The sequence below is a fragment of the Ambystoma mexicanum genome, chromosome 2p (assembly GCF_040938575.1).
Source record: "Ambystoma mexicanum isolate Mex_15411 chromosome 2p, UKY_AmexF1_1, whole genome shotgun sequence".
Classification (NCBI taxonomy): domain Eukaryota; kingdom Metazoa; phylum Chordata; class Amphibia; order Caudata; family Ambystomatidae; genus Ambystoma; species Ambystoma mexicanum.
The window spans coordinates 898285648-898429826 of NC_090923.1; the positions used below are offsets into that span (position 1 = coordinate 898285648).

Below are 144179 nucleotides of genomic sequence, written 5' to 3' on the forward strand. Positions count from 1 at the left end.
TCATCATGTTATTTGGGCTATCTTAGCAACTTTCATGGGTTTTTGGTGGATGGATGCCACGCGGGCCGCAGACTCATTTTACACCATAACCTATTCCTTTAAAAAAACACTAGAATGATCTATAAAAGGCACGTAAAGTGCCAGTTCTGGTTTAGATAAAGCCACTGACTTAGGGATGTTTACTACAAAGCCCTGTGTAGTTAATAACTTAATTGGAGCTGGGAACATAGTACTGGTGTAATACAAATGTCTTATCAAGGGATGCCTTCATCCACTCCTTTTCTCCTTAATTGCTCATTGCACTTGCACTATCTGAAATGTCGTCAGGCTGATTATGATAGTTATTCTTCACCTTCTTAATTGTTTCAAGGACCTGCAAGAATGTAACTGTATTTCTCCCATGCTCCCTCCCCCCCTTGATGCGCTTTGAAACACATTGTGCATAGGCGCTATACAAATAAACAATCAATCAATCAAAAATCAATCAATCACTCTATTAGCACTATGCATTTCCTTCACTGAAGTCCTGCTAAAAACCAGCAATGGCAAGTGTTTGCTTGTCTATACGTATTGGGCATTTGCCAGGCACTGCTATTAAATGTTCAGGTACTTGCACCATTTTGCAGCTGCTACCATCAGTGGGTACCCAATACCACTATGGCGGTGCTTGGTAAGGGCCTTTTCCATGCCTACATTAAACCCCAAACGGTTGGCGTTGCCAACACTTGTTTTAAAATAGGGATGCAACTGCATTTTTGGTACCCACCCCCTGCTGAATAATGAGTTGTAGACAAGTTTTAATAGAGGCCACCATAAGCCATATGGGTGACCCAGAAAAAAATAAAGCAGATCCTCGAGATTCAAAACAGAACTTGTTCTGCTACCCTTGTAAATCCAGTGAATACCCTGGTGCCGAGGTATGATTGCAGCCCATAAACTGCTGTAAAGGGGCACACTCATGTTCCATCATTGAGGGTTCAAGTGGAATAGAATAGGATGGGTTGGCAAAACTCCATAAAGCATCTGCACTTCAAGCACAGGTGAGAGTATTATAAAATATCTCTCTAAATGTCCATCGCTGGGAGGATTTTATACTCTGAACTGATTTTCTTTTTCTTAATTTTCTTCGGTTTTCTTTTCTTCTTTTCTCTTGTTTTATACAGTGATGATATATGTAATTTAATACGTACTGCTACTTTAATTTTGTGAAAAGTTGAGTTCTTAGACTAAAACCCGACAAATACATTTTAAAAAAACAAAGTCCCTAAGGTGTCCCCTGTCCACCCTAGATTTTATGGGTCTCCTACGCCCCTGAGTTCATCACAGCTGGTGAGTTGAGGGGAGAACCGATAAAGAAACCGAACTGTGTTGAATGAAAGTCGCAAATTAGCACATTAAGGAAAGTTCAAAGAACTGTAAATTGTTTAGGGAAGACCAGCTGCACAGGGCTCCGGCACCACGTGGGTGCTCACTCGAGAGACTCTGGCTAATCCCGTGTTTGAAGGAAACTAGTGATACCCTAGGGGAGCACGAGGAAAAGGTTAAAGTGGTAATAAAGGGGTCTAGCAAAATCCCTGTCAGTCAAAAGTCTTTGACCAACAAACCATTGAGAAAGCAAGGGAAGTGAATCTCGCAACAGAAGAAACCAAAAGGAATTGCAAAATGGCAAGAGTGAACTCGGCGCAGGGATGCCAATAAAGATGGGCGAAGTCTAATGTACCAAGTGACAGTGTGTTGACAAAAATGAACCCGGCAGAGGGATGTCCACAGTGAACTGTTTAAACAGACATTAAGATATATGAGTGCCGAAAAAGAAATTGAGTTGTGAAAAGCCATAGTGAACCCGACGCAGGGAGGCAAGCAATTGAGAAGGGTCTATGCTCGAAGAGGGGGGCCCAGGAGGGAAGGCATCACCCAACGTACATTTGAAAGGAACATTTTGGTTGTTATTTTTTTTGGAGCATATCGGGTCCTCGGAGGCAAAAGACTTTTACAGAAAAGACACTTAACCACCAAAGGTCCGGATCGCTGAAGCTGGAACTGTTGTCTCACGCTGAGAAAGCTTGAGCGTGTGCTGTGCTCAGGAGTCCCAACTTGTCCTGTGCGTTCTTTTGATTTGATGGTCGTAGCTTGCCCCCATCTTAGATTTAGGTTTAGATTATGCGTTTTTCCAACCTGCATAAACAGTTTAATAAACACCCTTGAACTGTGTCTGTCTATTCTTGATACCATGCCTTCCTTACAGTATGTACAAGTATACTTATGTTATATTAACAAAGATATATTTTGAATATTTAATTTGTTAGATTGTGGTTTTAATTACTTTTCTTTTGGATTTTTAACTTGCTCTTGTTCTTTTTAATAACATTTTATTGGCATCTCTTAAATTCCATAGCAATCTTTCTTTTATGGTAATTTGCTTATCATTACATTGAAACCATAATGAATCTTGCTGTACATATGTCATATAATGACCACTGTTTGTGGTGTTAGTGACGATAAATACTTTCAGTTTTACATTTGGTTCCACAAATTGAAATGTGAAAATGTGCATAGCGTGTAATTAAAAGATTTTAAGTTCATGCCAGGAGCTCTATATAGCAATAAAATTAAAACAAGGTAATTTGAACTATGTCTAACTACCTAACCATTAAGACTTTACATTTGCACAGATCCATAATAACTCTATAAATTTCATCAATATGAAAGGGCACTGAAAGGGCATTTAAATCAATCGGAGGGTATGCCTTCCTGTCCTATTTACAGAAGAAGGACTTCAAGTCGAACTGATCACCCATATATTCTGATGTGTATAATTGTTTGTACAATTTTGTGAAGATAAATAAAACTATACCTAATGATAGCACCTTGAGGAAATAAGGGCTCCAGGCAGCAGTGATGAAGAAACAGCAATTTATTTCATTACAGCGACAGCGGCCTATGAGAGCCGCGTGCCAACATGGCTCTCTCCCTGCAGTCTGAACTGTAACCCATCAACATTCTTAGAATAACATTCTTAGAACTTAATGAGCTCATAGTGCAGCTCAATGCTTAACTAGGATCTGGTAATACATTTTTATGAACTTGTTTTAACATACACTTACATCATAACACATCTCATCCCTTATGTGCATACAGCTGTTTACTCCACATAATAATCCTTAAACCAGCTGGGTTTGTTCTTGACTCTATTTGAATGTGTCTCTGCTGCAGACCTTGAATTGTTGTCATCCTTGGAACACTTATCTATGACACTAGAGTCTCTGATACTGTTATTAGCAAATTCACCATTGTCATGTTCACCATTGTCATGTTTATCATGTGCATTGTCCTTCATGCATTCTGGACATTTCACAATTCTGGACATTGACCAACACTCCCCCCCTTCTACAATCACTACATTGTTTCTTACTGCAGATATTTTCTTGGGACCAATGTATTTGCTTTCTACACATTTGGGAGTGAATCTAGGGTTCTTTATGAGAATACAATCTCCTACTTTCCAGGTATTACTTTTGACACTCTTGTCCTCATCAAATCTTTCTTTGTACACATCCTGTGCTTCTTTGATGAGAGTCATAATTCTCTCGCGATCAATGTTGGAACTCTTGGCTAAGTCCATCCACCCTGGACATAGTTTTGTTCCAGGTTGTCTCCCTTTCAATGACATGAACGGAGATACATTTGTAACTGAGTGTGGTGTGGTACAGTAGTTCCATATCATTTCTCTTACTACACCAAACCATCTTAGATTAGAAGCCATGGCCAATTGCAAACCACCCTTTATGAACCTATTGGCTCTCTCAACGAGGCCGTTGGCCCTTGGATGATATAAAGCAGTTCTAGTGTGTCTGGTGCAAAATTTCTTCAAGAAAGTTAACATCCTTTCAGAACAGAATTGTACTCCGTTATCAGTGATTAATTCTGTCGGGAAACCCTCCCTGTAAAACACTTCCTCGAAGAATAACACCATCTCTGCAGTGGTTGCCTCACGCAAAGCCTTCCATTTAATCCATTTGTAATGGTAATCTACTAACACAACAATGTATTTATACCCATTGTCAAGGTTTTGTAATGCTCCTATCAAATCAACTGCAACTTTTTGCCATGGTTCACTCGGTACTTTGACAGGATTTATTGGTACTTCTCTAACCATCTTGGTCTTGACACTCTTACCACACTCTCTACAACCCCTAACACACTTCTCTGCATCGCTGTCAATCCCGGGCCACCAGAAATATTGCTGCAAATATCTCTTTGTTCCTCCCATGCCAGGGTGACCTTGATGTGCTATATTTACTAAATGGGATCTGACTCCACTGGGGGGTATTATCCTATTTCCTTTTCTAAGTTTATATCCATCCTCAGACATGCTTAACTCGTCCTTCACACCAAAATATCTGTCAAACTCTTTTCCCACAATATTCTTGTGAGGCCATCCTTCTCTGGTCCAAATCATAACTTGATTCAATATTAAATCCTCCTCACCAGCTCTTATCCACATCTCTTTATCAATGGCATCATGCTCAATTTCTGCAATGCTCACATCTTGAAATTCAGGTGCTCCCTCCAATTCACCATCACACACAGGTAATCTGGATAAACAATCTGGTACCACATTCTCCCTCCCGGGAATGTAACACACCTTGAAATTATAACCCAAGAGTTCTACCATCCACCTCGAAACTCTTGGAGACCCTTTGGCCCACTCAGAACCGTTCATCAATTGAACCAAAGGCTTGTGATCTGATCTGACAATAAAAGGTCGACCCCATAGAAAGAACTTGAAGTGCGTGACTGCCCAAAATACTGCTAGTGCCTCTCTTTCAATGACCGAGTAATTTTTTTCTGCTCCTCTAAGTGGCCTGGATGCAAATGCAATTGTGTATTCAGTTTTACCTGAGTCAAACTGAGTCAAAACTGCTCCTAAGCCAAGGGTACTAGCATCAACTGAAAGCAACGTTTTCCTGCCAAACATGAATCCGCTTAAGGATGGGGCCTTGACTATACAATCTTTGATTTGCAAGAATGCTTCCTGACACTCTTTGGACCATGTGTACTTCACGTTCTTTTTTAGTAACTCCCTCAATGGAGATGAGATGGATGCAAAGCCATTCACACATTTATGGTAATATTCCGCTAGTCCCATGAAAGAACATAGTTGGCCCTTGTCTTGGGGCTGAGGAGTATTACTAATACTTTCTATGAGTGACTTTTTGGGAGAAATACCTTCTTTCGAAACTTTGTGTCCCAGATACTCCACTTCCTCAACACTTTTTTTTTACATTTGCTTCTTTGGACCGTTAACCCAGCCTCTTTCAGTCTGCATAGTACTGCCCTAAGTACTCTGTCATGCTCATGCTCATTATTTGCAAAAATCAGAATGTCATCTTGAAACACCTTAACATTTTCCAACCCTTTTAACACTTCCTCCATCACCTTTTGGAACACAGATGCGGCCGAGGCCAACCCAAATGGCATGCAATTGTATTTATAAGTGCCTTCAGGTGTGATAAAGGCAGTGAGATGTTGCGATTCTCGGGAAAGGGGAACTTGGTGATAGGCAGCAGAGAGATCAATGACAGAGAACAATTTGGGTTCGCCAAGAGTGGAGAGTGTCTCGGAAATGTTGGGTAGGGGATGTCTCTCCACCAGAATATTGTGATTAAGACTGCGCAAATCTACACAGAGTCTTAATTTACCATTATTTTTGGCCACGAAGACAATGGGGGACAACCACTCTGTGGCCTCAACAGGTTCAATGACACCCTTATCTACTAAGTTATCGAGTTCACTGCGTAGTTGCGCTCTCATGTTTAATGGCACATGTCTCACTTTATGAACAATAGGCTAAGATTCTTTCTTTAGTCTAATATGATGTTCAAAGTTCTTGAGTCTGCCCAGACCTTCGGTGAAGACCTCTGGGAACTCTCTTGACCACATATCATCAATCTCGGCAATGGTGATAGGCTCAGTGGCACTAGCTTTCACCCTGACTCTCAACTTCCTTTGTTCCTCCCAACCTAAAAGGGAGGCTCCCTTTCTTGCAACCAAAATGTCAGCTATGCATTCTCCACCTCTGTATTGCACACTTGCAGTAAACTGTCCCAGCATCTCAATAGGGGATTCCGCATAGCCGCAGGGCCGAATTCTTGGTGGATCCAGCATTGATTCATCCTTTTTTAGAACATCTTTAAATGTCTCTTTAGAAATGATGGTCCATGGGGAACATGTGTCAACTTTCATGAGTATTTCTTGACCATCAATTACAAAAACATCTGTTGGACCTTTGCTGTCTCCTCCTCCAATGGTCGAAATCTCGAAGACATGTCTGGGGTTGTCTTGCAAGGAGTATACCTCCTGTATGTTGTAAGCTGAGTGAGCACCTTCTTCTTGGTTTTCTCTGCTTTCTAAGAGATTTATTGATGACCTCTTGCATACATTAGCGAAATGTCCTCTGGTCCTACACTTGAAACATTCAGCATTCCTTGCTGGGCACGAAGGGTAATTCGGACCATGCTTGACACTGCCACATCTGGTACACTTCGTACCTGTTGTAATGTAGTCTTGTATTGCCACTGGCCTGGATGCTTGCTGTAGAATGTTGGTGCATGAATGCAGCTCAGGAGAATGTTGGGTGGATCTGTGTGTGAATGTTCTGTGAGTGTCAGTTGGGGGCCTGAGCTGGGTTGAATGGATGGCCGGTGGGTCAGCTCCTTTGTTAGTGATGTTTATACCTTCCCATGTCCCTGTCAATGTCTACGCGTGCTGTAATTATAATAAGAGTAACTGGAGTAATGTACAGATTTGTACATATGTGAATAAAGCCTTGCCTGGAACTAACTTAGACTTAGCAGCTGGTCTGTGATTCAGTAGTGCACACTGAATGTCTAACAAAAAGGCTTCACTACAAATGGCGACGAGGAAAACCAGAAATAATATGAGGACATGGAGAAAAGGACTGGTCTGTGCGACATAGAGGAGCTGCAGCAACATAAAAGTACAGTAAGGAGTGCTGTGGGGGGGAAGCAGCGTTTAAGAGACCCACCGTTCCCCCAAAGCCCTGTATATAACCATCCTGCCCAGCAAAATGGAATTAAAAATGACTTTGGACTGGACTCTGGGAGGGAGGTCCCCAACAATTATAATGGCCCAGAGATCCCCGCAAGGTTGGAAAGGACCTGCTTGTAGTCTAACATCATCACAGGATAGCAGAAATCCACTTCTCTGCTGGAAATACAAATAGACTTTGAGTGACTTTGAATTTAGATCCCACAAAAGTCCAGCAGATGGCGCCTGTGCTCCATTCAACTACCTAGGAAATTTAGAAACCTAATGAATATTGCCGTGAAAGAAAAGTGCCGTGTGTTCGAGTAAAATCAACTTTTACCAGTGATATCTTGAATTTGTATACGGAGATCGAGTGGTGATTAGTTTCCCGTGAAGCCTTATGAGTGGAATGTTTTTGGTAAACAGGTGGGCAGCATGGAACTTGCCCTTTGAACAATGCTGTGTGTGAAGTGACAGTTGATAATGTAACTCCTGCGAGGTCCGCTCTGCTCGGTGCTGTCAGGCAGAATGATGACGTAGAATGGAATCCTTGGGGTATTGGCGAAGCTGAAGCGGAGCTGTGAACATTATTTGTGAATCCGCTCGTAATTCTTTGGCAGTTGACAGCCTGACGTTTACGTCCTTTCATTCAGGCACATTAAGGAAACAACATTAAAGGAAAGGGCGTGCGTATGTCTATCAGCGTGGGGACGCACACGGAAGGAATGTGGACTGCCTTCCGTGTGATTGGATGTTATCTGTGTGCACATTTAAAGAAGGAGTGTGCTTCCAGTACAAGGATTGGAGGAAGCATTTTATTTGATTTTAAAGCTGCACATTTGAATTAGATTTGAGCAGCTGTGTTTATATGGTACGACTATTGAAGGGAGCATTGTCATTTCGCCATCGGATTTGAAAGGAAAGAGATTTGCTTATATTTTATACTTAATGTTTTGCAGATCGATCATTTAGGGAATGAGTATGGTACATGGTAACATGCTGTTGATTGCAGTAGGAATGAGTAATGTACTGAAGTTAATTGCATAACATTATTTATTTACAGGGTATATGGAAATGATTTCATGTGAAGCTGCATATGAGACTGGATTATATAATGCTGGAATATATAATGCAGCATGTTTTGTTTAGCTTCAACAATTGAACAGTGACTTCTAATATTTTACCAGTGGAAATCATTTTTGTACAGTATGATTGTGGGACTGTGAATCATTTTTTGTTAAATGTTTTTAATGTTGATTCAACAATGCTGGGGAATTGATCTAAGGATCGAATTTCAATTTTTGAAGTATTGTGAAACTAATTACAATTTTTGAAGTATGGGGATACTAGTAATTATGGTGACATCCTTAGCTATGTATGGGCCGTTGTCCTGTGGAATGTTGTTTTGTGTTGTGGCCCAATAATTTTATATTGGTGAATATTGGAAAAATAAGCAAAGGAAGGAAAAGTCGAATTCATATGTTTTATTGCATGACACAGTAAAAGGAAAATTAAAATGTTCTGTAGGCCGCACCGCTTGGTTTGCAGGTGTGGTTGAGGTCCTGTTGTTACAGGAAGGTAAAGTCACATTAAAAGGAACATTTATAATTTTCTGTAGGCCACACCGCTTGGTTTTGCAGGTGTGGCTGAGGTCATGTTGTTGGGGACATCCTCCAAGTTTTTTTGTTGGTTGGATGGTGCAGAAATTTTTCAATAATTGCGCACTTATATCAAAAGGTGAAGTTTATGCAAAATTTAAAATGCAAAGTCTATGGGGACATCCATAAAGTATGGATGGTGAGGAAATGTTTTTTTGAGATGCGCACTTATGAGTAAAAGTTACAGGAGGTTTGAAGTCTATAAAGGCTATGCAAATTCTTTTAAAGTGTAGTGTTTTGAGCTAAGAATATTGAGTAAAAGAAGAAAGGCCTTAAAATTTACGCTTAATGTGAATTTGAAATGTATATACAGTGCACTAAGGAAAATAAACAATGTATAGGTTGGTAGGGTACCCAAATTTATTTTAAGTTGTTATAGTTTTAATTATTAGAGCAATGTTAAACAAAATGTTAATGCTACCAGGAGCATTTCATTTGTTTTTCGGTGTCTTGGCATGGGTCTGGTAGTTTCTGGTTTGAATGATATTGGTGATATGTGATATGTACGGATGTTCTCCTTGAATGGTTGTAGTCGTTTGTTGGTTTAGGTGGTAGTTGCTTTTCTGCGTGTTGGTGATTCTGTGGGATGTATTAGGGAGATAAGTGGGAGCAATTTGTATTCGGATGTGATGTGATGGTGTTAAGAGGAAGAGGAGTGATCTAAGTAGCCCTCTGCAATTGTTGACCTGTCATGGCAACACCTCTTGTTGTGTGTTAGTTGGTTGGACTTGGACCATGTTTCCCCAGGCTGTCATGTTTGTGGTGACACCGGGTCCATGGTGGGGCAAATGCGTGATCCCCCCCTGTTTTTCCTCACCCGAATGTATGATTGGTTCCCTTGGCTGTGTATGGTTGGTGCCAGAGTGTGGCAGGCTCTGTGTTTGGATGTGGCAGGTCCAAATGGAAGGTGATTGTTGGTTAGATGTTTTGGTGATGGGGAGATGTTGTGGTGAGTCTGTGGTGAGTCTGTTATGGAAGGGAGATGTTGTGTGTGGTGAGTCTGGTATGAAAGGGAGATGTTGTAATGTAGTCTTGTATTGCCACTGGCCTGGATGCTTGCGGCAGAATGTTGGTGCATGAATGCAGCTCAGGAGAATGTTGGGTGGATCTGTGTGTGAATGTTCTGTGAGTGTCAGTTGGGGGCCTGAGCTGGGTTGAATGGATGGCCGGTGGGTCAGCTCCTTTGTTAGTGATGTTTATACCTTCCCATGTCCCTGTCAATGTCTACGCGTGCTGTAACTACAATAAGAGTAACTGGAGTAATGTACAGATTTGTACATATGTGAATAAAGCCTTGCCTGGAACTAACTTAGACTTAGCAGCTGGTCTGTGATTCAGTAGTGCACACTGAATGTCTAACATTAAGGCTTCACTACAGTACCCCATGTTCCTTTCCTGCTTTTATTGACATTAAGTCTCTTCCTGTGATCAACTGCGCACACAGCTTGGGTACTCTGTTTGTCAGACTTCAGTTCTTTGACATATTGTGAGGTTTGTTCTATGCTTCTGGCTAGGTCCACTGCTTCATCCAACTTCATGTCTTTTGCCAACAATTTCTCCTGTATCCTAATATTATTTGTGCACCTCACTAACTGATCTCTAATTAACGAGTCAGATAGATGTTCGAATTCACAGGAGTGGCTTAATGTTCTTAATGAGGCTATGTACGATTCCACGGATTCTGAGGACTCCTGCGTACGCTGAAAGAACTTGTGTCTCTCGAATGTAACATTTTTTTTTAGGCTCAAAATGATCCTTGAGTTGTTTAATCGCAAGGGCATATTCATCTGTGTCCTCCGCTTCACCAGCTTGTGCACTGCCTAACCCATCAAACACTGCACGGCCTTCCACACCAAGATTGTGAAGTAATAATGCCTTTTTGCGAGTTGAGCTGAATCTCTCTCCTCCCATTGCCACCAGGTAGTTTTCAAACATGTCTTTCCACCTGTCCCACCTAACTTGGGGGTGTCCAGGTTCATTCAAAAATGACATTGGCGGAGGTATTGAAGCTGCCATGTCTTAAGCGGTAAAAAAAGGTGGTAAAGAGTGGGCTTGCTAGATGCAACCAATAGACTTTGGATCAGTTCAAGTATGCCCAGTGGATGCACAGATTGAGCAGTGACAGTGCTGTGCTATGCAGACAAAGGGATCAGTCTTGTATGAGTACAATCCCTTGTGTATGATGTCACAATCCTCCTTACATCAGTCTGAATTGGAACGTGATAGCTGCTCATCCACAGAATGGATACATGTCATAATGGCTGGCTCCTGAAACTTGCCAGAACTGCATGGGCAGGTTGCTCAGCAACGATAATGTCAATGCTAGGGAGGCCACGCCCACTTCCTTGCTCAGTGACTAGTGCTCGAGCCGGGATCCTTGAAAGTAAACACTGTTGCTTTGAGACAGAGTCAATACAGTAATGGGGAAGGCAAGGTTACCCCCCAGGGGACGCGCCTGCTGACCTGTTGTTCCGCTCCTCCTGACCTTCCTGCAGCGTCCGCTGTCGCACGGGAGTGTGGAATAATGCAGGCCGCGCTATGATGAGACTTCAAAGGAGTAGGGAGACACTGCTGAGAGCCATCCTCGTCGCCAATGAGGAAATAAGGGCTCCAGGCAGCAGTGTTGGAGAAACAATAATTTATTTCATTACAGCGACAGCGTCCTATGAGAGCCGAGTGCCAACATGGCTCTCTCCCTGCAGTCTCTACTGTCTCTCATCCACATTCTTAGAATAACATTCTTAGAACTTAATGAGCTCATAGTGCAGCTCAATGTTTAACTAGGATCTGGTAATACATTTTTATGAACTTGTTTTAACTTACACTTACATCATAACAGTCAGCCATGTCAAGTGTGTGAGCCGTGAGTGACCTAGTGTTGATCAGTGCAGCCTTAAGAGGTGTTGTGGGGCTATGAGGTTGGGTACTCGAATCAGGAGTGATGTCCAATGTGGGTGTTGGTGCATGGTGGTGGGCAGAGGCTGTAGGCTCGAAGCGAGATGGTTTGGCCGGTAAATTGGTGTTAGAGGGACGGTGGGAGATGTGGGGGGAGTCTGGATCCTAGTCTAAGATTTATCACGGGCACAGTGCAAGGTTGGTTAGGAGTGGGTTTCATGGCAAAGTGTTTGAGCCAGAGGGCTGGCGAGTTGAGGTAGGGGTTGGCAGGATGGTCAACCGTGGTCGTCAGGGTAGGGTTTTGCTGCTCTGTGCTACACGAAGTGCCACTAAGGCAGGGCATGCGTGAGGTGGTATGTATGTTTGGTACAAATTGTGATGCACAGGAAGATGGAGAATGGGCGTGTGGGCAGGTCAGTGGTAAGGCTACAGAAGAGGTGCTATGACAGAATAGGAGTAGTCCCAGCGATGCTGATATTTTAAAGGTGAGACATAGTGCCAGGTGAGTACAGATAATAGAAGAACTTGAGCGAACTTAGTAGCAGTTATATTGAGGTGCCTGAGTAGAGTCTGCAGTCAATTGGTGGGTGGTACTGTGTAAATAAATTAGCTAGGGCGGTCAGTGAGGAGGGCAACCTATGCGATAAGTCAGCTAACAGTAATACAAGGTAGTAGGAAGCCAAAGCGCAGTATGGGAGGAAAAGGCTGGGCGTGGGTCTCGGAGCATACATGCAAAATAGGACAATGTGCTGAGATGACTAAACAGTAGGCACACTAACAGGGTCTGCACGTTTATCAGAGAGGTGACACATAATAAGGCTAAACAAGTCCGGCTAAAATACAGGGTGGGGGTGAAAGGCTAAACGTGGGTATCAGAGCATACACACAAAATATGACATTGTGTTAAGATGACTGATCAGTAGGCACAATCGTAAAGTCTGCACGATAGGAGCGGGTATGGCAAGGCACTAAAGAAGGCCAGGCCAGGCAGGTCACATATGATAATAGCAAGCATTAGAGTGACCTCAGGTCTTCACAATTGTCAACAGAGCAGTAGCACAGGCAATACGAGACGTTAAGTCGTGGACAGTTATGCAAGGTAGTGCAGGGAACAGTTCCAATGTGCACAAGGCTGAGAAGGGCACGAGCATGCGTACTGTCTAGAAATGCCATGTGTATAAATGAGTCTTAATTGCAGGAGGGGGCACCAATGCAACAACATCCCCCTTGGTAAACTTAGGTTTGTTATGAGGAGTATTAAAGGAGTCAGGTATCAGAGCAACAGAAAACCTAGCAGGTAATTCCGTATATAAAGGATACTTTATTGCAAAGAATAAAAATTACACCATATACCACTAGTTCCGGAGTGGGAGAAGCTAGGAAATTGTGGACGGCAGCCTTCAGACGCATAGTAACGTCAGCCAGGAAGAGCAATGGAGAACGGAGAGGAGATTACCCCAGCGACGCACCAGCAAATTATTCCTGCTGCGACCTTTGCGCTACTGTCAAAAACCACTCATCTGCCACAGGTATCTGGATGAAATTGTGTATTATTGATTTATGTATTCATTTATACCATGCCTACGGCCCATGTAGCACAAACAATTGCAGACCAAACAACAACAGTGCCCTAGAAGCAAGGGCAACAGACAGGCAAGTAAAAAGCCGAAAGAACCAACATATAGACGACAAAGCCAAACCTAGGGGCAAGAACAGAGGCAGTCCAGAAGGCAGTGCAACTCGGGAATATCAAGAACAGGGTGGTCAGAAGAAGCTCATTTGGAAAGAAGGGTCTTGAGTGCTCTTTTAAATACCGGCAGTGAGTGCATAACGTGCAAGTCAGGAGGAAGATCATTTCACAAGCTAGGAGCAATAGAGTCGAAGGTCAATCTGCCTGCTCTTTCAAGATTAACTTGGAGTGTTACCAGCCGCAAGCATAGTTTGACCGCAGCGTGTACACACAAAATGTAAAGGCTAGTCTGGACTTCAAATATGACAGACCTATGCCACAGAGACATTTGTGAGCGATATTGGCAACTCAAAATGCAAGACGTTCCTTCACAGGAAGCCAATGCAGCACGCAGTGAGCTTACGTAACACGTGCTCTGCGCTTCTGTTGATTAATGACCTTAACTGCACCATTTCGCAGTGCTTGAAGCTTAGAGATATTACTCTGGATGGCGCCATGCAAGAGGCTACCACAGTAATGGATCGTAGAGTACACAATGACACGAGCCAACGCTGCACAGTTCCTCCTTGGAGAGGTATGGGCATATGCAACACAATAACTTTAAATAGTAGCAGGTAGAAGAAACTATATAGTTGATTTGGCCCTTCATAGGAGGAGTGGCGTCAAGGTATACTCCAAGAGTTTTGACCTTTCCTGCCACTGGGATGGTACAACCTGCCATCGTAATCTCTTTGAATTCTTGTAGGAGCTTACCCAATCTCTGATGAAAATCCACATTCACAAGTAGCGTCTTTGTGTTATTTAATGCCAGCTCAACTCTGGATGGGTTGTAGATTTTATTAATATTGGCAGAGTTCTGCCTGTAGAACGCCGAAAATATTGTCTCAAACTCTGTTCCTCTGTAACCTCGGAACGCCCTTTGACAATGTTCATTGCTTCTGTGTCCCTATTTTTGTACTACTGCTTTCTAATGTTTGCCCTAAAACTTGCTAAGTGAACATTCTGTAACAGCGCCACAATGCCTCCGGGCCGCTGGGCGCTTTATAGATCCAAATAAATAAATAAATAAGTCCCCAGTAAGATCTTGTAGGACCTGCATGTCATCAGCGTAGTTAGTATAAAGTACACCAAGGCTGTCCAGGATGTCAAAGAGGGGCTTTGTGAAGCGATTTATATAAGGTAGGCAAAAGGCAAGAGGCCTGAGGGACTCGGCACACTAAATCAACCGGGATGGCTGCCTTAGAATCACCAAAGACTCTAGCAGATGGCTGGATAACAAAGAATAGACCCAGCATACAGCATTTACCAAGGAATTAGCTGTAGACTGAAGTCTGTCAGTCACAGATAAAATCCAGATTTTAGATATAAAAGGGTAGTTTCAGTACTGTGAGCGGCTCCGAATCCGAATTGCCTGCAACCAAGTAGATTGTGTTTCTTTAATTAAAGCTGTATCTGTAAGTATTCCACCTTATCAATAATCCTCATTAAGAAAGGTACATTTGTTATCGGCCGGTAGGTAGTCGCTAGGCTAGGGTCGAGGGAGACCTTTTTTTTATCAAAGGAGTCATCCAAGCTTGTTTAAACAAAGCGGGTACAGAGGCAGTGCCAAAAGGAAACATTTATACACTTGGTAATAAATGGAATAAGAAAGACAGCACACTCCTTAACAATGGCAGCTGGACATAGGTCTCCTTTGCAGACTGTGGGCTTAAGTGAGGCTATGATGCCTGCAACCTTGTGTTCCATCACAGTGGAATATTCAAAGGGTGGAATGTCAAACGCAACACCATCACTGCAGTTGTGAGGAGAAGAAACTATAGTTTGTTTATTTAGAAACAGGCAGCGACAGGCTGTGTATTTTATCCATTAGCCTATTCTGAATGGATATTTACCAATCCCCATTCTTAGAAATTGGGTTCTGAGGTTTAACATCAAGGGGTTCCATCTCTCTGAGAATTTTAAACAGCTCCTTGGAATCAGAGCTTCCAGAGTTGATGCGCAGTTCGCAATGATCTCTTTTAGTTTTAACTGAAGCTTCCTTGTAAAGTCTGGTTACTTCTAGATATGATGGCTTGTCTTGTCTTCTACACTAAGGGTTTTCTGCCATCGCTTGTAGCATTTATTCTTCTCAGATATTAAAGTGTGCAACAAAGGTTGTTTATTAAAGGTATTACAGATTGTACGTTCTCTTAACAGTGCAATGCTGTCCATGGCAAAAGTTAAGATTTGATAATAACGGCTAGCAGTGTCCAGTGCAGAATAAAGAGCTGCTAGCTCCTCAAAAGAGGTAAATGATAACGGGGAGAGAGAGTTTTTAGTGACCTTGCAAAGATTCTGCCTGGTTACCATAACTTTGGTTGCATGTACCTTAGGCTTAAGGTCTGGGGTAGACATTGAAAACTTAAAGTGATGATCGGACAATGGACAGGGTGATACAGTAAGATCGTAAAGAGATATCCCATGGGTACATATCCAGCCAAGAATGTGATCCTCTTTATGTGTTGGAATAATGATGTGTTGATTGAAGCAGAGGTTGGTAAGGGCTTGGTTCAGTGAGTGTGAGGGGCCAGAAATGTGAGTCAGACAACTTTGTGATGCTTTTTCAAAACATGCCATTTTATTAACTCAAAAGGTTGGATGAATGCCTCACTATCCCTACCCTGACAAGGATTTTCCTGTCTAAAATAAACAAAAGGAATAACTCTAACAAAAGGTCTCTGTCCCTCACACGTGTACATTCAACAACTCAATAAGGTAACATATGGCGATCAAATATAACAGTTAGATTCACAATCAAATAAATGTCTCTCCTTTCAATATGGGTGAATTCCCCTTCCCCAGATTCAAGCAGGACTCTGTTCAACAGTTCCAAAAAGATAAGGTAATCCTGTCTTGTAATAACAGAGGGGGGTCTGGGAAACTCTCTACCAGCACAAACACAGCCCATTGACTGTTTCTTGGGTGGATGGCCCCTGGGAGAGTCTCAACCAAGTCTTTAGCTCACTGTTCCATTCACAGAGAAGACATTTCCCTGCATATCAGTCTTTGTCCTGCCCAAGGGCAGTCCAGCACCGAAATGCTAGGCAATTCTCCTCTGAACAAGAGTACCACAGCAACCCCATACATATGTTTCAGCCGAGTTGGGCATCATCAGTGAGGTGAAGCTATGCAGGTTATGCTCCACTCCTCCTGCGTGCTTCCTATCAGAAGGGTAGCCCTCCTGCCACTCCTGTTTCCTCACTTCCACATTAACCAATTGCTGACAATAGTTCTCTCCCACACTTACACTCTTACAACTCTTTGGCAATGTGGGTTTAAGACTGTTCCTCTTATTTGCTTCCTTGTATAGGGGCAATGGCCCTCATTCCGAGATCGGAGGTAAGTACCGGTATTTTCCGGCATGGCGTAAAGTACAACACCGCCCTCGCATCAGACCGCTAATTGCGGCCCATTCCAACCTCGCGGACACATGCTTTTCGCCATGCCGGAAAAGAACCGAGCGGCCTGCCGCTAAACGACCCGCAAACCCTCTACCGGCATGCTGCGACACGTAAATAACAACACCACCTTGGAAGCAGTAGCGTCAGTACATAACGGTGACCGTAATTTACGGGTACCATAAATTACGGTCACCGCAAAAAAAGGAACCGGAAATTACGTCATCGTACAGGAACGGGAAGGAGAGCGGCGGCCATCTTTAAAAACACAGTCCTTTGCCATCCTCATCCGCCAGCACCCTTGGGAGCAAACTAAAGTTCGGAAAAGGACCAGACGACTACCAACATGCCGAAAGCTCCAAAGAAGGCTGCGGACCGCATCCGCAAGAGTAGATTCAGCCCAGAGGAACTCCAGGTCATGGTGGACTTCCTGGCTGAACAAACAGATGTCGTTTTCAGCAATGACATGCAGAGGGAGTCTATCCTCCGCAAAAAGAACATCTGGGCTGAACTTGCCCAGAGGATGAATGCTGTAGGTAGGCAACACCCCCCGCACCTCCAGGGACTGCCGCAAGCGGTGGGATGACCTGCGGGTGCGAGTGCGGGTGCGGGGCCTCCTGTCCAGCAACCGGAGTCAGGCCATGCAGACGGGAGGCGGTCTAAGTACCCCTGTGCAACTAGAGCCGTGGGAGGAGACATGTGCAGCTCTTATTGGCACAGAATCGATCGAGGGCGTGGGGAACATGGCAATGACTTCTGTCGAAGGAGGTGAGTGTCCACAGTGTACACTGCCAATGTCCATTGCATGATTCAAACTGCCCCAAGGGCGATCGAAAGCACCTTCTCGTGTTGCCCTCCCCCCATCCAACTCATCCCCCCATCCAACTAATGCAGAGGCAAGTCCCGCGCAATCAAGGGCCAAGTGCGAGTACATAACGCACATCAACCATAGTGCATTAACTTTCACATCCCATCATGCACACTGTGCAGCCGGCTCGGCATTGCGCCACCCAAACTGCACATAACCAGGCCACAATGAGTCACTCCCAAACATGCGTACATAACATACTCATGCACATGTACCACTGCCGTAGCTACACCCAAAAGGCCACAAACCGCAATTGACTGAAATGTGAATGCAGCCATGTATGCAAATAGGACATCTTACAATCACTCATGTTGTCCCTCTCTTCTACCCCCACAGGCACTGACCATGACAGCGCCGAGCCACAATCAAGCGGGCCAAGCACCTCCATGGGTAGTGGCAGGTTCAGGCGAATCCCTGCACCAAAAAGAACAGCCCCCCCGGCTCCGGAAAGGCCACTGGATGCTGCCCCACCACAATCCATCCCAGCATTGGCGCCAGCCACAATGCAAACCACAACATCACCACAGTCGAGCATCTCTGGGGAGGCTGCTGCTACCGGCCCTGACGAGTGTGTGGACAGCCCGTCACCCATCTGTGGGGTGTCCAAGGAGGAGGGCCAACACACAGTCCACACCCCGGAGCCCTGCATTGTACCCCTGGCCTCATGTAGTGACTGTGGAGATGCACCAACACCTGTCCGTAGTCCTCAAATAGACCCGCAGGGGTATGATGATGATGTCCCAAGTCCACCGGTACAGCCCTTGCCCGAGCATGCAGGGGCAAGTGGTTTCAGCGATGGTTTTCCATCATTCGGAACACGTCGAGTGAATCAGCTGGCAGACCTCATAACAAAGTTCATGGAGGACAACCGCCAGGCCAGGGTTCAATGGCATGATGGAGTAAGGGAAATGCGGCAGGCACTCACCAACTGCACCAACCGGTTGTGTGACACTGTCACTGACAGCACAACCCGTCTGTGTCACATCCTTGGCCGCATAGCCTATGCCCTTGAGGCAGGCCATTCTAATGCCCAGCCAGAGCAGGCGGACACGCCTGCAACCAGTAAGGCCACACAAGGCAGCCCAGCAAGATGCACTCAGCGTTCCATGTGGCGCAGGGATATGCCCCCCTGGGCCAGGGGAGCAAGAAACAATAGTCATTGCTGCCACATGTGGCCTTTACGTCCTACATGGGACCACTGCTGTGGAGTTGGGGGGAGGGGGGCGGGGGTTGGGGGTTTGTTGTGGATTTGGGGGGAGGGGGTTGGGGGTTGGGAGTTTGTTGTGGAGTTGGGGGGAGGGGGTTGGAGGGTGGGGGTTTGTTGTGGTGTTGGGGTTTAGGGGGTGATGGTTTGTTGTGGAGTTGGGGGGAGGGCGGGCTGCAGATAATGTTCTCACTAATACCTTTTTCACAATACACTATTGGTGTTGCAAAGTTCAACCGTTGTGGACATTCATCATTGAGCATGTGTATAATGACATCTGACAGTGCATGGTGTACAAGTATACACACATCCAGTGCCCTGTGTGCCCATGTTATGCCACCCTCTGCTGACTTGTGTTCCGGACATCTTGTCCACTCTTTTTTTGGTGCATTACATGTTCCTCAAGTGCACTGCCTCCATGATGCTTTCTTGCCACTTCCTCCTCCACCTTCACCACATCGTCATGTGCTAGTAGCAGTACCATGTCAGGGGACAGAGACGCAATTGTAGGGATGCACATTTTGTTCAGCTACACATATGACATGGGGTTTTTGGACACCAGATAGCAGTGGATGGGTCACCCACCAGTCCTGCTTCGCCAACTCATATGTGCCTTACGCAAGCCAGGTGACTGCTTCATCTACATGCATGCATGGGTATGGCCAGTTTTTTAGTGCTCCCTGGACCTGTTCTGTGGGTTACTGACAGGGGTCATGTACCATGGTGTCAAGGGACAGCCACCAACAGCTGCATGTCTAGCCAAATTAGGTGAGTGTTTGACCTGTCATGGTGGAGAACTGAACTTGGCTGACATGGCAGGGTTTCACTGATGGCCATATGCACATGTCCATGGATGCATTCCGCACATTCATGGACACAATATGTGTCCAATACAATGGAATGCTGTGGGGGGTTGCGTCTTCAAGATGGTCTGTGAACGATGGCATAGACATCTCGTGGTACATGTTCCGTTGATGCATGCTGCTGTCCTGATGTTAGATCCATGTGGTGCTGTGTACTGTGTAGAATCGTATTTGGGTGTGATGGCTGTAGTCAGCGGCTCATGGTCATCATCCTGCTCTGATACATACTATGGTGAATCCCAACACTCCTATGGGTGTGCCATGCCGGTGATGTGGTGTGGTATCCCTGCTGCCCTCAGTTCAATCCACTCCCAGGGATGGGTCTCCGATGTGGTGCCGTGCTGGGGGCAGCCACATTGTGCATATGCAGTGTGTCTTCCCATATGCGCTTATGGTTGTGGTGGCCGCCAATGAGTGGTGCAAGTGTAGTGGGATTTGCCCTTGTCAGATTGTGGAGATGTAGTGTATTGTGAGTGCCTTATTCCATCGATGTGGTAATCTGTTCTCATGTGCCGTTGCACTGGTTCTGTGGCAGGTTGGTTGTTGGGGTGAACATTGTACGATGGCTTCATCATTTCAACCCAGTTGGTTCATGCAGGCACCCACCTCATGGCACCAATGCACTTGCATGACACAGTCAGACGACTCAACAGGCAGCCAGGCACGTCATCCTGCATGTTGCACCATGTGGCACGGTAGCGTGGTGAACTGCTGGCCCTTTGAATCATGTGTAGTTCTTTGATGTCGGGCCCACCCATGTGTGCGGTTCTTGGTTGCGTTGCATTCCATCTGCACGTAGGGGGAGTGGTATTGTTTGCAGTTGCTGTCCGCCACCTGCATGCCAAGCTGGTCCACATACAACACGTGGGTGCTGTCAGGGGCACCAATGTCATTTGGCATGCCTCCATATGCATGAGGTCCAGCTTTACTGTTGTGTATCTCCTTGGTGGTCCATGTTGGGGATTGATAGGCCCTTGTGTGCTTGGGGAGGTGAAACAGCACTTGTTTATGTGTCCGTGTAATGGACGGTTGTGACATGCCATGCATGGGCACCACTGTGTGCTGGTAGGTGCCTGTGACATGGGTGTGGGGCACAGGCAACACCGTCACTTGTGCCAGGTTAGCAGTGTATATTTGTATGCTGCTTGCTTATCTCGTTATGTCTCAGGCCAAATATGGTGGTGACGGTGTCACAGTCAAGGTGGTCAGGGGTGTCTATCTGCTAAGGGTTTTCCTTGAGGTGCCGGACATGCTGCGTGTGCATGGGGGCTGCTGGGGTGGTGGCGGAGGCTGCACTGGTGCTGCATGCAGGGCCTGTCTTCCCCTCCTTCTCCCCCTGTGTCTCCTCAAAGGGGGGGCCTGGGGTTGTTGCTGAAGTTTTTGTGGCTGTGCCCTTGCTGGTTCTATTGGTGTCATCTTGGTGTGGGAGGGGGTGTGGTGTGTGGGTGTGTTCCTTTTCTGCTGTGGCAGACTCCATTGCCTCCACCTCTGCTGATTATGTGCACCTGTGGCTCTGGGAACCACTGCTCAGGGTTCTTTACTCCTTCTCTGAGATGCCTGTATGTACTCCATGCCGGTAAGGTACTTTACGGGCTTGAGGAGGCCGTTATTTACGTGTGCTCCTTACTTGCGATCAGCTCCGGTTTACGCCATGCCGCTAATTTCGGCATGGTGGGGCGCGCGCAAGACCCAAGACTGATAATTACGGCATTGTAGTTTACGGTGCCGTAATTAGCGGTCTGAGGGGTCAGAATAGCATGTAGCGGAAAACAATGCCGGTAAATCATTACCGGCATGGTATTTAGCTTACCTCCATGCTCGGAATGACCCCCAATGTAATTTACAAACATTGGGAGTCTTAATTGCCCTCTCTTGGCTTTGGCAATGGTTTTTCTCTTTAATTAGCTTTGGTACACTTCTTTTCTGGCTTGGGTAATATTTGTTTCTTCAAATTATTGCCCTCTTATGCTGCTGGCTTTTAATCTGTCCCACACCTCTACAATCACACCCAGCTGGTCTGATAGTAAGGTTAATATTCTTCCACTTGCTTCGTTAGAGTCAGCTTGGTTTAATAAAGAATGATTAGCCTGCTTTATGTCAGTTCGGAATTCAAACATATACTTTTGTTTCTGTGTCACTGTGTTTAAGGTGTCTCTGTTCTTAAGACTCCCAGACTTGGCAAGTGGGCAGCTCTAGGTTCACAATCCCTTAGTGAACTCACTGGGACTGCCGCGCGCGTCCATTCACCTCACTGCCTCCAGGTTCTTCACTCCTGCTTTCCCCCGCAGCCCGGCAACTGCTGCTTCTAGCTTCCCCACGGCCCGGACAAGTCAAAACAGTAGCTTTGCTGGCTCCCACAACCCTCCGGTGCTCACCTGCCACCGGAGCTCAGCTGGCCTCAGCTGTGGGACAGCTTTCAAATCGTGTGCTTTCCGGTATGCAACCTTTGCAGTTGCGACTCCCACAGGGAAAGCTTTCAATCCCACTGCTTCCCACTGGGAAACCTCTGTAATTAAGCTATTGAAAAGAAGAGACCCTCTCAGCAGTAGCATACTTTTGGCTCACAACAGTGGTCCTAACATCTCTGCTCTTCTCAAACATCAGCTTCTGTCCATGTGGAAGTTCCACAACCACTCCACCTCCTACTGCTACTTTCCTTCACTATAGCATGCCCCTGACGGGGCCTTTAATGCCTCCCAGTCTCCCTAAAGTGTGGGTAATTAACCCTAATAGGCTGCCCTTTGAAGTCTCTTTCCTCTGCAGCCCTCTTCTTTGTCCCAGTACTTTGGGAATTGTGGGACCTGGAGTCCATAATGTAAAGAGCAGCTTTTCTCACTGCATCTATTTTACAATAAGTCATTAGAACAGCAGGGTCTCAGAGGAAGTTACAAAAGGGTGTTTCCCATTCCGCCTGACCTGCTACCACCCCCATTTGATCCTCCCGCAGAACACCACCCCGAGGGTCAGGATCAGAAAGCCTCTGCCTTTCCCTGGCCACATGAGATGGGCCCCATGCCAGGTTTTCTTGGGGATTCATCTCTGATTCATGACAGTGAGACAGTGCAGAATCTGAACTGTCACTGAACCAATAGTTGAAATCACCCAAAAACATGAAATTAGAAGAGGTTTTAAGTGACGATAAAAGACTAGACATGAGTTGAGACTCAAAAAGTGGCATGTTAGTGACTGGCCTATACAGAACAAAAAAAGTTAAATCTGACACAGGGATTAACCAAGAGTTTGACTAACAAAGGCTCCGTACCTATGGTTCCTCAGTGGATACCTCATGTATGTTTACGTTTCTATGAACGATTATAGCCACTCCACCCCTTTGCCTGTCAGTCTATCTTCATTAGTTGCAGAATAATCATTTGGTACAGCCAGGGCTAAGTCAGGACCAGTAGTACTGGTGAGTCACGTCTCTTTGGTAGCCATGATATCGGTGTTATTATCAAAAATGTAATCAGCAATTTCAACTGAATGTTTGGCCAATTGCCACGTATTAAGGAGAGCACATGTCATCCCATCATTAATTGGGATGGCTAGAGGTGCTTCACACGAAGCCTTATATAAGTCAGTGTCAGCTAGCTTCTTAATAACACTGCTACATGCAGGGGCATGTGTTTGCATGTGAAATCAGCAATACATAGGGCTGGGTCAGACGTGGGTGTTGATTGATCTAAGACACTAGCAGAGATATCTAATGCAGCTTGATTTAGATCAATGCGTATGTGGACAGAATTCTGACTAATGGGGGCGTGATCGGTTACAGTTTGGTTCAAAAAGGTAGATGAGCTTTCCACTGTGGTTATGAGGATGCCTGTCAGGGCGTTATTACCTGAAATGATCGTATGGGTGCCAGAGCCATTAGAGCTAGAGTTAATACTGAAGAAAATTAAATCAGCATTGGCCGGTTAGATATTAGATGGCTCTAAGAGCATGTCTAAATATTTTTGTTTAGTTGCCTGATGTCAACGCTTATGTTGAATTAATAATTGGGCGATAGTCTCCTCGTAACCCATAATAACAGTAGGAGAAGTAACCCGGAATATCCAATAGGTACAAACAGAGATGTAATACAGGGGAAAACTGACCTGTGAAGGAATAGTCACATAAAATGCAGATAACAAAGCGGCAAAAAGAGGTCCCACAGACCTCGTCCTGGACACAAACTGGCACAAGCCGGCTTCTATGTGCTGGCGCTCACACGCCTTGTTAGATATAAAAAAACAGCACAAAGCACTCTGGGAAATGTAGTTCCCACGGCATGTTGGAAATAATCAAATGCAGTCAATACACAATTAGTCTTCCTAGTAAAGATGTTCTCTAAAATATTGAGCAGACAGGACACAGGGTGCTACAAATTCAATTCTAATCAATTAAATGAGTTGACTGACCCAAGCTTTCTTACCGGCACCCACTGGCCTCTACGTGCCGGCGCTCACACACCTGTTTAGGTATCAAAAACAGCACAAAGCGCTCTGGGAAATGTAGTGAAAATGCCATGTTGGAAATAATCAAATGCAATCAATACACAATTAGGCTTCCTAGTAAATATGTTTTCTAAAATATTGAGCAGACAGGAAATGGCGCACTACAAATTAAATCCTAATCAATTCAATAATTACAGTAATTTGTAGCGAAAGACAAAGCTAAAACAATGTAAGCGGGTGGGAGAATGGTGTCTAGGTGACCATCTTTGTCGGTGCCACGCCCCGTGCACTGATTTGTATATATATATAATTTATACCTAATGTATTAACATTTATTCCACCTATAGGTATATTTTGAAATATTGCCAACAATAATTTATAAGGATCTTGTTGCTGGTTGGTGGTAAAATATGTTTGTGGTAACATTTTATCAATTTGTTTAAGTGTAGGAGTAGAACTATGTGCTTGTTGTGCATTGTTAGTAATGTTACTTATTAATGGTTGTACTGATAATAGAAAAGTATTGTTACTTGTAAGCTTTATTTGATCAAGAAAATGTACTTTTAACAGCATATGCAAAGTTACATTGGCATAAAAATTGACTCCAGTATCATTAATAAAACCTGGCGTGCTATTTGCAGAGTGTTAGCTGTTCTAAAAGTACTTTCTTTTACTGAGGTATTCATGTTTTTACTTTTATTTGTGAATTTGGTATTACTTGTTGTAATGTTGAAACTTTGCTTTTACCTTCTGGTGTAAATAATTTTACTTGTACTGGTATATCACTTGGAGGTAAGCGATTAGCATACATTAAATTCAGTCTGTTGTCTTCTGTTATGCATGGAATGTGAGCTGTGATTTTTGTGTACATTCATATTTAGTATAAATAAACCAGTACATGCTTGCTCTCTTGACAAAGCCACATAACACATTCCATCTGTAGAAACTTTAGGTCCTATCTCTTCTAAGGCTGTATTTACACTGGGGCTGAATTACTAAGCTAAATAAGTAGTTTATGTAAGTGCCTAAGTTTCTAGTTGCACTGTTTTTTTTTAGCTTAGTACATTTTGTTTTACTTGCACTATTGTTTTGAGTTTAGTAAATCATCCCAATCCAAATATGGTATGGTATTGTTTATTTGTAAAGCGCCTATACACAAAGCAAGTGTTACAAAGCGCTGAAGGACGAGGGAACAAGGGGAAAAAACAACAGTCATTCAGAGCCCTTGAATTTCTGAACGATACAAGTCTGCACGGCAGAGTGGGTGTATGGAACAAGTGCATATAATCCAATTAATGGTGTAGATTACAGCAAATAGGTCTGATGACGATTCCAAGTGCATTGAGGCTCCACCATGAAAGGAGGAGAGACAAGAGAAAAACAGATAGACGATCTTCAAGGCATGGTGCATTCAGATCGTGAAAGTGCGCAGACAGGTGCAGGAGAGGGGAGGGGGGACAAGTGCAGAAAGTGGGGGGAGGGCACCATGTGCGCCCAGTCAGTCAGAAGCTGGGGTAAGTGCTGAGAGATGCCACTCGCATGGGTCATTGACCAAGTGCAGTAACGATGAGGCAAGTGCAAGGCCGGAGGCAAGTATGAGGGCCATGGCGAGGGTGCCAGGAACCTGTGAGACTCTCAGGTACACCGGGCGGCCAGTCAGCAGGCTGTCCGGAAAAGGAGGGAGAGAGGGAGAGAGTGGAAAGAAAGGTTAGCAGGGTAGAGGGGGAGAGAAGGAAGAGGAGAAGATGAATGTCTTAAGGCGTTTCCGGATCTTAAGGAGATCAGGCTCAAGACGGAGTGCGGCAGGGAGGCTATTCCAGAGGGAGGGCCCTGCAGAGGATAAAGATCTCCCTCCCAATCTCTGCTTGGAGAACCGGCTCATTCTCAGAAGGTTGGAGGAAGATGAGCGGAGGGCTCGGGAAGGACAGTATTTAGGTAGGCATTGTTGCAGATTGGTAGGTTCCAGGCCCCAGAAAGCCTTGTTGACAATGCAGAGGGTTTTGAACTTGATCCTTGCAGCCACGGGGAGCTAGTGGAGGGATTTCAGCACCGCAGAGATGCAGTCTCTGGGCTTGAGACCAAGGATACATCTTGCGGCTCTGTTCTGGATGTGTTGCAGAGGGCGCAGAGCAGAGGCAGGGAGATTGAGAAAGAAGCTGTTGCAGTAGTCCAGCCTAGAGAAAAACAGGGCTCTGGAGACAGTGAGCTGCTTGGGGAAAGTGAGAAAAGGAAGAGTCCCTCTGAGGAGGTGTAGCTGGTAGTTGGACTTTTTAGAGATGGCTGAAATGTGAGTGGAGAAGGAGAGAGTGGAGTCGAAGATGACACCAAGGTTTTTCGCCTCGCAGGTGGGTGTGAGCGCCGGGCCAAAGGAGGCCGGCCAGAGTGAGAGTGGGAAAGCGGGAGCAGGAGTCCCAATGCGAACGATCCCAGTCTTACTGGCATTGAGGCAGAAGATGTTTGCAGCACACCATGACTGAATTGCGGACAGACAGTCAGATATGAGCGAGGTAGAGGAGGTGGCTGAGGGTAGTCTGAAGGAGAGTTGCGTGTCATCCGCATTACTCTGGAAGTTAGAGATGAAATTGGCAATCACAAGTGCAAGGGCAGCCATGTAGACATTGAAAAACCAGGGGGATAGGTTAGAACCCTGGGGAATGCCACAGGTTGAAAGAGTGATAGTAGAGAGAAAGGATCCAAGTTCCACCTGGGATGGGCGGTCGGAAAGCAAGGAGGTTAACGACGCCAGAGCCTGACCTGTGATTCCCAGGGTGCCATGCAGGCATGCAATTAGGATGTTGTGGTTTACCTTGTCAAAGGCAGAGGAGAGGTCAAGAAGAATTAGCACAAAGGGAGTGTAAGTGTCAGGATTTGAGAGCAGGTCTTCGCGGGTGTTCAGAAGAGCAGTTTCCGTGCCTCTGGATTCTCTAAAGCCAGACTGATGGTCGTGGAAGCAACCAGCGGTTTCACTGTGGAGGCTGAGCTGAGAGATAGCCAGCTTCTCCAGGAGTTTGCCCTGGAAAGTGGTGATAGAGATAGGGTGGTAGTTTTCTGGAATGGAGGGGTCGGCAGAGGGTTTCTTAAGTAGAGGGTGCACAAGTGAGTGCTTAAAAGAAGTTGGGAAAACTCCAGTAGCAAAAGAGAGATTGCAGAGATCAGCCAAGGCTGGAGCAAGAGAGTCAATGTTGTCCTTAATGGTTTTGGAGGGGCAGGGGTCCACCTGTTTGGATGAAGCCTTCATAGACCGGACCTGTCTAGCAACCTCATCAGGTATGATGGGAGTGAGAGAAGAGAGGAGAAGTGGTGGGGGGGCAAGAGAGGCTCCAGAGATGTTGGTGAATGAGGTGGTGTGGAGGAGAGAGAGGAAAGGATGTCTTAGGTTTTTGCTGTGAAATGTGCAGCCAGGGCCGAGCAAAGGTCCTGGGTGGGTGTGAACGAAGAGGAGGCTGCTGCAGGAAAGGCCAGTTCCTTACAGACTTTGAAATGTTTGGCTCTGTTGCTTGATGCCACGGAGATGCAGGCTTGAATAAAGACTCTTTTCTTGGTGTGGATACAGAGTTGATATTGCCTTTGAAGGAGGCAGCAGGCCAGTTTGTCAGAGGGTCCGCCCGATGAATTACATTTCTTGTCAGCTGCCCTACACTTGCTTTTAAGGGCAGCCAGATCGGAGTCGTACCAAGAGTTGCACTTTTTCAAAGGCTTCAGTCAGACCCACATTACAGAGTATCAAGGGTGTTAGAGATAGATTGAAGTTAGCGAGGGCTGTGTCAGGGTGGCAGTCAGCCGCAGGAGTAGGAGGCGGAGGGTAGGTGGAGACAAAGGATGGATCTGGTGACTTTGAGACCAAGTGGACGCGCCGCATGTGCTGATGCAAGAGGAGAGGAGAGCTTCAAGTGTGAAGAGGGAAGTGGGTGGTCCGTCCAAGAGAGAGAGGTAGTAAGAGGGATAGAGAGAGGGATGTTGGTAGAGATGAAAGCATCCAAAGTGTGGCCCACTGTGTGCGTGGAGCCAGAGGGTAAAATAGAGAGGGAGTGAGAATCACATAAGTTGCGAAAGGGTCCTGATGGGTGGCATGTCGAGGTCTGGGGACAGGGGTATATTTCGTCTTATACAGATATTATGCAACATTGCACATGCCAGGACTAGGGCATCCCCTGACTGGTGTAAGCATCTGAAACGTGCCATTAGAAGTCCAAACATCTGCTCGATGGTTGTCCTTGTTCGCTGATAGTCACAGTTGCATGACATGCCCTCCGGTGTATGTTGATCCCTCAGCAGGGTCATTACCCATGTTAGTAATGGATATCCGAAATCACCTGCAAGGAGGGGGAAGCAAGGTGAGCCATGACATGCCATGACATGCATGTGGCAGATCTGACATTCAAATGGCATGTTATTCGATTCTATGATACTTCATGCATCCAGAACCATGGAAAGTATGTGAGTCATGCACTGTGAGGCACCCTGTGATGACAATTGCGTTTCATCCAAACCGAGCTGTGGTGTACTCCCTGGGGTGGATTGATGTGGGTGGGAATGTGCTAGCCACCAACAGGCCCAGCATGCATATACCCATGTTGTGCTGTGCTAATCCCCATGCCACCGTCCCAACAGTGTCTGCACACACCACATGATGCCTGCACTGGACATGCATTGACATGAATCAATGTGGCATGAGAGCATACATGCACAGTAGGCACAATATACACATTTCTTCTTTGTCATCACAATAGCTGGCAACAGCAATCCATGGACGTGTTGTCCATCTCCCGTCCTAACCTACTGACTTACACAGTTGGGCACCAGCATTCACAAAAGTGTCAATGGTGCACTGCATGGTGCACTTTGACTATTGCATTGATTGTGTCAATGCATGGCTGGTGGTGCACAGCAGTGGTGTTGCCTGTGACTGAGGGCTCTGCACGGTCTGTGTATGAATGCACCTTGCTAGGACATGCCTTCATTGACCTGGGTGTGACTTATTGGAGTGGCAGTGTTGCATTCTTTTAATGTGTTGCCAGTTTGATTCCTCAGGGTTAATGTATGTACTTGCCACTGACTGACACAGCTATAGTCTGGTGTTACACCCATGATTTGTGGACTGACTTTGGGGCATGCACTGGTTGTACCCTCTTATGCTTATTGGTTGTGGATAATGCATTTGTGCCATGCTCCCCAACCCCATTTGGCCTGTTCACCATGCAGCAATGTGTGTTTACTTGTCCATGTACTCACCCAACATCCAGGTCCTTTGTCCGCTGTGCCGCGCTGTGTATGTTGGTAGGGTGCTGTACCGCAGAACAATGAAGTTGTGGGTTGGTCCCTGGGAAGCATGCACAGCAATGCGTGATGGTGAGGTCGGCGTTACTGGTCGTCTGTATGTTGAGGGAATGGTACTGCTGGCGGTTCCTGTACACTTCATCTGTGGTACCTGAGGGCACCAACTCAATATGTGTGCAGTCTAATGCTCCAAGCACGTTTGGCATGCCTTCAAGCATGTAGATGCTGGCCTTGGTGGGATTCACCTGTGCCAGGGTGGTTGGGAGGGCGATGTGCAGCCCCACATGGTGCAGGAGGGCCTCCAGTAACTGCACGAGCAATGTGGGCTGCAATATGCCATGCAGCTGGCCAACGAAGTGTTGGAATATTCTTGTGGCTAGGAAGTGCAGGACCAACACCAGCTTCCATAGCAGTGGTATGGCTGTCCGGGTGCCGATCCTGCTCCCTATCTCGCCCTGGATTAGGGTCAGTAGTTAATGAATTGTATCCCTGTTTACTGGTACATCGTATGTATCTGCCCATGTGTCAGGGCCCAGGGTGTGGCCCTTGTGCAGGGAATGACTGCTTGTCTCTTCCCCGCCACTTGCATCCCAGCCACCCTCCTCCTCCTCTCCATGGCCTCCTGCTGCCATTGGTACTGCTCCAGCTCATTCAGCTTCACTGCAGCGTGCAGTGTCTCCATGTCCATTGCTACAACTGAGAGAGACAGCATGGTTGTGTTGATGTAGTGTTCGGGTGTGGGTGTGGGCCTTTTCTAGTGTTCCTGGTTGTATTGAATGCACCTGGGGGGAATTGGTGCACCCGTGGTCCATTTTGCCCCACCTGGGACCATTTTGCCCCACCTGGGACCATTTACTGCCTGGTCTGCGATGTTGGTGTTTCCGGCATAGTTTTTCCGGTGCTACTGGCATTTTTATGCTGGTAGCACTGTAAAAACCATGTTCGCAATAGGTCGGTGTTTCCGGCAGGTGTCTGGGGGTGCTGGTACTTCCGATGTCTGTGTCTCTGGCACTAGTAGCGCAGGGTGTGCTGTTACCCGTGCCGGTGTTACCGGCATTTTGACTCTAAATTGTGCGATCCGGTGATGGTGCCAGTACACAGTGCTACGCGGCATGTTATTACAGGACCACCAGACTTGTAGACTTGCTTAGCTGGTCGTCTGATAATTTAGTGGCAGGATTTTTCGTATAATTGGGCCTCATTACACGGTAGGAGGTAACCATGGCTATTAGCGCCATGGCTACCCCTTACCGCCTTCTGGGTCTGGGTAGGCGGTATGGGGACTTACCGGGTCATTCCGACCCTGGAAGACCCGGTAAGTCCCCCGCCAATTACCATTCCCCATTCCCATTCGAGCCCCCATAGGGCTGCTAGCGGTACCGTTATTTGCTCTGAAGTCCCTCAGCGGGTCCCTTCCCTTCCCGCTGAGGGACCTCGTAGTAGGGCGGTAGGCGATTACCGGCACTGGTGGCCTTACCGGTGCCGGTAACCCCCTACCGCCTACCGTCTAATGAGGCCCATTGTGTTTGCGTTGGGTGGGGCTTTTGTGTCCCTTGGACAAAGCGTGCACCATTCTTTAGCTCTAGTGAATAATTACAGGGCACGCATCTGCGGGACCCTGTGGATGCAGCAGTGCTGCCGGGGCAGTCCCTGACACGAGCGTAACCCAGGTTGTTAATCACGTATTAATCTTTATGACTTTGAAAGAGTTACCTTGCTAACTAATGCCCCATCCTTTCATTTATAGCGCAGTGTAGTGAGCTGGATTTGGCTATAAATACGGGCAAACATTGCAGACTTCAGAGCAAAGTACCACCTCCCATGTCCCTGACCCCAAGGTCGCTGCTAACAAGACTGTATCATGAAACATGGAAGCAGCCATTTGCTGATGACATACCCCTGAACTGAGTCTCAGAGATCACCAGACCTCTAGTTCATATCAGATGCTGCCACCAGTTCCTTGCTGTCTTCCCAGCCACTGTCCCATTTAAGTATGATTTATGAGGTGGACCCCTGGTTTCTCACTGTGATGAAATGCTCTGAATTCAGGAAGGCCCCTTCACTTCATATGTCCTGGGCTGACCCATAGCAGGGAGTGCATCAGCAGGTGGTATTAAGTGAGCTCTGTGCAGACTTTAAGACTGTGGTGGAACACGCATCACGCAAGAGAGCTCTGGCAGCACAATTGCTCACGTCTAGCACTCATAGAGCAAGTAAAAGGAGTGTATTTGTGTAAGTCATAAACAACCTGAGGCTTCAATTAAGTTGTAACTAGTGGCTGTATTGACTGTATGACAGCTTGCACATAGTGTTTATGGAATGTGACACACATACTGGAAATCTGTACTATATTATTACATTTATCTTATATTACGGATGGTGCGGATGGTGAGGATGGTGCGGATGGTGCAGGTGGCACGGATAGCACGGATGATGCGGACGGTGCGGATGTCGCGGTCAGTGTGGATGTCGCGGTCGGTGCGGATGTCGCAGACGCTGCAGATGGTGCGGACGGTGGCAACACCTCTTCACCGTGTTGTTGCCATGATCTGTATCCCCTATATATGCTATCTATCTGTATCCCATATATATCTGTATCCATCCTGTCGCTATATATCTGTATGTCGCTATGTACGTCTCCACTGTCCTGCTCACGTGCCTGGATCTTGTGGTGGGGGTGGAAGGATGCCAGGTATGGGGGCTGAGCTCTGGAGGTGGGGAGGCAGCATATCAAGTTTGGGGACTGGGCTTTGGGCGGTGGGGGAGGAAGGATGGCAAGTATGGGGACTGGGCTTTGGGTGGTGGGGGTGGAAGGATGCCAGGTATGGGGCCTGGTCTCTGGCAGTGGGGAAGCAGGATGCCAGGTATGGGGCCTGGGCTCCAGGTGGTGGGGGTGGAAGGATGCAAGGTATGGGGCCTGAGCTCAGGTGGTGGGGAGGCAGTTTGCCAGGTATGGGGACTAGACTTTGAGCAGTGCGGGAGGAAGGATGCAAGGTATGGGGACTGAGCTTTGGGCAGTGGGGGTGGACGGGTGTAAGGTATGGGGCCTGGGCTATGGCAGTGGGTAGGCAGGATGCTAGGTATGGGGCCTGTGTTTTGGTGGTGGGGAGGCAGAAAGCCAGGCATGGGGCCTGGGTTCTTGCTGGTGTTGCTAGAAGGATTCCAGGTATGGGGCCTGCGCTCTGGCAGTGGGGAGGCAGGATGCCAAGTATGGGGCATGTGCTCTGGATGGTGGGGGTGGAAGGATGCTAGGTATCAGGCTTGGCTCTGGTGGTAGGGAGGTCGAATGCCAGGTATGGGGCCTGGGCTCTGAGGGAAAGATGCCAGGTATAGGGCCCAAGTCAATTCGGGAAAAGCATACTAATACCCCTTTTATAGGCACCCGCCACCTTTGCCTGTGGCCCCTTCTGTGCCCACCCCCTAAATTTGATTCCTGGCACTGCCACTGCTCTCGTTCTGGGACCATCAACCCACTCAACTCGTATGACCAAAAGCCGCCAACTGACACATTATCCTGACTCAAATGTATAATCCTAATGTATCGGTTCTATGTGAAAATCACACTTGAAAAGGGTTACCAGGGAGGCGATTGTTATTGTCCTGACTCCTAAAAATCCTTTCCCACATATTCTATTAGACATGTATTTAGAGTCTGGGGGAACTCCCTTAATTTTGGGATGCAAAGCGGAGGCACAGAGCCATATTACTGTTTTCACCTCCCCCACTCTTAAGCTAGCCAAAAAGTAATGTATTTAAAAGATGTCGTAAATGTCCTGGATTCGTATGGAATCTGGCAGCTTTTAGCACTTGATAAAAAGCAGGTGGGCTTTATTTTTGTATTTTTTATTTATTGGGTACTTATAATGTGCCTATACAGCAAATGTGTATCACAGAGCAACAAGACAAAAGGGTACGGGGGGGGGCAGGGATGAAGAAAAACAAAAACGGTCCTACTAGGCTTTGTGCCATTCATGGAAGTGCAGTAGCAAGAAGTGCAGGGGTTTGGGAAATGCCAGTCAAATCGCAATGCGCTAATGCTGAGGGAAAGAAAGTACAGGTCAGAGTGCCGAGCACGCAATTGCTGAGGGAGGGAGGATAAAAGGCCCATGGGCGACTGCTAAGGGAGTCCAGTTGGACAAGTGCCAGAATGTGGAGAGTGTAAGGGAAGAAGGTCCACAAGCTAAGTGCAAGAAATGAGGCTGGATGGGCTCAATGGGGTGCAAGCCCTGTCAGGCTGGGCTATGGTGAGGGATCCTGATAGGGCAAGTGCAGTTTAGGGGGGGTCAGTGGAGACCAAGTGCAGGGGTGGACTGGTCGAGGAGGGCCTGGTGTCCTGTATGAATCAGAAGGTACCATGTAGCTAGTCAAAATGAGCAGAGGGGGACATTAGCATGGGAGGGCGAGAGGGAAGGAGGAAGAGAAAAGGACGGTCTTGAGAAGCTTCTGGAATTTAAGGAGCTCTGCCTCATGTCGGAGAGGGGCAGGGAGGCCATTCCACAGGGAGCCATCTGCGGAAGAGAGAGAACTATCCCCCTCTGTCTGCTTTAAAAAGCATCTGATCTGCAGAGTGTTGGAACTAGAAGACCAAAGGATTCTAGCAGGCAGGTATTTAGGGATACAGAGTTAAATGTAGCGGGGTCCCAGGCCCCAGAAACCCTTGTAGATAATGCAGAGGGTTTTGAACTTGATCCTCACAGCAACCGGGAGCCAGTGGAGAGATTTTAGGGCTGGAGAGATGCAGTCCCTGGGCCTGAGGCCAAGCATAAGTCTTGCAGTCCTATTTTGGATTAGTTGAAGGGGGCAAAGGGAGGATTTAGGCAAATTGAGGAAGAGGCTGTTGCAGTAGTCCAGCCTAGAGAGGTCCAGAGATCTGGAGACTCTGAGTTTCTGGGGAAGGTGTGGAAAGGAAGAATGCCTCTGAGGAGGTACATCTGGAAGTGGGCCTTCTTGGCAAGGACTGTGATGTGAAGAGAGAAGGAGAGAGTGGAGTCGAAGATGACACTAAGGTTTTTTGCCTCGCAGGTGGGTGCGGGCGCAGGGCCAAAGGAGGGCAGCCAGAGAGTAGGAGGGAAGGAGGGAGCTGGGTTCTCAATGAATAGGATCTCAGTCCTACTGGCATTCAGGCCGAGATTGTTAGCAGCACACCATGCCTGAAGAGCAGTCAGACAATTGGGAATGAGAGAGGAAGAAGATGAGGCAGCGAAGGAGAGCTGCGTGTCTTCTGCATAACACTGGAAGTGAGGAGAGAAGGAAGAGATCAAATGGGCTAGAGGGGCAAGGTAGGTGTTGAAGAGCCACAGCAAGAGGATAGAGCCCCGAGTGATGCCAGAGGTGGAGTGTGTGATGGAGGAGAGGAAAGGGCCCAGTTGAACCTGGGATAGTCGATCATCAGAGAGGAAGGAGGTCAACCAGTCCAGTGCCAGGTCCATGATACCAACGGTATCACAGAACTGGTTTCTAAGGGTGGCATGATTGACCATATCAAAGGCAGAGGAAAGGTCAGGAAGGATGAGAACAGAGGGAGAGTTGGAACTGAGATTTGAGAGCAAGTTTCCACAGGAGTTCAGGAGTGTAGTTTCCGTGCCTCTGGCCGCTCTGAAGCCAGACTGGTGGTCGTGGAGACAACAAACAGATTCAGTGTGGTAGATCAGCTGGGAGATGACCAGCTTCTCCAAGAGTTTGCCCAGGAAGGGGGTGATGGAGATAGGGCAGTAGTTAGCCGGGCTGGAGGGGTCGGCAAAAGTCTTTTTGAGGAGAGGGTGCACAAGGGAGTGCTTGAAGAGTGGCGGGAAGGAGCCAGTGACAACAGGGTGATAGCAGAAATCAGCCAAGGCTGGAGCAAGGGAGGCAATGTTGCCCTTGATAGTTCTGGACAGAGGCATTGCTGGGGGGGAGCTTAGGGGGCTATAGCCCCGAGTCTTTTGGTTGTAGCCCCGGATAGAAGCTCAGGGGCTACAACTAAAAAGGTAAGCTAGCCCAGAGTACCAACAGTCCTGACATTAGCATAGCCCCGGATCTTTTCCACACCTAGCAACACCCCTGGTTCTGTAGGAGCAGGTTCCATAGAAAGTCATGTTAAATGCCCCCCATAATGCATGTACATGGCAGAAGGCATTTACGAATCCACTCAGATGTACATGTTAGTTTTGCACCCGTCACAAAAACCATTTAAAATTGAATGGACGGGGCTGCAGTGCACTTAAACATGCAAGTTGGTGGTCCATTCTGTGCATTCAGCACGTTCAAGAAAATGTCACCACTGCGTCACCTAATGGTGTATAGACTTAGGTCTTTCGACGGATCCTGCAGCACTCAGTAGATGTAGAAAGCAAACCATTTTAGCTAACATTTGCCCCAAAGTTATTTTACAGTTTAATTTCCCTTTCTCAGCCAGTGTGTGCTCAGGGCTGGAAGTGTGGCAAGGTCTGGATGTGCTCGTACAAGGCCTCTCCGGGGCACTCTGTGTCTCCCAGGTCCCTGTGTCCTTTTAAGATGTAGTCAGGCCGGAGATGTCCCCTGGAGATGCCGGTGCGGATCAGTATCTCAACCTTTTGCAGGGCCGCTGAGCGCGGAGTCTCATCTGGAAAAGAGAGAGCATTGGTTGATAGTTGCAATTTCCACTTTTAGTATAAAGTACCACCTAAGCTTTGGGAAAAACAATCCATGAATCTGACAATCCTCTATTGGGAGGGGGGTGTTATGGTAGAGGGATAACCGTTGTGTTCAGAAATATGTCCATGTTGAGTTGTTAACTTGAACTAGTTCCCTTTCAACCACTTTCTCTATCATTTTGTCCTTCAACCGACTGTTCTTACTGAGCGCCGATGCAGATTTCCATTGCATTGTGATCTGCCTCTTAGCCAGTGCCAAACCTAATAACGAGAATAACTTAGATGTATTCCTCACTGACACCAAGCCCAAAAGATGTCGTTTAATGGAGACATCCAGTTTCCAGACCCCTTTAACTACTTTCTCCTAGTCACTTTTATTGAGTATTTGCACCAGAGTCCCTGGAAGCCAGCAGAGGTGACCCTACGCCTGGGGCATGCTGCGCTTTATCAAGCAAAGCACACAAATCATTCGGAATCAGTGATTCGGGATAGTAGGTTCATATTCTCCCATGGCATCCTCTGCTCCCCGTCTTCCAGCTCTTCCCCAGTACCACATTCTGATATTATGCAGTACAGGCATCCAGACTCATTTACACATTTTCCTCCCTAAATCTTAGAATGCTTGCATTGACAGTGCATATACTCAGCTCCTTTAGAAATGTTTACTCTATTTTCAGCATCCCCACTGCGTAACCAGTATATACAAGACATCTCCCACTGCCATATGACATTTATCACAGAGGACTGCAAATCCTAGGTGCCTACTGCCTTCATATAATTGCCCTATAGTTAGTTGCACTCATCCAAACTATTTCTAGTGACCTATCATGCTCAGGGTACTTTTTTCGAACTCAGTCGGCTAGAGAGTTAATCATCCTACGTATTTGTAATGTTACCTGGTAATATATCCCTTTGCCAAACCAAGACCTGATGTGTTGAAGCTAGGATGCTCTATAATATGCTTCAAAAGTAGAAGCATCACCCCGACTGATGTACTCTTTGACTTGAGTACAGGTAAACTGACTCTAGACAAAGGGTCACAGCAATATACCCGTGCAAAAGTTTCCAATGTGAATATGTCACTCTTTTGTTTTTCTTTATTGTGATGTGGTTGACATGAAACCTTACACAAATTCATACAAATCACACATCATTTCACAATACATACACATATAAATTCACATACAAATGTAGCAGTTAAAATCAATACCATTTAAAAATCGAACAAGTGCAATAATTAATGATATGTTCACTCCCCACATAAACCAAGACCAAAACAAATCTATGGCGTGAACGGTTGAAAAGCTATCCAGTTCCTTATGGAAAACAATCAATCTGGTAGAACTCAGACCTTTACATTCCAACATATAATGTGTTAGACTCTCGATAGAGGTAGGACATATACAGAAACAACATTCCACTGAAGAAGCAGCTGCACCAGTTGGAAGAGTTCAATGCCTGGTTCTTTCCCTTGTGTGACATTGATTGACCTTAAACACAAAACAAACTGTCTGATCTTGTTACAGGGAAAACACGGCAGATAAATAGGCAAGTCCCCCCTCTTTTGAGGAAACCTAGCATATTCTCGATAGGATGAGTATCGAGACAAAGATTCGATCATCAGCCTCCAGTCATCTTGGAACAGTTCAAATTTGACTTTGTCAGGATTACCAAAGTTCCATATCAGAAGATCCAATTTGTACCAATAGATCGCAAGACCTAAACAAATTAACTGAGGACACTGTACCATGTTCTAATATCTGGTGAAAGTCAACAGAAAGAGAATATGCAGGGGGTCTCAGGAACTTCGAATAGATCACTAATTGTCTCCACAGTTGCTAGCATGTAAAGAGACAAGATTCAGTTTGTGATGTATCACGAATTCAGCATAGATGAAGCCAACCCCAGCACTTTATTCTACAGAAGCCCTTGCATAGAGTCTAGACATGGACCCAAATCGACATCGGCCATGTCCAGCCCATACAATAGGACTGGCTCAATCTTCCCCAAGTAATATTTAATAGCTGGTAAAAGGGAAAAACTGCACACTTTTCATATGATACACTTCGTATGTGACCTCAATGGCATCAGTTTGACCTTCGGCGTCTCTTTCCACATCTTTAAAGATGAGGTATTGGTCATATAATCACTCTACATTCCTATATGCATATGTTAAAATATAAAACATACCCCCTGGCGCATGATCGTCTTTGAAAGTGCCTCTCTGGCCATCAGTGTTCTAGGTAATTTAAGACCGAATTCAACAGCTTTTTATAATCCTGAAATTAGTCTAAGAAAATAATATGAAAACGACCCCACCCATCGTGCTCACCTAGATGCCCAAGTATCACAAGGGGGATTCTGATACCTTGGTTGGTTACTCTGTGCACTCCAGGTAGGTGATATATCACTAACTGGGCCTGTAGAGTAGGATCCCAGCTATCATACCAAAATCTATTAGTTTGAGAACGTCCCTTAATGGCAGCAAATCTTCAGCCTTGCCAGCTTCACACATGGTGGCTAAAATATCACATTATAAGACTGCCACCACACTAGAACACAGAAAGAGGTGATGGGAACACCCAGAAGAAAGCTTGAGTGCCAGATACTTCATTGTAAACCAGGGCAATGACATCACAGCCAATCATAAGGGCCGACTAACTGTATTCTCTGTGCTCACAGGCCACATACCAAGTGCAGATTGTAGTCTGTTGCCACACATTTGCCTCTTTATTCTACCCAGCTGCTTTTCGACAGGCCGGTGCTTAATTTGTTAAATATTTTTTAGAACAGCTATTGCGTCAACATATTGGCTCATTGAGGTTGATGTCTGTACTATCAATGGCAGAGGAACAATTTACAAACACTGAGCAACATAACATACCATTTGCATCTTGATATAAGCCACCAAATATGTAGCTGCTTCTTTTAAAATATTGTCCTTGTTACAATTTCTTCTCTGATTCTATAGGTTACAAGTGAAACATATAGAGTTTAGACTATATATTCAAACAAACGGAGTGCAAGTGTTGCTTCTTTATACTAAAGTGGTGAACAAATGCAGACAAAAGCAAGACTGAACGGATGAACCTGCCTGTCAAACACTGCAGCAGCATCTCTTTCTGTAGCTCGGCACTCAGCACTGGCACGCCTCCTTGGCACTGCCCCTTTTTCCTTATCCTATGCTGGTGTTTCTGGTTAATGAATGTCCTGTTGTTGTCCTCTCTGTGCCAAGTTCCTCTCTTTCCAACTGATGGCAGTGGTGACTGTGTGGCGCTTATCAATCAATGTGCCAGCTTGTGTTTAAGCATGCCATGCAGCTGCGTATTGGCACAGCCTATTCTGGCTACATATCCGTACATTATGGGGTAGTGCTCAGCTTAACAAGGCCCTACATGTTCCCGCTGAGTGTCCCAGCCGACAGAGGGGCAGATGAGCCAGAGCCATGCATGCCATGCACCAGTCATACCCTTCACACAGGCACTTATGCATATGTGTGACTGTCTGCCCACTAACATAGTTAGCAGCCCTGGTTGCTGCTTGAACAACATGCCCAATTAACCCACCCTGCAGCAGCAGTGCTGACTGTTATTACAGTAGCACAGCAGTGCCATCGTCATAGGCTGACTTCAGAAATATGTGGGCATGGCCTGCAGGAGCATCCAGCGCTGTCATCTATGGTTCATCTTCATTTATGAAAATGGATAACTAATACAGTATTTCCAGCATGGCTAATCCGTTTCATGAATGACAATAAACCAGCTAAGGGTGCAGAGGCACAAGCCTTGTTTGTTGACTGAATGATACGATGCATAAAAGGGAAGTAATGCCAATAAATGTGTTAGGACTCCGGTCCCTCCCCTTCCCATGTTACTATTCTAAGGCTTATCTGCTGCCCTGAATGAGAACGTCATGCTGCATCAGGGGATGCTGCTCCCGATGCGGTCACAGCATAGAAGGACCACTCTTACATGGCCATTGACACGAAGTGTCCTTTCCTCTAAGAAGATGCCAGCACGTGGGTAAGAGACGTGCTGACGCCCCGCACCACGGAAGAGCGCCGATAAGCACTGAGACCCGGAAGTTGTGCGTTCTCACAATAGTGCTAATAGTGCACCATGTCTTGGATCCACACAGACCTTTGTTTTCTTCTTTAAGGTAATTAGTAATGTCTTTGCTTGCCTCCAGGATCTTATGTAAAACTTCTTGCTCTGGAAAGTTTCCACAAGGGTTGGCGTCACAGGATTTTAGTGAGGTAACTACTTACTGGATGGACCCAATCACAGCACCTATTCGTCCCTATTAAGGTACTAGAAAACCTATACCTGGTACTAATCAGGGTCTCTTTTCTTTCCCTCTCCTTAGCCATGGGAAGTAATTTGAAGACCTGGGGCTTCGGGACATGCCCAGTAGCACTCCTGCCTGCTGGGGACCACTGCACCTATGTACAAAAGACAGGTGGGGTGAGTCCTCACAGATAGGCACGTGCTAACTCGATACTCAGACGAGTGTCCCAAGCCAGGTGAGGCTCGGACACAATGTCTACTACATGTACTAGATTTGTGGAAGGGAGAGAGGTTGGTGTTGAGTTTAGTTGTTGTGGAAGTTAGGGCTGCTGCATTGTGGGCTTGGGAAACTGCACTGCTCCACAGGCCAGAAAATTATACTTGCCCCCAGGCCAAAGGTCACCAGTCCTCTCCTGCTTGTTGTGTTACTACAATTGACAGTTAAAATAATAAAGTTGTCAAAGAACACAACATAATGAAACTAAAACAGAGTGAGACACGACAGAACAGGGCTAGTCCAGAAGGCTGTTGCTGGATATGGCTGCTCTACCTCTGGTCAAACGAGGCAACAGAGTGGCCAGACTCCTCTATGCACCCAACGCATGTCCTGTATATTTAGCAACAATTATTTTGAACACCTTCTAGGCACTTAGTACTCTCAAATTAGATTAGTGTCACCTGCAAGGGCAGAGTTTTTGTTTTATAATGCCCCAGATCCGTTCTACTTCTCTGAAAGATGTTCAAGCACCAGGTGTTTTTGACTGTGTTGTAGGGCTGGGCCGAACAATCCACCAAAACGGAAAAATTAAGTTGACTTTTCGGATACTCTCCACCGAAATTAGTTTCATGCATACGTTTTTACACCTTTTCATTTTGGTTATCCTAAAAAGCTCAACCGATTTTAATGCTTGTGTTTCGACAATTTCAGATTCTCCCAGAGGCGGAAGCACACGGTCTTAAGATCGCACCTATACTTGTAGGTTTCATGGAGATTATGCTTCCATGCAGTAGATGATAGTGACCTTCTCACCTGTGAAGGAGCCCAAGAAGCAGACGCCGTAGCTGTCCTTGTTGTAGTGGAGTGTGTGCGCCCCTTCTGTGTCCCAGCCGCGACCCTCATACAAGTTCCCGTCCTCGCTGATCAGGAAACTGCAAAAGGAGAGGGTGAAAGTGACAAATGGGATGAGGAGCGATGGAATGATAGAGGACTAGAGAAGAGGGAAAGAGGAATAGTGAGGCACAGATGGGAAGAAAGAGGGACAAAGAGTAGAGCTGCGCAGAACGTTTTCCCATTATGCAGAATGGGTGAATTAACATGAAATTGGACTTAGTTGGAATTCACAGAGACCCAGTGCTTATAGGTGGTGCTCTGCCCCACTGCAATGGGATGAATGCCACATAACAGAACATGACTATTCAATCCTCAGACAGGTGACAGAAGCCAGTCAAGATGATTCTACACAGGCACAGAAAGCAAACATTACAGAAAGCTTGCCACAATAACTTCTACAGAATATTATGCAACATGGATGAAGGTCTGGTGAAGTCTAATGAATGTATGGAGAATGAATGTCGACTAGTTCACCCAGTTTTAAGAGAGAGAGAGAGAGAGAGAGAGAGAGACTGAGTCACTCTGAGTGGAAAAATTCGAAATGCTATAGAGCACATTGATTAAAGCGGGGATAGAATAGAGGCAGGTTGAAGAGCAGTGATTTGGGAGACTTGTAAAGAGAATGAAAAGAGGAGGAAAATTGAATAAAGTAGTTTCAAAACAAACAAAAAAGAAAAGAGGAGGAGAAAGAACTATGAAGTGAAAAGAGAAGGTTTGGGGACAAAGGGGTAATGGCAGTCCAAACGAGAGGTGGGTGGGGCAATGTTATGGTGGAGAAACCCTGTGAGAAACAAGAACGCAAGAATAAGGGCACGTGGTAAACAAATGGAGGAAGATGTGAAGGAGACTGGCTAGTGCAATTCCCTTTTCAGACTCTGACTGCTATCATCAGAGGAGGAGTGCTGTCCTCGGCTGACATGGAAACAGGTGCGATAACAGAGGGTGTTCTAACAAAGGGCAAGTATGGGATGATACCTGCGGGTAACACCAGTTGCAATTCCTGGGAATCATACAGACAACAAGCCTAATCTCATGGTTATTATCCCCCATTCATAGGGGGCCTGGAAAAAGGACTAGGAAAGACACAATACTACTGCACAAAGCTACAGTTCAGTCATATTTGGAATTATGCATCCCAGTGTGATCCCTATCTCAGAAGAAACAATAGTCAACTGGAGACGGTTGAAGCCAGGTGCGGTCAACATGATTATTTGAACTGAGTCATTTCAAAAGTTAACAACAAACCTCTCCAGCAACGAGTGATAAAACACACAGCTAACAATGCAGTAAGACGGAAAGTAATGACATATGTCGCTGTCATTGGAATGGATTGTTTTACAGTAAAACATGTTAAAGTATTGAATAGGCTCCTTGCCGACGTTCCACTGTCAGCCTCCACCGTTGTATTTTCTGTCAGGTCGGGTGTGTTCTCGGATAGAGATGAGTCTAGTCTGGTATCCCTTGTGGCTGGGCTATGTCTGCCTTGGGTGCATGAGTTGGAATGTATTAATGGAATGCCTAATGGAATGTAGAATCTGGGGCTCGCTAGATTCCAGGGGTGACGGCTGGAAGGGACTTCAGGATGGGAGCTAATACCTGGTGGAAGCTAATAGCCTGCTTTCTTGCTTAAACACTCACCTTGTAACCTGCAACTATTAAAGAGTTTCCTTCTGTTCATACCTGCGTCCTGCAATGTGCTGCTCTCCAGATACCCAGGATACTTCACTTCATCTAGCTTAATATGGTATCCAGTAATACGGTCACTGAAAAATGGCTGTCTTTAACAAAAAATTGCATCAAAAAGGCTGTGGTTTGACCTGGTAAAAGTCTTTCCAGTTTACCACACAAGGGAGCGGGCGTTGTGGGGGTATCCCCTGCTCCCCTTGTGTGGTATAATGGGTCTGTGGGGGTGCAGGGGTGGCCCCCGTATCCATTACATGGATTGCGGGGGCCACACCACAGCCTTTTTGATGCAATTTCTTTTAGAACGCCCATCTTCGCGTGACTTTTATTGCCTGGAACCCTTAATATTAGGTGAGACTGATGAACTGTCAGCATATTTATGAGATTTACTGATCACAATCAGTGTTTTCCTTCTATGTTAGGATAAGATTGGATAAAGGTAGTGTTGCAGGTTTACTCTCCTTTAGAGCTTCATAAGATTTTAGCCGAGAATATTGAAGGCTGTTGGAAGCTGAATTTGATAAACTGTATCTTTCCATTCAGTCAGTCTCAGCTTTCCAACACAGTTACCCAGGGTAATATGAGTGAGTGGATGGAGGCTATACTCCCGAAAGGCTATATGGGTAGGAAACCATTCAGCCACATGCGTAGCAGAAATGAACACTAGCTTGAGGTCCAGTCAAAAATGTGTAACATGAAATAAAACATTTGGTAATATAAACCCTCAATAAAAAATCCACTCAACGCATAACAAAATCTTCTGTGGTTTTGAGCTGTGGTTCCAAAGTCAAGGGCCTTTTTAGAAAATATTAAATCAGATTACCATCCAGAAATCATCTCAAATGACCTGGTGGTCACCTAAAACAACATTGTATGATAGGAAATACACAGGAAATGTGAAAATATGAACTAATTTAGGAAATCAAGGAACATTTTTCCTTGACGAAAAATGCCAGATCATGACAAACATTTTAATTAATATCGGTTTCACAAAAGGCTGTACAAACGATGAGAACAAGCTCAAAATGTCAGTGATTTTGGAAACGTATCCTTTTGAGGAACACAATGACAAAAAGAAACAATTGGTACTGCCAGTGGTTTTCAAGATATTCACATTCATTGCTTTGAAATCCTTTGCATCTGAAAAAGGACTCATGGGTTCTACGAAGCATACATGGCCGCAGGAAATAGGGCAGGGGCCATCTTGGTGAGCAGGCAGATTGTTCGATAGACAGCTCATCAATGCAAGAGCTGCAGCCTAGTAGATTCTTTAGGCTCCAGCTGAGGACCTGGAAAATGGATACTAGCTTTACTTGATGGCTCATGGTGTCCCATACCAGGAAAATAACATTTCTTGATATCACATAATGCCACCAGGAAGGTTCTCAAAGCACACTTTTTCTATGCTCGTGGGAAGGAAAGGAACCAACACCTGGTTTTAGGAAAATATTTACACTTGTGTATCTCCGGATGTTTTCAGGTATGCTGGTTAAGAGCGATCTTGGGCTTCTGGGTATGGACTGTTAACTGCACCGTCATGCAGTTTTGAGCAGTGGTCCAATGTTTCATTAGAAGGGAGCAAACGGGTGAGACTTTTCCCTATCAGGCCAGTTCACAGCTTCCAAAAGTATTGCAAGTTCTCTTTGTCCTGAATTAGTCTACAATTGTGTTGGCTTCAATGTGGAATAGTTTTCCTTGTTTCTCCTCTCAAGTCTCATCAAGGTCTTTCACAGGGATTACAAAGGATACAGGCTTCAGAGAGATGATCCAGAGACTCCAGTCTAGTGACGATGACTGAAAGGGACTATGAACAGCTACAAGCACGAACCCCAAACTGAGATTATATTTTCCTCAAAGAGCTTGCCTTTTATCCAAAATCTGATGATCAGAGACCAGGAAAAATTGTGTGGCTTCAGGGGATCTCCTGGCCGATGAGAATACATGAGCCATCCTTTCTGCTAAAAACGTGTGTGTTTTCTGTGCGGGAGGGAGCACAGTGGCTTGGGGAGGATTAAGAAGTCAGGAAGTCATGTGCTGTACCAGCTTTATCTTCATTCCAAAATCATCTGCCTCGTGAACGATACCCTTGATTTGTGCCCTACTGATCCTGCCACCACCAGATGTCACCGAGCATATGGAGTGTTCTTATCAATCTCCGCACTACACTGATCCAGAAAGGCGACTCGCCACAGGTGCACAGTGAATCATCAGCTAAGGGCATATTCCTGAGCACAGGCATAACAAGAAACCCCATATTTTTTACCGCATGTGCACAGCAAAGAAAACTATGGAAAAATCACGAAAACCCAGAAACTTTAAAATACTGGTCAATGTCATGTCCAGCAACATTTAACATGTGGACTTCTTGAAAAGTGAGTGGTTTTGGGCAAAGTGGTCAGTCAACAGCACTAATTATTGGACTAGTTAAGGTTTCAGTAATAATGCATGCCTTCTTAGGGGAAAATGTTCTTGTGAAATAGGCATATGCTTTATGAGTTGTAATGCAAAGATAATGATTTGTTTTGTGGGTATGTATGTATAATATAGATGAAATGATGTGATTATTTAAAATGTTGTGTTCAAGTTTTAATAAACTAGAAATACAAAAAAAAGAAAATGATTCCAATGTCAGGAGAATTGTCATATATGTCCAGTTTGCAGGATTTGTATAAGGATTCTTTTGAAACTAGGAGAATATTTGTATGCAGAAACAAATCGGGAACCTCTGTTTTTCGCTGCCTCCTCAGCATCAGAATGAATGTGTAGGTGTTACGTGTGTTTTTGTAACTAGGGGGGCTCTGGTGGCCTGTGGGCTCACACTTCGACTCCTCACTTCCTGATTTGAGAACCCCTTCTTATCCGAAGATTTGCAATGAAATTAGTTTTTATTGTAAGAAGGAGTGCACACCACATCTGTACCACACACATAGAGAAAACCTGTTTCTTACAAGTACCTATGAAGCTATAGAGGGGAACGCCTTTTTATATTTGACTCATCCCTCTATTCAGAAGGTAATTGACTGGGACCAGATGTTCTATGGCTTTACAAATACAGATAAGGCACTTTAGTTAGTGATGCATATAAATAGATATATTAATATGTTATTCCATATTGGCTGTTGTCAATTGCTTCCTGACCGAGTGCCAGTCTGCACCTTTTCCAAGCTATAACATGTTGCAGCCTGTAAACATATAAACCACGGCATATAGGTTCAAACATGTAATATGAAGTATTCCCGGTTGACAGGAGTTTTCTCCATGCCCTAGCTCAGAGTCTGGGTCTAGCCCTCAAGAAATGTGTAGTAGGGTTCCTCAAGCTTCTCTTTGCTCATATGTTGGTAGCTGTGTTTATGCGATCTAGGTCACATTCTTTCAAGCGGAGCAGGGTGAACGAGATAAAGGGTAACATGTTATTACAATTCCCATCAGGCCTAACCAGCATAGTCAATGGTAAGGGGTCATGGGAGTAGTAGCCCAGCACATCTGCGGGCCCCTGGGTTTTGACATGACTACAGTTTAAATTCCCTTCGGGAATCTGATTGTTTTTTGTTTACACAAAAAATATGTGGTGATTGAATATATTAGAGTGATTTGACAATATATGCCAAAAGCAGATGAAATATCTATGCACTTTGTTTGACGACGAATATCGTCTAGCATCTAAGGTCTATATGTTAGCCCAGATGTTTTTTTTCTAAACAAATGATTATTACTGCATTTTTTTCTTGCACAGGTATGAATGGTTTGTTGAATGAGGATGAAAGTGATTGTTACGAATGCTTTGATACACTAGGTCACAGGTTGGTGTGGTATTTTTATAAAAATGGAATGGTACAAGTTCAGAGTTTAATGTATTTCTTCCATTTAAGGTTTTAACGATTGTTAATCAATGACCGTCATTTTTGTATACATTTTTAGATATGATGTTGATGCTTATGTAAGAAAATAATAATAAAACAATAAATAAGTAATGAGAAGATTTATCCTTTGAAATCATTTGTCTCCAGAAGGTATTGTATTCGAATTGCTAATGAACTATATAAATGCAAAGAGGGTCTGTACGTGTCACATAGCACTTGTACTTTTTGTGAGGCCCCTGGGTTAAGGCAGTGATACTTTCAGAAGTCCCCCAGCCTTTAAGTGGGCACATTTGTTATGTACCTACTGGTGGGGTCAGAGTTAGCTGTAAGGTCAATCTGGTCTACAGATTTATTAGGACCTATAGGATACATTGGAACTCTCTTGGTTGCAATATTATGCTATTAGCACTTTATTGAAATTTAGGAACTCCGATTTCAAGGTTTGCACTTTATCTGCATATGCACTTTATATTGTATATTACGATGGAAGAGTTGATTTTTTTATTGACATTGAATCTCTGCACGTGTTAATAGAACAGGATAATCAAACAGTACAAGCATGAAATTACAGCATCTATGATATTTTAGGCCAGCACTTTATATTTAGTAATTGTGGGATATATACATATTATTTTTGAACTTCATGAATATAATGATATGAACAATTAATACGGACACTATATTGGTCACTTTGGGAAAGAAGTGTAGATATACAACTAAGTCATGTGTAGTGAATACAAACAGCATGTGGCATATTTCCTTTAAAAATGGCGGCTGTTTTCAACACATAAGAGAAGACAATGCTCACTATCTACTTAAAACAAAAGATGGACTTTTAGGTTAAAGAAAATGTATTTGATGATTCACATTTAATTTTGTAGAAACTTGTGAGGGTGAAACGCGTTGGCTTTGCTTTTGTAACACCAAGTATGATTAAAAAGGAAAATAGCTAAGCTGCAGATGTGACTCACTCTTTACATCATGTTCCCACGTTTCCTGAAAGGAAGGTGTTGTGTTGCCTTTGTTTATATACAATTACTCAAGCAGTCTGAGAAACCCAACTGCGTCGGTGGTTGTGTAAATAGGCCTGTTTGTTCGACGACGGTGAAGGCTGTGGAAAGACCAAGTAGGACCATACGCATGAGTCCCTTTTGTCCAGTATGTGGAGAGCGTTGTTGATAACCTGATTGGTTTCTGTTTCGGTGTGGAGGGTGTTGTTGATAACCTGACTGGTTTCTGTTTCGGTGTGGAGGGCGTTGTTGATAACCTGACTGGTTTCTGTTTCGGTATGGAGGACGTTGTTGATAACCTGACTAGTTGCTGTTCCAGTGTGGAGGGCGTTGTTGATAACCTGACTGGTTTCTGTTTCGGTGTGGAGGGCGTTGTTGATAACCTGACTGGTTGCTGTTTCGGTGTGAAGGGCGTTGTTGATAACCTGACTGGTTGCTGTTTCGGTGTGAAGGGCTTTGTTGATAACCTGACTGGTTGCTGTTTCGGTGTGGAGGGCGTTGTTGATAACCTTACTGGTTGCTGTTTCGGTGTGGAGGGCGTTGTTGATAACCTGACTGGTTGCTGTTTCGGTATGGAGGGCGTTGTTGATAGCCTGACTGGTTGCTGTTTCGGTATGGAGGGCGTTGTTGATAACCTGACTGGTTGCTGTTTCGGTACTACACGCAGAGAGATAGCCCCGTAAGATCCCATGTTGGAAGCTGTATCCTGATGTGATGAGTACAAGAGTAAGTGTAGGGATGCAGTGGCGAACTAGAGCGCTGTAATGAAGATACAACCAGATTATGGGAGTCAATAAGTTCCGCTATGCCGCTAGCATATAGAAAGAAGGAATGCTTATCACACTGTGAGTCTGGCAGGGAGGAGTGAGTGAGTGGGTGGTGTTAGATACATCTCTGAGGGTGAGTCACAGAGGGCTTGCTGAGCCTGTTGGCTGTTCGCCCACTTATGGCTGTCAGTGAGCATTAGGGTGGAAGAATCTAAGACAGCTTTGACACATAGGGCCTGATTCACAGAGCGTTTTCCAAAGGGATTTACCATTGTAAAATGCTTCTGAGAATCAGGCCCATAGTGCAGTGGCTGTGAGCAGAGCTGTGTTTCCTTTAACTTTGTTCGCACTACATAAATCACATACATATATACATGCATGCATAGAACTGAAGAGCAAGGGCGTTGGCCCTTTCTAACCTGAGCAGGTCTAAACTGGTGCTGCCCTTGTCGGAGTATGCCCGTTGCTGAGGACACCCTGGAAGTAGGAAGATTTTCAGCTGCCACCCACAGCTGTCATGTGTTCAGGTTCTTAGGGTCAAGGATTGACACAATCTTGGCTGACAGGTCTCTTCATGTTCTGTGGCCTCAGCGGCGCTACAGGTGAGGTCTCCTGAGGTCAGCACAACAGGGAAGCCACAAGAAACAGCTCGGCAATGCCGGGAGATGTTGTGGACAGTTCTGCTTTGGTGGAGAAAGCTATCTGGTGTACAGGTAAGCCCATAGCAAAGAGAAGGTATGAGGGCACCTGTTAAACTTTGTAAGGTACGCGTGGGCCGCCTGTACAGGCCAGCTGCCAGCAGCATGGTCATGTTCCTTGGGAGGGCTGAAGAAATGCAGAATTTAGAGCTCTTGCTCAAGGCTGCTCCTGCTCAGATAAGTAAAGTGAGCACAGGTCCGCTTTCGCTGCAGAGCTCCCTTAGGCAGAGTTTAACTGTCATGAGATTTTGAAGGGTCGGGACAGATTCCCTCATAGTGAGTTCCTTACTCCGTCTTCAGCTAGGTGCCAACCTCATGATTCAATTACAAGTCATTATGAGTCATTAGAGCAGACCTTCTCTATTTATGGGAAAAGTGTGTTTGTGTCTAAGGGTCCCAGTCAGATGGTTGCATCTTTTTAAACCTTCTGCCATTCAGCCATTCTTCGCCATTCACTACATTTATCTTTTGTAGGCTTCTTCATGGGCAAATTCTCAGGATGTGGATTCAGTCCAACTTCTACGCATCCCAGAGACACAGGCTGGGATATATATGTGTTTGACAAACAGAATGCCCACGGGAATATTGTCTGGATGCAGGGCCTCACCTCTGGATTTAAAGAGGGAGAGCCAGTGTGCTTACTCGAGGGTACATCCCCACTGTGCTGACAGAAATTGATAGACTGACACCAACCAGGATGTCACCTGCCAGCAACCAGGATGAACTTCTCACAGCCAGCTACATAAACCTAATTGCAAAAGGGTAACTGGGTACATGGGGGGGTCATTACGACCTGGGCGCAAAGGGATACCGGGCAGCGGTAATGACACCGGTGCCGGTAATCCCTTTGCGCCCTTTTCCGAGGTCCCTTTGCGGCCCCGTCCTTAACGCCTGGTCCGACCAGGCGTTATGTATGGGACCCGCAAAGGGATACCGGGGTCAATAACGGTACCGCAAAATGCAGTACCGTTATTGATGCCTTCCAATTGAGCCCTATAGGGGCTCAAATGGGAATGGGGAATGGCTTTTCAGATGGGGACTTACCGGTCCCGCAAAGGTCGGAATAGACTGGTAAGTCCCCATACCACCAAGTCGGTGGTGGTACCGGTATTGGTGCTAATAGCGCCATGACTAGCACCAACCTCGGAATGAGGGCCATGATGCTGCAGCGCCAGCACTTAAGCCCTGTAGGGGAGCACACCATGAAATGTGTCCTTCATGAGGTCTCGGACTAGAAGTTTAAAAATACAGGGGTGATGCAATACAGGTTATGACTTTGTGTTGCGCTGCTACCCCTAATTCCAAGGGAGAACAGCCTCTCTCTGACCATTTATATGACATCCATAAGCAAAAACAAAATACTTTCAATTAGCAGTTTGTATTACTGGAAGATGAGTTAATCTTCAAGGTTTGCGCATTTAACCACATACAGGACACTTGTGTTAACTGTAAAGCCACCACATGGTGGGGGCTACATATACAATTAACCTGTGATATAATAACACGCTGGGGTACAGTTACAAGAGAGTTCAGAATAAAATGTCTCTGGTTACCTAGAGAGAGCTGCACCACTCATTATGCATTGATGAAGTGTATGCCTTTACCTCCTAAATAAAGTATTCGCATAGAGAAAAACACAAGGCGCGTCATGGACATATGTGTTCTTCCTATGGGAAAGAGCCTAAAACCAAGTCGCTACACAATTCTAGTAAAGAGGACTGTAATCTGTGGTCTAGAATGGAAGCCTGCAGAATAAGCGTGAAGGAACAGGGTGCCCGTGATGAGGAACTTGTCAAGAGTGTAAACATCCACCACCAGCTACACCCTCAATATAGATAGTTTGCAAAATGTCATACAATCAGAAGCAGCACAGAAATGTAATCAGGACTGTGTGTACTTTCACTCAAATGTACCACAGAACAAAAATACAACCTGGGAGTTTGATTTGAGGGCAAATCTAACCCACATTAAATGTAACTTGCATGGTGACATTTTAGGTAGTATGCAGTGATTCATAAGCCAAACAGGTCAAATGATACCCCCTTTACAAATTTCCAAGCTCAGTATTTCAGTTGTGTGCTTATGCCCAAATTGACAATGGCTCTCTATGGTTTATGTTACAATGAAAAGACGTTTGGTCTCCCACTCCTCCCACCCATCAGTGCTACCAAATGCATCAATGTTACTCTACTTCTGTATTATCTGTCCAATGTGCTCACTAGACGTTCACTGTCTGCCAGCCTTCCTACAGCATATAGAATGGCAATAGTAATTCCTCTATACAAAAAAAGTATTTTTCCCCATCTCGTTTTCTAATTTTTCTGTTACCTTATCTCTCTGAATTACTGGAGAGAGTTATTAATTCTCAGGCTTTGGGTATCCTTCAAAAATATAGCTTGCAAACAGGGCTCTGCCCAGGGCACTTTTCAGAGTCCAGAATTTCTGATGTCCCACTTCTCCAGTCACATCACTGGAAATTAGGCCCTCTCTTGGTACTTCCTGAACTTTCTGCTGCCTTTGACACTTTCAATCACCCCATTCTTCCGTCTCACAAATGGAAGAACACTCGCCAGATTGTCCTTTTTGATGAGGAATCATTCTTTCTCCATCTCTTGGAAAGAATTGCCTTCCATCTTCTTTTTTGGACCTATGGCTTTCAGACATACCTGTGCTCGGTCCTCTGCTCTTCATGCCTTTCCACTGACACCAGTGATTTCCTTGGGTTTCATGCACATTTCTATGCTGTTGTTTTTCTTTTTTTCTTTTGCTGCCCTCCATTCATTGATTGTCTACTTTTACGCTTATCTGCCATATTATCGGCAATTGAACTTATAACTGTGGGTCATCATTTGTTTTCAAACCACACAATTTACAGGCCGATTCATGGAATTAATGTGCGCTGAAAATTTCCGCACAAATGTGCGAAAGCGTGCGAATCGCAGCGCAAGTGCGAAAATCGCAGCGAGACCCGCTCACAGCGATTCATGGAAGTCCGTACGCGTGTAAATCCATGGATGTGCGCTAAAATCCTGTGTGGCGCACGCTGGCGCACACGTCTTCAAACAGCGTGCGCTACGCGCACAGCGAAAGCGCACATAGCGCAGCGCACACAACAAAAGTAGGCGTAACACGGGCGTAACACACGGAATGGGGAACAATGCGTGAAAATGTGGGCGTCACGGGGGAAGTACAGGAGGCAAATGCGCGGAACGCCCACACGCGCGCCTACAACACGTATTCATGGAATCGAACGAGGCTAACGCGTGCGCCAAAAAAGATGCGCTAATCCGGAAACACGTACGTCAGCAGGAAGCAGGCGTACGTGGACCCAGGCAGCATAAAAGTGCGCGCAAACAACAAACAAGCTCAGACGCTAAGATGAATATACCGTTCCTCGCAGCAGTGGCCGTGGGATACCGTAGGAGGAGGAGGAGGATAGTCAGGGCCAGAATTTTTACACCCAGAACCAGCCTTTTTGGGATGCCTGATGACCAGGTGTATGGAAGGTACAGGTTTCCACCTCACATAATACTCGACCTGGTGAGTGAGTGGGAGGATGACCTCACATCACCCCCCCTGTGCTCCCAAGCACTGAGCCCCTTGGAAAAGGTGCTCAATGTACTGCACTTCTTGGCCACTGGTTCATTTCAGCGGACAAGTGCCATAGTGGGGGGGGGGTGTCACAGGCCACGCAGTCACGCTGCCTGCACCAGGTGTTGGCCATCATGACTGCACACCCATCAGTCCGCAGGCACATATACCTGCCCAGAACACCTGCAGAAAGGCAGGCTGTCATCCAGGATTTTTACGGGGTGGCACACTTCCCCAAAGTGCTAGGTGCCATTGACTGCACCCATGTGGCTCTACGTCCTCCCAGGACAACTGAGCACATCTACAGAAACCGCAAGCACTGGCATTCCATCAACGTGCAGGTAGTATGTGATGCCAAGGGAATCATCACCTCAGTATATGCCAACTATCCAGGGTCCACCCTTGACAGTTTCATTTACAGAATGTCAACCCTAAACCGGGACCTAGAAGCTGGGCGGCATGGCGATACATGGCTGATTGGTGAGTATAAATTCCCCTGCACATGCATGCATGTCAGATACTGAGTAATGTCACAACCCCACTAATGATACCCATCATCACCTCCCCAGGGGACAGTGCCTACCCTCTGAGCACCCACATGATGACACCAATTCGGAACCCCACCACACCACCCGAGGTAAGATACAACACAGCCCATATTGCAACCCGGGGCATAGTGGAGCGCACATTCGGAGTCCTCAAGTCACGCTTTCGCTCCCTTGACCGCTCTGGTGGGCAGCTGCTATACGCGCCCCCAGTAGTGTGCAGGATCATAGTGGCAGCTTGTGTCCTGCACAACGTTGCAACACGCCGGGGCCTGCCAGTGGACATGGTGGTGCCCCCACATCCCCAACCACAAGCACGGCTGCTGCGCATGGGAGGGGAAAGGGCACGTGGTGAGGCAGCCCGTACGCAGCCAGTGGCTAATTACTTCACCTAAAATCACACCCCTGTGGAGTGTACACAGCCCTGGCACATACCAGCTGATAATCAATGATGATGACATAAGGGACAGTCAACTGTCACAACCATACCAGCCTGAGATTAGTTACCTGGAAGTGTTACATTGTGTGCATTCCTACCTACCAAAAGACAACCAATGCTGTGTCACAAAAAGACACACATTTATGCTGCATGAATGACTACCCCCTTGCAAAGTACAACATGTCACCCAACCCCTCCCCATCTCCGCCACCCAACACACCAATGGCATGTCCTGCAATGTGAAAGCAAACAAAGGAATGCACAACACATGACACAAGTGTCACAAAGTGCACTGTCCCAAATGGAAACAGGCCACAGACAATATGCTCCCAGTAATCAATAACAAACAGCACACATGACCAAATACTTACCAGCAACACAATACCACAACACAGCATGAAACAGTACAAACTCAAAGTAATGTAAGTCATACAACCTCAATAAGCCAGCACATCGACCCCTTCCAACTCCAGAGTGTTGCTGTCAGGCAAATGTGTCAGTGTACTGCATACAACATGAACTGCATCTGCAAAGTAGACGGCCTTGTGAAGACATGAAGAAGGTACCTGCGGATAAGGAGGAAGATATGGATGCACAAGCACATATCAATACACCATGCAGTGTTCAATACAAAAACAAACCCCACTAGGGATGTCCACACAGTTATGACTACAGACTGCCCACACAGCTCATGGGAGCCCAATGTCATTGTGTAAGTCACTGTCACTTGGTCACACCCTTTGCAAGCCCATGTAAACGGAAAGCAGGAGGGGTGTGTGTGTCAGGAACCCAAGCATCTAACCCAAACACAGGACAAGCCTGCATGTGCCCAGCCGGAATACACAGTGGATGCCCACGGGAGCCACACAAGGCAACACACTGTAAAAATAAAAAAAGAAACATCAAAAATGGCCATGTGGGGGCCAGGGGGGAGGCCACCCAGGAGGTCCCAGGACAGGGTGCACACCAACACCCACCTGTGTGGATGTTGCGGAAAAAAACCACCTCCATGGACTCATGGCCTGCATGGCTACGCTACTGTGGGAGAAGTGCTGCTGTCGCTCTCATCACCCTCTGCTGCTGCAACAGGAGGTGGTGGTGCTATGGGAGGCAGCCCAAGCAAAGCCCTGGTATGGTCTTCCATGGCAGCAAGCATGCGGGTGTGGAATGTCTCGTTCTGGAGGATGATAGTACGGAGATCCCCATGCAGCACCTGACGGGTTGCCTGCATTTCTGCATGCATGGCCTCCCGTGATGCCTGGATCTCCTCCCGAGTTGCCTGCAGCTCAGCTGAGAGTGAACGTGTGAGCCGCTCCAGCTGCTGTCCTGTCCTCAAATTTGTGGAAGCCTCAAGTTCAACAAGAGTCTCCCTGAGGTTATGGAGTTCTACCCTCAGGGCTTCCCTGTGGCCCTGTGACTCTATAGAAATGGCTTCCCGCAGAGTCTCCAGTGCCGCCTGTCGGTCCCTGTTGGACGCCAACATGTCTTCCCTGTGTGATTGGCAAATGGAGTCTGTTGCCTGCTTTTGTTGCTCCATCTGCCTTTCAGGGGGGATAATGGAAGTGGTCACCCTCTCCATTGCCTGAGCCATCATTTCAACTGATGCTGCCTGTTGGGTTGCCATACCGTGCATGGAGTTTTCCCATACAGTATTGCCTGGTGGCATACGGCCACCGCGTCGGTGGGCACCACACCTGTTCGGGGCAAGGCAATCTGCACCTTGCTGTTCTGGCACTGCCTGAGGCTGCAGGACTGCATCCCCCCTCTTATCTGCTGGCCCAGGAACAGGATCAGATGTTGTGGAGTGTGACCCTGCATCCGTAACCGCCAAAGGCGGATTTACCAAAATTGACATCCCCATAGAGGGCTCTACCCCTGGTGCAGGTGGGTTGGACTGAACAGAATCCCTGCCAGAAACACTCACCTGCGACGGCACATAAGTCTCATCATCTGATTCAGCACCTGAATAGAGGTCTGGGGAGGTGCACCCAGAGACACCCCTGGGCAGTATGGTCTGCATTACGAAAGGGTTTTCACCCACCACCACACCACGTCCCCCACTGGTGCCCGGTCGTGCCTGAGATTCCTCCTTGGTCTGCACCATCTCCTCAACCTCAACAGCATCAAGTGCGTCATCACGTGCAAAAACATGAGACACAAAAAATGGAAACAGGCATTAGCACCATAGCACACACATAGGCCTGACAAGCCAGAGATCCAGTACATGATTTACACATGTCCCACATGACTATAACCCTGGCATGCATGTACTGTCACTGAGTTGGAAGGGGAGGCAAAAAGCAGACTCTGATGACACCAAGATGGAAAAGCAACACATTTGCTGCATGCTGGGTAGCACTGGCATCACACATTAGCCTGTGAGTGGCATGTCCAATACACATACATGACACATGCCAGCACACATATGGCATGTAGCATAGCCATGGTACATTTGACAAGTACAGCCATATGTCAGTAAATGAGTACTGTCAGCCATCCATGTGAGATGGACATGATGAGATGAACAATGCTACATAGTGTGACAAAATACGCATGTGCCACTCACTGCAACACATCCAGTGTACAAGAATACAGTGATTGCAGGCAGATGCACACATCAATGGTTGGTCACTTAAACATCACAGGAAACAACTATCAAGTACCACATACAAACAGGCACCAAAAATCATTGTGAGCAGGCCAATACTCAATCAGCCTGAATGGTCTAATCATTCACATAACAAGGTAACAAATTTGGGCCAATGTGGGGTGTAATCAATGACAGAAGCATGTCACATATGTGACAATAGGGCTGAAAAATGCATTGCAGAAGTGGGAGAATTGAAACAATCAGCCTGAATGAACACTGAAAAATTCTGAACAATGTTGTTGCAAGATGACAGTTCAAGGACAATTGCAGTAATGTGGCGATAAATGGCTACTGTGGGCAGAAGGGATACTGTCATACCCAAATCCAAGGCCAGTGAATCTTTTGGAGGAAGCACATGGGTGACCCATACCACTCAGGTGCACACACCCTCACCTGGCACTCAATCAGAACCCGTCACCCACACAACATACACATGGATTACACACAAATGCATGGGCACTCACCGGACAATGCATCGTAATCTGGTAGGTCTCCCACGCCTTGTATCTGTTCCTCTGTGATGAAGGTTCCAGCAACAGACTCATGTTCAGTGAGTTGGTTGTCCTCTTGTGGAGACCCACTGCCAGTTACCAGAGTAGAAGCATGATTTGAGGCCAGCTTGTCCTTTGCTCTGCGTTTCAGGTCATTCCAGCACTTGTAGCAATCATCAGCTGAGTGCCTCACAAATCCAAGGGCACTAATGATGTCCGCGATGGTCTGCCAGTGTGCCTTACGTTGACCAGGTGTGGTCTTGCACCCTGCAGTCACCACCATTTTGCGGCTATGTGCCGACACACAGGCCACTAGCGCATCAAGTTCGGCGTCATTAAAGCTAGGCTATCCTTGACGTGCCGGAGTGTGTAGCCGTGTCCGGGGTCTCAGCCTGTAGTGCCAGAGAACCCTTCTTCCTCTTTTTCAAAGGTGGTGCGGATCCTGAGTGGCTTACGCCGCTCTGGTCAGTAGGGGCAGAAGCGCCAGTGGACTGGGTACTAGGAGTGTGCGAATGCACAATAACCATAGGTCTTGGTGCAGGCATTGGCTGCAGGGTGATGCTGGCAGGGGCAACGTCGGTTTGATGGACCGGGACTGACACTGTCCCGGCTGGGAGACTCAGAGCTGGGGTGGATTGAGCTGCAGCTGCCCCTGCAGCCTCCCCACCCTGCCTACTTGGGGCAGCAGATGACATAGCTGCCCCAGATCCACGTGGCCTGGTGACACCAACTTGCAACGCCACATGTGGCGTAGACTTGCTGACCTGGAAGTCAGCCTGGGAATCATCCTGTGCCGGTTCGGGTGCCACAATGGGCTTGTCCAACAAGGGCTGAGCTGGGATGATGTCAGCTACGTTTCCCACAACCATGGGGGGGGGCATGGGCGTCCCTGATTGCTCCTCCACTCATGGGGGTCTAGGGGCACCCTGCAAATCATGGCCACGTCCCCTACCACGCCCACCACGCCCACCTTTTGGAGGTCGGCCACCTTTGCCTCCCTTACCGCTTGGTCACCTCCCAACCATGGCACTGATGTTGTTGTGCGTATGGGAGTAGCAGTAAATGATTGTCCTGGGCAATTGGGGATGAAAGGGGTAGGGTACTAGATGGAATTTGTACCCTAGTGCTCTAGCAAGGCTGTCTGTGACCCCTGGGGGAAGATGACGGGTCACGCAACGCACAGGCACCCCGAAAACAAAAAATAACGTGCACACAACCCCTCATAGACCACGTGCGTGGAAAAATGAACCCGCACTACGCTGTGGCACCCAGAACACAAAAATAAGCGTACGCGTGTTACACGCAACCTACAATGACCTCTGAAGGGGTACGTGACACATGGGGCAATCACAGTTGGTAAATACGTGCGCGACTCACCGTCTGCCTGGAAAAAGAACGTGAAAAAGACGCACATGCGCGCGTTGGCAACACCCCTGCCAAAAGTAGAATTGTACGCTGTCTGAGTAGACAAGTCAAAAGAAGAAGTGAACGCTGTTTGAGGAAACAGGCCCAACAAAAAAAATGAACACTGTCAGAGGTAACAGGGAGTACGAACTTGAAATGCTGTGAAGTAATCGCGTGTGAACCGACAAAAAGTACAGAATTCACCCACTCGCTCTCCACGAAAAACACGTACAAGGAAATGGGGTCCTACACGTACCTTTTAAACTGGCCCACACGTACAACGTCACTTACGCGTGTACGCGCTAAGGCCCTTTCCTCCAATTACACGAGCTGACACTCGGACGTGCAGTTTTTGGATGTGTACGATGAACATGCACCCATGTTGAGGGAAATGCCCGCGCACGTCACGTCACAGACGCATAGGCCCTTTTCTCGGATTACACGCATTCACACGCGGACGTGCAGTTTTTTCACGTGCCATGAACCACTATGCCCATGTCACGAGGGAAACGCCCGCGTGCATAACGTCACAGACGGGCTTACGCGCTAAGGGCCTTTCCTCGAATTACACGCAGACATGCAAGATTTTCACGTGCCAAGTCACTCCGTATCAAGCTGGCCACGCAACAACACACAGAAGACCACGCTCTTGCCCAGAAGGCTGAATTACTGCCCCCCAGAGCCCGAGCACGGTCCCACCTTCCATCTGCTGCTGCCTGCCTGCCTGCTGCCAACGTGCCCTGCTATTTGCTGCCTGCACATCATCCATCTGCAGGGGTGCAGTTGTTGTGACCACCCCTGCTGGAACTGAAGATTCCCGACTGGGATACCATCGCTCCACAGCGCAGCCCCAGGACCCAGTTGCCCACCCACACCTGCCTCTGGGGTTGCCATGTCGGGCACACCACCATCTGGCACCACTGGCAACCCCCAGCCAGAGAGGCAGAGGGCCACCAGCTTCAGTGGCAGGGAAGTTGGTGTCCTGGTGGAGCAAGTCCTGGGGCAGTATGATGCCCTCTTTGGAAGTTCTCGCGCCGACTATGAAGGACGGACCAGGATCTGGATGGACATCGTGACTGCCATCAACGAGGAGGGGGTGGCAGTCCGCGACATCAAACATGTCAAGAAGCGCTGGGGGGACTTCAGGTCCAGGACCCTCGACAAGGCCCGGCGCCTCTTGAAGGCAGTAGATGCCAAGGGGCGCCAGGGCCACCTGTCCGACCACCAAATGAGGGTCCTGGAATGCATATGCCTAACGCCCCACGTCCAGGTCCTTGAGAGGCAGACCCGTCTGGAGTCGAGCGGTAAGTGTACATGCATACTGATTGGACGCTGTGCGTGTCGTGGTGTGCCAGTAGTGTGCAGGTTGCACATGTGTTTTTGTAGGGCCATGTATGGATGTGTATGTACAGGGGCGTGAGGCTGACACATGCGAGTCCACTCATGTGTGAGACACATGGATGGTGTATGTGTGGGTAAGCATGCAGGCCAAATGCAGATGTGGGAGCACACATGTTTGAATTACTGTGTATGTACGTTGGCATGGTTGTGGTGTCACACATGGATGTTGGTTCCAGCTGCATGTATCTGCACTGTGTACATGTGCATGTGTGTGTATTTGACAAGTGTGCAACTGTGATGCAACATGGATGCATGTGGCACTGACATGTAGAAGGCTGAATATCAGATGTGACATGGATGGCGATCTCATCACTCTGACAGTTGGTGGACATGCACACATGCATGTAAGTGTGTTGGTGTGTGTGCATGTGTTGTGTACTCCCGGTGTTTCATGTGACGTCAGGCTCACCTTCGGATGCTGATGCTGTTGTATGTGTATGGATGGTGCTGCCTGGTGCAATATTGCTGTGGAATGTGTATGAGTAGAAATGACATGTGTGTTAGGGAGTGTGATGCCATGTCTGAAGTTTGACACTGCCACTCATGTACAACTGTCATGTGTGTATCAGTCCATTGTACAGTGCCCTGATGCCTGTGTTCTATCTCTCCCTGTCTGCAGCGACAACTGATGAAGAGGGCGGAGAGGATGCTGAGGAGTAAAGCAGCAGGGATTGCACCACCATTAGCCGGAGACGCAAGGCCTGGCTCCCCTCCCAGATTGCCATCTCTTCGGGGAGTGAGGAGTCTAATGCCGCGTCCCAGGCCACAGCTGCCGAGGTTAGGTCCAAGAGGCGGAGGTTGGAGATGGACTCTTCGGCAGCAGAAGGGGCAGCTGAGACCCCACAGGGTCTGACGGAAGAAGATGGCATGGAGTCATCCAGGTTGATGGTGTGTTTGGAGGAGGAGGAGGCCATGGAAGGGACACACATGGGGTCTGGAGGTGGGGATTCCACTGGTGCCAGTGGTGCAGTGCAGGGGCAGGGACAAGAGGCAGCACAGATCGCCGCGGAGGTGCCTGTGTGTAATCCTGTCCCTGATCCTGTGACTGCATCATCCGGCACCAGCAGGGATGCCTATGTCCACACAAGTTTTCAGGGAGGGGATGGGTGCACAACAACTGGCCTTCCTCTCCCTGCGGACGTGGCTATCCGGGACCGTGTTGAGCCTTTCGTGGCTGGTATAGCGTTGCGTCAACGGGGCATGCGAGGTGACCTGCGGTGTTTTCGTGAAGACACTGCATGTCATCTCGGATGCCTCTTTGACCGCGATGACCTACTGGGACAGGTCACCAGTGCTGGATTCCTCCGTGTGCTGGACCTTCTTGCGACCCCCTCCTCTCCTGAACCCGCTATGCGCCAGTCGTCCTCCAGGCCATCTTCCCACCCATGTATCACCTGGGTACCCTGTGGAGCTGCCTCTGACCCAGCGGCCAGGCTGGTGGAGGACACATCCCTGACACAGTCGGGAGTTGAACGTCCAGCAGGGGTGGCCACCACGACAACTGCACCCCAGCCGGAGGAGGACGTGCAGGCAGCAAGAGCCAGGGCGCAGGCACAGGCACAGGCACAGCAGCAGCAGCAACATGGTGGGAGCAATGATGGCTCGGGGCCTTCAACATCGGAGGGACAGGCATCGGCCAGAGGGCAGGGGGAACCAGGATTGCAAGTGTCTTCCGTGTGGCAGCGGTTGGGCCATGCCATAGATGCGTAGCGGCAGTGGGCGGAAGAGGCACGGCTCACAATGGTCAGGGCGGAGAACTCCATGCGGAGGGCACTGAGGCAAGCCGAGTGCCTCGAGGCAATTCGCATAGAGTTGGAGGCCAATATGTCACCGTCCCTGCGAACCCTCGGGGCCATGGAAGAGGACCGCCTCCAGGACATTGAGCGGGAGTTCGATGATGCCCTGGCCCGGGACATCCAAAAGTGAGCCGTCGGACTAGCCCGCTGCCATTGTAAATAGTTAGTTAGTTAGTTAGTGTTAGGTTTCATTTTGGTTTTCATTTTTTTTGGGGGCTCTTGGACAATACCTACATTTTTGTATATAGTTCTTCATTAGTTAGTGTATTTTTGTAGGTTTCATTTGGACAGTTGGGCTCATGGACCCAGGATTTCATCCTTGTAAATAGTTGGAGTGTGGATTTGTCAGCATTTTCTTTTTTGATTTTTCCATGGAGAAGTGGATTTTACTTTTTCATTTCTGGTTGGATTAGCTTTGTTTTTATCATTATGTGACATTCTGCATTGTTTTCATTATGTCCATTGTTTGGTATTTGATTTTCTTTCACCACATTTTTTCTTCAATACATTTGTTCCCATACTTCAATGTGTGGTATTCTCTCATTGGTTTCATGCATGTCACGATGTGGGTTTTCACATTCACTGGCACCCATTGTGTGTGTGTGACGGACATGTGTTGATGTACATACATGCCATTTGGGTTGTTTCATGTAATGGGCATTTCAATGTGGGGTGTATGTTATGCCTGGTTGGTTATTTGGGCAGGGGTGGCGTGCCATGGGATTTTGGTGGCCATGAGGGCCATGATTGTGGGTCATGTTGACATGTTGGGGGGGAAATGAGTGGGGGCCTGCTGGCAGGTGCCCTCACTGCTGGGGGGTGGAGGTGCAGGGGGACATGAGTGGAACATGAGTGGGGGCCTGCTGGCAGGTGCCCCTCACTGCTGGGGGGTGGGAGTTCAGGGGGATATGAGTGGGACATGAGTGGGACATGAGTGGGGGCCTGCTGGCAGGTGCTCCTCACTGCTGGGGGGTGGGGGTGCTGGGGGACATGAGTGGGACATGAGTGGGGGCCTGCTAGCAGGTGCCCCTCACTGCTGGGGGCTGGGGGTGCTGGGGGACATGAGTGGGGGCCTGCTGCCAGGTGCCCCTCACTGCTGGGGGGTGGGGGTGCTGGCGAACATGAGTGGGGGCCTGCTGGCAGGTGCCTCTCACTGCTGGGGTGCGGGGGTGCTGGGGGAAATGAGTGGGGGCTTGCTGGCAGGTGTCCCTCACTGCTGGGGGGTGGGGGTGCTGGGGGACATGAGTGGGACATGAGTGGGGGTTTGCTGGCAGGTGCCCCTCACTGCTGGGGGGTGGGGGTGCTGGGGGACATGAGTGGGGGCCTGCTGGCAGGTGCCCCTCACTGCTGGAGGGTAGGGGTGCTGGGGGACATGAGTGGGGGCCTGCTGGCAGGTGCCCCTCACTGCTGGGGGGTGGGGGTGCTGGGGGACATGAGTGGGACATGAGTGGGGGCCTGCTGGCCGGTGCCCCTCCCTGCTGGGGGGTGGGGGTGCTGGGGGACATGATTGGGGGCCTGCTGGCAGGTGCCCCTCACTGCTGGGGGGTGGGGGTGCAGGTGGACATGAGTGGGGGCCTGCTGGTAGGTGTCCCTCACGGGGGATGGGGGTGCTGGGGGACATGAGTGGGACATGAGTGGGGGCCTGCTGGCAGGTGCCCCTCACTGCTGGGGGATGGGGGTGCAGGGGGACATGAGTGGGGTCCTGCTGGCAGGTGCCCCTCACTGCTGGGGGTTGGGGTGCAGGGGGACATGAGTGGGACATGAGTGGGGGCCTGCTAGCAGGTGCCCCTCACTGCTGGGGGGTGGGGGTCCTGGGGGACATGAGTGGGATATGAGTTGGGGCCTGCTGGCAGGTACCCCTCACTGCTGGGGGGTGGGGTTGCAGGGGGACATGAGTGGGGGCCTGCTGGCAGGCGCCCCTCACTGCTGGGGGGTGGGGGAGCAGGGGGACATGAGTGGGACATGAGTGGGGGCCTGCTGGAAGGTGCCCTTCACTGCTGGGGGGTGGGGGCGCAAGGGGACATGAGTGGGACATGAGTGGGGGCCTGCTGGCAGATGTCCCTCACTGCTGGGGGGTGGGGTGCTGGGGGACATGAGTGGGGGCCTGCTGGCAGGTGCCCCTCACTGCTGGGGTGGGGGTGCTGGGGGACATGAGTGGGGGCCTGCTGGCAGGTGCTCCTCACTGCTGGGGGGTGGGGGTGCTGGGGGACATGAGTGGGACATGAGTGCGGGCCTGCTGGCAGGTGCCCCTCACTGCTGGGGGTGGGGGTGCAGGGGGCATGAGTGGGGGCCTGCTGGCAGGTGCCCCTCACTGCTGTGGGGTGGGGGTGCAGGGGGATATGAGTGGGACATGAGTGGGGGCCTGCTGGCAGGTGCCCCTCACTGCTGGGGGGTAGGGGTGCTGGGGGACATGAGTGGGGGCCTGCTGGCAGGTGCCCCTCACTGCTGGGGGGTGGGGGTGCTGGGGGACTTGAGTGGGACATGAGTGGGGGCCTGCTGGCAGGTGCCCCTCACTGCTGGGGTGTGGGGGTGCAGGGGGACATGAGTGGGGGCCTGCTGGCAGGTGCCTCACTGCTGGGGGGGTGCAGGGGGACATGAGTGGGACATGAGTGGGGGCCTGCTGGCAGGTGCCCCTCACTGCTGGGGGGTGGGGGTGCAGGGGGACATGAGTGGGGGCCTGCTGGCAGGTGCCCCTCACTGCTGGGGGTTGGGGGTGCAGAGGGACATGAGTGGGATATGAGTGGGGGCCTGCTAGCAGGTGCCCCTCACTGCTGGGGGGTGGGGGTGCTGGGGGACATGAGTGGGATATGAGTGGGGGCCTGCTGGTAGGTGCCCCTCACTGCTGGGGGGTGGGGTTGCAGGGGGACATGAGTGGGGGCCTGCTGGCAGGTGCCCCTCACTGCTGGGGGGTGGGGGTGCAGGGGGACATGAGTGGGACATGAGTGGGGGCCTGCTGGCAGGTGCCCCTCACTGCTGGGGGGTGGGGGAGCAAGGGGACATGAGTGGGACATAAATGGGGGTCTGCTGGCAGGTGCCCCTCACTGCTGGGGTGGGGGTGCTGGGGCACATGAGTGCGGGCCTGCTGGCAGGTGCCTCTCACTGCTGGGGGTGAGGGTGCAGGGGGCATGAGTGGGGGCCTGCTGGCAGGTGCCCCTCACTGCTGTGGGGTGGGGGTGCAGGGGGATATGAGTGGGACATGAGTGGGGGCCTGCTGGCAGGTGCCCCTCACTGCTGGGGGGTAGGGGTGCTGGGGGACATGAGTGGGGGCCTGCTGGCAGGTGCCCCTCACTGCTGGGGGGTGGGGGTGCAGGGGGACATGAGTGGGGGCCTGCTGGCAGGTGCCTCACTGCTGGGGGGTGGGGTTGCCGGGGGACATGAGTGGGGGCCTGCTGGCAGGCGCCCCTCACTGCTGGGGGGTGGGGGTGCAGGGGGACATGAGTGGGACATGAGTGGGGGCCTGCTGGCAGGTGACCCTCACTGCTGGGGGGTGGAGGTGCTGGGGGACATGAGTGGGGGCCTGCTGGCAGGTGCCCCTCACTGCTGGGGGGTGGAGGTGCTGAAGGACATGAGTGGGACATGAGTGGGGGCCTGCTGGCAGGTGCCCCTCACTGCTGGGGGGTGGGGGTGCTGGGGGACATGAGTTGGTGATCATATTGCAACGTGACATGTGGCTTGGCTGGGGGGCATGCCCATGGTGGATGGGCTGCCTGCGGGACATGACCAGGGGTGCAGGGTAGTCCCCTGTGGTGTGGGCTGCCTGCAGGGTCCATGGAGGGGGTAGAGGGGACACCTGGGAGGACCCACACTGCCAATTCACGTGTAGGACTCCCCGCGCACCACACTGGATACACGTACCCCGCTCTGACAGCAAAATCGCGTGTGAAACTTCACGTGCACCCCCGAAATACACGTACCCCGCTCTGACAGCAAAATCGCATGTGAAACTTCATGCACACCCCCAAAATACACGTACCCTGCTCTGACAGCAAAATCGCCTGTGAAACTTCACGCGCACCCCAGAAATACACGTACCCCGCTCGCACAGGGCCAATCACGTGTGAAACTTCCCGCGAACCCCAGTAATAAACATACCCGCTCGCACAGGGCCAATTGCGTGTGAAACTTCCCACGAACCCCAGTAATACACATACCCCGCTCGCACATTGCCAATCGCGTGTGAAACTTCCCGCGAACCCCAGTAATACACGTACCCCGCTCGCACAGGGCCAATTGCGTGTGAAACTTCCCGCGAACCCCAGTAATACACGTACCCCACTTGCACAGGGCCAATCACGTGTAAAACTTCCCACGAACCCCAGTAATACACGTACCCCGCTCGCACAGGGCCAATCGCGTGTGAAACTTCCCGTGACCCCAGTAATACACGTACCCTGCTCGCACAGGGCCAATCACGTGTGAAACTTCCTGCGAACCCCAGTAATACATGTACCCCACTCACACAGGCCCAATCGCGTGTGAGACTACCCACGCAGTGGGGTATGTGTATTCGGAGGGGTGCGCGGGGAGTTTTACAGGCGTTTTCAAGGTTGTGAGCCTGTGCGCCATGTACGGGATTTGTGCGCTGTACATGGCGCACGGGGAGGGTTTGGGGGCGTAACTGGCACTGCTGCAGGGTCGATGCGCCACTCTCTGTCACGGCTGGTTTTGGATGTTAAAATCCATGAATAAGCTGTGCGCGGAAATGGATTTTAGCGCACGCGGCTGGCGCAGAAAGTCGCATGCGCACACTGTGTGCCAGCCGAATGCGCCACTTGTGTGCTGAATTCTATGAATTACCACCTTAGTTTTTTGTTCAATGCTTCTTTTACTGTCCAATCCTCATTTTGACAAGAGCCCCTTTTCCCATTGTGCGTCTACTTTATAAACCATAATCACAACCCAAAATATCTAAATTATGAGGGGCCAGCTTAATGGCACATAATTCGGATTGGACATCTATTTGTCCTCCCCCTTAAAGAAGACCTAGCCCCTTTTCTCTGATTGGTCCCTTTTCGTTAATAGGCTCCATTTTTGGAAGCCATGGCTCCACCCATTTGAAATGGCATTTCTAAACACTTAAATGGACTTAATCTTCAACATGACACTTTTGTTCAATTTTTAATTAAGTGTTACAAACTATACATTTCTGAATTGGTCTGATCACGCAGGTCATAATGCGCTGTGTCTCATGTCTGCATGTGGTTGCAGGTGAGAATGGCAGATATTTATGATTTATTCAAACAGGATAAAATATCAGCATCACAAGATTTTATAGACAGGTCTCTAATTTAATAAGCTACCATCTTCCCGACTCTCCGTTCCAGAACTTTTTCTAGGAAGCTATAATCACATTTTAGCATATAACTCCGGTTTCCAAGGTAGAATTCTGAGGGAAATTGTATCATAAGATGGGGCTTTTCATAAGCTTGTTCAGCATATTTGAACAATTGTTGTAAGTGTCAAGGTTCTTAAGGTAATGGTCAAAATATGATTATATAAACCTATGGCAGATTTTTAAAGGACACAGATAATTTTCACTTCACTTAATCAAACATTTGTTCTTCCCAAGACCCTGATGTAATCCTGGGCACTTCGTGTTGATTCAGCCTGCAATAAAACAATTAACGTCTTTCAAAGTTAATGACTGGGCCCTGGGCTCCTTATCTCCTTCGAGCAGAGGGGTACAACTTCACCACCTGACTAATGTGACATTCTATGGTGCATGTCAATTGTCCTCAGCTCAGGGCTTCACTGCAATATTCGATTTAATTTGGACTATTATTAAGAGTTCATATCCTTTAGTAGCAGTTTATGATGACTCAGTGGTCATCTGTTCACCCCAATAAACCTTAGTCCCAGATATAAGCTCTGCCCTGTTTCTGGCTCTACAGAAGATTTAAAGAGAGATTGCCCATCTGTGTCTGCTACATGTAGGGGGAATGTCACTGCTTGGTGTTTGAATCTGAGGTGGGGGAAGGCCTCTTTGGTTTTAACCACATTTTTTAAAGTCAGCTTTGATGAACAGAAATTAGTGCTTTAAATGTCACAATTTCTTTCTTTATACGTCAGTTCTACATCCATATCTTACAGCACACAATCTTCTTTTTTCTCCTGCACCATGCCATCAATGTTCATCTTTTCGTCCTGATGTATATTCACATAATCTGCAATGTAGATATGTGTTCGTTGTTCTATTGTTCTGAGCTGCAAACTGCACACATTTCTATGGTAGCTCTCTGTGTTAGCAAAGCTGCACTATGGACCTCGGCCACATGCATTGGACCGTAGGCCTCCAGATTTGGGCTTTGCCATTCAAACACAGGGCACTTTTAATGTAATGTTTCCTTTTTCTGAAACCAACATTGAGTTACTTGATGGTTCAGAATTACATGCTGGCCTTGTCTCTGCCAATAATGTGTTTTCATATTTCTGCACCATTTGGGCTTAACTCAGCCAGTGGCAGTTAATTTGTATCTTGGGGCCGAATTTACCCCACAATGGTAGTACTAATCATCATTTAACCATATGTTTAATTAAAATCTGGGGGATGACAGGCAGTCGTTCAGCTTACTAGGAGCACAAGTAGAAACTATTGATTTTAGTCCACGTTCCAAGCTGCCAGTGGCCGTCTCCCCTGGCTTTTTGAAATTTGTCCTTGCACTGATTCCCCTGACCTCCCTATCTCCTACCCTCCTCCTTATCTTGTCAGGAGACGTCCTCTCCTGATCACCTTTCACCTTGCCCCTGGCTCTGCTCCACCAACCCCCACCTATATACTTCCACTGTACAAATGCAGACTGCTGCTGCATGGTGCTTCATGTTCCAGGTTCTTGTCATCCATTTTTTCAAACACCAAGTCATCTACTAGTTGTGCAGTAGCCACGGTCCATGTTCTCCATTCTTAAAAAATGTCTTTTGGCACCCACAGGGTTGGTCCCCAGGATGGCAATAGCAATTATCAATGGTTCCATGGGCTGTACTGTGCAACATCCTGGGGACCCTACAAAAGGCCCTTTCTCCGTTCAGGTCTATTAGCTTGGGTGCCGGGACTTTACCCCCTGGTACAGACGACGGAATGTGTGATTATTACTTAAATGTTTTCTTCGTGTTCCTGCATATCTACTGGATTTATAAAATTTATTTCATTGTGTTTGGAACTAAGGAGTACTATCCTTATACGGCCTAAGAGAATTATACCCTTGGGATACGTGTTTCAGATTTTGGAGTACCATTATTGAAATTAAGAATTAGAATCTTGAGTGGAAAAAGAACGCCACGTCAACGCACAAGATACATGATTGCCCCTGAGGAATGTCCAGTTATTATATAACATTCAGGACAGAAACTTATATAAGTCGGGCTATGATGGGTACAGTGTTGAGAAACAACAATTAATTTGGCTCTGTGCCTTCTCTGGTTCTAATTATTGTTTCCTGGTTTTTTAACACAAACTTTTTATGCGTTTTGTATATTGTATTGTAACATGTGCATATGCTTTTTATGTGTTTTAGGTTTTTGTGTCAGGATTTTGTGGCTTTGAGCATTGAATAATAAAATATGTTATGTAAAACAGTCTTAGGACATTCACCCGATATAATAATTGTTTGGTATATATGGTGATGTCTAGGTACATACTGTGTCTGTAGGGAGAGACGCGAATGTTGGTTATGGATTAACACCCTTCCTTTGTTTGATATTGAATACAATTTATTTCAAGCATATTTTGCTTTTTTCCGCCCTCCAAATGCCTCCTCACAATTTCGTGTGTTTTGAATTCTGGCATTAAGTTACGGAGCACCCTCAGGGGACATCTGGCTAATGCCAACACGCTTCTATGTCTGATCTCAACTGCCATAATCAATGTTTTTTGTAAATTATTTTTTACCCATCTTTTATATGTAAAGTGTTTTGGAAAATATATATGAAGAAATAAATAAGCTATGGTAGCACACTTTTCCTAATATTCTACCAACATATGGATGTCACTCCTTAGTACCTAATGCATCGAAATTTCACCCACTGTGCCAAAAACTCCCTCAATGTCTCATTCGCACATTACCAATATCCCAGTAGAACCTGGCCTTTTAACCATGGTATGACATTTATATTATATTAAATGAACTGGGATCCTTTAAAAAAAGTCGTGAGAAGACGGAACCTTTATAACTCTGGGAATTTGTTTTTATAACATTGTGGATGAGTATTTTGATGTAATAATGATTGCATGAAGTGCAGATTTTATTTTTTATATTTGTTCATTAAATGTTGTGGTAAAGTTTTAATAAACTGGAAACACAAAAAAATACCTATTTCCCTTTGTAGAGAGCTTAAACTTCGAAGCGCAACCAATGCGTCTGGAGTGCCAGTGATGCCATTGTGTATATATGTCACGAGTATCAATTTTGTCATGTATCTTGATTTAATATCTACCCTTTTCTCACAATAACTGGAATTTCACTCACCTGTACCCAATGTCCCACCAGCCTCGAGTGTCCATGTGAAAATTCTGGATGCCTCTTAGTGCCTTGCCGCTTTCCAGTGGTGTAAAACATCTGCTCCCTGCAGAATGATGGATGACCAAGTAAGTCACTGGCATGTTTAGGGCCGTCTGGGATGTCGGAGCACGTGCCCCCCACTCATGACGAGGAATGATCTCAAGTGAAACTAAAACAAAAGGAAGGAGGTCAGCTGGGAGGGAGACCTCCAGCAACAAAGAGAACTCAAACCATAATCGTCAACTAGAGACATAACAGTGAAGATTCACTCACAGGCTTCTTAAGTCACTTCCAATAACACAAGCATTGAGTCTCTGCCTTTGGTAACTCATCCAGGGCCACTGTGATATCCCGTAGGTCATCACAGACCACAGTTAGGGGTCTCTGTCATCTACACCCATTCACCTCCTGTAGCCTATCAAGACAGAAGCCAGAGATCTCCTATGGCTTGTCAGAAGCAGCCACTGGTCTCGCATGACCAATTGGAAACAGAGCCAGGGCCGATGTGTGACCATTAAATACTGTCACTAGTGACCTTCCATGACCAGTCAATCATCAACGTCAGTTACCTTTTGTGATAAATCCAGTACCGGGGACCTGCACCCTGGGGATACATCTAAGACTGCGCAAATAACAAACACTACATGATGTATCCACCTCCACAGCTAGTGCATACACTATCTCATGGCGTGCCACGGCATTTGAGCCCCTCAATCTCTTTCAGGATAATAATCATGGGTCAGAGATCATCCAATATCACTGCAAATGATCCCGTCACGCAGTCAATGCGTCAGCGCAGTGAGTATTCACGGTAAAACAGCAAGAAATACAGCAAGTGAAAGCATGTGGCATATGTATCATCGCTGTCATTGCCTACCTGTGACCAGAGAATATGTGCAATCGTGTTCTCTTGTTACCCAGAAAGAGAAAGCTTAAGCGCCCTCCTGCGATAAATTGGACAAGGTCCCCCAGTCTCTGTCCTGGGCTAGTGTGTAGAGCTGACCCATGTTCCAGTCTCGCAGACCAGTAATCAAAGAAGACTTCCCAGGGTTCTTGCGCAAGACCTCTGCCTCACTGAAGCAGTAAACAAAGTGAAAATGCTGGTGTGATCCCCAGACTTTAAATGTGTCTCAAGCACTCAGGCTGTCTCCTTGGCACCCCCTCACCTCCTTGGATATGTTCATTGTTCATTATTGGATGCTATACCAACTCTCTTCCCCAAAATGTTCCATTTTCCTAACTCCACTTGATACTGTTTGTCATACAGCAAACCTTAGTCTAGTAATGTCCTGTGTCAATGACAGGTAAAACCTTCTGACTTATGTGGTTCCTGCTTTGTCCTATTCTAATGCCAATCCCTGGATTCAAACCTGTGTTGCTATGCGTTGTCTTGCTTCCAAGGCACACACGTTGCCCCTGAGCTATCCTCCTGGCTCTTTAACAGAAGGAAGCAGCTGCAGCTTCAGGCAGACAGATTGGACATGGCAGGTGCCTGGTACAGGCTTCATCAGGGGTCCCTTTCCTCATCTCCAAAGGTAACCAATACCTGCAGAGAGTACATAAAGGTATATGGGACACTAAGAACAGTGCTTATCTAGCACCCTACCTGAATCAGAGGCCAGTAACAGCATTTACTTTTTGGCCGCTAATTGAGGGGTAAGGGGACCACTCTACTTTAGACAAGTTTCAACAATTTTGAGGTTGGACTTGGTGTCAGGAGGCTAACAGAAGTTCTGGTAAGGCTATCAATTCTTCTCCAGCATGGGGTCTGGCATAGATTCACATCCTCTAAACCAATCAATGTCCTCTGGGTCATACTACACCCCTCCTATTGCAGTCCTCTCTCTAAGTTCCACCCCTTGTGGCCGTCTTCAGATTTTTGCCACACGCTTCAGTGTTGATAGTCCTCAATTTGCTCTCTGGGCGAATTTTGTATTTTTGCGAATTTTCCCCGAAAATAATTACAATTTTGACAGATTTTTCACTTTATTGTGTTCGACGAAGGACAGAGGCCAGCAGCGGGACTCTGCTACCATTGAAGATCGTCATCTACCGTGGGATAGTCAAAGTTACGAGAAGGCTCTGCCTGGGGCCTACTGTGCGCCTTTTGCAGCATGGCTGCAGAGAAGAAGTAAGGCCGAAGCCTCTTCAAGCTCTGCATGAAGTGTGGTTTAATAAATGGCTTTGTGGGGATCAGCACCATAAGCACTTATAATGCCTGCATCCAGACTACGATGAAGAGGGATGCAAGGTGTGCCATGGTTTCTCCAAGAAAACCAAAAAAGACCAATACAGCAGTTGCTGGTGTGGCTCAAGTTGAGCAAGGCCCCTGACGCAGCCTCGGGGCAGGGTCAAGCCTCACCCAGGACTGGTCAGTCCGAGGAGCGTTCTCCCTCTGGGAGGAGGTCAAGATCCTTTGAGGATGCCCCGCTTGCAGCGGTCTAAGAGAAGGCCAAGCTCTGCGACGTTAGCTCCGCTGGGTTAGTTGCTGATGCGGGTCCCAATTCAGACAAAAAGCATTTGCTGTCACTGTCGTCCTCCACGGTGAGCCTGCCAATGAAAGGAGCATCTTCTAAGAGAAAGTCACTAACCTCGCCAAACTGTGTGTGTCCGCGGATAATCCGACGAGGACAACGGCACCATGCATGAAGGTGGCCACAGGTGCTTCTTCGTCTAAGTCAACAGCGTCCATTGCGGCTCTGAAAGAGAGCGGGTTTAGAAAAGAAGTGGTGGCCACTCCACGGGTGTCCTTGCCCCCAAGGTGAGATGCGGCTGCAGAAACAGTGGCAAAGGAACCGGGGGCAAGGAAAGACCAGGTGGCTGCTCCATCCCAGCCACCTCCTGAAAGGGAGAGGCAAACGGTCACACGTGTGGAGCCCCCAGGTATGTGGACCGACAGGCTACTGAGGATAGACCAGAGCAGATCTACTCAAGTACCAGCAAAGACAATTATCCGCACAACGGGTGCTGCTCAGATCACGAAGGGGGAGGGCCTGAAGGAGGACCTCAGGCCCATGTGCAGAAGAGGAGATGCATTAGCCCAGATCCCAATCCACTGCCTCTGTTTACCCCTAGACCTAGGGACCTGTCTCTGGACATTCTATCAACCCTACACACACACTGGTTACTGAAATCCAGCAAAGGATGCCTCCATCAGGTCCTGCACTTCCAAAACCTTGGAAGGTAATGTAAGGAAGGCATGGTATCAAACAGTAAGACAAACACAAGTGATCACAGTTCAAGGCTATTTATTGAACTTAAATTGGGTTTGAAAAATGCCTATCTAATCCTAAATCTAAAGATGGGAGGGAGCTATGGCCATCAAAAAATAATAACGCTGTCCTAGTCAAGTCTGTCACAATACAAGGGCCTGTACTAATAAACCTTCTTAGGATTTCACATGTACAACTCAGGTGATTTTCTGTTCACCCCGGGCCCCCTCTGCCGGTACCACAGCGGCTGCTGCTTCTCCCAGTCTTGATTATTGATGCAGGAGGGCCTTGGGTATCTCTGACACACAATGCAGGATTCTTCAGCCTGGATTCCTGGTCTTACGCTTTCTATTCTCAAGGGTTCTGGAAAGTAACAGTTCCTTGTCAAAAAGGTCAAGGGAATTTACCTCCTTTCGATCCCCTTCTGTTTTACCGTCTTTCTTGTTTTGTTCAGCTGCTGTCTCGAAACTGCTGTTTGCTTGTGTGCTCTCGTGCTCCGCATTTTATCCATGTGGGTAAGATTAATGGAAGTCAGGTGTGTGTGATGGTCTGTAATTGCCTGACCTCACCAGAAGTATTGGGACACGTCAGGTATACTGCTCGGGTGTTTGTCTGTTTTCGCTCATAGCGGGCTGTCCGTGTGAAAGTGTTAATGTTGTAAAAGGGGCAGGGGGCTGGAGTTCCTAAATATCCTACCTGGTAGGATGGGGTAAAGGTGTTATAGTGAAGGGAATACCGCATCTGACCTTCCGGTGTCCCGCTCCCACTCCCGCACTGGTCCACCCCCAGGAACTGGATCCAAAAGCGATGGCTGTGTTCTGGCCACCTGGATGATAGATCCCCAGGGACTAGTGGGTGAGACACCTTCTGGTTTCTCACATGCCCTTCCCCTATGCGATGTAGCCACACCTGTTTCACAGAAAAACCATGAAAGGAAATCAGTGTTCCCCTGGTCTTTACCTTTTTGGTGCTCCACAGTGAAACAGTAGGGTTGCAGGGTGGGAACCATCCATTACTCGAGGGGTAGAGTCCTTTTGTTGGCTTATCCACACTAATGGAGAATGATCTGTGACGAGTGTGAACTTCCTTCCTAGGAGATAGTATCTTAGATGGGCGATGGCCCATTGGATGGCAAGGGCCTCTAATTCTAACATGGATTCATTTTTTTCATGTGGGGAAGTGTTTTCGACTTGTGAATACGATAGGGTGTTCTGATCCATTGCAAACTTGTGACAAAACTCTGCAAGAGAGACTTCAGTCTATAACACAAACTCTATTACCTTTAGGATCAGGTTCTGGCACAGGGTAAGCTGTTGTAACATACATCGTCCTCGTCAGTCCAATGAATATTCTGGGGTTCGTTTTGTTTGTTTGTTTGTTTTATCCGTATTTATATAGCGCACAACAGCCCGAGGACATCGTGGCACTTGTTACAGTATAATGCTTAGTTACAGAGTCATGAATCATGCATTTGTTACATAGTGAGCAGTTTGAGCAGGGATACAATATATATACAAGGTTACAATATAGTTATGTTACATTTGTGTTTATATTACAATATACATGACAGGAATAGAGGAAGAAGTCGCAGTGCTAGTTGAGGAAAGTGGTCTTGAGGTTGTTGCGGAAGACAGAGATGGAAGTTTCAGCTCTAAGGGTGGCAGGGAGTGAGTTCCAAAGTTTCGGTGCAATATATGAGAAGCATAGACCTCCAGCTGTGGCTCTCTTGATGCGTGGTATGTGTAGCTGGTTGGTCTACTGAGTTCTGGTGGGGCGAGTGGAAGTGGTTCTTGATATTGCTTCAGATAAGTATGTGGGAGCAGTGTTGTTGATGCATCTGTGTGTGATGGTAAGGATTTTCAGAGTAATGCAGTCTTTGACCTGTAGCCACCGTGCTTCAAGTCTGGCATGGGATATATGGTCTCTTCTTGGGATGCTCATAGCGGCTCTTAGGGCATTGTTTTGTGTGGTTTGCAGTCTATGAATGTTCTTGGCTGAGGTGCCAGCTAAGAGAGCGTTGCAATAATCGAGTTTAGCACCTATAGTTGCTCTAGCTATGGCCAGACGGTTGGGAGCGGATATGTAGGGTTTAATGGCATTGATGAGTTTGGTGCTGAGAGCTGATGCAGAGGCTATGGCGCTGACTTGTCTGTTCATCGATAGATTTGCGCCAATGTGAACACCTAGAGTCTTGACGGAGGATGATACTGAGATGGTCGAGTTGTCTATGTTGAAGTTGGCGTATTGGGGGCTTAGCTTCGTTATTGTGTTTTTCTGCCCAAGGATGAGAATTTCAGTCTTCTCCCCATTAAAACAAAGGCCATTGATTGCCACCTTGGATAGTACCACAGATGTTGTGAAGGGCCGTGGCGTCTTGGTGATAGAGTCCAGATAGAGGTATAAGTACTTGAGTATTGTCTGAATAGTTGGTATATGCAACACCCATGGAGTCAAGTAGGTCGAAGAGGGGTTTAGTGAAGAGGTTATAGAGGGTGGGGGCAAATTCTCTAATTTGTCTATCAACCTAGCTGTTCTGTCCATGAAATTAGGGATAAACCTAAGGTTATAACTGATTAATCCTAAGTATGCTCTGAGATCTCTCTTGATCTTAGGCATGGGGGAATCTAGGATGGCTTTAACTTTTTCCCGTTGAGGCTGGACACTGCCATTGCCTACACAGAAGCTGGGTTATTTCACGGCTGATTGAGCCAGCTTAAATTTGGATGGAGTGGCAGCTAAGTCGGCTTCGCTGAGGGCTCTCATAATAGTAAAGAGATGGAAAAGGTGGTCTTCCCAAGTTTTACTATAAATTAACTAATGTAAGCCCCACAGAAATCGAAGTAGGGCTGCAATATCCTGTCCATAAGCTGTTGGAAAGTGGCAGGGGCCCGTGTGTGCCAAAAGGGAAGACTTTGAACTGGAATAGTCCCAGGGGTGTCGAGAAATGTGTCTTTTCCTTATCAGGTCCATGTACTTGGACCTGACAGCACCCCTTGGTTATGGCTAGGATTGATAGGAAGGTTGCATTTCCGAGTTTATCAACAACAAGAAGACTTAAAAGACATTCGCCGAAGTATTCTGCGAGAAACCAGGGAGAGTTTATCATTCAATCCATCGATGCGCGGCATAGGATAGGCATTGAAGTCGGAGATGGCATATACCTGTTCAAAGTCTACGCAAAACCTCCAGGAATGATCAGGTTTTGTGACCAACACAATAGGGGAGGACCATGGCCTTGAAGAGGGTTCGATAATATTTTCCGTTAGCATTTTGGTCACTTCCTCAACCACTATCTGTCTACGGGCTTCCGGGAGTCTATATGAAATGAAATGATATTTTATTTATATCACACTCATACACATGTGTTTGGTTTGAAATGGACCACTTTTCCCTTTGGGGTACTGATATAATGATAAGTGCCATGCACTCTCCCTGGTTTCTCGCAGAATACATCGGGAAATGTCTTTTAAGTCTTCTTGTTGTTGACTCGATAGCTCTTTGGGAATGAATTCAAAATGATCTTTTTCCTCTGGTACCAAACAAGACAGTATTGAGGCAGTGGGTGCGGAAAAACATTATTTTCACTATTTTAAGAGATTTATGTGGTAGAGGTGAGTCTTATATTTCCTGCCAGTTTGGGCTATTCTATAGCTACAGATCCCTGTTTACTCTAGTACTTCATATAGCCCATGCCACTTTGATATACGTTTATTTTCAGAGGTAGCTAAGGGGACTATTACCTTTTGTCCTACTGAAAATGATCCCAAGTTTACCTTCTTGTCGTAGGTGGACTTTTTTTAAATATATTTTTATTTTTATATATAAACCAAACAACAATACAACAGAACATAAATAAACACATTTAACAACAAAAGCACTGCAATCCCCATCCCTCCCCCCTATGAGCCTGTATGGTGTCCGCCATCGGTATCCGCTGTGAACGGAGGGGCGTCATCGCTCTCAGATTCAATTGGAGCCGACCCCGTTCCAAACAGTTCGGCTATCATCAATTTCCACGCCGCGAGGGAGCACATTTCCTCCTCCTCCCCTGCAATACTGGTATCCCGCCACACCGCCGTCTCGGCCTCCGCCCATTTTTGGAGATCCCTCCACCAGACCTCCACTCGTGGCTTATGACACTCCTTCCATTCCATGGCAATCCTACGTTTAGCAAGCACATAAGCCAAATCTTTCAATTTCTCAACATGTCTGAGTTTACGCGCTCTGGGATATCCCCCCAGCAAGCAGGCCCAGGCTGAATCCACTTTGAGCGTGATACCCTTCCCTGCCAGCTTCTGCGCCACTTCACCCCAGTAGCTTGCAATTACTGGGCACGCCCAGAACATGTGTATCATGTCTGCATTCTCCTCGTCACACTTGGGGCACGCCTGGCGTCCGACGTCCCGAAATTTGGATATTCTCAAGGGGGTCATGTATGCCCTATGCGTTATATAAAGCTGTATTTGCTTAAACCTGGCATTCCTCGATACTTTTTTATGATACCCCAAGGCACGCTCTCACAACCCATCTGCCATCGGGGCCCCCATCTCCGTTTCCCATTCCAGTCTCAAGTGCACTAAATCACTCCCAACCTTTGTCATCAGCATCTCATACAACCTAGAGATCTCATGCCCGCCCTCGGATGTGTCGTATAGTATCTCCACTGTGGCGTCCTGTTCATCGGCCAAGGTAGTTTCAGGCCACCTACTCCGGATCTCCTGCACTATCCTGTGATATGTTACATATTGACCCCTGTGCAATCCCGACACTGCCTCTAGTTCTTCGAACTCCATGATGGTCCCATCCTGCCAAATATCTCCCATGGTGACCAACCCCACTCACTCCCAGTATGTCCGGATGATTGCTCTGAGCTGCCCGTCTCCCTTCGCCAGTGCGACCAATGGTAACTGCGGCACACACGGCAAAGGGTTACCCATCATCCGGCAGGCCCGTCTCCACATGTTCCGTCCCAAAGCTAGCATTCTAGGCCGTTCCCTCATGCATGCATTAGTCACCCAGATCACCTCTCGCAGATAAAAAGGGGAACAATCCCTCCCAAACAGCCTGTGTTCAGGGGTCTTGTCGTCAGAGAGCCACCTGGACACATATTGCAGCTGCGCTGCCACATAATAGGCCTCAAAGTTCGGCAATTTAACTCCACCCTTCTCGTAGAAGTTCTGCAGCTTCCACAGTGCGACTCTGTTACGCGTGCCGTGCCACAGGAATTCCCTGCAAACACTATGTAGCCTCACAAAAAATTTCTTAGGGATCATGTAAGGGATGTTGTTAAAATAATGCAAAAGCCTGGGTAGTACCACCATTTTAAGCATAGCTCCCCGGCCCATCATCGCTAATGGCAATCTTTCCCAGAACCGCATGCATTTCTCGATCTTCCCCACAGCAAGTTCAGTGTTGTGCTTGTGTTCTTCCTCAGTCGTGTGATACACGTCTATTCCCAAGTATCGGAAGGAGCTCGTCGCCCACGGGATCTGCAACACTGGCAACCTCTCCACCGGAGTCCCCACATAGCCCCCCAGCAGAAATAGAGTGGATTTCTGGGGGTTTACTGCTATACCGGACAACCAGGCATACCTCCCCATCACCTCTAAGACATACTGTAAATTTTCTTCTGGATACCTCAGGTATAGCAGCATATCATCTGCATACAGGGATATAAGGTGGCACTCTCCTCCTACATCGATGCCGACCGGGTCATATTGCTGCCGGAGGTAAATTGCCAAGGGTTCTAGGGCCAGGATGTACAACATTGGGGACCAGGGACACCCCTGTCTAGTGCCTCTGCCCAACTGCCATCTCTCTGATACCACTGCACCCGTGCGGACCCTGGCCAGTGGCGCACTGTATAGCATCTCAGCCCACCTAACGTAACCTGGTCCCATCCCATACCATCTCAGAGCCGCCAGCAGCCACGGCCACCGAACAGAGTCGAACGCTTTAACCGCGTCCAATGCCACTATCGCCATTTCGCCGTCATCACTACATCCCCATTCGACCACCCTGTGGAGGCGTCTGTGGTTGTGAGTAATGTTCCTGTTTGGGACATAGCCCGTCTGGTCAGGGTGGATCAACTTGCTGATCACTCTCCGCATCCTAGCAGCCAAGGACAGCTGTCAGGATCTTGCTGTCCTGGTTCAGCATCGACAAGGGCCTGTAGGAGCCACAACCGTGTCCCGGTTTATTTGGCTTGGGGAGCGGTATTATAATCGCCTCCCTGAGTGACTCCGGCAGCCGTCCCACCTCGTACGCTTCGTTGAGCATTTCCAGCATGGGCGGGAGCACTTCTTCCGCATATACTTTATAAAATTCACTGGGGAACCCATCCGCCCCTGGGGCCTTGCTAGTGGGTAACTGCCGCACAATCTCCTTCAACTCTTCCAGGGTGATCGGAGCATCCAGCTCCTCTCGCTCCTCGTCACTGACCCTGGGCAAGCCTACGTCTTCCAGCACTTCGTCTATCTCCTCCTGGCTGCCCCCCTCACAATCTTCGTATAAGACCTTATAGTATTCCACGAATGCCCTGTTTACGCCTTCTTGGGTGTCCACCTCCTCACCCTTTTCATTGATTACCAATCTGATCGGGGATCGTGGGGTCTCGCTCTTGTACAGCCAAGCTAGGAGTCGGCCCGTTTTGTCTCCCCCCGCATGCAGTCTCTCAATATACTTTCTATAGTTCAGATTACAGTGCCTGTCCCAATGTTCCGCACACTTCTGTTGCAATTTGGAGACCGCCTCCGCATCTATCCCACCACCTTCCAGCTCCTCCTCCAGCTCAGTCTCAGCTCTATGCAGATACGCCAGGACTCCCCCCATCAATCCCTTAGACTTCGCAATGGCGATCCCCCGCATTACGACCTTAAAGGACTCCCATAAGGTGCCAGCCGACTTAACGCTACCTGTGTTCACCTCAAAATAAGCAGTTATCTCCTCCCTCATATCCTCTCTGAAGGCAGGGTCCTTGAGCGCCTCCGCCCTGAGGCGCCATGTTGGTATACGCGCTCGTGGGGAATACAGCTGCCATCGCATGACCAGGGGCGAGTGGTCAGAAAGGACTCTCGCTCTATAGTCTATATGGTCGCACTCCGCAACTATGTCCGGCGTGGCGAAAAAGTAATCAAGCCTCGTGTGCAGTAGATGCGGGGCAGAATAATGCGAGTATTGCCTCCTGCCCGGGTGTTTCGCTCTCCACACATCTACCAGGCCAAAATCCGCCAGCAGCGTCTGCAATACTTTGGCCGCCGGACTGGGCTTAGCCATCTTGTCATCCGACCTATCCTCCCTGGGATTCAATACACAATTGAAATCGCCACCCCATATCACCGTACCCCCCATCCCGACACTGAGCTTAGTGCACAGCGTCCTAAAGTATGTCGCCATGTCCTGGTTAGGCGCATATGTGTTTACAATGCACACTACTTTGTTCTCTACCAACCCCCTCACCATAACCAACCTCCCATCCGCCTCCACAACCTCCTCAATTAGCTTAAATGGGACATGTGGCGCCACCCACACCAGCACTCCTCTGGCATAGGCGGAGTACGTTGATCCTACCACTGTCCCCTTCCACTTCCTCCCTACCAGCTCCAGTTTCTCTCGCTTTAGATGCGTCTCCTGTAACAGGGCTACGTCTATCTTTTGCCTCTTAAGATACAACATGACTTTATTTCGCTTCAGATAACTGTTAAGCCCTCTAACGTTCCACGTTAATATCCTGAGGTCTCCCATGGCCTATCAGTAGTTTCCTCCCCCCATCCGAGGCAATCCCTCCCCACTTTGCGGACACCCAATCCCGATTTCACTCCCAGGCTCATGCAAAAACTAAAACACCCCAAACCCCTAACCCAAACAACTGCCCAGCTCCATCCCTGGATCTCAGGCATCCCTGTGTTCGGTCCTCTCTGGGAAACCCAAATAGAGAACCCGACAGGGTGTCACCCCACTAACAGTGACTAAACTAAACACAAAAAAGGGGTGTAAAGAGCGGCCTCTGGAGGCTCCTCTCCCTCGCAACCATGTCCGTGCTCACGGACCATGTTTCATAACCACTGACGCGCACATGTTCTCCAGCGAGTTCAATGACTATATTCAAGTCCCAATGTTCGTAACCCGACCGGGCCCACAGCGTTACTTATCTCGTCTTTTTTTCGCCAGCCGTCTGAACATCTGGCTCCTGGGGGCAGTTTTGCGCATCCAGCCACTCCATGGCATCCTCCGGAGTGTCAAAGAACAACAGCTTGCTCTGAAAGAAAACCTTCAGTTTGGCCGGATAGAGCAACATGTATTTAAACCCCGCTTCCCGCAATCTCCTCTTTACCGATCCAAAGTTCATACGACTGCGCTGTACCTGCAGGGTATAATCGGGATAGGCAGTTATGTTCGCCGCTCCTCGTTGTATTGTGCCTCCCTTGCGGAAGTGTTCAAGGATCCTTTCCCGGTCCTGATAATTAAGGATCTTGGCGATCACCGGCCTGGGCGGGTTTCCCGGCGGTGGCTTCCTAGTTAAGGCCCTGTGCGCTCTCTCCACCGCAAAACCCTGCGACAGGGTGCCTCCTGTGATCTCCTGCAGTAGCATGTTCTCGATAAATTCCGTGGGATTATGGCCCTCAGTTCCCTCCGGCAGGCCCACGATACGGATGTTGTTCCTCCGGGCGCGTCCTTCTGCCTCCTCCGCCCTACTCTCTAAATTGCCCACACGTTGCACCAGGGCATGGAGTTCATGCTTATGCACAGCGCAGTCCGCCGCGGTAGGACCCATTTCTTTTTCCAAAGTCTCCGTGCGCTCTGCCAGAGCACGCACGTCCTGCCTTAGGAGGTTCACGTCCTCCTGCACCGCCCCAACCTGGAATTCCATTGCGGTCTTCAGTTCAGCCACAGCGAGCTGGAGCTTAGTCTCCCAGGTCGCTTTCAGGTCCGCGATCACAGCGAGGACCTCCTGGTTCGCACCCCCGGCGGCCATTTCCTTGGCCTGAGTTTTATCTTTGCTTCTGGCTCTGTCTGGGCCGGGAGGCGTCTTAGCGTATTCGTCGAGCGTGGGCTGTTTGTTCTTCTCTCTCAGGAGCTTATTAGACATGTCTCCCGTCCTTCTATCCCCGCTCGGATCTGGGGCAGGGTGTCACAGTGCGCTCTTCGGGTGTCCCCTCGCTATCGCCACATCTCCGACACAAAGTTCCTTTGTCCTCCGGCTCCCCCGGCCATCTTGTCTACTAGCTAGGCCAGGTCGCGTCTCACCCTTTGAAGCGCACTTTAGGCCATGAAGAGTCAGGGGCACAGTTTCAGGTCACACTGCACGCTCCCCTGCTATCCGCACGTCCGGTTACAAAGTACCTTCGGCCAGGCCCTGCTCCCTTCCCAGGTCCACGCCGTCGGCCTCGCGGGCCCGGGTGCCCTTAATGACCACGATGCACCCGAGTCATGCTCCTTCACTACCACGACGCTCCAGTGCGATCGTCAGGCGCCCAGATCAATCACTCCTTTGTTTCTTCGTTAAGCGGCGGCCATTTTCTCGTTCATCGCACTCTCGCCTCCAAGTCTTCTCTTAGCTTCTTGTTGCGCTTTCACGGTGCAGGCCCGTATCGAAATGTGTCCACACGTGCACCCGAGATTCATGTACGCAGCCATATCAGTCTCAGCCAAATTACATCGGTCCTTGCACGGTTTTCAGTCGGATAATGTACGGATCTGCGGGAGCCCCCGTGCAGACACGTCCTTTCACATGGCTTCCTAGCCACGCCCCCCTGTCGTAGGTGGACTTGTTTGTGCTTGTGCTTTTTCCTTGTGAGTATAGACTAGATTTCAAACAAGTTTCATTTGCTCTCGCAATCGGGTAGCTGTTTGTGAGAGTGAAATTGGTGCCTCTTCTCTTTCTTCACAGTTCTCCAGGAGCATGTCTAGGACATATCCTGGTACTCTACCATAAAGTCGTTCGAAAGGAGAGACTAAGGTGGACGCCTGAGTGGTCTTTCTTACTCCAAATAGGGCCCAGGGAATCATGCGATCCCAGTCTTTGCCATCCTTGTCTACCAACTTTCTAAGGATCGTCTTAAGTGTTTTGTTAAATCTTTCTACCAACCCATCCATTTCGTGGTTAGTAAACTGAGGTTCTTAACGTGGAAATATGGAGCAATTCCTCAACTTCACCCATGAGTTTTCTCATAAAATTGGATCCCTGATCCATTAGAATTACCTTGGGGAAACCAACCATGGAAAAATATGGCAAATGATGTTTTAAAATCTGTTGGATTATGTTGTTCCGCACGGGGAATGCCTATGGGTATCGAGTAGCACAATCAACGATTACAAGGACGTATTTGTTACCCAGTCTAGAGGTTTCCAACGGTCCAATGATATCCATCCCAGCTCGGGACAAAGGGACTTCTATTATTGGTAAAGGGTTCAGAGGGGCAGGCAAGGGAATATGTGCACTGGTTTTCTGACATATTTCACATGTCTGAATGAAGTTCTTTATATCAGCATGGATACCTGGCCAGTAAAACTTTCCTCTGATGTATGCCTGGCTCTTAGATTGTCCTAAGTGTTCCCCTGTCAAATGAGAATGTGCAATTTCTAGTGCGATCTTCCGATGGATTTTGGAGATTACCTAGTTTTACTTAGGCCTTCTCTGGAGGTTTCCATTCTATACAGTAATTCTTGCCTTAGAAAGAAAAAGGAACTTCCCTTCTCCAATCCTTCCCCTTCAGGAGTCACCTGCAAGAAAGCCTCTGCGAGTGCTGGATCATTTCGCTGGGCGAAGGTAATATTGGGAAGGATGGTAGGTTCTTCTTCCCTCTTTGCCTCAGTGGTAGATGGTTCATCAGTTTCCCCAAATCCTAAGGTACTTCTCTCAGTTTCTTCTGGTTAACTCTCTATAAAATGGCATAATAGTGCCCTTTCAAGAATTCCATGTGTAAGTTTGTCCCCACAATGTACTTCAAATGTAGTTTCGCCATGGTTCTGCAGGAGAACCTTTATGTCTCCCCGGAAGTCGGGATCTATGGTGCCAGCTAGGACATCCAGACTGAACTTCCAGGCAAGGCCAGACTTTGGCGCCAATCTTATATAACACCCAGGAGGGGGTATAGGACTGTGGCAATCATTTCTCTTTTCCCTGGAGCGATAGTAGATTCTCCGCTGCTACAGATATAAAACACTATTATTTCATGGCAATAGAATGATCTGAGGCTCTATGACTAAGCTTCTGGAATTTTAGGGTTCCCCAATTTGTCTCAATTGCGTCACATCCCATTCCTGACATCATATGTAAGGAAGGCATGGTATACAACAGTAAGACAGATACAAGTGATCACAGTTCAAGGGTGTTTATTGAACTTCAATTGGGTTTGAAAAACGCCTATCTTCTCCTAAATCTAAAGATGGGAGCAAGCTACGACCATCAAATAATAATAACGCGGCCCTAGTCGATTCTGTAAAAAATAAAAGGGCCCATACAAATAAACCTATTGCCAATCCTAGCCTCTAAATACACATAGTGTGGTAAACAATATAATGCAAAAGAAAAGAGTTCAAGAAATGGTCTGTCAGGATATTCAAACCGTTGGCTTCCCTTCCCCATTTTTTCAGCATGGGACAAGGCAGCACACTTGAGCTTAGCACACTCTCTGGCTTCTCTAGCATGAGGATGTAGTTCAAAACCTTAAAATCAGGGCATTCTTTGTCAAATTCTCTTTGTCATTCAAAGTCTCCTATTTCAGAAAGCCTGAGGCAACAAAACAAACGTTAAAGTTCCATTCTTCTTAGAATTTCACAACTTCTCGGGTGATTTTCTGTTTACTCCGGGTCCCCCTCCTCCAGGCTCAGACCCACTTTAACACAAAATCTTCAATTGGTCTCCCTCCACCGGGCTTGGACCAAATGTATCTACTTTTCCAAACATTCTCTACTTCATCAAAATTGAAGTCTTTCGACTGTGTGTGGGATTTTGTTCAACCCATCGCAGGACCACTTTGATTCACAATTACTCGTTCTCTTCTTGATATAACCTTTTTCTCACTTTCACTTTTGCCACTTCTCAGTTGGATACCTTTCAGAGACCTTCGATTGCGAACCCACGCAGTGCCGGGCCACTCTGTCAAAGGTATTGAATCTTGCTTTTAAAGTTCAATCACTCATCAGCAGTTAAACTTTACTTGAGTCTCTTATCACACGTGTTTTAACAATGTTAAAACACGTGTGATAAGGCGTTGCCATACAATGTTGCTGCTTGCAACCTTGGCTGCAACACAGACTGGTCTTGAATTGGTCTCCCCAACTCACCTGCTGTGTTCATTTCACTCACACTGCTTTGTTCATGGATCCAATGACAGTACCATGTAGGCTGCTGCTTCTCCTGGCTTTGATTACTGACACAGGAGGGCTGGGTTTCTCCGACACACAATGCAGGATTCTGCAGCCTTGTTTACTGGTCTTATGCTTTCTAGCCTCGAGGGTTCTGGAAAGTAATGATTCCTTGTTGAAAAGGTCAAGGGAATTTCACTCCTTGTGATCCCCTTCCGTTTTACTGTCTTTCTTCTCTCATTCAGCTGGCGTCTCAAAACTGCGGTTCCTGGTGTGCTCAGAGTGTGCTCTCATGCTCCGCCTTTTATTTGTGTGAGGAAGCTTAATGGAAGTCAGGTGTGTGTGATGGTGAGTAATTGCCTGACCTCGCCTGACCATTTTATTGGGAAACATCAGGTATACTGCTCAGGTGTTAGTCTGTTTTCTCTCATAGCGGGCTGTCCATATGATAGTGTTCGTGTTTTAAAGGAGGGGGGGTAGAGTTACTAAATATCTGGTAGGATGGGGTAAAAGTGTTACAGGGAAGGGGATACTGTGTCTCACCATCTGGTGTCCCACTCCCGGAAGACCACTCAGCCAGGTGACCCTCCCGCACTGTTCCACCCACAGGAACTGGATCCAAAAGCGATGGCCGTGTCCTGGCCACCTGGATGACAGATCCCCGGGGGCTAGTGGGTGAGACACCTTCTGGTTTCTCACAGTAAACTCTCCCCCATGGAGGAGAAAGTCCAAAGGGGGTGCTGGTCCTCGCCATCATCCGACCCCTCCACCACCGTCACTTAGTCGTGAGAAGACTCTTGCCGGAGCCTTGGATCTGAACACAAACACAACCATGAATACAGCTACCACGGCTACTGGTACTGACGAGGACAATGATTTAATTGCGGCTGATGGGGAGACTCCACACTCGGACGAGACCCATAGTTCCTCCCATCCGGCCGAAGTTGGATCTTTCCATTCAGTCATAGCGAGGGCCTCGGAACTGTTTCAGTTGGTTCCAAAGGTGAGGAGGAAGGAGGGTTTCCTGTACCAATGACGCGAGTTGAGGAGAAAAACCATCATGTCCATTCCCTTCCTGGATGACATTTGGGAGGAGGGCCTAGCTAATGAAAAATCCAATTATGGCCTCAAACAAGTGGGACAGATGGGAAAAGAATTACAGGCTGCCAGATTCAGCTCCCATGTGTCTAAGGTTTCAGCCCTTACCGGATTCAGTGGTATCGGCCACAATCAAGAAATGCTTGGCGAACCTGTCATTGGCAGCCATGGTGCCTCCAGACCAGGCGGGGAAGAAGCTGGATGTGATGGGCAAGAGGATAATTTACACAGCAGCCTCTATGATCAAGGCAGCAAACACCCTAGCCATTTTGTCCAGTTATGACTGGGAACTCTGGTACAAGCTGGGCCCTATCTTGGGCTTCCTGCCCAAGACAAGAATGTCGAGGCACTGAAACTCTTTCAGGAAGGGGAAGTGGCCTCAGATCACACCATCTCGGTGGCGGTAGACATCATGGACACAGGTTTCTGCCAGATGGGGAACGGGGTGTCTCTGCACCACCAAGGTTGGTGGAAGGCTACAAACGTCCACCAGGATGTTCAGCGTAAGGTGCTGGATATGCCGTTCAATGGAGAAAACCTCTTCGTAAAGGCGGTTGACGAGTCTTTGCAGGTGATAAAAACAGACACAGAGACGGAACACTTCCTCAGAACTTTGCAATAGCGATGATCCTCGCTCCTCCAGAGGAAAGACAGGAAGATCTTCAAAGGTGTATAGTACCCCTTACAGTCAACCTTCACCCTCTTCCACCCAGGAAGCATTCAGGGGGCACTCTCAAGGCAGCAGAGGTCAGTGGCTGTGCTGTCCGCAACGCAGAACATCTCCACCAATTAGGCCTGAACCGGCTGTGGCTGCAGGCCCCCACTTACACACCCCAGTGGGAGGCCAGCTGGCGGTGTTCGTCAGCGCGTGGGAAAAGATCACCATGGATAGATGGGTGCTGGATGCTCTCTGACAGGTGCATACCTTGGAGTTCCAACACAGGTGTCCTCGTATCTTTCTGATTCAGCAGCAAGAGCTACAGGGGCCCTGGGCCCCAGCTTCTTCAGGAGGTGCAGTCCATGTTGCTTAAAGGGGTGATATAACCTGTCCCACAGTGTCTCTGGGGCTCCGGAGTATAGTTCAGATACTTTCTAATTCAAAAGAAGACAGGGGGTTGGAGGTTGATTCTGGATATACGTTGTCTCAACAAGTACGTTAAGTCCCAAAAGTTCTGGTTGGTCATGTTGCAGCACCTGTTCGGCCCACTGGAACAAGGAGATTTTCTGATGTTGTTAGACCTGGAGGATACCTAGTTCCACATCCCTATTCACAGAAAGCACCGAAAGTTCCTACGATTTGTTGTGCAGAGACAGCACTACCAGTACAAGGCTCTGCCTTTTGGCCTCAAGTTGGCCCGGGGGTGTTTACGAAGTGCCTGGGCCTGATGGCGGCACATCTTTGTCTGCAAGGTAGCCATGTATACCCCTAACTGGATGACTCTTTGGTGCGTTCCCGCTCAAAATCTCTGGCTAGCGAACACACGTCAAAAACTGTACATCTGCTGACGGAGCTGGGGTTTTCCATAAACTATCCAAAGTCTTGCTTGCAGCCATCTCAGGATGCTCTATTCCTAGGTGCGTTACTCAACATGGTGACAGGCTTGGTGTGTACCTTGGAGAGAGGGTGAAAGCCATACAGGCAAGGTGCAGTGCTTGCCGTCGGCCCAGATGGCGACAGTGTGGTCCATCAAGTCGCTCCTGGTCATGTTGTCCTTTTGCATCAACCTTGTTCGTCTCTGCAGACTGCACATGAGACATCTTCAAGAGTTCCTGGATGCGAGGTGGATGCAAGTGTCGGGGAACTTTATGGACAAGATCACCCTCAACGAAGATTTCCGTCGGGCGATTCGTTGGTGGGGTTTTTGCCAGCTCCTTATACAAGGAGCTCCATTGCAGCTTCCTAATTACCAGGAGATGATCACAACGGATGCTTCACTGGAGGGATGGGGAGCCCACACTGGACATTTGCACAACAGAGGTCTCTGGCAACCGGAGGAAAAGGACCTGCACATCAACATCCTGGGACTACAGGCCATATTCTGGGCCCTCAAGTCGTTTCCGCCATCTCTGAAGGAAAAGGTGTTCAAGGTCTTCACGGACAACACCACAACGATGTTCTACATCCGGAAACATGGAGGGACCCACTCACCGGCACTCTCCAAGGAGGCCCAGGACTTGTGGCCGTTGGCCATTCTTCAAGGCATGTTCCTAGTTTGTTTCACGTGTTGAGAGTCAATAACACCGTTGCGGTCTAGCTCAGCAGGGAACTGCGTTCTAGCCACGAGTTGGAGCTGTGCCTGGACCAGGTGGATTTTCTGTTCGATGAATGGGGACGGCCCCAGGTCGATCTCTTCGCAACGGTGGCGACACCAAGTGCCAGAGGTTTGCCATCAGGTTACCTCAACTGTGTAACACGGTGGATGCATTCTCATTCCCGTGGGAGGGATGGTTCCTGTACGCTTTCCCCGTTTCCACTCCTCTTACATGTGATCAACACACTCAGATAGTGCCACTTCAGGATGATACTCGTCTCCCCGGCGTGGACGAAGCAGATCTGGTATCCGGACATGCTACGTCTGTCAGAGGACCCGTCCGTCAAGCTGCCGCCGTCCCCGGACCTTCTCACCAGAGAAGGGGGGGAGGCGATTCTGCATCATGAACCGGAGTCTGAGGGCATGGCTCCTGCAGCCCTAGAGTTTGGAGGTTATGCTTTACCCACAGAATGTAAGGACATCCTAGCCAGGGCCAGAGCCTTGCTAACGTTGAAGTGCTACGGACATAAATGGAAATGCTTCTCTGTGTGGTGCCGTACTCAGAAGTTTACCTCTTTGCGTGTCACGGCCTCGCAACTTCTACCATACTTGCTTTCCTTGGCCAAGGTGGGACTGGCTCACGTCTCTATCAAGGTGCATCTCGCCGCCATTTCCAGATACACCAGGTCGCCGGGCTGACCTTCGTTCTGGTCTCACAGGCTTGTCAAGGAGTTTCTCAAGGGGCTTTTCACGACTTTCCCGATGGTGAAGGCGCCTGCCTCGATTTGGAAGTTAAATGCTGTGCTAACTAAGCTCTTGCGAGTGCTTTTCAAACCCATGCATCAGGCTCTTCTCAAGTTTCTCTCGTGGAAGATGGCTTTCCTCATGGCTATTACCTCGGCCAGGTGGGTCGGGGAGATTCAGGCCCTGTCTTGCAAGAACCTAATTTGTATTTCCATACATCAAGGGTGGTACTGCGTACACACCCCACCTTTATGCCAAAGGTACCATTGGAATCCGTCATTGCCAGCTGAGAGGGCCTTGCATTTGCTAGACATTGCTCGTGCCTTGAAATTCCACGTGGGACGCACAAAGGATTTTCGGAAGACTTCTCAGTTGTTCATCAACTTTAGACCTGTAAATCAGTGAAAGGCCCTGTAGAAGGCTTCCATCTCCTGGTGGCTCTCTGGTTGCATCATGCACTGTCATCAACTGGCTAGCAGGCTGCTGTGAGGCCGGCCGAGAGCCCACTCCACCAGAGCCATTGCAGCAACGAGAACGTTTCTCTCTGGTGTGCCCCTGCTCGACATCTGCAGAGCTGCTATGTGGAGGTCTACTCACACCTTCACGAGGTTCTACTACGTCGACAGCGATTTCCAGGTAGACTCCCGAGTTGGCCAAGCGGAGCTACTTAACCTGTTTGTTTGAGGTGAGTCTGTTCCAAAGGTAAGAGTTTGTAGCTTCTGTTGAGCCTTGCTGCCTCCCGTGGTTGTGTATATGTACTGCTCTGTAATCGTTATTCATGAGCATGTGAATCCATGCCAGACCCCATGCTGGAGAAGGTTTAAGTTACTTACCTGTAACTATTGTTCTCCAGCATGGGTCTGGCATGGATTCACATGCAAACCGGCCCTCCTTCCCGTCTGTGGCTCTTCTTGGTTCATACTGTCACTTTACGTGCTTATCATATCTGAAGATGGCTACCACAGGTGGAGCTTAGGGATAGGACTGTCATTGGATGGGGGAAGTATGTCCCAGAGGACAGTGATTGGTAGAGGAGAAATACAGTTTGTAAGTGAAAGTGAAACTGTTTTTCCTTTTACTAAGAATTCCAGGCCTGACGACGGGGAAATATTCATGAGCATGTGAATCCATGCCAGACCCATGTTGGAGAACAATAGTTACAGGCAAGTAACTTAAATCTTGTGTCCCAGGACTAGGGGACTTTCCTTTTAAGACCTCTCAGGATCCAATCCCTTGGCAGAGGATGGAGCCCTGTAACATTTAAAGGATCAATAGGAATCAAAAAAATCCTTGACCAGGGAGAATACCATACGATAAGCCTAGGGTATAGTTCTTGGTGAGCTTGAGTGACTGTTGTCAGTTTACTGACAAGCAATATTGACTGACAGGTGGCTGAGAAGTTGAATTCATTGAGTAGCATGTAGCAGGCCTTGCGGGTGAGGGTTTTCAGTTTCAATCCACCCCAAATGTTGTCAGACCTATGCCCCTTTGTAGTTGATTTTAAGCAGTCTTTAGTCTTGTGGCCTTCCTACCTTGAGGGTTTCATAAAGCAGGTTCTCATTGAATGCTGTGGGGCTTTTTTCCTGAGCACCAGTGCTTTAAGTGGGGTGAGAAATCGAGGGGGAGGCTGTAGCAAGGTGCTTGGCCTAAGCAGTGTGGGGTGTGATCTAAAGGGGGACGACAGCTTGGGCAAGGGCCATTTGTAAATGTGCAGATGCTTTGCAATGATATATTATTTGGGTAATAATAATATACAACACGAATAGGAAAGAAGGGAGTACGTTCGAATGCTTCAAACATAAATATTTCCAGTGACCAATTTATGCATATTGTACGGGAGAATCCCCCATAAAGGGAAAGAGGGAAAAACACACTTTAAACATGTTACCTTTTGAGTTGTAAAAAGACTGCACTTGGAACAAAATAAAGATGGTTTCATTCATAAAGGTTTTATCTCGTTGCAATAGATCTGGAAATGACTATATACTGCTTACTTTTTATTAACACTCAAAAGAAAATGTGCAGATGCTTTGCAATTTGGCCGGCGCTGCGAATTTGGCCCTAGTAAGAATTCAACAAGCAGATCACATCAGAAAGTCCACTTGCTTCCTTATCTCGCTAACCTACAGACCCGCAGCCGTACGTGTGCTGGGAAAATGTAGGTTTGAGCTTGCTTGCAGAGATTGTACTTTCTGTGAGCAAGAGTCTTCTGGTTAGAGAAGGTATTATTTTAAGGCACAAAGGGGCCCGATTCTGATGTTGGTGCAGTGAGCGTGCTAAAGAACACAAATCACTTCACCAAATCTGGACGCCCAGGCTCCACCACTATTCTTAAGTGGTCCTGGGCATTCTCGTAGTGCACGACAGTGTACCGTCTTCATTGCGCCTGTTCCTGGTGACAACGTGGAGCAATTGAAATTCTCGGCAGCACTTATAATCGTTATTTTACGAAAGTGCTGCTGAGGGAACACCTTAAATAACGATGTATTCGATATTCACATGCTTTAAAACAATGTGCCAGCTGTATGCCAATATTTACAATTACCCACATAACACATTACACATTACCCACCCATCCCACCCTCCCAACCATGAATATTGCCCACCCACCTGCACTGCGGCCGGCTTCCTGTGGCAATCCTCCACAATACCGGCACCAAAATGGTACCGTATATGTGCACCACTTTAACACACATTAAAAAGTGGAGGAGTGCCACAAGAATACCAGTCTTAAATGGCAGGTAACAAATGTAGCGGTGGCTAGGTTGGTTTGCAACCCATCCTAGCAACCGCCACATATATATTGGCGCATTCATACTGACCTCGAAAGAATTTGCCACCTTCAGATTAGTTCTTAAGTACCGGAAAGGTCATTAACACTTTTTCTGATTGTGATGCTGGAAATGCATTGGAGGGACAGGGCCTCCCTGTACTTGTTCTTTAGTCCTTTTTCATGTGTGTTCTGTGTTATTTTGTGCACCGGAGTCCATGTGGGACTCCTGGCAGTGCAGCTCTTCCTCTTTTTGGTTTGGTGTACAGACCCTTGGAATACCCTTATGGCACCCATGGGTGGGGGTACAAACCTGTACCCCTAGTGTATGTTTTTGGGCACCTGTGTATGGCCCACAGAGAAGGGTATGGGCTGGTGACAGCTTGATGCTGATTTTTACAGGTGCTCTGAGTATCCTACATTTTGGGATACCCAGGCCCTGCCATTGGAATCAGTTGATTCCTGATAGGAGACAAGATGGCCCCTGTGGCCTCTTGCTTTCTATTACCTGTTACCTTGTTTTTTTCCCAAAGTCCTGGGAAGCTCTGACTCTGTCCCTTCCCCCTGACTGGCTGTTGGGTGGAGGTTCCACATATGGTGTTGTGGGGAAGTCCAGGCCGGACTGGATGGAACCTTCCTAATGACTGTATGTTGTGGGTACACCCTTGGGGTGGGACCTGGGTGAATGGAGTGAGGGACCAATATGCACTTCGTGTTATGGGTGTCTGGTTTCTCGTATGTGACATAAAGACTGAGACAGCCCTGCCCGAAACTGGTATGAATGCAGTGGGGAGTGTTGAATGGCTAGGTACTTGTCCCAATACACATTTCTTGTTGTGAGTGTCTGGAGGGAGGAGAATGCCCTGAATGCACTGTGAGCCTGATTGGCTGCCTGCCTGTCTGAGTGATTAGTTGCCTGAGTGTGACCCAGCAGAGTGAATGAGAGACCAAACAGTATATCTGGGGACCTCTCACTGTTGGAAATTGTTCAGAAGCTGGAGTTGGAATTGATGTTTAATCTCGAAGGTGAGCCAGAAGAAGAAGGTTGACCGATGATACCTTCACCGCAATCTGAAAGCTGCCGTGCTGTCGAAACTGATCCAAGAGAGGACCTGGCTAGGAGACCTCTTTCCGAGCTAAGAGGGACCATCGTGCACCGCTAACCTTCACCGAAGTGCCCTGGAAGTCAGCCTTCGAAAGACCATCAGCTGGAGACAGGGACCGCCGTGGAGAACGAAAAAAAGCACCGGACAGCCATACAACGTCGTCTACCAGGGTTCACAGGTTTCCTATAACCGCTGGAGGCCCGTCGAAGCTGTGTTGCCCAGAAGCGGGAACCGCTTGACGCCGAGTCGCTGATGACCGGAGCCGCAACGCTCCATTGATTAAGACACTTTGAATTCAAGGACGCCCTCGCAAGCACCGCCGACCCCTTTGGTCCACTGGAGAAAGTCAAGGCCATCGACGCGCCAAGGAGCATCCGCTGGTGGGTTTCCCCACCAACCGAAGACCACAGAAGACTCCGACAACTCAACGCCCTTGCTGGGCCAAAGTTCATCAGTGACTCATTGTGCAGCAACTAACTATCATCGTCGAGGTGCACTGCACGCCTCATCTTCGCAGGACGTCCACGACCGATCGTCAACAAACACCGCCAGGACTGAAGCTGCTGCCTTGACGCCTTTGTTCATCATTTCTTCGAGGGATCTCAATGATCCATGGCTCCTGCCTTAAAGGGTGCTACTCAAGAAGGATCCGTCGACGACCCAACGTCAAACTCTGCTATTCCAGGTACATTGGGGTGGTAGAGCCTTTCTAGGGGGAAATAAAACTCATACAAACAATATATGGACTGGGCTTGTGTTATATCTTTATTTTACAGATTGCCCAGGTGGGGGGATCCTCACACAGAATGATTTATATTGGTAGGGGCCAGTATTCTGCCTATTGTTTTAACTAACCTGCGTTCCTCCTCTGTCTATTGTTGGTTCACATTATTAACTGATTTGTATGACATTTGAACTGAGTACAGTTAATGCATTTTGATGGAATCAAAGAGTAATTGTGGTACCACATAGGAAATGTATATATTTACCATTTTAGATTAACTTGAGCACCAAGTGTGTTATTGTGATTGTGTACATAACTTGAGCCTATTTATATAAAGAACTGTGTTTTCACTAACATAGTGTGTGGACATCCCTTTGTGGGTGCTTGGGGACTACACTGTACTTAAGAACCAGCCTGCATCACCTCCTGAGATCTCCAGCGTTGATTGCTTGTCCACAGCTACCCTATAGAGGACCTTGGCTGGGGTATTCTGTGCTTCTACTCTGCCATATATATAGAGGAACAGTACAGACACCCCCCTCCAGTCTTTACACAGACCTTTTCGGTACTTAACACCCAATAGGAATCAGGCCCAAAGCCTTTTAAATGGGTGCTAAAATACATTCATTCTTTGCGCTTTCAGGGTCCGGATGAAGAAAAGCCCTGCTTTCAGCAACCTCTGTTTCATTTACATCTCAATCCTCCATAAAAGCACCATAAAATGCAGTTTCAGTGCCTGTTACACTGTCTGCAAAGTCACGTTCACAGCACAACACATGAAATGGCAGCCTAAAGCTGCTGCCACCATCATTCCTCCTAGACAGCTTTTCTCTAACTAGCACGGAAAGGTACACTGCCCATTGATGCCTCTCCTTTTCTTCCCTTAATGTGGCGCGGACCCCTGCCAGGCAGCCTTTTCAAAGTCTGAGACACACGAAAATCTCCCTTTCTGCCCCACTGCTGTCAACAAATAACAAAGCCAAGCCTTTGTTTTATGCTGCTACCTGAAGCGCACTGGGTGCATGGATACACAGGAGACTTCAGGCCAGCGTTGGTATGGACAAAGATTTAAGGGAGCCCCGGCACGGGTGAAACTTTTGGAGCCCCGGCTAGCCCCAGCCCACTTAAAGCCCTGATGAGCACTATTTTAGCTCTGCCTCATGCGTCTCACACAGGTATTGTGATGGTATCATTGCCGTGGTAGGCTAGGCGCTGCATGGAGAGGGTTTTTGATGCTCCCTCTCATTTTGGTTCTTTAGTGCTCTACAGCACCTCATAGCCACTCGGGTGCTTGCCCAGCTAATAAAGAGAACTCACTGCGCGGTCAAAATCTTTCCATTTTGCCTGCGCAGCACCAACAAAATGGAAATAAATGCCCAAAAAAAGGAAGATATGGTGGGGAGTGGGGCCTACATTAACGCGTAGCAGCTGACCTGCTGCACGCCTGTCTCCTGCACCGAGTGACTCCCTGTTCTGCCCCAGCCAATCGTGTTATTTGGGGGCAGTACAGGAAGTCATGGATTGGAGGGAGGTGTGTGGGCGGGCCTGCAGCAGTCAGCATAGGCTGAGCTGCTTTTTCTTTCTTTTTTTTAATCTCCGATAGTGTGGGTACTGGGCAGCCATGGTGGAGCCTGTGGCAGGCCCGTGGTTTCGTGGGGTACCGGCCCGAAACGAGAGTCAGGCTGGAGCCACTGCTTGAGCCCAGGCCGGCCCGGGCCTCTACAGGCACGCCCTCCTGGAGAGGCACCACCTAGAAAGGAGGTGTTCCTACTGAGATTCTTGAAACCAAGGAAGTCAGCCAGGCAGGGGGCCAAATCTGTACTCTTAGGAGATGTACATGATTTTATTTCCAAGCAATAATAAGGATCCAATCCAGAGCTTTTCTGGTCCACTGTTCCCTCCAAATCCCGAAGACGTCATTCTAATTCTATTGGGCAGACTCTTTACAGGCCATGTGCCTCTGTACAACCCTTCCTCTAATGAATGCGAACCGTCAAACTGTGTAACAAATAATTTGACGTATTGAATTATGTATTTTGATGGTGTATGTTTTCTTATTTCTCACCAGGATATTTAGTTGGTTAAAAAAATAATTATTCGTTTTACTTCACATGCAGAGGAGTTTCCTTGGTCAATGTATGCGTATTCGGTTTCTGTAATTTAATGGGGCACCGGCCAGCCCAATGAATATAACTTGTAAGTGTCAGGTGAAGGTACTAATTGTAATATAAATTGAATGATCAGAAGTTGCTTTTGTTCCTGTGTGTCTAGACACCAGCACACCCAGTGATTTATTCAAGGTCCATTAGAAACGCAGGTGCTTGGCGTGCCCCAAAACTGCTCCCAAACAGGTTGGCAGTGGCACCCATATGACGGGGGAACGTTATGTGTATATTGTACATTTTGATCTTGAGATAAATAATAGGGGTTGCACTTATAACTCAGCGTGGAACCCACACAGTGAAGTCTGCCCTTACCTCGGAATGTCCTCGGTGTCACCGAGCCATGCCACATATAGGACTAAGCATTTGTTTTGGCATTCCAGCATGCCTGCAGTGCCTCAGAGCGCTAAGAAGTAACTGGAATGCCTCATGTTGGCGCTATATAAAACTCTGAGACAAACCGAGGAACACCAAGTGTATCCCAGGACTCATCTCATGATCCACCCAGCGACGGCTATAAAAACAAGAATTGGCAATACCAACAGTTTGGAGTTTTCTGTAGGCACGGGCACTGCCATAGTGGTATTAACTGGCCATTGAAGGTAGCAGTTGCAAAATGGTGCAAGTACCTGGGCATTTAATTGCTGTGCCTGGCATATACCTAATACTTATACACAAGCCAAAACTGTTGGCTTTGCCAATGCTTGTTTTAACAGAATTTTAGTGAAGGACACGCGTAGTGCTTATAAATTGAGTGGCTGAAGGCAGACCTGGTTATGGCATTTTTATTACACCAGTAGCACATTTACAGCCCCAATTAAGTTATTAGACTGCTTTGGAAAAACACTGGCAGGTACAAGTGAAATGTTTGATGGTAAGGTTTGATTAAAGCGAGCTCAAATAGTTCCCATGAGGAGGTGTTTTTGGGCAGGGAGAGGCAGGCACTGGGTGGGAATGGCCATATGGATTAATACGGCCATGGGCAGTCAATGGGTGGGTACACAACCAAACAACACCTACAAGGTGTGTGTCCCTCCTCACATGCATTTCTCCCTATCTGTACTCTAATGCAATAGTTTAGTTTATAGATTGCACAAGTGCCACCTAATGCCTAAACTAACTAGATTAGTACATATCTCATTGGCGCAAAGAAACTGCTTGGGATATGATTTTGTAGGGGCATGTTTGAAGTTTTAGCAAGGATCACAGAAGTCACACAAATCACCACTGACAACACTGATTTAAGACTATGGGGCTCACTAAGAGTGTGCCGGTCCGGTACAAATGCTGTAAAGAATGCCAGTAATACTGGCTCTGGCATTTTTACCAGAATGGCACACTCTGAGTTTGCTGTTAGGGGCTCTAGCCCACTGGCAGGCCTGACCTGTCAGTAGTTCAGGCCCCTACTGGCAGATAATTGTAGCACCAGTGCCGATGATTGTGGCAAAACCATTCCATGGAGTCCCATGGGATCCATGGAATGGGAATTTACCGCCGTTGCCGGCAGCCATAATATGGTGCCAGTAACGGTAAGGCGGTTTGCTGGTAACCCACCGGAATTATCGGTGAGTTACCAGCAAACCCGTAATGAGCCCCTATGAAATCATTCTGAGCCTTTTTATGGAATTATCGATGCTAACATTTAGACATTTCTCCTTCAATGTGCATGCCCACAACGTTGGGTAATGCTTTCACTGTGGGAATTACCTTTTGTATTAATATAACACCTATTATTTCACATTTCATTACAGTGCTTAGAAGCAGGGCAAATATGCCATTGCACACTTCTTATAAATGCGATAATACTCATGTTATATTTTGTTTTGAAAAAGGACTGGAGGGAACAGGGGTCTGGAGAGGGTGCGGTGCAAATATGACACAAGTTTCTTTTCCTATGCACTAAGCATATAGCTCAGTGAGTTAAATGCTCAATTGTTCCAAGTTCAAATCTTGGCAGCACATAATCAGCCCATCATCTTTTGAAGGTTGATAAATTGAGCACCATTACATTTAGTCGTAATTCCACAGTTGTACAGCACTTTGAAGTCGGACGGTTCAAGCATGAAGCGCTATACATAAACAAGCGATATAATATTCTGGCAGCATTAGGTAAACTCTAGACTGAACATTGAGTATTTTGGCAAGCCCAAAGGATCGGGCACAGAAAGATAAAAGTTGAATCTGTATAAGAAGCTCTTGAAGTGGAGCATCTTGTCTCTCTGCCCTAAATAGACAAACCCTACTCTCTACATGTACCCTTGTGAAAAAAGCACATTAGCCACTGAAAAAAAGGCAAAACTTTCATGAAATGAGCAAGGTTCCTAGCAGGGGGAATTGTGGTGCAAATGTCAAACTGCAGCCTGCCTTAAATGCAATGTGCACCCATTTCACCTGACGCGAATCTGTAATAAACACACTTTCTGTCTGCTGCACGTCCCGAGCCCCAGGCCCTCTGCTGCTCAGTGCAGGGAATGGTAAAGGGGTTGAGGACAGGCTTTATGGAATGGGTCCACCCGGCCCTTCATAGAGATTCCACTGCACAAGCAACAGGCCGCTACTGTGCTCCAGAAACCAGTTGTGCTCAGTCACCAAGCAACCAGCTTGGTAAGGTTCTTACATAGTGATAATGGGGCATGACTCTGACCCACAGTAAGCCGAGGGATTCAGGGTGGATGTTGCATGAATTGCCAGACTCGGGAAATCAGAGTCTGAAGAATATAAAATGGGATAACAAGGTGATTCAGAATCAGGCCTGGCGTCAGGGCCTTTCAAGCTATTCAGTTAGAATGGGACTCTACACTTTGTGGGGCCCCCTTCGAATGTGACAAGAAAGCTTTATAGCTTTTCTTAAGCGGTCATTTTGGGGTTACATTTTCTCTGCTGGCTGCCTTTCTTTGTTTTGCTGTGCAGAGACCAGTAAACATGTCCTGTGATAATCTGTAGTTTGAACATTCTCTCTATTGCTACATCTAGGGTTTGCCACTGGATGAGGTCACATGGTGGAGAAGATGGTATGCACATATGCCCTAAAGAAACATTATTCCCCACAATGTGTAGGCTGGTGCAGTTTAATTGTGCACTGTTGGTCAAACACAGACCTTTCCATAAACTGTTAAATAATTACGGACATGTTCCACCATTCCTTTGGTTCTTTGGAGTGGGGTATCTAATATGCTGGAAAATTAATAAGTTCAGCATTGGAACTCATTCAGCTATCTGCCCTTAAAGCTAAAACCAGGGAAATCACTCATTCAAAATGCACTGGAAACGTAATCTCATATTATAATCTATGCACCCCACAGCTGCCCCCCCTAACAGAAGTCCTTTACCTAGGTTGCACTGAATGTACTCTTCCCATTATTTATGATGCACAGATTTTGTGATTAGATATGTGCTTCTGGGATTTTAGAAAAAACTCCTAAATAGAACGGCTTGTGCCCCAAAAAACATGTTTACCATTTTTCAACTGCCCTTTTGCATTTTGAATCCTAAAACGACACCAGATCAATGCCTTTTTATTATGAACATATACATGTAGGTTTTGACAGCTGAAAAAGGGCCCTCTTCGTATCCCATTCCTGACCGGTGTCCCTCATCATATGCCGTTCCTCCCTCCCTGTACTCAATTGCAATACTTTAGGCGTTCCTCCCTCCCTGTACTCAATTGCAATACTTTAGGCTTATAATAGGTGTCGCAAGCGACACCTAATGGGTCACACTAACAAGCAGCGTTGCCGGGGAGATCCGCATCCCGGCCCTTAATTCTTACTTTCTCTCACCGGAGTTCTGCTGCTCTGTGTCCTGCAGTTCCATGACCTCTCCCCCTCCACAGATTCCAGAAAAGACACCGGCGAGATGACAGCACTGGATGCCTTGGGCAGCGGCGTTGTGTCGGCTGGAGGGTGCAGTTCGTGTGCCGGTTCTGACGATTTCGCACAGGTGAGGGGGTGAGAGTATGCTGTACAGCGCTGGAGACAGGAAGACCGTGCACTTCCTCATTCCCCAGACCATTGTACTTGTACAGTCCCTTGCTTCGCCTCTATTGATTTTGCTAACCATACATTCCGTATAAAACAGATTTACATCATGCGCGCTACATGGCACTTCTACCAGCAGAGGGCAATACAGGGCAAGCAATGTGGAACCTTCATCATATCTAAACGTAGGTAGAAGCAGCAAAGCATTTACACTCGGAGAATGGGCGTGAAACCTGGCTTCAACATCTGGCGATGGGGGTGGTGCAATTTATTAAACTCTTAAAATGCAATTATGTTTCTTTTCTGTGCCGCATAAATGATCATATTCATGATCTATTTATCCAATTTCCTATGTACCAGTCAAGTACTAGTGAGGGTGAGTCATCTTTGTGCCGCACTATTGCAAAGCATTTATTTTATTTGTTTACAGGGTTTAGTAACACGCCAAAAGCAGGGCAAACGTCGTTCCAAAGCTGCTAGAATTAAAGGACTGAGCTGGAGAAGGGAATGGAGAGGACGGCAAAGCAGAGGGTGTGTTAGGGAGAATTCTCCAGAATAGCTAATTTCCCTTACCTACTGAGTCCCTCAGCAGCTTTGCTGGATTTCTAGGATTTATTTTTTTACCTGGTAAGAGTGCTGAAGGAAAAGGACTACTCCAACAACTGAACCTCCCGGTGAAGCCCTGCTGTGGGTCCGAATCTCCTACACTTCAACGCCAGGGAAGATCTGCAAAGAGTCTTCTCCCCTTGAGCCTGGTGGGACTAAACAGCTCGCAAAGCCCCTGGACCTCCCTCTTCAGCCTGGTTGAATTTGCTTTGCCACAGTGAACCGGATAGCCAGCTCGGGAGACCCCCTTCGTGCTTTTAAGGAGCACACCTTTTATTTGTCGCTTTGCTCCGTTGCTGGGCAGCGCAGAACCCTCCAGTCTTCCTCCTTCGTGTCAGTCCGACAGTCACTTCAGGAACCATGAGCCTGCAGGAACTGCCAGGAACTACTGCCGCAGCTACAGCATTCTTCTTCATCTAAAGTACTGTTCGAATCCAGTCGTTCGTTCCGTCCGACCTCTGTGAAAGTGTTTGAAATCTTTCGCTAATCGGAGGGCTTGTCCTTCTCTATTCTTTTAAGTAACTTTTCTTCTGACTAACTTTGTTTCGAACTCCTGGCTAAGACTTAACCGCAAACTACTCTGAACTGTGTGATCCTCTGCAAAGACCCAATTCCGTTAACATTGGCTCAGGCCTATTGATTTGATTCCTCGCCGTAGTAGCCTTTTCTAGATTGCCCTACTTACTTGTTGGTGCAGCTTAATTTTTGTATAACCTTGTCTTTCCCTACCTTTTAAATTGCTGGAGTGCCATTTTGCTCACACTTCATTTTTAACTTTACTTGTCCAGAATCTATTGGGTGGTGTGTAGTGTGTTAAGAGTGTGATTATTCTGCTGCTTTACTTTAGTGAATTGTTTTAATAACTGATGGTGTAAATAAATGTATATTCTTTTACTCAGAAACCTTGAGTCTGTGTTTGTTTGAACCATAGTAATTGCTATCCTTTGTGTAACTATTTGATACTGCTCACTTTACTCTTGAGATAAGTCTGGCTGCTCAGCCATCGCTACCACTTTACTGTGTAGTACAGGCTTGTACCAAAGGTGAATTTGTACTGTCACTTGTAGTCTTAATTGTGTGTGGTGTTCCCAAAGGGTCCTGCATATGATTCTGCCTAACAGGGTGAGAATTAGCAGCAAGATGGTAAACTTTCAAAGTGAGCAGAAAACTTTGTGTTTCAGGCCCCAGCCTCATTACAAGTTTGGTGGCATCTCGGCGATAATACCACAGAGATACCACCAAATGATATTACCGTTACCACCACTTGGCGGTATTAACACCAGCAGCATTACCACCGTACTACAAGTGGTGGTAGGTGGTGTGAATCCCCATTAATTGTAGTCCATAGGTCTCCTTGGAGATTTTGGTGGTAATACCACTGGCGGTAATAACCCTGATTTGGCTTTTTTGGGACGGTAAGGCAGATGAGTTACCTCCAGCATTCTGGAGGTAATTCTGTAGTTCGTTGATGTGGTAATGCAGCAGTAACTCAGTTAGCACTGCATTACCACCGTTTTTTGCCACACCGCTGTACTCGTAATGAGGCTGTGTGCTTGGTTTACTCTGAGCTGATGTACATGGCATGCTGTCATTGACAAAGTGTTTTGGTGTCTTAATATTCCGGAACGAAATGCTGGCAAGGGTGGGCTAATGCTACCCCACCCAGTCTCATTCTGGACCTTCTGTTGAACTTGTGGTGCATTACAGGTGATTGCAATGGTTTGCAGTTGTTGCTGGATGCTATCCTTAGTGTGCATAAATGGGAATGGTTCTGGGGCAAGTCTGCTAGGTGCAGCAAGCGGTCGCAGGTTGACATCATCAGTGTCGACGGTGGGCGTGCATGCTGGTGGTTAATCCTTTGTGGAGCCGATTGCTGAAATGTTGGCAAAGATTGTGTGCTAGAGTTTCTGGGGTCCGGTAGAGCATGGCTTTAATCGTAGCTTGGCTAGGATGCCATGGCACAGGTAGTGTAACCTAATGTTTTGGATTTAACCTTTAAATTGCATTTAACACACAAAAAAATAAAAGCGAACATTCGCCATAAAATAGATTACATTGTGGGCCATCTTGCCCCATATGAAGCTTGAGCAGCAATGAACAGTCTTTGGTTTAAGGCTTTCACTGGCAAATAACCAATAACCCCAACATTCCCCCCCAATCCCACATAATCCCCCCACCCCGTATGCAGGGACGTCATTTCACCAAAATGCCAGGGGTAGCGGAAGTGACATCACACGACCCATGACATTACAGGAAGTGATGTCATTTGACCCAACCCCAAAGTGACATCACGGGAAGCGAAGGCACACGACCTTTCACCCCTTGACAAAACAGGAATTGGCATCACATAACATTGTTCCTAAATACACTAAAAAACATGTGGTTACGATATCACTATAATGTGATATACATTTCTTACAAGAATTAATCGCAATATGTATCGTTAATATCAGTGTGTATAGGCCCATATTACCAAATTACTGTGAATGAAAGCAGATGACTAAGGCCAAATGATAATGATGTGTTATTATATAGCACTTACGCTTAAGCGATTTATATAGAACAAATATACATACAATATCACCCAACCTGTGTTGGTACTCATTTAGCGACCTCTGAGGAATGAAAGGCTGAGTTGAGGTGTTTAAGAACACACTAAATCAGTGAATCACGCGCTGACTTGTAACTGAAACAAACCTTTAATGAGTCTAGCAATTATTGTATAGAATTCCAGAAAGACACATTATTTGTTATTCCTATTCTTTCTTATTTAGGGTCAATGCTCAAAGTGTTACACTTTTGGAACACCGTGGTTTTAAAGAGGCCTGAGCAAGAAAGCCAGCCACTCCAGAGACAAAGAGTCACATGGCACTCGCCACAGCCCAGGAGCAAACATTTCTTTGTTTTTATTTTAGAGATATCAAGGGAGACCACGGGGTCGCAAGGGAGACCTCAGGGGTCACAGTTGCGACCCCTGGCGACCCCCAAATGACGTCCTCGCCCTTATGGCAGATACTGCCCCACCCCCCCACACACTTCCGAAGTCCCCTGCCAAAGGACAGAATAAACTTTAAAGGCAACACACGGAAGAAGTAACATTGTGGAGCGTAGAAACCCCCAACAAAGCTGATGGAGAAATAGCTGTCTCATTGGATGTGTCCATCATGATCAGTCCGTTGCCAACACAAAACATGCACTCCAACACCTGTGGTCTAAATAAGCATATCAGCCTGCAGCCCTTCTAAAACAATTCCGCTCAGCTGAGCAGATTCTGGAGAGCAGCCTACTCCACTGCTGATTTGACGGTGGACCCAGCTTTTTCCAGTTCAGCCCGATGATCTTGCAGCTGGTGAACAGAACAATACCAATCAGCGTGCGGGTCACTGCATGCCCATGCCAATTTTCGAGACCATGCCCAAAGTACATGGCCTGTGCGTTCGGTTCAACTAATGCCCCCTGTATCTCTCTCTGAGCGCTTGGGTGACCTTGGAACACAGGGGTTTAAGTTTGGGGCCGTGCCAAAGCATATGTCCGATAATCCCGATTCGGCCACATTCGCGCCAGCACTCAGCTGTCCTTGCGATTGCCCATACAGTACATCCTAGCTGGGGTGTAATAGGCCCTATGTATAAGCTTGAATTGGGTCTCCCTCTGGCAGAGATGACAGGATACTTGGGTAGTTGTGAAGAAGAGGTCATATACATCGCCCACAGTTATCTCCGCCCCAAGGTCTTCGCCCCACATACTGGCAAGAGCCATGCACCTTTTATAGTTCTTGTGCATAGCTAGGGCGCATCTAGTCTTGAGCCTAGGATACTCTGGGGTCCCTCATCACCTCTTACTCGCACAAAGATGGTTCTGACTGCCTGGTGTCCACTGTGTGTATGTTAGTGTCTTTGATCCTGTGCATTCTGTGCTACTCCGTTAATGTGGGGCCTATGATTGGATGACGTGCGTGGAATTTCGGCCATCACAGTGGGGGTTCTGCTAGGATGTCCTGAGGCATGAGGGGTAGTAGGGCCTGTACCTCAAATAGATCCTCCACGTAGAGCAATCTCTTGGTCCATCCAATTTGGGCTGCCATAAAACGGGCCTCATTACGAGTTTGGAGGTAGCCATGGTGCTATTAGCGCCATGGCTGTCTCCAAAATTGTGTCCGGGTTCTGTGAATGAGGAATTACCGGGCCATTCCAACCTTGGAGGTCCCGGTAATTCCTCATTCACAAAATCAATCCCCATTCCCATTGAGCCCTCATAGGGCTCAATGGGAATGGGGATGGAGCTAATAACGGGCCCGTTAATAACGGGCCCGTTATTAGCTCCCTGGTCCCCTCGCGTCCTTTACCAGACGTCCTTTCCGGGTCCCGCGAGGAAACCTCATAATAGGGCGGAATGGGTTTACCGGCACCGGCACCATTACCGGTGCCGGTAAACCCATTCTGCCAACCTCCTAATGAGGCCCAGTATGTCTGCCAAGATGGAAGTGCTAGTCCACCCTCTGTCTTGGCAGCCTGAAGGATTTATTTGTTTAATCTCATCCTTTTCCCTCTCCATACAAATTACATCACATGGCGATCGAAATCAGCAAATTGTGCTTTGGAAGGGGACATGGGTAACATGAACGCCAGATACACCAACTTGGGCATGGAATTCTTTTTTATAGCATTAATTCTCCCAGTGAGGGACAGAGGAAGGAGGTCCCAAGAGGCCATGTCCCGGCAGATCTTCTCCATCACAGGTGTGAAGTTAAAGTCGGCAAGTGTATGCAGCATCCGGCTAATCCACACACACAGATATTTTAGGGTCTGCAATCGTAGCTTGAATGGGGCCATTCACCCAGGGTCCCACGTAATGTCAGGGCGCACCAGCATTGCTTCTGACTTTTCCCAGTTGACGCTGTAGCCGGCCAGAGTGCCATATGCACGCATTATGGCCGAGATGTGGGGAAGGGATCTGGCACAGTGACTAATATATTATGAAATATCATCAGCGTAAAGCGATATTCTGTGCTCCTCCGAGCCCTTGGCTATGCCAGACCATCCACCATCGCTCTCAGCTTGGCGGCTAGTGCTTTGATTGCTTGGGTGTATAGAAGGGGTGAAAGTGGGCAGCCCTGTCGGTCCCGGTGTGTAGCTGGTATTGGTCAGATGTCATGCCGTTCCTAACCACTGAGGCGCATGGTGCCTTATACAGGAGCCCCACCATATGGAGGAAATACCTCAAGAACCCAAATTTGTGCAGCACAGCGAACATGTAGTTCCAGTCACTTTGTTGAATGCCATTTTTGCGTCAAGTGCTAAGACCACATCGTCAGCTGGGCATCCCCTTCTAGGATTTGTAGGAAGCACCTGAGGTTGTCTGAGGAGTGCCTGTGTAAGATAAAGCCTGTATGGTTTTGGTGAATGAGTCTGGGTAGCAGTCTTTCCAGTCTGCTAGCCAAACACTTCGCCAGGATCTTAGCATCAGTGTTTATAAGGGATATTGGGCGATAAGAACCGCAGAGTGTAGGGTCGCGCCATTTTTTGTGGAAAACAACTATATTGGCCTTCAGTAAGGATGTCGGCAGTTGACCTGCCTCCACGGCCTCACGGAACATCTGCCCCAGTCGTGGTTCGAGTTCCTCTTCCATCAACTTGTACATAGTTATTGGAAGGCCGTATGGCTCAGCGGCTTTCCCTGAGTTTAACCCCCGAATAGCCTGGAGCACCTCCTCCTCATCTAATGGTGCGTTTAAGGGATCGAGCTGAGCAAGTGTGAGCGCCAGAAGGGGAATGTCACTGAGGAAAGTTTTGATATGCTCGATGTCCCTAGCGGGCGGGGGAGCATAGAGATCCTGATAGAACTCAGCAAACCTTTCGTAAATGGCCTGATCCCCGCAAGGCACCCCCCTCTGCTGACTGAATAGCAGCGATTAATTGGGCCTGCTGTTTTCCCTTCAGGGCTAGAGCAAGCATATGAAGAGGTCTATCTCCAGACGCGTAGAGGTCGAATGCCCTCTTAGAAAAGGCCTTCTGAGCCCGAAGCCTGATACTATGTGTTGTTTCGGAGCGCAACTTAAGTATCTGAATATACATCTGGGGGTCTCTACCCATTTTATGTATGTGTTCAGCCGTGGAGAGCTCAGCCGTCAACTGGACCTCCCGCTCTGCCCAGGTTTTCTTCTTGTGTGTCCACCGTGATATGAAGTGTTCCCTGAAGCAGGCCTTGAAGGGGTCCAAGCAACGGAGTGTGCTAAAGCCGTCACTTAAATTGTGTTGCCAGAACTGTCCCACATCTTGTGTTAGCAGGTCTACCATATCGGGATACTGTAGTGCAATAAGGTTCATCCTCTATGAGGGTGCTTTGATTGGTATATCCAGGAAGGTGAGGTGCATACAAACCGGGGCGTGATCTGACAATGTCATAGGGAGGATTGAGTAATCAGTGACCATATGTAGCATGGTGCATGGGAGCAGCCAGTGCTCAAGCCAGGCGTAGCACTGGTGGTGATTAGAATAGAGCGTGTAGTCCCTAGTATGTTCATTCATATGTCTGCATACGTCCAACAATCTAAGGTCTGTTAAAAGGGACTGGAGTGTGCAGACCTCTCTAGGGGCAAGGCCAGACTGCGATTGCGCGGGGTTATATCGATCAATCTCAGGTTGCATTGCTATTTTGAGATCACCCCCATCAATATAAGATGACCCAAAAATAGTGCACAGGTGGCAAATAAGTGCGTGAAAAATCCAGGGGGTGTCAGATGTATGGCCATATATAATAATGAAGTTAACCGTTTGGTTATAGAGGTGTCCCTGATTGAGCACAAATTGTCCCTCCTTGTCAGCCTTCGTGGTCTGAATAGTAAGGGGCACATGTCAGTGAATAAGGATGGAACCCTCCTCTTACCATGAGACGGGGAGTGAATGGCAGCCTCTACCCACCCTCTGTATAGTTTAGCTGACTCATTGGCATCAAGGTGCGTTTCTTGTAAAAATATAACGTCCCCCTGCGAATCCTGCAACATATTCAGTAAGCATCGCCGCTTAATTGGATGTCCCAGCCCCTGGACATTAAGGGTGATACATATGAGCAAGGCCATCAGCTTTCACCAGTATTTTGGGCAAGATCGGGCTGTAGACGGCATGCAGATAGACTCATCCCGTTTGTACCCGAGCTCCAAGCATGTATAGATCTATGTGTGGGAGGAATTTGTAACATTCTGCCAGATATCATTTCCCTCAAAAAAACAGACCTCCCCCAACCAACCAAACAACATAACATTGAAGCTCCAATACAACTTCTAGGATAGAGTAAAGCCAATGAGAGGGCATGGGCAGGCGAGGCCCTGTATCATTCGCCCCGCCCCGTGTATCCCTATCCTCCCCGGGTGGGGATACAGGTTATGTTTCCTAGAAAACACATAGATGTAGCCATAGCTAACAAGGGTCCACATAGGCCCTTCAGGTGACGAGCTCCATAAAGTGTCTCTACCCTTTAGTTCAATCTCTTCACAGCCGCCAGCAAGCAGGCATGTCAGTTCTGGATAAATTCCTGCTAGCAAATAGGTATCAGCAGTGCGTTCGCTCCATGTTGCCGTCGCGAGTCAAATTTCATCGGCTCCAGCGATCCAAAGTGAGCCTATAGGGGAGGCCATAGGCTCTCGTCTGATGGAGATCCAGCACCTACAGAGTGTCCCAAACCACTCAGTATGCGGGCCCGTCCTGTTACCGGCCAATTCCTCATGGCTTTCTGCTTGCATTCCTCCATCCATCACTGGACGCATCTGCGGCTGCGCTTGAGGATGTGGGCCCACTCCCCGTATTTTGTTGACTTTTCTTCTACTGTGGTGAATTCCGAGGTGATAACATCCCAGAGATTTAAAAAGTGCCAACCTCCTCAGGGTCCTCGAACGAGTGCCATTGGCGATTCAGCTGAATGGACGACACTGCTGGAAACTTGAGGTAATATTCATGTTTGGACCCCTTTAGCACTTCAAAGAGTGGGTCAAAGACCTGCCTACATCTGTAGACCTCCAAGGAGTAGTCGTTGAATATACAAATTGTGCTTCCATCAAGTTCTATAGCTCCCGCCTCCCTTTATGCCTCGAGTAAAGCCAGTTTGTACTGAAAACTCAGTAGCCGCATCATGATGGCCCGTGGATGCTCTCCGGTTGATGGCTCGGGGATATGGGCTCTGTGCACACTTTTGATGGTATCGGAGCGAGGGTTGTCGAGGTGTAGCTTGTCTTGCAGAATGTGTATATATGTGTAGGCCTCGAGATCACTCCCCTCTGCATTCTCTGGGAGCCCGACTAGGCAGAGGTTTTTGCATCTAGACCTGTTTTCTTGGTCCTCTAGCTTGGCCCCATGCCGCTGCTCTTCCCTGATAAGCCCATTGAGGTCTGCATTAGCAGTGTCATGGTTGTCCTCAAGCGTGCTCATATGCTGTTCATTGTCCACAATACTATCGTCATGGGCTTTCATCGGCGTGGTAATGTCTTATAACTCCATCTTGATGTCTTGAACAGTGGAGTTGGTCTCCTGTGTGTGTTGGCCAATGAGCTTCATTTCTCCCAATTTCGTCTGAAGCTGCGTTTTATATCCATTTTCTTCTGAGGGCGTCTGGTTGACCTGCATAACTGGTACCAGGGGGGTTGGCAGCGTCCTCTTCACTGTCTGATTCTGGGTTGCCCGAGGCCTGTTGCATGCCCTAAACCCCTCTGAGTGCAAGCCAGAGCGGTGTGTAGTTCAGTGGGACTGAGTCTGTTGTGATTCTCCAGGCGCGTAGGCCCCCGGCATTATGCTCAGTCAGAGTGGCAGCGTGTCATCCCCATAGCACATATCAGGGGAGTCAGCCGTAAGTGGCCCCCTTCCCCCAAGCAGAAAGCGAAATAGGTGAGGATTGTAGAGGGCCTACGCTCCCAGAGGCGTTAGAGGGCCTTCAGACTGTTGATTCCTGTGCCACCATGAGCGTTGGGATGCCTCCAACCAGTGGCCAGCCCCTCGGTGCTATGGGAATTGCAGGTAGTCACATATGCACAAGATTGGAGGACAGTAGTATGCAGCTCAGGGTCAAGCCCCCTGATGTGGTCATATGGCTGGGGCCAGGTCTACATAAGGCGGCCAACACAGACCAGGCGACAATGTGAGCCAGTAGTGCAATTATAGCAGAGCACCTAATCCTCTCTGGGATGCACCTGGATTCTGCACCAATAGTAGCACTTCATTGGGAGCATGTGGCCTGTTGTGGGAGGCTGTATGAACTGGCATCTTCATGCATGTAGCAGCATTTCCTAGCGCTGCATATTGGTGTAATGCAGCAATGAGTGGCTTACTCTTAATGGTGAGCCTGGGGAGACGCAGCACCTGAGCTTCCATTGTGTGCAGCCCCTAAGTCCGGTCCATCGAGGAGGGTCCACGGCTCCACACCGTGTTGGCAGGCAGCGCTGGGGGGACAACAGTTAAAGGCAGGGTTCACAGTAGGTCCTGGGCCAGTGGCCCACCACAAATTGTGGTATCCGCTCCGCTCTCGCCCCGGCCCACACTGACACCGTCACCCGGGTGGGGGAGCAGCATCCAGCAGCACCTGTCTTGTAGGGATGGCGCCGGGAGCGCAGTGCGGGAGCGAACCCCTCAGCTCTGGTCGCCGCAGACAGCCCCCATGGGGACGGTGGCGTCCTGATGAAATGTGTCGGCAATGCAGGCAACCTGTTGTCAGCGTCGCCAGCCCCCTCTGCCCATCTTCATTCAAGTGGCGAGGAGTCCACTCATCTTCTGCGTTGCCGAAGGTCCACCCGCTAGCCATCGGCTCCATTATTTAAGTCCGCAGGCGATCTGGGGCTACCAGGGCCTCTGTCGCCGCAAAAATTAGTCTGCTACTGCTCGGATTTACCAGGATAGCATAGGGATCATTCTGGACACAAAACTGTAGGGAGATCAGGGTACAGAGAGCATAGGCTCACCCGTGTGGCAAAGAGCTTGATCACCCTGCGACCATCTTCCTCAGGCTCTCAAGTGTCCCCCGTAACCCAATGTTTTTGTGAACGCTAATGGTCCTGGCAGGTGCTCCCTGGTGTCTGGCAGATTCAGCTCCATTGGAACAGCTGCTGGTGTGAGGGATACATTGATGTTTACATGTGTCTCTGGTCAGCACCAGCTCAAGGTGCGCTCAGAGGGTGCGTCCGCACAAGAGCGCCCCCTCGGCCAGCAAATAGAGGGAACCTCGCTGCCAGCTCAATGTCATGTAAACAGTGCCTATTAAACAATCACAGTATGATAAATCTCACACAGGGCGCTGGCAGACCTTGGGCCGGCACTGTCTCTGGTGACATGTCCTGTGAGGCGGATATTGGTGGGTGGATGGAATCTTTGTGCACATAGTCTTGACAGTGTCATACCCTGCTGTCACGTGACCAGCAGTTTCCAGGATGGCATTTATTTGCACTTCAATGAGCAGTATAATCAGCATTCAGATGAGCTTGAGGCATGGATTATCTGTGATAGGAGGGTGGCATGACTCCAATGCAGACAGGGGCAGGTGTGGTAACATGGCCTCCTCACCTGGGCACGGTTGAAAGCATGGTATTGATGCCTTTGTGTCAGCTGCAGCTGTATGTGTTTTGGATAGGACCTTTGCCAGCATTTATTTTGGATTGTATCACTCCTGTGTGGTGCATGCCCTGGTGGGTGCACAGTCTGTTTGTACTTTCCCCATGTAATCCTGGCTTTTGATTGCTCATTTCCAGGGCTGGACTTAGACCTGATTGCACCCCAGCCAGGAAGCATCATTGGCATCCCCCCGAAATGACAATTATTTGAAAGAGTTGAAAGGCCCTGATGCCATCCCTGTACTCAAGTACAGTGGCCTTCGCTAGGTATGCAGTCCTTCAGCCTGCGTCCACTATCCATCTTAACTACAGAAGCCTCGGAAGTCGCAGTTCACCACCCTCTATCGCAGTGATCTTAAAAGCTTCACATCTAGAGCAGTGGCATGCCCCAGAGGCCAGTTTCCTGTCCTGAGAGTTCAGAGCTAGCCTGCCTGAAATAAATCTTGGCACAGAACTAGGTAATTTCACTTTGCAGGTATGAATGCTTCAGTTGCTATAGGGATTAGCCTAGGTGGTCAATGGATTGATAAATAACCAAACAACGCTCAGAGGCTGTGGGCCTTTCCTCACATTCGAACTTCATCCTATATGTACTCCAATGCAATAATTTGCGCTAATAGGTGTTGCCAAATACGTGAAACTAAAACATACAAACCCAGATAACAACTGTAGGCTGGCGCCCTGAATTATCCATAAGGCTTTAAAAACAAGTGTACAAATTAGAAGCAACACTATTTGTGCATTCACCATGTGATGGCTATTTCTTGTTTCTCTTTGACTGTTTACAGATTTCTTCTAATAAAATATTTGATTAAAAATCGTCACTATAATCCATATTGTTAATAACATTGTCTAATGTTAATACTGTGTATAGCATTAACAGAAGCTTCTCTTGACACATATCTGTCATTTCTTATTTCACAACCCAGTGACACTCCTTTGATATACCCCAGAGTTGTACCGCTGGATACCTGCTGGATTTGGAACATATGGCTTGCAGGTTACAAGTAGACCACTACAGTCTATGCTCAACCGATTAAGCTATCCAACAGGATGTGTTATTGAACCATGCTCCATACCGTGCACAAACAACATTGGTAGAAATGTATAATACAAATATAACCCTCATCTCAGTTGCATGCATACTCCTATTCATTTGAAGGTTGTCCCTACCTCTAGTTTTCAATATGCTAATATCGAATGACCCCCCCTGAAAATGGCCTGTGGCTTGTCCTGGTTCAGATGCCCTATGTTTAGTAATTTAGATTTGAATCAATGGAAAGCAAATGTAGCTCCAGCAGTAACCCCTGCTGTGGGCATACCAAAAGATCCAGCTTGCAATGCATTCTGTGCTTTTGGGGTTGCTAGAGAACACTGTGGGCCCGATTCACAGAAAAGCATGCATTGATCCCGCAAAGTGCGCGTGCCGAAAACGACTTTGCGCGTACCTGCGCACATATGATTTTTTGCCGTACTCATTAAATTATTCCTGCAAAGTAACCACATATGCAAGTAGCGTTCGGAACGCCCACGACACCCCCCCCACATATAGCAGTTCAAACCATGTATACCGACCTTTGTGCACCCCCATCTGTGAAGTAAGGCACCCCGGCAATTCTGCATGTGAACCCCCAACTAAGGCAACACTCCGGCAACACTGCATGGGGTCCCTCGTAACTATGTACAGCACCCCTCAATATGCATAGCATGTTTTGTAACTGTAGTCAGTCCCCGGTAAATATGCGTGCGAATCCTGGTAAACCGCGGCTGCACCCCACTATACTGCATACCCACAACACTAACTTCAAACTGTACCTCAACTGTACACACGCAACCCTAAGTTCCCGATCGGACCTTACCCTTGCCCAGTGAATCCTATGCACATGGGGCATTATGCATGCCTTGAGGTGGCGCTGAGATCGCAAGCTTTGCGCTCTAATTTCCCCGACGTGACGTTGCGTGGTGAGATCCATGAATACGCTTGGGTTTGCATAGTTGTGGGCGTACAATTGCCTTGCGGGGCACCGCTCGACATGCCCACAATTTCCCTTGTTCTTCCTCATTCTGCATGCACTGCCCCCTATTTAGAGCTCTCCCGAGGCTCAACCCACACTCTGCGTGGAGTTTCATGCATTGCGCTCGACTGCACTCAGAAATGTGCAGAACCTGTGCGCAGTCCCTGCAGTGACTGTTAGGGAGAATTCTCAAAATGTGCTAATTTCCTTTACCTTTTGAGACCCCCAGCAACTTTGCTGGATTTCTAGGATTTGATTTTTTTACCTGGAAAAAGTGTGAGCCTTTGTTCCCACTCTTCCATGTATTTTATGTGTGTTTTACTTTTGTGTTCTTTGGTTATAGGGTATTAAGACAACTCCATAGGCATCATCTTTTTCTGTATGTCACACAGCACCTTCAGTGTAGTGGCACAAGGATGACTTTCAGACTTCCCAAGGTTTAAATACCTTCTCTGGGACTGACTACCGTCTCCCAGAGCCTGTAAAGTTAAATTGGCTTTACTAGTCTTTTTACATTTACTGACCCAGCACACACTATCTTCCTATAGAGTGCTGTAGGGGTTGCCTAGCTTCCCCTAAGACAAAACACTCATGTAACAGTAAAATGTCACCTTTTCCTACTTTAAATGGCTGGTGGCAGTGGTTTAGATTAACTACTGTGATTTTTCGCGACCGCTAACAACGGTAGATAAAAATTGGGTCAGCCATGTTTTTCAATATGACGCCCAAGACCTAGCTGTAAAAACAGACTCTGGTCATCTTTTCTAGCCATTTCTTTTAGGAAAAGTCCTTCTTATGTTTTTCTCTACACGCCAAACCAGGTTTGTTCCCTTTGTTCGTTGGCCTTTGGCGGGCTTCAGTGCTGAAGCCCTCCTCTCTGGCGCCTGAGTGTCTGGGGTGGACAGGATGTAAGGGAGGTGCCCGAAACTCCCCGTGCTTAGTATCCTAGGAGACCTGAATGAACTCTGGCGTGATTGGCTTGTTGACTGTCCGGCAATGACAGCCACCCTGCTGTGTGAGTGACAGCCAGGTTGGAATGAATGGGGGAAAACTGTTTGAAAGCGGGTCTCTGGGACTTGGAAAGCAGAGTCGACCACTGGAACGAAAGAACCGAAGACGAGCTGAAGGAAGAGGACTGCTGCAACTCCTGGATGACCGGTGAAACCCTGCTGCAGGTCTGAAATGCCTGAAACTCCAATCGACAGAGAAGCCCTTCAAGGGTAACTTCTTCCTTTGAGTTTGGTGGGAACAACCAACTCATAAACCACCTGGACACCATCCCCATTTGGTCGAATTTTCATCAGAGTGCTGTTGAAAACCGGATAACCAAAGGGAAGGAAACCAGTTTGTGGTCTTTAAGCGACGTCTTGATAAGCTTTTGGCCTCATCCCTGGGCAGTGCAGGAACCTCTCGACGTCCTCCTTCTTGTACCCACGACTGAAGCTCAGGAACTGTGAGATCTGCTCGAACTGCAAGGAACAACTGCCTCAGCTACAGCTCTTCGTCACTAACAAGGTACTGTGCAAACGCGGTCAGGAAATCTTTTTGCCCATCGCTAAAGTTTGTGGAACTTTGCTCAACTTCGAAGGCTTGCCCTTCCCTAAACATTCGTCAAACTTTTTGCCTAGACAAATTCTTCTAAACTCTCTGGCAAAGACTTAACCGTTACTACCAGAACTGTGCTATCCAATACAAAGACTTGTAGTATACTGAAACCCTTTGCCCTACCTATGAATGCATTTGTGCTGTTGATTCGCATAACCTTGTCTTTTTTACCCCTTTTAAAGTATATGAAGTGCCATTTTGCTCCCACTTCACAGGAGAGCTAAACTTGTTCATTTACTTACCGGTTGCGTATTTGTGTTTTATTAGTGTGTGATATTGAGCTGCTCTTGCTAGTGTAATGGTTTCAAATGGACTGTGTAAATAAATATATATTCGTTTAGCAAGCAACCTTGAATAAGTGTTTGTTTGAATCACTGTATTGGTTGGTCCTTTGTGTAACTTGTTCTACTTCTCACTTAAACTCTTGAGATAAGTCTGGCTGCTCATCCATCACTACCTCTTTACTGTCTAGTACAAGTTTGTACCAAAGGTGAAATTGTGCTTATACTTGAAGTCATAATTGCATGTAGTGTTCCCAAAGGGTACTGCATGTGATTCTGCCTAACACTGGTGTATAGCAGTGACGATACAGTATACTTGCTACATTGAGAGTGCTACTTTTACCTTTGTTCAAATAATCCTCCTAAGGCTAAGCAACACTAGTAAAGCAATATTTTTTATCATGACTGATATGGAAAGCTACAGACAGGAGACCCTAGCCACTTTAACAGTTGATCAATTGAGAGATATGTGTAAAGCTAGGAGTCTCACTGTAAAAGGCAAAAAGGTTGAATTGATAGAAAAGTTGTTAGAATACCAAAGTCTGAGGAGTGGGTCTGAAGCCCCCACACCTGCAGCAAATGTGGAAAATGTTGATGACGATAATCATGTTTCCGAGAGTAACTCAAATGTTATGGATGAGTTAGATGAGGAAAAAGAGTCTCCAAATGTAGGCCCTGTTTTACCTCAACCTCAATAGGCCTCAACTTTTGACCACAGGGACCGCATCAGGTCCAACATTAAGTCCTGAATTTGTTTCTTTAGAAAGAATGAGACTTGAGTTAGAGTTTAAAAGAATCCAAGCTCAAACTGAAAGCAAACATTAAGAACTTAAACTCAGAGAGATGGAATTTAACCATGCACTAGAAATGAAAAAAATGGTCTGTTTTAGTTTTAGTTTATTATTTATAGAGCGGATGGGTGACTGAATGTTTGAAAAACTTAGATGGATGTGTTAAGGGTTACAGAGTGAACACTTATGAAGGTATGAGAAATCTGTTTCTGTTGGAGTCTATTTATGATGCCTGCTCTCCTGAGCTGAGACAGCACTTGACTGACTTTAAGGAAATTGATCCAAAGAGGTTAGCAAGGGCTGCTGACTTGTGGGTTGCCAACGGGGCTACTCACAAGGATTCTGGGGTAACTCAGAAGAAGGATGAGGGAAAGCAGCACAAGAAAGACAACAAAGAGAATTCTAATACTTCCAATTCAAAAGAGGACCGCAAACATAACAAGAGTAAGCCCCCTGGGAAACTGAATCAGGCTAGTGTACCTCCTGGTGCCAAACCAGAAGGAGGTCAGAACAAACCCCCATTCATAAAGACATTTGGAAATTGTTATGCTTGTGGGTCAACTGACCATGTGAAAGGGGAACTCAGATGTAAGGGTTAACCTTCAGCGATCCACACTGTATCCTTAGCCTTCTCCCCTGAGGATGAAGTACCAATGGCAAGTTGAAACATTCACTTACTGGCTGAGGAACCCATGAAAGTCTCAGCTAGTGTATCTTTAGTATCCCTGGGTCTGTGGGAACAACAGAACTTAGATGTTTAGAACTCTATTTCAGACAATACTAAAGAGTATTACAAAGACAGTGTTCTTGTGAATTGTCAGGAGACCCCTGCCATCAGAGACACTGGGGCCAGCATAACTGTAGTTGATGAAACATTTTTCAAGGTTGCGGATGTTGCTAAGGCACCCAAAATCCTAACTAGGCTTGCTGGAGGCTCTGTCCAAATGCTTCTACAGTTACCAGCTCTCATCCAGGGCAATGACATGACTGTCAAGATACATGTAAGTGTGCAGAGTGAAGTACCTGGGAGAGTCCTTTTGGGGAATGACTTAAAAACTCTTGGAGTTGTATCAAGCACCCCCAGGCCTCCCAGCAAAAGGAAAGAGGAGCAGACTAGGAAGGCCAGAGAGAGTACCTTAAGGGGCTCTCAAGAGGAGATTATAGAGGAAACTATAACTTCCAGTCCACAGGACTTACTGACTTCAAGTTCAAAAAAGAAAGAGGAAAAGGGTAAGGAAGAAACCGGCCAGCACTCCTGTGCTACCAACAAGGACACCCCTGAGAGGACTGTCCAAAGACAAACCTGTGGCTCCTCCACCGGCTGAGTCTGAGTGTGTGGAACAACCTTGTGTGGTTGAATCAGCTGCTGAGGAATCAGAGCTGGAAGAAGACCTTGCTCCTGTTGGCTCCTGCAGACCATCCTGAGCTGCAGTCTTTACTGGCAGACAGTGGACCCTGTAGGGCAGACTTCAGCAAAGGTCAAAGAGAGTGCTCTACTCTTGAAGGTCTTTGCCAACAGGCAGCTTACCAGCTGGATGCGCAAGAACCAGGGAAGCATAGGTTTTACTGGGGAGATGGCCTCTTCTACAGAGAAACGACTGAGTCTATCCCAGGGGACTACAGAAGACTTGTAGTGCCTCTTGAAAGCAGACTCCAGTTACTAAAGTTAGCCCATCTACTGGCCCAAGTTGGGGTCTGATATAGAGAAGTGTTGTAGGAGATGTCACACTTGCCAAAGCTCTGGCAAGGGAGGAGCCAAGAATCTGGCTGGCACCCTTGGTGCCTCTCCCAGTGGTGGGAGTCCCTTTTGAGAGGGTAGAAATCAACATTGTTGTTCCCTTAGACCCTCCCACATCTTCAGGAAACAGGTCTATCCTGGTTGTAGTAGACCATGCTACTAGGTATCCTGAAGCCATACCTAAGAGGACTGTTACAGCTCAGGCTGTTGCTAAGGCCCTACTTGGTATTTCTACCAGGGTAGGTTTTCCTAAGGACGTTATCTCTGACAGGGGATCCAATTGTATGTCCCACTACATGCAGGCCTTGTGGAAAAACTGTGGAGTAACTTACAAGTTCTCAACTGCCTACAATCCTCAGACAAATGGATTGGTAGAGAGGTTCAACCGTACAATGAAGAGCATGATATGTGCTTTAGAGGAACCCCTTAGAAGAAAGTGGGACCTTCTACTGCCATGCCTTCTATTTGCATATAGAGAAGTCCCTCAGGAGGAAGTTGGATTTAGTCCCTTTGAACTTCTCTTTGGTCATCTCCCAGCTGCACTCTCGAGAAGCTCCAGGCAGCTCACAAAGAAAAATCTCACCCAACACTTCTCGGTGTCGGCACTACTGCCCCCCTTTTCCAACGATCCTGAGATACTAGCAAATATCTTTAAAACCACCATCACCCAGGCCATTGACACTCCACTCACCCTAAAAAAAGCCAAAAAAGTCAAGCATGCCAATGCTTGGTTCACCCAAGAGCTCCTAGAGTTACACTCCAAAAAAAGGGTTGCACTATCCAACTGGAAAAGTAACCCCAAGGAGACCCCCCTAGCAGCCTTCAAGGCTCTAGCAAAAGACAACAAAAGGGTCATCATCAAAGCAAAAGCCTCATCCTTCAACACCAGAATCTCTAATGCTAAGTCCGGAACCAAATAAATATTAACCATCTTCAGAGAGTTGGAGAACCTGCCCCTCTGCCTCCTACACTCCTTAAGGACGAAGCTTGGTGTAATAACATTCAGTCAGCCATGCTGAACAAACTTGCTGAACAAACTTGACACCCTGCACTCCAAAATCCTTGCTCACCAACAAGCACTCTCCAATCTAATAGCCAAAAGCCACAGAAGCTCACCCCCCTACCACTCCTACTCACTCTCCTATGTTTGAATTCAAGGACGTGACTGTCCCTGAAGTCATCACACTCCTCGAATCTATTAAACCATCCAACTGCAAAGGTGACGCTTGCCCAGCACAAGTCATTAAGGACTGCGCTCCATCCGTTGCCCCCTTGCCTCCTTCCAGTCAGGCCATGTCCCAACTGGACTCAAAGAAGCATGGGTTCGTCCGCTCCTTAAATAACCATCCCTAGACCCATTGGTCCCTGGGAACTACAGGCCCATCACCACTGCCCCCTTCTTACATAAAATACTTGACAAGGCAGCTTATCTGCAAGTGCAAACGTTCATAGAAGACAACCACCTCCTTGGTCTTCGGCAGTCAGGGTTTCGGCCTCGTCATGCTACTGAAATGGCCCTCCTTGACCTGAAGAACCAAATGGATAACCTCAGAGACTCTGGCAAACCAGCGCTCCTTCGCCTACTCGACTTATCAGCGCCTTTGACCTGGTGGATCACAAGACCCTGTGCCACCATCTCACCACTGCTGCTAATTTCTCACCTAGGGCTTTCAACTGGATAACCTCCTTCCTACAGGAGAGAGCAATGAAGGTATTTTCAGAATCTTTGTGTGCCCTACCCAGCATCATTAAATGCGGTGTCCCCCCGGGTACTTGTATTGCTCCCACCCCATACAACCTTTTCACAAGACCTCTGTTCAAAATCCTGGATGCCCTGGGCATCTCATACACAAACTATGCTGATGACACACAGGTACTCATCCCCCTATCGGGCGATTAAGCGTCAGACTCGAACACCCTCAACTCAATCTACTCTACAATCCTGGATGGCAGAAAACTGGTTATCCCTCAATACTGAGAAAACTGGACCTCTGCTGATTGGATCCCCGTCCACCTTGGGCAAACTGGACAAGCAATACAACTGCTTCTCTGTTGACAATATTCCCATCACCGTGTCTCATGCGATCAAGACCCTTGGCGTTTACCTTGAACCTAACCTAACTATGGACAGGCAGCTTAACGCCATTGCATCCTCCTCAGCCTATCACTCCAAACTCATCAATGCAGTTAGGCCCTTCCTATCGCAGCAAAACTGTCTCACCCTCGCGAGGGCCATAATTGGCTTGAGATTGGACTACTGCAACGCCCTTCTTGTTGGAACCTCAGGGAAAAAAATAGCTAAATTACAAATTGCTCAAAACAATGACCTTATGGCCGCCATGGGTCTCTCACACAGAGACCACATCTCAGGACTCAGGAGGCAGGTTCACTGGCTCCCAGTCAAGGAGAGAATCATCTTCAAGACCCTTGCCCTTACCCACAAGTGTCTCCACGACCTGGCCCCCCTACTTGGCCCAGAGGATCTCCAAACCTCACTCCTCCAGGTCAGCTAGAATGCCTTACACAAACTTGATCACCGTTCCGAAAACTCGCAAAACTCGTGCTGGCAGAAGCAGCTACCCTACTCAAGCTGCATACAACAGGAATGCCCTACCGCCACACATCAGGCGTATTGACTCTCATGCTGCCTTCCGCAAGGCTTTCAAAACTAGGCTTTTTGTCTGACATGTTTGCATTAAACCAGCTTTGACAACCGCAGCACCTGTAACTATGCAACCGCTGTCACACGTATGTTGTATAAGCCTGTGCCCTGTCTAATAACCTTCCATGGGCGGCATTCATGTAACCCAGAATCAAGCCTTCTAAAGCTCCTCTTTAAGCACCTCGATACCCAAGAGCTGCAGTGCGCTCTACAAATCTAAATAAAAATAAATAAGAGGCCCCTTGGCCCTAATTAAGGAGAGGGTGGAGAGTGCTCCTTCCACCAAGCCAGTGAGAATCCCTGACTATGTGATAGCTCTCTGGAGGAGAAGGTCACACATGATGGCAGAAGCATCTGATAACTTAAAAGCAGGTCAGGCTCTGGTGAAGCATTGGCATGACCAGACGGCCAACATGGTTGAATTTTCTCAAGACCCACTAGTTTTAGTTATGGTACCTACAAGGCAGAGGGCCTTACAAGGCAAATGGATAGGACCCTTCAAGGTTGTGGGTAAGCTTGGAGAGGTCAACTATCTGTTGGAATCCTAAAGAGGCTCCCAGAGTCTTTCATACCAACCGCCTAAAGGCTTATGTCTCAAGACCAGAAGTGAGAGCTTTGCTTCTAGCTTCAGCCCAAGAGGAGGAGAGTGAACCTCTACCTGACCTACTCAGAGGCCAGCCTTTAGAAGAGAAAGTAGAAGGAGTCAATCTTTCTTCTAATTTGACACCTGAACAACAGGAGGAGTGCAAGTTTCTGTTAAATCCGTTTGCCTCCCTGTTTTCACTATCACCAGACTTGACCCCCTGGGGCCACCATGATATTCACACTGGTGACTGTTTACCTGTTAAAAGCAGAGGTTACAAGATGTCAGATCATGAAAGATCCCACATAAAGGGGGAGGTCAACAAGATGCTTGATCTCAGTGTAATAGAGCCCTCTACCAGTCCATGGTGTAGTCCAGTTGTTCTAGTACCAAAGGCAGGATCCAAGGGGTTGAGATTCTGTGTGGACTATAGAGCTCTGAATGCAGTCACCAAGACTGATGCCCATCCTTTACCAAGGACAGGTGAACTGGTAGATAAACTTGGTTCAGCCAAGTACCTCATTACATTTGATCTCACTTTAGGCTATTGGCAAATAGCCCTGACAGACCATGCCAAGGAGAAAACTGCATTTTAGACCCCAGCATGCCTCTACCAATTTAAGGTAATGCCTTTCGGACTAAAATATGCACCTGCTACATTCCAAAGGATGGTCAATCAACTTCTGAAAGGGATGGAGGACTTCTGCATGGCATACTTGGATGACATTGCAGTGTTCAGCCCTACTTGGAAAGAACACGTTGACCACTTAGGATATGTTTTGCAGGCTCTTGAGCAGGCCCATCTGACCATAAAGGCTAGTAAATGTCAAATTGGTCAGAGTAAAGTGGTCTACCTTGGACATGAGGTAGGAGAAGGGGAAATCAGGCCATTGCCTAGCAAGGAACACGCTGTACAAAACTGGGCCGCCCCTACTACTCAAACCCAGGTGAGAGCCTTCCTAGGTCTCACTGGGTACTATAGGAACCTCATAGAGAACTATGGGAACATACCTTCTCCCTTGAATGTAGTCTCCTCTCCCAAATTCCCTAAAAAGTTGAGGTGGAATGAGGAGTGCACTCAAGCACTTGAAGGCCTAAACAAAGCCCTTTGTCAAGCTCCATTCCTAAGAGCTCCTGACTATAACCAAACCTTCATTGTGTAAACTAATGCTTTGAATACAGGTATAGGTGCAGTTTTTAGTCAACTGGATGAGAAAAGTAGGGAGCATCCTATTTGCTTCATCAGCAGGAAGCTGAAGGAACCAGAAACAAGGTGGGCAACCATTGAGCTTGAGTGCTTTGCTATTGTGTGGTCACTGAAGAAGTTTAGACCATACTTGTATGGATCTACTTTTGTGATTCAGACTGACCACCAACCCTTGAGATGGTTGATGAAAATGAAAGGGGAAAACCCAAAACTACTGAGATGGTCAATCAGCCTACAAGGGTCTGATTTTACCATTGAACACAGGTCAGGGTGTCACTACCAAAATGCTGATGGTCTCTCCAGGATGTTTGACGACTGGCGTAAGGAGATTCATCCGGGAGTGGATTAAATTCTCCTGTCCCTTAATCTGGGGGGGATGAGTGTTAGGGATAATTCTCAAAATGTGCTAATTTCCCTTACCTTTTGAGACGCCCAGCAACTTTGCTGGATTTCTAGGATTTTATTTTTTTACCTGGGAAGAGTGTGAGCCTTTTTTCCCACTCTTCCATGTATTTCGTGTGTGTTTTACTTTTATGTTCTTTGGTTATGGGGTTTTAAGACAACTCCATAGGCATCATCTTTTTCTGTATGTCACACAGCACCTTCAGTGTAGTGGCACAGGGATGTCTTTCAGACTTCACGAGGTTTAAATACCTTCTCTGGGCCTGGCTACCGTCTTCCAGAGCCTGTAAAGTTAAATTGGCTTTACTAGTCTGTTTAAATTTACTGACCCAGCACACACTATCTGCCTATAAAGTGTTGGAGGGGTTGCCTAGCTTCCCCTAAGTCAAAACACTCATGTAACAGTAAAATGTTACCTTTTCCTACTTTAAATGGCTGGTGGCAGTGGTTTAGATTAACTACCATGATTTTATGTGACCGCTAACAATGGTAGCTAAAAATCAGGTCAGCCATGTTTTTCAATATGGCTCCCAAGACCTATCTGTAAAAACAGACTCCGGTCATCTTTTTTCACCATTTCTTTTAGGAAAAGTCCTTCTTGTGTTTGTCTCTGCGCGCCAAACCAGGTTTGGTCCCTTTGTTCGTTGGCCTTTGGCTGGCTTCAGTGCTGAAGTCCTCCTCTGGCGCCTGAGTGTCTGGGGTGGACAGGATGTGAGGGAGGTGACGAAACTCCCTGTGCTTAGTCTCCTGGGAGACCTGAATGCACTCTGGTGTGATTGGCTGGCTGTCTGTCCAGCAAGGACAGCCACCCTGCTCTGTGAGTGACAGCCAGGCTGGAATGAATGGGGGAAAACTGTTTAAAAGCAGGTCTCAAGGACTTAGAAAGCAGAGTCGACCACTGGAACGAAAGAAACAAGGACGAGCTGAAGGAAGAGGACTGCTGCAACTCCTGGACGACCGGTGAAGCCTTGCTGCAGGTCTGAATTGCCTGAAACTCCAATCGACAGAGAAGCCCTTCAAGGTTAACTTCTTCCTTGAGTTTGGTGGGAACAACCAACTCGTAAGCCACCTGGACACTGTTCCCGTTTGGTCGAATTTTCATCAGAGTGCTGTTGAAAACCGGATGGCCAAAGGGAAGGAAACCAGTTTGTGGTCTTTAAGTCACTCATACCTTAAAGCAACGTCTTGCTAAGCTTTTGGCCTCATCCCTGGGCAGTGCAGGAACCTCCCGACGTCCTCCTTCTTGTCCCCATGACTGAAGCTCAGGAACTGAGAGATCTGCTCAAACTGCCAGGAACAACTGCCTCAGCTACAGCTCTTCTTCACTAACAAGGTACTGTGCAAACGCGGTCTGGAAATCTTTTGCCAAATTCTTCGAAACTCTGTGGGAAAGACTTAACCGTTACTACCAGAACTGTGCTATCCAATACAAAGACTCTGAACCATTGAATTTGGCCCAGGCCTATGAGATGAATTGCTGGTTGTAGTATACTGAAACCCTGTGCCCTGCCTATGAATGCATTTGTGCTGTTGATTCGCATAACCTTGTCTTTTTTAACCCTTTTAAAGTATATGAATGTTACGCTCACCGGACTCCCACGGAGGCGCTGGCCAGGATCGTGCTGCTGTGACCTCTTCTAAGGTGTTGCGCGGGGCTCAGAAGATGGACTGGACCGGACTCCCAACTCCTGCTTGTCCGGCTTGCAAAAGTATCCTTCTGTAGGCGAGAATAAGGGATTAACTGTCTGTGGGGAATGCTACCAGCCTCCCCCTTTCCCCTCTCACCCTCCTCGAAACCCTTCAGTGCTTCCCGTGGCGTCTCACCTTAGGGTCTTGAAGGGCGAGCTCTCCTTCCTGCTTCTGATGCAGGGGCGCGTTGGTATCCAGTTACTTCACTGGATTCTTGGTTTTATGAGAACCAAACTTGCTTGGCTTCCAGGTAAGTTCCTTGAAAGGTTCCCCTTTTGTCCTTGCATCAATATGCTAATGTCAATGGCCCTCATTACGACCCTGGCGGAATTCGGAAAACGATGGCGGAAATGCAATACCGCCATCGAATAGCGCTCAGTGCGACTATGACCCGTCACCGCAAAGTACGAAGCCACTAGCGACACCGTAGTGAACGCCAACGCCAACTGCACCAAGCACGCGCGCGCGCGCCATGCCAAACCGTAAACACCACCATGGCGCAAGGGTACGCCAATTCCGACCCTAGCGGACATGTACCTAACGCCATCAAGCATGGCGGAATGTACCATTCCGCCATGGTGAGAAGTACGGCATCGCGAATCAACCGTAAACGGCCCCACTGAGTGCCTGTACACCGCTCCCTGCCCACAAAGTACAACTCCCCGTAGGTGCAATGAAGCCACAATGCAACCAGTGAAATGTACAAGTCACCCATGCATGCCAACGAACAAAAAAACACAACAGGGGCCAATGGGAGCTGCAGGGCACAGATGGCACGAATACAGAAGCCATCCCAATGGACATGACCACAGTCCCCCACCAAGAAACGCACGCAAACACAGGCACCTGTGACCAGCAATATTCCGAAAATCACATCATTACACCAGTCCACCTGGCTGACCGGCATCTGTCACACAAAACCCAATCCCCCGCCCCTGAGCATGACAACATTCAAACAGTCATATTGGCAGCCCCCATCCCTGACCTCACGGGCTTCGTAGGCAAACGCGCCCAGTACAGTACCACGCAACTAAACTCCGAAGCTGGAACCCAATGCAGATCTCCTCACAATACATCGCTCCACAAATAGGCATATGCCACATCACTTGCAAAGAAGAACGCTACACGGGCCAAATCAGAATAGAAATTTAATGCACAACAAAATCACCAAGCCCATACAGCCATCAGGCCATGAACTCCAAAACACATTTCACCATTGTGGGCTGCATCCGCAAGAAATGACCAGCCACTACTTGTGTGACGCCCTGTTCCATCCTGGTACACAGAGCCACATTCACGTACGAAAAGGCAACATGGAAGCGCACAGAACCGCAGGGCCGGCCCAATGGGGAGGCACTAGTCCAGCTGAAAGGCCGAAATGTTGCTCCGAGCCACCAGTACTGCGTAAGGGCATGTGGCCCATTGGCGATCGTCCCATAAGATCGTAATGCTGCTCCACTGATTAACACGAAGCAGCAGGTGTCGGGAGTAAAACCCATCTGCAGGAGTGGCATACAGATGGCAGTGGCAAAAGGGGAGGAGATACCTGTCAACCAAAAGAAAAGAAAAAGAACAGAATGGCCATCAGAACTACATTCCAACAACTCACTTCAATGATCACACTAAATCCACAGCCATATGCATGCTAGCCCACTCCAAAGGTCCATCACCACCCAAAAACCACTTGCGACTCATAACCATCTATATCGAGGTGTAAACACCATCACAAACGAGTGTACCTGTGCATGCGTCTGTCAAAACAGAATCCATCAGATGGGATTGGTAACGTGCATGGACACAAGTGTCTGAGGGCGCATCGAGACAGGGAGGGCTCAACAAGGCCAGATAGACGATGGTCCCACTATGGCAGCCCTGCATCACATAGCGTAGGGGAGGCGGATAGATCCCAAGAAGCCCTGTACATGGCAAACTCTGTATCAAATCACCTGCCCATGCATCCATTCATCATTCCCTCATCCCGGGATTAAAACGCCTGAATATTTACTCACATAACATTAGAAATATCCATTGAGTCTGTGCGTTATGCAGCCTGCAAAATCCACAGTGCCCCAGCCCGTAATTCCAGTGTAGTGAAGTGACATGTATTTGGGAACGTCCGGCCTCATCGCCCACGTCGCTATTGCGCATCCCATACTATTCATATCAATCATTGCATCCTCGCCATGGCCCCTGTCCCAAGGACATTGAACAATAGTACGTTATATTAGCAGTCAGACCTGTGGGCATTTCCTCGCCACCAGCTGAAAACCGAAAGCGCCGGCCTTCGAATTCCTCATTTGCAACATCACGTCGAAGAGGCATCTGTGGCCGTTTGAAATCACTAATTAATCCATCGAGTGCGGCTGTGTGTGAAAATGGCAACTGCCTTCACCCACAAATGGGACGCCCCGCCCGTCGTTGCAACTCGGTACAGTGATGCATGAGGGCCCACCGTTACTCGAGTACTACGTTCCACTGACCCTTCACAAGTCTGTTCGCGACTGCACAGATAGTATGTGAAACAATGGGACCACAGCAGAATGAACATATCAACCAATGTTACACGGCCATCGGGTACAAATACATGATTGCAATAGCAAGATGCCATTCCCCGAATTGCAGCGTTGTGCGCGGGACGTGCTCGGCCAAAGGGGAGAGCAGTTTGCACAGGTGGAATGAATCTCCACAGGTGGAGGCCATACAGCCTGATAACACATAAATTGCACAGCCAGTCTCCTCCCACAACCACACCGAAATGCTACCGGCAGGACTCGCGATGTTGGCCCTGGGGGACATGATAGCACTGCAAGTACTCCAACTCCAAGAAGAAGACGAACACCAACTACAACCGGCCGCACGGAGGAGACGCAGGAGGAGGAGGAGGGCAAGGCAGGGCCAGCAAGGGCCGCCAGCACAGCCACTACCACCACGCAGGCAGCCCGCAATCCCACGCCTCCGAGCACATCCGTTCAACCTCACTGATGAGCAGATCCACACCCTCTACCGTCTGGACCGGGACACCATAGCCGCCATTGTGCACATGACACAGGCTGACCTTGTCAGCATGATAGATAGCCCAACCGCCATCCCACCCCTACTGAAGGTGGTGTCTGTACTACACTTCCTGGCCACAGGCACCTACCAGCACACAGTCGGACAGTTGCATGGGATTTCTCAGCCACTGTTCTCACGGACACTATTGCAAGTGCTCGATGCCCTCCTGCAGCACGCAGACGACTACATCTCCCTACCACGCTCGGAGCAGGAAATTACCAACACAAAAGTGGGATTCCATGCACTTGGCGGCATACCGGGTTGCATTGGTGCCATCGACTGCACCCATGTGGAATTGGTCGTCCCACATGCCATGGAGGCCCAGTACCGCAACCGAAAACAATTTCATTCTCTGAATGTACAAATGGTGTGTGACTCCAACAGGATCATTACACATTGTTGTGCCCGATTCCCTGGATCAACCCATGATTCTATGGTCTTGAGGAACTCTACAATACCACGCTACATGGAGCGACACGCAGGGAACAGATCCTGGCTACTCGGTGAGTCTCATTACATGCATGATAATGTGGGGTATGTGATTCGGCAATGACCTGGCAGGAAGGGGGGGGGGGTGTGCGTACGTAGCAATGGCATTCCACATCATACGTTTATCGTCCACATACAGGTGATGCTGGATATCCACTGAAGAGATGGCTCCTCACACCAGTCCGGAACCCACGGGACCAGCATGAGGAGGACTACAACCATGCCCACTCACGTACCCGTGTAGTCATTGAACAGGCATTCGGCCTACTAAAGGGTCGTTTCCGCTGCCTCAGCAGGTCTGGCGGGGCACTCCTGTACCGCCATGAGAAGGTTGCAAAGATGGTGATGGCATGTGTCATGCTCCACAACATGTGCGTACGTAGAAATGTGCCCATGCCCCCTGACGCAGAACTGCAAGCACCTGATGATGGTCATGATGAGGGTGGGGATGTGGCAGCACCTCAAGGAGTCTGCGAGGCACCGGAGGGCCGTGACATTCGTCAGCATATCATTGATGTATGCTTCTAGCACTCACGCCTGGTGGCTGATACATGGACACGGGACTCGTGGCACTGTGTGTGTCTGGGACATGCACAATATGGACTGTACGCCTATGATGGCCTAGTACACAAAGATCAATGTCCACACATCTCATTGGTTGATCGTGCACTGTTTATGGCATATGTGATATCATGTAGTACACCCTATCAACCCGCCACCCAAGTGAGCCCAACACACCCCCTCCACCCTCCTACCTCCCCCCCCGAACATCAGTGTCCAAAGATGCTCATTGTCAGTGGGCTGTCGCTATTGCAAGCCCCCTCTGCGGGTATCAGGGGCACCCCTGCCTGTGGAGCGCAGGTTCCTCCCAGATCTACGTTGGGGGCTGCCCTGGACGGAACTTGCAACGGATGATGTCTCTGCCTGCTCACGTCCATGCATGTCCCCAAGGGTTTGCGAGAGCTCAGTGAGCACACGGCGCACTGCGGCAAGTTCGGCACATACGTCTTTGGACGTCGCATGCAGTTCCCCCCTCAGGCTCTCGGTGCTTCTCTCCATTTGGACTCTCAGGCTCTCGGTGCTACTCTCCATTTGTGCCCTTAGTGTCTCTGTACCTCTCTCCATTTCTGCCCTAAGTGTCTCAGTTGATGTTTCTATGTCTGCCTTAGTGCCCCCACATTCATCGGCATGGTCCTTGAGGAGCGTGGCCAGTTGCTGCTGTTGCACGATTAACTGGTCGAGGGACTGTTGCCTCTGCTGGGCCATGGCCATTTGCGGGGGTGTCACAGAGGGGCTGTTGTCCTCATGTTGCCTTGCCACAGGGCTTGTGGGGGATGGCCAGTCGTCGTCTTGTGGGTGCCCCTGCGTGGTATCCTCATGTTGTACGGGATGGGACAGACAGGGAGATTGGGACAGGTCATGGATGGATCTGACTTCGACATCCCCGTCTTCTGTGTCGGAGCATGCTGCCATCAATGGGGTGTCACCTATGGTGCTGCTGCCACCAGAGGCAGTGCCTTCTGTGGCATCCGTTGGGGGGACCTGTGGTGGTGGTGTTGTGGGCATGCTGGCTGCTGGGGTGCCTGTTGATGTTCCCTCCTCTGTGCTGCCACCTGATTTGTGCTGCTGCCGTGTCTTGATGCGTGCAGCTGAGGTGGAGGGTCTTTGGCCGTTGGTCTTGGCCCTCTTTGCAGGTGTGCTGGTAGGGGTGTCCTGATGCTCATCGTTTGGATCGGACCCTGTGGTGGAGTAAAGGAGGGCGAGGGTTATTAATGGGTCTGTGGGTATTGGAATGGCATTGTATCACATGCATTGGGGTGGTACCTGAGGGTGATTTGGGTCGGGGCCTTGGAGGTGCTTTCATTTGTGTGTGGGGTGAGGGTGCAGTTGTTTGGCAGCCTGCAGTTAGGGTGTGCCTGCTGCACGTGTAGTGCGTGTTTTAGGGGTTTTTAATTATTTATGTATTTATTGTGGGTTTTAACGTGCGCTATCAGGCCGATGTGTGTGGACGTTCTCCTGGACATGTGTTTCTGTTGCACTATGTGGACACATGGTACTTCACATGGATGGACTTTGTGGGTTTGGCATTGTTTAATTTGGCCCACCTACCTGAATCTTCGGATGTCTGCACTCCTTTCTCCATCCCTCCGACTCCCTCTATGCTCTCCATTCCGATGGTGGAGGCACAGATTTCTTCCCAGGGGGTCAACTTGATGGGTGATTCAGGACCTCCCCCGGTGGCTGTGGCAATGTTGCGGTTGGCAGAGAGTATGCTGCGGACGCGTATCCGCAGGTCGTCCCATCGCTTTCGGCATTGCTGTGGGTTGCGGGGTGCGGTCCCCACCGCACTTACCCGCTGTGCCACCAGAGCCCATATGGCCTTCTTGTTTGCAAGTGCCGTCCTGGTCATTTGCGTGGAGAAGACGACGGCAGCATTCTCCTGGAGGGTCTCTGTTAGCACGGTGAGTTCCTCACGGGAGAAGTGGACCTGCCGCTTGCGGTCGCACGCTTTCTTTGCTACTTTTCCCATTTTTCTTGGTTTCGCTAGGGTGGATGTCGGGTTGGGGTGTGTCTCAGGGTAGTGTTTTTAGTGGTTGTGTGGTTTTAGTGGTTTTATAGGTGTACGGCGGGATGTTTCCCGTTCCGGGCCCATGTTTTAACTTCCGTTTCCGTATATTTCCGGTCACCGTACTTTCCGGTAGGCGCACACTGCGGTGTCCGCTGTGATGGGTGGCGGTATTGCACTTAGGGCGCCGTACGGCGGCGGTGTGGGCCGTTTTGGAGTCATTTCCGCCATCGCGGACTTTGCACTTCCGCCATGCCGTGCTGCTCGTGCCCGATGGGTCGGAATTGGCCGCACTTTGCTCCTTCGTGCAATGGCGGAAACGCTATTTACGCTGTGGCGGTCCGGTCAGTCACTTTCCGCCAGGGTCGTAATGAGGGCCAATGTCTTTTTCCCCATAGGGGCCGGGGTACGGAATGCCGGGGAAAAGGCACCGACCCGAGATGCAATCCCTGTAGAAATCAGGTAAGTCTTGATGAGCGTTTTTGGGTAATGTCTTTTCATTTGCTCATTGACGCTAATGTCTTTTTCCCCATACGGGCCGGGGTCCGGAAACACCTGGATGCGGCGCGGACCCGAAATGAAGAGGGAATGACCCAACAGGTAAGTCTTAACATGGAGGTTTAGGTTTCCTCATTCCCTTCTCTCTCTCACCTTTGCTCTTGTCTTTTTCTCCCTAGGCGTGGAAGCGTGGCTGCGAATCCGGGTGATCGCTGCTGAACATGGAGGCGCCCTGTGAAGGTGAGTGGAATGCGGCGCTGCGGCGGTCGATGCGATGTGCTTTTAAATTAAGTGTCTTCCTATGCAGGATCGTCGGCGAGCTGACTCCGGAATGCAGATCTTGCAGGTAAAGTCTTTTCCTTCTCCTATTCTCTCTTTCTCTTCCTTTGTAGGTGATTAGGGTGCTGGCAGGCGTGGCAGTAGTGCGAATGCAGGAGCAAACACGGTGAGCGTCCAGCTGCTAGATGCAGAACAACGCGAAGCATGTGCTGCTCTTCGGGTGTGGTTTAAATAGCCTGTAAAGTAGTTCCAGGTATGTATCCTTCCACTCAGGTATGTATTCTTCCTCAGGCCACACCCGAGTGATAAAGTAGTCCAAAAGATAAAGTAGTCCCATTCAGTCCTCAAGAGGGCCTGGATGTAGCAGCACGGTCTGCTTCAGGTAAGTGCACATTAAAACACTTACACACATGTCTTGCTTTATGAGCCTGGCGCCTAAGGCGCCAGGACTGGGGTCCAGAATGAGCCTGGCGCCAAAGGCGCCAGGACTGCGTCCAAAAGGCCCCAGCTTGGGCCCGCTGAGACGTCCTTGGGGAAAATGATGTCTGCCTCTGGGGTTGCTGGGCTGGGCCTGGCTCCTTGGAGGTAGGCATCATGACAGTACCCCCCCACAAGGCCCCTCCCAAGGTTGTTTCCTCCGAGGGTTTTGGCTTGTTCGGGAATCTACGGTGGAACCTTCGTATTAATCGAGGTGCGTGAATATGGTTACTAGGCTCCCACGATCTCTCATGAGGTCCATAACCCTTCCAGTCAACAAGATAGAAGAGTTTTGACTTTAACATTTTGGAGTCTAAAATGTCTTTCACTTCGAATTCTAACTCCCCATCAATTTGAATAGGATCTGGAGGCTTGGACAGTCGGGTTCCTGGTTGTACCGGTTTCAAAAGTGATGCGTGAAAAACGGGATGAATACGCATGTTGGAAGGCAAATCCAGTTTAAAGGCCACTGGGTTGATTATGGCTTTGATGGGGTAAGGCCCAATGAATCTGGGATTGAAAGTTCGTGGGCCCTTGAGAGATAAATGTCTAGTTGCTAGCCAAACCTGGTCTCCTACTTGGTAAGGAGGTGTTTTACTTCGGTGCAAATCAGCGTTTTCTTTGTACTTTTTCTTGGCTTGCTGTAAATGAGTTGTAGCTTCTTTGAAGGCTCGGGTTATTGTGGAATGCAGATGATTTACTGCGGGCATTTCCAGGGTGAGAGGTGGATCTAGGTCAGAGGTTCGAGGATGGTGACCATACAAAGTATAAAAAGGAGTTTGACCGGTTCCAGAATGCATAGAATTGTTGTATGCATATTCTGCGATCCAAAGAATGTCTTTCCAATTGTACTCAGATTGGTGCAACATGCACCGAAGATATTGCTCGAGAGTCTGATTTGTCCTCTCGGTTTGTCCGTCAGTCTGGGGGTGGTGGCTGGTGGATAATCGCACATCTATTTGTGCTAGTTGGCAACACTTCCTCCAAAAATGGGAAATGAATTGACTTCCACGATCTGAGACTAGTACGGAAGGGAAACCATGTATTCGAACTATATTCTCCAGGAATTCCTTGGCCAGGATGGAAGCTGAAGGCAATCCTTTTAGAGGGATAAAGTGGGCCATTTTGGAGAACAGATCCACGATTACTAGGATAGTGTTGTAACCACCACACGGAGGCAGGTCCGTAATGAAGTCCATAGACAAGGTGTGCCAAGGTGCCGGTGGAATCTCCAAGGGTTGAAGTAGGCCGGCTGGCCTGTTCCTTTGACCTTTATTTTGGGCGCAAACTCCGCAAGACATCACAAAAGACTTTATGGCTTTTCTCCAAGAAGGCCACCAGAATTGGCGTTTGATCTTTTCTTCCGTTTTAGCGATACCAGGGTGTCCTTCCATGAATGATTCATGATAATGAGCAATAACTAGTTCTTGCAATTCCTTACTTGGCAGAAATAACCGCTCTTGGAAGTACGGTAAGTTATCCTTAACGGTGAAGTGGGGACCCTTTTGAGTCCATTCCAGTAAGGCTGAAGGGTCAAAAAGTAGTTTGACTCGAGTTTCAACGTCCTCGATGGTTTGCAATGAAGTCAAACCTAAGATTCTTTGTTCAGGTATTATCGGCACAGGTTCTAAACACGAATTGGGTTCTTCCATGCCAATTCGGGATAAGGCGTCCGCTTTGCCATTCTTGCAGCCAGGGCGATAGGTAATTACAAAATCAAATTCTGCAAAGAATAAAGCCCATCGGAGTTGTCGTGAAGATTGGGCTTTCGCCGTCTTTAAATACTGCAAATTTCTGTGATCCGTAATTACAGTGATGGTGTGTCTTGCACCGAGGAGGTAATGACGCCAAGCATTAAAAGCAGATTTAATGGCCAGTATCTCTTTGTCGGTAATTGCGTAATTAATTTCAGGAGCTGAGAATTTCCTGGACCAAAAGGCTACAGGGTGTAGCTGGTTAGTTTTCGGATCCCTTTGCGACAGGACAGCTCCCATGGCTAAACTGGATGCGTCAGTTTCAACAATATACGGGAGATCAGGACGCGGGTGCTTCAACACAGGTGCAGAAGTGAATTTGGTCTTTAGGTCTTGAAAGGCTTGTTCGGCCTCTGGAGTCCATTCAAAATGTTTATTCTTACGTAAAAGAGCAGTAATGGGTTGGACTATTCGCGAAAACTCTGGGATGAATCTTCGATAGAAGTTGGCAAAGCCAAGCATACTCTGAACCCCTTTCACTGAACCGGGAGATGGCCATTTGAGGATGGCGTCCACCTTTCGTGAATCCATTCGAATTCCTTTAGGAGTCAGAACAAATCCGAGGAATTCAACCTCAGTGGTATGAAAGACACACTTTTCCAGCTTGGCAAATAGTTTGTGCTGGCGCAATTTCTCTAGAACTGCTCGAACATGTTTTCGATGATCTGACTCAGAAGATGAGTACACCAGGATGTCGTCGATGTATACGATGACACAAACATCGATAAGTTCTCGCAGAACATCATTCATGAAGAATTGAAAAGCTGCAGGCGCGTTGCACAAACCGAAGGGCATGACCTGATATTCGAAGAGCCCGTATTTGGTGCGGAAAGCTGTCTTCCACTCGTCACCTTCTTTTATTCGCACTAGGTGATAAGCTCCCCGGAGATCTAACTTGGTGTATATACGAGCATCTTTTACTTGATCAAGAAGTTCAGGGATCAGAGGCAGGGGATAACGATTCTTTATCGTTATCTGATTTAAAGCGCGATAGTCGATACAAGTTCTAAGGTCTCCTTCTTTTTTAGGCATGAAGAACAAAGCGGAAGAGACCGGGGACTTTGATGGGCGAATAAAGCCATTGGCAAGGTACTGATCCAAATACTGACGCAAATGCTGGTTTTCAGGTTCAGTGAGAGCGTAAATCCTACTACACGGCGGTTGAGCATTGGGAACTAGATCGATCTGGCAATCGTAAGAACGATGAGGGGGTAGCGTGTTAGCCTGTTCTTTCTGAAAAACGTCCTGGTATTCAAGGTATTCTGCCGGTAGTTCAACAGTGGCGGGGGTTACTGTGGCTAAACCAATAGCTGGATTTCTAGGATAACAAGTGGGACCACAATCTGGAAAAGTTATTCTCTTTGCTCGCCAGTCTATTCGAGGATTGTGTGTTTCTAACCAAGGAATTCCGAGGATTACTTGAAATTGTGGAGCCTTGATTATATCAAACACTATTGCTTCCCGATGTCCATCCTGACTCACAAGTGTCACTTCTGTGGTGGAATGCGTTACCGGCCCAGAGGCTATTTCGGTACCATCAACCGTAGTAATGATATCCTGGTTTATTTTTGGATGGAGAGGAAGGTTCATCCTGGAGGCCAATTCGCGGTCCACGTAGTTTCCGATAGCTCCGCTGTCGACGTATGCTTTGATGGCATGCAACCGTTGGGGCTTTTTTGGATCCACAAGCACCATTGGCAAGACAAAATGCGAGGTCAGAGAGTTCGTTTTCAAGCTCGGCAAGCGGACCTCTACGCCTGTCGAGCCAGGTCGTTTCCCGAAACAGGTTCCATTAAGTTGTTGTCAGAGGCACCAACCACCTTCCTAGGTGGTTTTACTGGACAATCACGAAGAAAGTGACCGGAAGCCCCGCAATAGAGGCATAGTTGCTTTTGTCGCCTTCTCTCACGTTCCTTCTGAGTTAACGGCCCCTTAACTCCCCCTATTTGCATAGGTTCCGAAGCTTCGGTATTCCTGGGGTTTACGAGGGTTCTGATCGGTACTCGGGTTTCAAACTTGGACCAATCTGCTTTCCTATTCTGAAGTCTGTGATCCAGTTGTACCACAAAGTCAATATATTCTGCGCAGCCTTGGGGTGGATTCACTACTTGGGCCAGAATGTCTTTTAGCTCTCCGCGCAGACCCCGGTGAAATAAAGTGATCCTTTTATTTTCAGGCCATCCGGTTTCCACCACCAGTCTGTTAAAGGAGGCTATATAAGACAAAAGATCTTGACTACCTTGTCGTAGAGATAGCAGTTCGTTGTCAAGGGCCTGTCCCTGCAAGTGTCGAGCGAACAACCTTTCCATGATGGCCTGAAAGCCCTGAAAATCCTGGAGAATTGGATTGTTCTGGTTCACCAAGGGAACAGACCAATCGGCAGCACAGCCACTTAGGTACGATAACACGAAGGCCACTTTGGTCCCATCATCAGGGAAGGCTCCTGGTCTGCATATAAAATGTAAGCGACATTGGTTCATAAAAATGGCATATTTCTTTGGGTCCCCCGCAAAACGTTCAGGCGGTGCTAAAGGCATGGATCCCGGCAGATTGATCTGAACAGGGTTACTCGAACCGAACGAAGTGGAAATTCCCCCGGGACTAGGTAAAGGAATTTGTCCAGCCTGACTCTGTAGCAATCGTTTGGCCAGGTCATCAGTTTGTTCCTTGGAGAGAATGAGTTCTCTTTTGAGGGCATTAGTCTCTTGGCGAGCTGAGTGTACCTCTGCCCTTAATTCCCCCAACAGCTGGGCCAGCTGGTCTGTCTCAGAAGTCTCCATAGCGCCCGGGTGGGAAATTGTAGGTAGGCTTCGCGTTCTGTTACGCTCACCTGACTCCCACGGAGGCGCTGGCCAGGATCGTGCTGCTGTGACCTCTTCTAAGGTGTTGCGCGGGGCTCAGAAGATGGACTGGACCGGACTCCCAACTCCTGCTTGTCCGGCTTGCAAAAGTATCCTTCTGTAGGCGAGAATAAGGGATTAACTGTCTGTGGGGAATGCTACCAGCCTCCCCCTTTCCCCTCTCACCCTCCTCGAAACCCTTCAGTGCTTCCCGTGGCGTCTCACCTTAGGGTCTTGAAGGGGGAGCTCTCCTTCCTGCTTCTGATGCAGGGGCGCGTTGGTATCCAGTTACTTCACTGGATTCTTGGTTTTATGAGAACCAAACTTGCTTGGCTTCCAGGTAAGTTCCTTGAAAGGTTCCCCTTTTGTCCTTGCATCAATATGCTAATGTCAATGTCTTTTTCCCCATAGGGGCCGGGGTACGGAATGCCGGGGAAAAGGCACCGACCTGAGATGCAATCCCTGTAGAAATCAGGTAAGTCTTGATGAGCGTGTTTGGGTAATGTCTTTTCATTTGCTCATTGACGCTAATGTCTTTTTCCCCATAGGGGCCGGGGTCCGGAAACACCTGGATGCGGCGCGGACCCGAAATGAAGAGGGAATGACCCAACAGGTAAGTCTTAACATGGAGGTTTAGGTTTCCTCATTCCCTTCTCTCTCTCACCTTTGCTCTTGTCTTTTTCTCCCTAGGCGTGGAAGCGTGGCTGCGAATCCGGGTGATCGCTGCTGAACATGGAGGCGCCCTGTGAAGGTGAGTGGAATGCGGCGCTGCGGCGGTCGATGCGATGTGCTTTTAAATTAAGTGTCTTCCTTTGCAGGATCGTCGGCGAGCTGACTCCGGAATGCAGATCTTGCAGGTAAAGTCTTTTCCTTCTCCTATTCTCTCTTTCTCTTCCTTTGTAGGTGATTAGGATGCTGGCAGGCGTGGCGGAAGTGCGAATGCAGGAGCAAACACGGTGAGCGTCCAGCTGCTAGATGCAGAACAACGCGAAGCATGTGCTGCTCTTTGGGTGTGGTTTAAATAGCCTGTAAAGTAGTTCCAGGTATGTATCCTTCCACTCAGGTATGTATTCTTCCTCAGGCCACACCCGAGTGATAAAGTAGTCCAAAAGATAAAGTAGTCCCATTCAGTCCTCAAGAGGGCCTGGATGTAGCAGCACGGTCTGCTTCAGGTAAGTGCACATTAAAACACTTACACACATGTCTTGCTTTATGAGCCTGGCGCCTAAGGCGCCAGGACTGGGGTTCAGAATGAGCCTGGCGCCAAAGGCGCCAGGACTGCGTCCAAAAGGCCCCAGCTTGGGCCCGCTGAGACGTCCTTGGGGAAAATGATGTCTGCCTCTGGGGTTGCTGGGCTGGGCCTGGCTCCTTGGAGGTAGGCATCATGACAATGAAGTTCCATTTTGCTCCCACTTCACAAGAGAGCTAAACTTGTTCATTTACTTATCGATTGCGTATTTGTGGTTTATTAGTGTGTGATATTGAGCTGCTCTTGCTAGTGTAATGTTTTCAAACTGACTCTGTAAATAAATGTATATTTGTTTACCAAGAAACCTTCAGTGAATGTTGTTTGTTTGAATCACTGTATTGGTTGGTCCTTTGTGTAACTTGTTCTACTGCTCACTTAAACTCTTGAGATAAGTCTGTCTGCTCAGCCATCGCTACCACTTTACTGTGTAGTACATGCTTGTACCAAAGGTGAAATTGTGCTTACACTTGTAGTTCTAATTGCATGTAGTGTTCCCAAAGGGCACTGCATGTGATTCTGCCTAACAGTGACCAGAACATTCCTGCAAAGTAAATTCCTTGAATCGATGAAGGGGGGGTTTGCATGCAGAATGACACGTAAAGTCCCTATTCTCCCGCAAAAATTTCCATGAATCAGGCCCTGTGTCTCTCTCTCTGTTCATTTATTTATTATTGATTTATTTGCATTTGTAAAGCACCTAAGCCCAGAGGCATCAAGGCGCTGTTGCTAACCATCATTGGGTAATGCAATCATCTTCCTATTAAGTGATAGTAACCACACACATCTATGCCAACATGTTCACTAGTGTACCTCAGGAGCTAATCTGTGAGGCTGCTCTTATGAAGTTGGGACAGGCTTTCAGTTTAAGAATGTTTATCGTGTTTAGCATGGGCTATAAATTACATTAACCGTAAGCACCTGTACTCCACAGTTCTTGCATTCGTGATATAAAACATACTTTGCTCAAACCGATGTCTGCCAAACATTAGTCACCCACATTTCAGTGATGCACGTATGTGATTTACATTACATAACACCCAGGTCTACTTTGCTGAAAAGTACAATGACAGACGCAGTCTACATAAATCAGCAGCTATAGGGGCCGGACACTTACTATGTCTTCTGCACTGCAGAGTATTCTAATGTCATTTTTTAGCAGACTTAACGAGACAATGGACCTCGTTACGCGTCCGGCAGTAACCCTGCTGGTGCTTCCGGCGAGTTGCCGCCGGACTCGTGGCATTTTACTGGCACCCTAGCTTATCAGTGCCACCGGGACATTACAAGTCCTGTCGGACCGGCAAGCTAGGTGCCAGTAAATGTTGTTCCCCATTCCTGTGGAGTCCGATAGGATAAGTATAAGAGTCTACCTACTGGGGCCGCAGCGCCCGCCAGGGTCAGATGCAGGCAAACTTGTAATTTGCCTGTCTGGAAGAAAGGGGGTGCTGGTGAGCTTACCAGCACCCTTGTTTCCACACCGGCAATGTAATCGGGCCCAATTTCATTTTTATGCCCCAGTCCAACAGACAGCAAAGTGCCGAGACCATAGGTGCGCTGCTAGCCATGGTTTTACCAGGCGCCCTTAGCTGGAGCTGCTAAGGGACCAGAGAGCTAATAACGGTAACACAAATTGCGGTACCGTTATTAGCTACTTCCCCATTCCCATGGAGCCCTATGGGGGCTCAAATGGGAATGGGGAATGGATTTTTCAATGGGGACTTACCGGTCCCTCCAGGTTTGGAATGGACCGGTAAGTCCCCATTGAACCAAGTCAGACCCGGACCCGGTATGGGAGGTAGTCATGGCGCAAATAGCGCCATGACTACCTCCATAATCGGAATGAGGTCCACTGTCATGTTTTTAAGTGATGATGTGAAACTTCTTTTCTAAAAAAAAAATTAGTTATTTTTGTATTTTGAACATACACGAATGTTTTCAGGTTTGTCAGATCTTCCCTCTCCCTCTGATTACTTGAGTCTATTAAGTCATTAGATCTTGGTGCTCCTCTTGCCCAGGTCGAACTTGCAATGCCATTGTCGTAGATCACTTGTTTCAAAGATAGTCGTTGTCTACTCTAGGTAGATCACTTGTTTCAAACTCAGCCGTAGCGCCACTTCTGTCAGTATGTGCCTTCTCCCTTGTCGCCGACTCTGTGCTGTACTTTGGAAATGTCTGTATCACACGTTTCAATGTGCAAGTCTGTCCTACTTGACTTCCAAGCATAATTTGCAGAATCTTCAAGCCACAGTTATTAATCTGATTCTCTCCTAGTTTCTCTATTATGATCAGTGCCATTACACTAAGCTTCTAAAGCTTCTGGGTCACCTCTTCGAACTTGCAGTATGTATTTGGCTCCCTTGTCTTTTAGAATTGTCATTGCTCCTAGTGTGCACTTGGTTTTCTCTTCTCTGGTCTTGATAATGGCCCAAGAGCTTGCTTTGCTTCCCTGGGCTTTACTGCGTCACTGTTCTTTGCTTTGATTCTTTTGGTTTTGTCAGCATAATTATGCCATTCCTTTGGAGCCTTAACACTGTTATATGTCTCTGCCCCTTTAAGGGTGAGACATGAGGATGGTGGGAGGAGAAGAACGTAAGAGGAAAGGGAGGAGTTGGAGAGGTGGACGACTACGTTTGTGTGTGGACATGAGGATGGCGAACACCGCCATCCAAAGAAAGCGCCACCCTGGGCCACGTATAGAAGACATGATAGTCCAGCTCAACAAGTCTGTGATGTTCTCGAAACTTGACTCAATTCCAGGGCACCGCCAGCTGGAACTGCACCCCGAATCAAGTGGCATCACAACATTCGCCACCCATGAAGGCCTATTTCGGTACAGACGCCTCAATTTCGGCATTTCCTCTGTGGCCGAAATCTTCCAGGAGGCAATAAGACAGGTGATCAGACCCATCAAGGGCGCGATGAATTACAGCAATGATATACTCGTGTTTGGAACATCACTTGAGGACCATAATGCAGGCCTGCTAGTGACATGCACAGCGATACAGAATGCCGGCCTAACACTTAGCAATGAGAAGGGTCATTTCAGCAAGAAGAAATGTATGTTTTTCGGTCACATTTTCTCTGCCGACGGCATGACACCTGACCCGACAAAGTCAGTAAAATCACCAACCTACGAGAACCAATGCAAGTAGCGGATGTCCGCTCATTTCTGGGAATGGCCAGTTACTGTACACACTATATCCCCCACTAGGCCTCCATCACTGAACTGATTTGAAGACTACTGCAAAAAGAATCAGCGTTCGTCTGGTCCACTGCCTGCCAGGAAGCATTCGATTCCATCAGGAAGGCCCTGGCAAAGGCACGCCGCCTGGCTTACTTTGACCCCAACTGGCACACAGAAATCATAGTGGGAGCTATCCCTGTAGGACTCAGGGCCATCCTTGCGCAGACGAGTGGAGATGATACACACCCCAGGCACATCTTCACCTATGCGAGCAGAGCCTTGTCAGCCCCCGAATTGGCATACTCACAGGCCAAGAAGGAGAGTCTAGCAGCTGCCTGGGCCTGTGAACATTTCCATAACTTCATAATTGGAAATAAATTCAAGCTTATCACGGACCACCAGGCATTGTTGTCCCGTTTTGCAAATCCACGCACGAAGATGCCGCCCAGAATAGAGGGATGGGGCATCAGACCGCAGCAATATGATTATGACATCATTCACAGGTCAGGGGAGATCAAAGTCCGGCTGACTACCTATCATGCCACCCAGCAGGCACGCCGACCACCCATGCAGGCAACACTGAATACATCAACTAAGTGGCTCCAAACGCACTTCCTCCAGTGGTCGAAGTGAGCGGGAGCAGTCGTGAGCGGTGCTCCTATACTTTTTAAAATTACCTTGTACAACTCCTATACTTTTATTTTAAAAAGAAACCGTTCTGGAATGGTTTTGTTTTAATATAAAAGTGTAGGAGGAAGTTGAAACCTTCCCTTTCAGTGCACTGCACTGAACCTTCCCTTAAACAGCAGGTGCAAGTGTTTGGGGGGGTGTATTGTGTGTGGGAGGGGTTGTGGCAATGGGGTTTGTGGGGAGCAGGGGCAGGCCAGTAGGGGACATAGTTCCACTACTTCTTTTCGTACACTTCGACCACTGACTTCCTCCAGCACTGTCACTCGCGAGGGTCGCGGTTGCATCCGCAGCCGACCCACTCATGGTGCTGGCGATCAGTTTGATGAGCAACAACAAGTGAAAAGACTACCGGTGTGCAGTTCTGAACCATCCGTAGGTGTGCAAAGAAGAGATGGAGAGGTTGGCAAGAATACACACTGGCCTGACAGTCAAAGACCACGTCATCCTACTGAGAGGGTGAATTAAGGATACAATACGAAGTACACACCCGCATTGTGAGACATCCCAATGCCCCTGAAGAAGGGGACTCCGAATTCATAAGAAGAGACACTCAGAGGAAAGAGCGGGCCAAGTCGGACTCAGACATGAGACGAAGAGCTGTGCCTAAAGACTTCCACGTGGGAGACGAGGTCCTTGTCCAGCAAGCCATGACAAAGAAGACAGACGCCAGATATACACAGAAACCCTTGAACGTAGTCACCATCAAAGGAACCATGGTGACCGCTCAAAATGCAGACCGTGAAATCACAAGAAACAGTTTGAAGTTCAAACATCTCAGCAAGAGAGAGGATTGTGAACCACCCCCTCCGGAGCCTTACCCTGAACCAAGGGAGCAGTGAGATGAGGCCTGCCATTGGGTGCCAGCGACACTCGAGGCATCAGAACCGGACGGGCTGTGTGAGAGAACGCACAACCCCGTTGCCTGATCCGGAAACCCACTCGCCTGGTTGAAGAATGTTAAGCCGGACGTATGAATATTTGTTGGGGGGTGATGTTATAAGTCTCTGCCCCTTTAAGGGCAAGACATGAGGATGGTGGGAGGAGAAGAACATAAGAGGAAGGAGAGGAGTTGGAAAGGGAAAGGCAGTTCGTATTTGTTAATCAATAAAGAAAGACTTTCCTTTATGATCTCTATTTTATGTTTTAAACTTTTGGTGCCTTGCCCCAGTGTACATTCATTCATGCTATTAAGGTTGGCCTTAATAGCGTCACTGTACTAGATGTTTGGAGTGATTCTCTTAATTTTGTCTATGCCTCTGTCTTAGTTGTTTGGATTGTTAGAATCACAAATCCCTCAATGCAACGTTCCCCTGGTCCCTTTGACTTTTTCAACATTCCCACTGTCATTTCTAGAATGTTAGACCCACAATTCCCACATTGTGATAATACTTAGGTTCTCTTTGCTTTATCAGCGCCTCTGTAGGTTGTTATAACCACAACTCACACACCTTGCCGGACTTCAGTGCGTGTGCACACACACACACACACACACACACACACACACACACACAACCACCACACACCCGCCCCGCCCTCAGAGGGCTAGCACACCTTCCCACTCACACACTGTAATGTTTTTACAGTGCCTCACTACCACAATTCAATTCTTCTATTTTTATTGAAGCACATTGCATACCATACAGCTTTACACATATCACATTTGATGACATGACTACAACAATTACGTGTCCAGCTTGATAGCCTGCTCATGGTCCAGTCAGTTACTTAGGGGCCCGCCACCTCCTCCATCTCTTTGCTTCAACAGATAAGCCTGAGAGTACAATAATATATTTCTAAGGCAGTTCCTGACAGGTAGAAGTGAGCCATAAACATCCTAGTTATTGTTTGTCCTTGTCAATGGAGCCATCCAGTTCTCCTGTGTGGATGGCGCTCATTTCTTCCATTGCAGCAATACAATCCTATTGGCTAGCAAGAACGCCATATGCAGTAACTTCCCCATCACATCCCCCATTTTGCTATAGCAACCCTAGAGGGCCCAGCAGGGATCTGCAGGAACCTCCATACCGACCCCTGAGGTTAGTGCTGCACATATTCCTGACCAAAACCCCTGCAGCCACGGAAACGACCACAACACATACATGTGGTCCGCCTCTTCAAATTTACAACGTGGCCCACCCACAGGGTCCCCTCCATTGAGTGTACTCAATATAGTTGACGTATAATATAATTTAATATAAAAGCTTGAACCCAATTAGCCTAAATTTGGAGTTGTACGACACCTGTCTGGCCAATCTGCATGCTCTATACCACATTGTATCAGTTATCGCTGTATCCAAAATGTCTGCCCAGCTATGACGTGCCTTCCTTGGGGAACTCTTCGCCTCAGCCTGAACCAGCTTATTGTAGA

The 144179-nt window shown here is 47.9% G+C and overlaps 1 protein-coding gene across 3 annotated transcripts; it reads right to left on the reverse strand.

The window, feature by feature from the left end:
- Positions 1-33202: 33202 nt before the first annotated feature.
- On the reverse strand, positions 33203-100616 carry LOC138566881 (peptidoglycan recognition protein 1-like). Of its 3 annotated transcripts, none has more exons than XM_069644600.1 (4): positions 100370-100616; positions 70181-70382; positions 41303-41421; positions 33203-35955 (listed from the first exon to the last, which is right to left on the reverse strand). In XM_069644600.1, exons 1-4 carry the CDS (start codon positions 100599-100601, stop codon positions 35777-35779), a joined length of 732 nt encoding a protein of 243 aa, XP_069500701.1. In that variant the 5' UTR covers positions 100602-100616; the 3' UTR covers positions 33203-35776. The 3 variants fall into 3 exon arrangements, with proteins under 3 accessions (XP_069500701.1, XP_069500703.1, XP_069500702.1); XM_069644602.1 differs by having other exon boundaries at positions 100360-100616; XM_069644601.1 differs by lacking the exon at positions 70181-70382 and having other exon boundaries at positions 100360-100616.
- Between the last annotated feature and the right edge of the window lie 43563 nt (positions 100617-144179).

Coding starts and splice junctions, on each gene's coding strand:
- LOC138566881 (XM_069644600.1), bottom strand. CDS start 100,601: ATGGTCTGGGGAATGAGGAAGTGCACGGTCTTCCTGTCTCCAGCGCTG. Junction 70,383..100,369: donor CACAGAGCAGCAGAACTCCG/GTGAGAGAAAGT, acceptor CTTTTGTTTTAG/TTTCACTTGAGATCATTCCT. Junction 35,956..41,302: donor CTTCTTGGGCTCCTTCACAG/GTGAGAAGGTCA, acceptor TCTCTTTTCCAG/ATGAGACTCCGCGCTCAGCG.